Genomic DNA, 133,403 nt, shown 5'->3' on the forward strand with positions numbered 1-133,403 from the left:
GGTTTTTAACGCCCTCTGGTATTTGAAGTCAGTCAGGAAAGGGTCTAACGCTCACTTTCCAGCCGCGACTTTTCCATACCGCAGATCCCCTTACGTCATTTGCGTATCCTATCTTTTCAATGGGATCTTTCTAACGCCGGTATTTAGAGTCGTGGCTGGAGTGAGATTTAGAACTCTAACGACAAAACTCCAGCCGCAGAAAAAAGTCAGTAGTTAAGAGCTTTTTGGGCTAACGCCGGTTCATAGAGCTCTTAACTACTGTGCTCTACAGTACACTAACACCCATAAACTACCTATGTACCCCTAAACCGAGGCCCCCCCACATCGCCGCCACTCGATTAAATTTTTTTAACCCCTAATCTGCCGACCGCCACCTACGTTATACTTATGTACCCCTAATCTGCTGCCCCTAACACCGCCGACCCCTATATTATATTTATTAACCTCTAATCTGCCCCCCACAACGTCGCTGCCAGCTACCTACAATAATTAACCCCTAATCTGCCGACCGCAAAGCGCCGGCACCTACGTTATCCTTATGTACCCCTAATCTGCTGCCCCTAACACCGCCGACCCCTATATTATATTTATTAACCACTAATCTGCCCCCCACAATGTCGCCGCCACCTACCTACACTTATTAACCCCTAATCTGCCGAGCGGACCGCACCGCTACTATAATAAAGTTATTAACCCCTAATCCGCCTCACTCCCGCCTCAATAACCCTATAATAAATAGTATTAACCCCTAATCTGCCCTCCAAAACATTGCCGACACCTAACTTCAAACATTAACCCCTAATCTGCCGACCGGAGATCACCGCTATTCTAATAAATTTTTTAACCCCTAAAGCTAATTCTAACCCTAACCCTAACACCCCCCTAAGTTAAATATAATTTTATTCTAACAAAATAAATTAACTCTTATTAAATAAATTATTCCTATTTAAAGCTAAATACTTACCTGTAAAATAAATCCTAATATAGCTACAATATAAATTATAATTATATTGTAGCTATTTTAGGATTAATATTTATTTTACAGGTAACTTTGTAATTATTTTAACCAGGTACAATAGCTATTAAATAGTTAAGAACTATTTAATAGTTACCTAGTTAAAATAATTACAAAATGACCTGTAAAATAAATCCTAACCTAAGTTACAATTAAACCTAACACTACACTATCAATAAATAAATTAAATAAACTACCTACAATTATCTACAATTAAACCTAACACTACACTATCAATAAATTAATTAAATACAATATCTACAAACAAATACAATGAAATAAACTAATTAAAGTACAAAAAATAAAAAAGAACTAAGTTACAAAAAATAAAAAAATATTTACAAACATTAGAAAAATATTACAACAATTTTAAACTAATTACACCTACTCTAAGCCCCCTAATAAAATAACAAAGCCCCCCAAAATAAAAAAATGCCCTACCCTATTCTAAATTAAAAAAGTTCAAAGCTCTTTTACCTTACCAGCCCTGAACAGGGCCCTTTGCGGGGCATGCCCCAAAGAATTCAGCTCTTTTGCCTGTAAAAAAAACACATACAATACCCCCCCCCCAACATTACAACCCACCACCCACATACCCCTAATCTAACCCAAACCCCCCTTAAATAAACCTAACACTAAGCCCCTGAAGATCTTCCTACCTTATCTTCACCATACCAGGTTCACCGATCCGTCCTCGGAAGTCTTGATCCAAGCCTCGGAAGTGTTGATCCAAGCCCAAGCGGGGGGCTGAAGAGTGACGTCCATCCTCGGGCTGAAGTCTGGATCCAAGCGGCGGCTGAAGAACTCCATCATCGGGCTGAAGTCAGAAGTCCATCATCGGGATGAAGTCTTCTATCAAGCCGCATCTTCAATCTTCTTTCTTCTGGAGCGAAGCGGAGCCATCTTCTTTCCAACCGACGCGGATCCAACCTCTTCACCCGAAGCCTACTCGCCGAATGACGGTTCTTTTAAATGACGTCATCCAAGATGGCGTCCCTCGAATTCCGATTGGCTGATAGGATTGATGTCCAGTTTTTGCCCTAGTTTTTTCCAAGCCTTTATTATCGTGTATATAGAACTGAGACGTTTCACTTCTTTCAGGATTGCGCACGCCGAGCAATGAATAAGAGCTCCGGGGTGATAAGGATATAATATATTTGCTTCAAGACTATTATTAGTAAAATAATCCTTATTCAGGATCCAATCTATCACAATACGTGAGAGAAAAACCAACCCATACTTACTGAGATCAGGAAGAGCCATTCCACCAAATCTTCTGGGAAGGTAAAGTTTATTGATGGAGATTCGGGGTCTTTTGCATTTCCAGACAAAATACCGAAGAGCACTATTCAGGCTCCTCCAGTCTCTAACTTTAAGGATAACCGGGACATTTTGCAAGGCATAAAGAATTTTTGGAAGTAGGACCATCTTAAACAGGGCTATACGTCTTGACAATGAGAGAGGGAAGTTTTGCCAGCTTCTCATATATTCTTTTATTTTGGTGAGAATCGGGGAGATACTGAGGCTATACCAGTCATGAGGGTTTAATGATCTATTAATTCCAAGATACTTAAAGGAAGAAACAACATTTTTAAATGGCATCTCAGATAAGGAAGCCTTGTTCTTTTTGATCCACATCAGTTCAGTCTTAGAGGTGTTAATCTTATACCCTGAGAAAGCTCCAAAATAATTTATAATCGAGAGTAGTATTGGAATATTTGCTCTAGTATTAGAGATATAGGCCTAGATTTGGAGTTTGGCGGTAGCCGTCAAAACCAGCGTTAGAGGCTCCTAACGCTGGTTTTGGCCGCCCGCTGGTATTTGGAGTCAGTGATTAAAGGGTCTAACGCTCACTTTTCAGCCGCGACTTTTCCATACCGCAGATCCCCCTACGCCATTTGCGTATCCTATGTTTTCAATGGGATCTTTCTAACGCCGGTATTTAGAGTCGTTTCTGAAGTGAGCGTTAGAGCTCTAACGACAAAACTTCAGCCGCCTGAAAATAGCAGGAGTTAAGAGCTTTCTGGCTAACGCCGGTTCATAAAGCTCTTAACTACTGTACCCTAAAGTACACTAACACCCATAAACTACCTATGTACCCCTAAACCAAGCTCCCCCCACATCGCCGCCACTCGATTAAAATTTTTAACCCCTAATCTGCCGACCGCCACCTACGTTATACTTATGTACCCCTAATCTGCTGCCCCTAACCCCACCGACCCCTATATTACATTTATTAACCCCTAACCTGCCCCCCACAACGTCGCCGCCAGCTACTTAAAATAATTAACCCCTAATCTTCCGACCGCAAAGCGCCGCCACCTACGTTATCCCTATGTACCCCTAATCTGCTACCCCTAACCCCGCCGACCCCTATATTACATTTATTAACCCCTAACCTGCCCCCCACAACGTCGCCGACACCTGCCTACACTTATTAACCCCTAATCTGCCGAGCGGACCTGAGCGCTACTATAATAAAGTTATTAACCCCTAACCCGCCTCACTAACCCTATCATAAATAGTATTAACCCCCTAATCTGCCCTCCCTAACATCGCCAACACCTAACTTCAATTATTAACCCCTAATCTGCCGAGCGGAGCTCACCGCTATTCTAATAAATTGATTAACCCCTAAAGCTAAGTCTAACCCTAACACTAACACCCCCCTAACTTAAATATAATTTACATCTAACGAAATAAATTAACTCTTATTAAATAAATGATTCCTATTTAAAGCTAAATACTTACCTGTAAAATAAATCCTAATATAGCTACAATATAAATTATAATTATATTATAGCTATTTTAGGATTAATATTTATTTTACAGGCAACTTGGTATTTATTTTAACTAGGTACAATAGCTATTAAATAGTTAAAATAATAACAAATTTACCTGTAAAATAAATCCTAACCTAAGATATAATTAAACCTAACACTACCCTATCAATAAAATAATTAAATAAACTACCTACAATTACCTACAATTAACCTAACACTACACTATCAATAAATTAATTAAACACAATTCCTACAAATAAATACAATTAAATAAACTAGCTAAAGTACAAAAAATAAAAAAGAACTAAGTTACAAAAAATAAAAAAATATTTACAAACATAAGAAAAATATTACAACAATTTTAAACTAATTACACCTACTCTAAGCCCCCTAATAAAATAACAAATCCCCCCAAAATAAAAAATTCCCTACCATATTCTAAATAAAAAAAGTTACAAGCTCTTTTACCTTACCAGCCCTGAACAGGGCCCTTTGCGGGGCATGCCCCAAGAATTTCAGCTCTTTTGCCTGTAAAAGAATAAATACAATACCCCCCCCAACATTACAACCCACCACCCACATACCCCTAATCTAACCCAAACCCCCCTTAAATAAACCTAACACTAAGCCCCTGAAGATCTTCCTACCTTGTCTTCACCATCCAGGTATCACCGATCCGTCCTGGCTCCAACATCTTCATCCAACCCAAGCGGGGGTTGGCGATCCATAATCCGGTGCTGAAGAGGTCCAGAAGAGGCTCCAAAGTCTTCCTCCTATCCGGCAAGAAGAGGACATCCGGACCGGCAAACATCTTCTCCAAGCGGCATCTTCGATCTTCTTCCATCCGGTGCGGAGCGGGTCCATCTTGAAGCAGGCGATGCGGATCCATCCTCTTCTTCCGATGTCTCCCGACTAATGACGGTTCCTTTAAGGGACGTCATCCAAGATGGCGTCCCTCGAATTCCGATTGGCTGATAGGATTCTATCAGCCAATCGGAATTAAGGTAGGAATTTTCTGATTGGCTGATGGAATCAGCCAATCAGAATCAAGTTCAATCCGATTGGCTGATCCAATCAGCCAATCAGATTGAGCTTGCATTCTATTGGCTGTTCCGATCAGCCAATAGAATGCGAGCTCAATCTGATTGGCTGATTGGATCAGCCAATCGGATTGAACTTGATTCTGATTGGCTGATTCCATCAGCCAATCAGAAAATTCCTACCTTAATTCCGATTGGCTGATAGAATCCTATCAGCCAATCGGAATTCGAGGGACGCCATCTTGGATGACGTCCCTTAAAGGAACCGTCATTAGTCGGGAGACATCGGAAGAAGAGGATGGATCCGCGTCGCCTGCTTCAAGATGGACCCGCTCCGCACCGGATGGAAGAAGATCGAAGATGCCACTTGGAGTAGATGTTTGCCGGTCCGGATGTCCTCTTCTTGCCGGATAGGAGGAAGACTTTGGAGCCTCTTCTGGACCTCTTCAGCACCGGATTATGGATCGCCAACCCCCGCTTGGGTTGGATGAAGATGTTGGAGCCAGGACGGATCGGTGATACCTGGATGGTGAAGACAAGGTAGGAAGATCTTCAGGGGCTTAGTGTTAGGTTTATTTAAGGGGGGTTTGGGTTAGATTAGGGGTATGTGGGTGGTGGGTTGTAATGTTGGGGGGGGGGGTATTGTATTTATTCTTTTACAGGCAAAAGAGCTGAAATTCTTGGGGCATGCCCCGCAAAGGGCCCTGTTCAGGGCTGGTAAGGTAAAAGAGCTTGTAACTTTTTTTATTTAGAATAGGGTAGGGAATTTTTTATTTTGGGGGGATTTGTTATTTTATTAGGGGGCTTAGAGTAGGTGTAATTAGTTTAAAATTGTTGTAATATTTTTCTTATGTTTGTAAATATTTTTTTATTTTTTGTAACTTAGTTCTTTTTTATTTTTTGTACTTTAGCTAGTTTATTTAATTGTATTTATTTGTAGGAATTGTGTTTAATTAATTTATTGATAGTGTAGTGTTAGGTTAATTGTAGGTAATTGTAGGTAGTTTATTTAATTATTTTATTGATAGGGTAGTGTTAGGTTTAATTATATCTTAGGTTAGGATTTATTTTACAGGTAAATTTGTTATTATTTTAACTATTTTAGCTATTAAATAGTTCTTAACTATTTAATAGCTATTGTACCTACTTAAAATAAATACCAAGTTGCCTGTAAAATAAATATTAATCCTAAAATAGCTCTAATATAATTATAATTTATATTGTAGCTATATTAGGATTTATTTTACAGGTAAGTATTTAGCTTTAAATAGGAATCATTTATTTAATAAGAGTTAATTTATTTCGTTAGATGTAAATTATATTTAAGTTAGGGGGGTGTTAGTGTTAGGGTTAGACTTAGCTTTAGGGGTTAATCAATTTATTAGAATAGCGGTGAGCTCCGCTCGGCAGATTAGGGGTTAATAATTGAAGGTAGGTGTCGGCGATGTTAGGGAGGGCAGATTAGGGGTTAATACTATTTATGATAGGGTTAGTGAGGCGGATTAGGGATTAATAACTTTATTATAGTAGCGCTCAGGTCCGCTCGGCAGATTAGGGGTTAATAAGTGTAGGCAGGTGTCGGCGACGTTGAGGGGGGCAGATTAGGGGTTAATAAATATAATATAGGGGTCGGCGATGTTAGGGCAGCAGATTAGGGGTACATAGGGATAACGTAGGTTGCGGCGGTTTACGGAGCGGCAGATTAGGGGTTAAAAAAAATATGCAGGGGTCAGCGATAGCGGGGGCGGCAGATTAGGGGTTAATAAGTGTAAGGGTAGGGGTGTTTAGACTCGGGGTACATGTTAGAGTGTTAGGTGCAGACGTAGGAAGTGTTTCCCCATAGGAAACAATGGGGCTGCGTTAGGAGCTGAATGCTGCTTTTTTGCAGGTGTTAGGTTTTTTTTCAGCTCAAACAGCCCCATTGTTTCCTATGGGGGAATCGTGCACGAGCACGTTTTTGAGGCTGGCCGCGTCCGTAAGCAACTCTGGTATCGAGAGTTGCATTTGCGGTAAAAATGCTCTACGCTCCTTTTTTGGAGCCTAACGCAGCATTTGTTTGAACTCTCGATACCAGAGTTAAATTTATGGTGCGGCCAGAAAAAAGCCCGCGGAGCGTTAACAGCCCTTTTACCGCCAAACTCCAAATCTAGGCCATAGACTAGTACATCATCCTCATATAAGGCAGTTTTGTGTTCTATAGAACCGATCCTAATCCCCTGTAATTGCTGTCTTATTATAAGAGCTTATTATAAGAGCTAAGGGCTCGATAGCTAGATCAAATAAAAGGGGCGAGAGCGGACATCCCTGTCGAGTGCCTCTCTGAAGATTGATTAGGTTAGATTCTAGCTGATTAACAATAAGTTTAGTTGAAGAAATTTCGCAAAGATTGCTAATAAAGAGCAGGAAATTATCTTTAAAACCAAAGCAAGAGAGCAAAGCTAGAATATGTTGGTAGTGCACTGAATCAAACGTCTTCTCAGCTTCAATCGCGATAATTGCCGAGTCTACCTGATCTTGTGAAGAGACTTCTCGGGAATTATAGAAATAATCAAGAACCAAAAAGAGTTCTCTGATTTTGGCTGCCGAGTTACGTTTGGATAAAAAGCCTGCTTGATCTTTATGTATAAGGATCCCAATCTCCTGCTGGAGTATTTTAGCTAAGATAGATGTAAGTAGCTTGTAGTCGGAGTTGAGTAATGCAATAGGGCGATAGGATTCTTTTTTCAGGGGGTCTTTTCCTAGCTTTAGGATTAGAGATGTGGTAGATACAGCAAAGGTCAAGGGAATATTTTTACTTTCTGTATAGAAATAATTAAGGAGAATTTTTAATAGAACTCATTCGGGAGCGAGTCTGGACCAGGAGCTTTATCCAGACGCAGCCCTTTGATAGATTGAAGAATCTCTTGATCAGAGATAGGAGCGTTAATTCTAGCTACTGCACTATTGCTCAGGGATGGATAATTAAGACCATTCCAAAAATGATCTGACACGGCTAAATTGGAATTTCTAAAGGAGTAGATGTCCTTGTAATAGACAGAGAAAATATCAAGGATTTCTTTCGGGTTTTTGAATAAGGAATCCTGTTCCTGGATTAATTTGATGGCAGAGTTCCCTCGAACATTTTTAAGTAACTTACGCCTAGATTTAGAGTTGGGTGGTAGCAGTGAAAACCAGCGTTAGAGGCTCCTAACGCTGGTTTTTAACGCCCTCTGGTATTTGGAGTCAGTCAGGAAAGGGTCTAACGCTCACTTTCCAGCCGCGACTTTTCCATACCGCAGATCCTCTTACGTCATTTGCGTATCTTATCTTTTCAATGGGATCTTTCTAACGCCGGTATTTAGAGTCGTGGCTGGAGTGAGATTTAGAACTCTAACGACAAAACTCCAGCCACAGAAAAACGTCAGTAGTTAAGAGCTTTTTGGGCTAACGCCGGTTCATAGAGCTCTTAACTACTGTGCTCTACAGTACACTAACACCCATAAACTACCTATGTACCCCTAAACCGAGGCCCCCCCACATCGCCGCCACTCGATTAAATTTTTTTAACCCCTAATCTGCCGACCGCCACCTACGTTATACTTATGTACCCCTAATCTGCTGCCCCTAACACCGCCGACCCCTATATTATATTTATTAACCTCTAATCTGCCCCCCACAACGTCGCCGCCAGCTACCTACAATAATTAACCCCTAATCTGCCGACCGCAAAGCGCTGGCACCTACGTTATCCTTATGTACCCCTAATCTGCTGCCCCTAACACCGCCGACCCCTATATTATATTTATTAACCCCTAATCTGCCCCCCACAACGTCGCTGCCACCTACCTACACTTATTAACCCCTAATCTGCCGAGCGGACCGCACCGCTACTATAATAAAGTTATTAACCCCTAATCCGCCTCACTCCCGCCTCAATAACCCTATAATAAATAGTATTAACCCCTAATCTGCCCTCCCTAACATCGCCGACACCTAACTTCAAACATTAACCCCTAATCTGCCGACCGGAGCTCACCGCTATTCTAATAAATTTTTTAACCCCTAAAGCTAATTCTAACCCTAACCCTAACACCCCCCTAAGTTAAATATAATTTTATTCTAACAAAATAAATTAACTCTTATTAAATAAATTATTCCTATTTAAAGCTAAATACTTACCTGTAAAATAAATCCTAATATAGCTACAATATAAATTATAATTATATTGTAGCTATTTTAGGATTAATATTTATTTTACAGGTAACTTTGTAATTATTTTAACCAGGTACAATAGCTATTAAATAGTTAAGAACTATTTAATAGTTACCTAGTTAAAATAATTACAAAATTACCTGTAAAATAAATCCTAACCTAAGTTACAATTAAACCTAACACTACACTATCAATAAATAAATTAAATAAACTACCTACAATTATCTACAATTAAACCTAACACTACACTATCAATAAATTAATTAAATACAATATCTACAAATAAATACAATGAAATAAACTAACTAAAGTACAAAAAATAAAAAAGAACTAAGTTACAAAAATAAAAAAATATTTACAAACATTAGAAAAATAGAACAATTTTAAACTAATTACACCTACTCTAAGCCCCCTAATAAAATAACAAAGCCCCCCAAAATAAAAAATGCCCTACCATATTCTAAATTAAAAAAGTTCAAAGCTCTTTTACCTTACCAGCCCTGAACAGGGCCCTTTGCGGGGCATGCCCCAAAGAATTCAGCTCTTTTGCCTGTAAAAAAAACACATACAATACCCCCCCAACATTACAACCCACCATTCACATACCCCTAATCTAACCCAAACCCCCCTTAAATAAACCTAACACTAAGCCCCTGAAGATCTTCCTACCTTATCTTCACCATACCAGGTTCACCGATCCGTCCTCGGAAGTCTTGATCCAAGCCTCGGAAGTGTTGATCCAAGCCCAAGCGGGGGGCTGAAGAGTGACATCCATCCTCGGGCTGAAGTCTGGATCCAAGCGGCGGCTGAAGAACTCCATCATCGGGCTGAAGTCGGAAGTCCATCATCGGGATGAAGTCTTCTATCAAGCCGCATCTTCAATCTTCTTTCTTCTGGAGCGGAGCAGAGCCATCTTCTTTCCAACCGACGCGGATCCAACCTCTTCAACCGACGCCTACTCGCCGAATGACGGTTCCTTTAAATGACGTCATCCAAGATGGCGTCCCTCGAATTCCGATTGGCTGATAGGATTCCATCAGCCAATCAGCCAATCGGAATTCGAGGGACGCCATCTTGGATGACGTCATTTAAAGGAACCGTCATTCGGCGAGTAGGCGTCGGTTGAAGAGGTTGGATCCGCGTCGGTTGGAAAGAAGATGGCTCCGCTCCAGAAGAAAGAAGATTGAAGATGCGGCTTGATAGAAGACTTCATCCCGATGATGGACTTCCGACTTCAGCCCGATGATGGAGTTCTTCAGCCGCCGCTTGGATCCAGACTTCAGCCCGAGGATGGACGTCACTCTTCAGCCCCCCGCTTGGGCTTGGATCAACACTTCCGAGGCTTGGATCAAGACTTCCGAGGACGGATCGGTGAACCTGGTATGGTGAAGATAAGGTAGGAAGATCTTCAGGGGCTTAGTGTTAGGTTTATTTAAGGGGGGTTTGGGTTAGATTAGGGGTATGTGGGTGGTGGGTTGTAATGTTGGGGGGGGGGTATTGTATGTGTTTTTTTTACAGGCAAAAGAGCTGAATTCTTTGGGGCATGCCCCGCAAAGGGCCCTGTTCAGGGCTGGTAAGGTAAAAGAGCTTTGAACTTTTTTAATTTAGAATAGGGTAGGGCATTTTTTTATTTTGGGGGGCTTTGTTATTTTATTAGGGGGCTTAGAGTAGGTGTAATTAGTTTAAAATTGTTCTAATATTTTTCTAATGTTTGTAAATATTTTTTTATTTTTGTAACTTAGTTCTTTTTTATTTTTTGTACTTTAGTTAGTTTATTTCATTGTATTTATTTGTAGATATTGTATTTAATTAATTTATTGATAGTGTAGTGTTAGGTTTAATTGTAGATAATTGTAGGTAGTTTATTTAATTTATTTATTGATAGTGTAGTGTTAGGTTTAATTGTAACTTAGGTTAGGATTTATTTTACAGGTAATTTTGTAATTATTTTAACTAGGTAACTATTAAATAGTTCTTAACTATTTAATAGCTATTGTACCTGGTTAAAATAATTACAAAGTTGCCTGTAAAATAAAAATTAATCCTAAAATAGCTACAATATAATTATAATTTATATTGTAGCTATATTAGGGTTTATTTTACAGGTAAGTATTTAGCTTTAAATAGGAATAATTTATTTAATAAGAGTTAATTTATTTCGTTAGAATAAAATTATATTTAACTTAGGGGGGTGTTAGGGTTAGAATTAGCTTTAGGGGTTAATACATTTATTAGAATAGCGGTGAGCTCCGGTCGGCAGATTAGGGGTTAATGTTTGAAGTTAGGTGTCGGCGATGTTAGGGAGGGCAGATTAGGGGTTAATACTATTTATTATAGGGTTATTGAGGCGGGAGTGAGGCGGATTAGGGGTTAATAACTTTATTATAATAGCTGTGCGGTCCGGTCGGCAGATTAGGGGTTAATAAGTGTAGGCAGGTGGAGGCGACGTTGTGTGGGGCAGATTAGGGGTTAATTAATATAATATAGGGGTCGGCGGTGTTAGGGGCAGCAGATTAGGGGTACATAGGGATAATGTAAGTAGCGGCGGTTTACGGAGCGGCAGATTAGGGGTTAAAAATAATATGTAGGGGTCAGCGATAGCGGGGGCGGCAGATTAGGGGTTAATAAGTGTAAGGTTAGGGGTGTTTAGACTCAGGGTACATGTTAGGGTGTTAGGTGCAGACGTAGGAAGTATTTCCCCATAGAAAACAATGGGGCTGCGTTAGGAGCTGAACGCGGCTTTTTTGCAGGTGTTAGGTTTTTTTTCAGCTCAAACAGCCCCATTGTTTTCTATGGGGGAATCGTGCACGAGCACGTTTTTTAAGCTGGCCGCGTCCGTAAGCACCGCTGGTATCGAGAGTTGCAGTGGCGTTAAATTATGCTCTACGCTCCCTTTTTGGAGCCTAATGCACTGAAAACCCAGCCATTCTGTGAACTCTAAATACCAGCGGTATTTAAAAGGTGCGGCCAGAAAAAAGCACGCGTAGCTAACGCACCCCTTTGGCCGCAGAACTCTAAATCTAGGCGTTAGCTAGCAGTTTGCCTGCTTTATTACCATGCCGATAAAATTTAGCTTTAGACTTCAGGTCGGTTTGGGCTGTTGCGTGCATTAAATAGGTGTCTCTCTCCCTCATGGCCAAGGTATATCTTCTCCAGTTTGCCGATGTAGGTTGAGATAAATATCTATTATAGCTGTTGGTAAGTGCTCTCAGCACTTCGTTTTCTCTAACAGCGGCCTTCCGCTTAAGTTCAGCCATATATGTGATAATGTCTCCTCTTACTACCGCCTTACCAGCTTCCCAAAGTAAGTTTGGGTCTTTTACTCAGCCTAGATTTAAGGAGAAAAAATCGTTCATTCTGGCAGTTAGCCAGTTTTTAAATAAAAAATTTTGGGAATAAAAGCGACATGAATTAGACAAATTATTATTCAGCAGGATATCTAAAAAAATTGGGGCATAGTCTGAGATAGTAATTTGTATAATTTTGGCTGTAGCCCCACTTTTTAACAAGTTATCGCTGACTAGGAATAAATCAATTCTAGAGAGGGAGTTGGTATTTCTGGCCTTGCATGTGAAATCTCTATGGGCTGGATGCTGTATCCTCCAGATGTCTTTAAGAGCTAGGTTTCTAGACAAGATTTTAAACATCTTAGCTTCTAGATTATCTCTTTTAGATTTAAGAAAAACCTGAGCGTGCCTAAGTCTATCAAGGGGGACCTGAGGAGCAGTATTGAAATCCCCTGCTAGAATTATATTCCCTTCACCAAATTGTAAGATTTTAGCTTGTAAAGACTACCAGAAGCATACATCAAAATTATTGGGGGCATAAAGGCTGCACAATGTAAATATAGAGTTTGCAAGTTTAATTTTTAGGATCAGGAATCTGCTTTCTGAGTCATGAAATTTCGATATTACTTCATACGCTAGGTTCTTTCCTAATAAAATAGCCACCCCCCTTTTCCTACCTATGCTAGGCATATAAAATATCTCCTTTACCCAGGAAAATTTAAGTTTCTAGGATTCTTCAGCATTGAGATGAGTTTCCTGGAGAAAAACGATATGTGAATTAAGTTTCCTCTAGTGTGAAATAGCCATTTTACGCTTTATTGTGGTAGAAATGCCTCCAATATTCCAGGAGGTTAAAATCAATTTTTTTACTTTAGTCATTACTTAGTAACAGAGAGGGGGGAGAAGGGAAGAAAAAAGAGAAGGAAAAAAAAAGGGGGGGGAACAGCCACAGACCGGGAGGGAAAACCCCCTCCCTCTTCCCCTAAGAAGAGGAAGGGGGTTTTCCCTGCCGGTTAAGTTTCCTCTAGTGTGAAATGGCCCTTTAACGCTTTATTGGGGTAGAAATGCCTCCAATATTCCAGGAGGTTAAAATCAATTTTTTTACTTTAGACATTACTTAGTAACAGAGAGGGGAAAAAAAAAGAGAAGGACAAAAAAAGGGGGGGGGGCAGCCACAGACCGGGAGGGAAAACCCCCTCTCTCTTCCCCTAACTTCACACTTTTATTCACATTTAGGACCTGGTGAGAAAACAAAAAATAAAAAAACGTAAAAAAATTCTAGGCAACGCCATCATTGATAAAAGTAAATTAATACAATTGTAATGTATGCAGTATCAAAAAATCCTCTATACCGCTCCAAACATATATGCAGCTTTGAAAGTCATGGAAAATGGAAACTTACCGCACCATCCGTGTATGTAGCTCTGGCTGTCACAGCTCTGGGTCATTCACCTGTTACCTCTTGAGTATTTTTTCACTCGAGTCAGGGTTCACGGGCTAATAGCCTCCTCAGCTACTTTACACTCACCGATTTCGGTCAGATAGCTGATGGGGTGTCTCCGTCCGATGATTCAGGCACTTCCGGTTGATGTAATGCTGCCTTCTGACCTATGACGGTCTCTTGACAGTCAAATCGGGTAACCCCGGTGCTCAGCTGGAGATAATACGTAAGTCCATAATAATAAACAAAAAATCCAGCGAACTCCAGCAGTTAGAAAATCAACTTGAATCTTTATTGGAGAAGTAAAAACAGCATTAAAGCAATTTAGCCTTGCAGCCTGTAGAAACAACGTTCCTACGCGTTTCGACAGCCCTCTGCCTTATTCATGGACATGTAGCTAGTAGCACTCTGCATCCTTAAATACACCAGAGTCCCCAGGTGTGAGATAATTACAGGCTGCCTATTTAGAATGTATGTGCCTTTAAATTGGCAGCCTGTAATTATCTCACACCTGGGGACTCAGGTGTATTTAAGGATGCAGAGTGCTACTAGCAACATGTCCATGAATAAGGCAGAGGGCTGCCGAAACGCGTAGGACCATTGTTTCTACAGGCTGCAAGGCTAAATTGCTTTTATGCTGTTTTTAGTTATCCAATAAAGATTCAAGTTGATTTTCTAACTGCTGGAGTTCGCTGGATTTTTTGTTTATTATTATAAATTAATACAATGTATAAAATCCTGTATCGATCTACTTGGTACATTTTTTAGTATAGAATTTTTCTGCCTCAGAGGCAGAGTCAAAAAGATACGTTTGACCCTGAAATTCTACCTTGAGTTTGGCCAGGTAAATTACTGTAGCAAATAGGCCCTCTTTAATCAATCTACCACAGACTGGGGAGAGCTCCTTCCTTTTCACAGATGTTTCGTATGCAAAATCTTGAAATATTAATATTTTAGTTCCTTCTAAAAGAATAGGTACATTTTTACGAAATAATTGCATAATCTTAACTTTGTCCTGGTAATTTAAATATCTCACTATTATAGGTCTAGGTCTCGACTTACTACCATCTAGTGAAGGAGGTCTCCCCAATCTGTGCGCTCTCTCCACAGCTAGGGGGAAGAACCTCGGCTGTAATTTTCAGTAAATCTGTATATTGTTTGGTTTCTGGGACCCCGATTATTCTAACATTGTTTCTCCTTGAACAATTTTCTAAATCTTCAATCTTGTTCTGTATCCCTATCAGGGAGAGAGAATTTGCCTTTATCTTGGTGTTATGTGTGACTGTAAGATCCTCAAGGTCGGACATCCTTTGTTCCACTTGCTGAATTCTTGTGGAAAACTGCCTGATTTCGTTAGAGAGGGTGAACAGATCCTGTTTTATTTCTATTTTAAGAGATTCAAACTTCGGGTTTAGGGCTTCTAGGATGTTATTCACTAGTGCCTGTGAGTTGGTTGCGTCGATAAGCCTTGTAATGGTTCCTGGCTGAGGGTGCAATTTGACAAGGGTCTCGGGTATGGTTTTGTTCTTCCTATCTCTGGGTCTGGAAGCCATGGCTGGAGAGGTGATTTTGTGATGGATTGGTGAATTTAGAAATGTATCCATACGTGAAGTAAATTAAAAAAAATTAAAAAAAGTGCGAAGCAAATACAGGGAAAGCAACGTGAGTGCCAAAAGTGACTAAGTGAATAAGTGTGGAGGGAAAGGGGGGGGGGAACAAAAAAGGGGGGGAGGGAGGAATGTGAGTGAAAGAGTGAGGGAGTGCTCAGTCGGATTTCGTGTTAAAGGGGTGAACTGCCCCAGCCAGGGGTTCTCACTCCCAGGAGAAATACAGAAGAACCCCCAGAAATTAAAGGTTAACATCAGCATAAGCTGGAGCCAACAGAAAGAGGATTCAAGGAGAGTTCCCCTTAACCTTCTCTCTCCCCTCCCCAATTAACTTGACCTGTATCAGTACCCAAGTTTTAGGGACAGAAAGAACTAAAAGAAGGTAACTGCTAATGAGAGTATTAAGTACTGAAAACAGACGGGATCAGATATAGGGTGGGCAGCCCCAGTAATCTCACAGGGACAGGAAAGTTTAACAGGGTTGAGAGCCAATTAAATTGCTAAATTAAGGTTCTACAGGGAGTGCAGAATTATTAGGCAAGTTGTATTTTTGAGGATTAATTTTATTATTGAACAACAACCATGTTCTCAATGAACCCAAAAAACTCATTAATATCAAAGCTGAATATTTTTGGAAGTAGTTTTTAGTTTTAGCTATTTTAGGGGGATATCTGTGTGTGCAGGTGACTATTACTGTGCATAATTATTAGGCAACTTAACAAAAAACAAATATATACCCATTTCAATTATTTATTTTTACCAGTGAAACCAATATACCATCTCAACATTCACAAATATACATTTCTGACATTCAAAAGCAAAACAAAAACAAATCAGTGACCAATATAGCCACCTTTCTTTGCAAGGACACTCAAAAGCCTGCCATCCATGGATTCTGTCAGTGTTTTGATCTGTTCACCATCAACATTGCGTGCAGCAGCAACCACAGCCTCCCAGACACTGTTCAGAGAGGTGTACTGTTTTCCCTCCTTGTAAATCTCACATTTGATGATGGACCACAGGTTCTCAATGGGGTTCAGATCAGGTGAACAAGGAGGCCATGTCATTAGATTTTCTTCTTTTATACCCTTTCTTGCCAGCCACGCTGTGGAGTACTTGGACGCGTGTGATGGAGCATTGTCCTGCATGAAAATCATGTTTTTCTTGAAGGATGCAGACTTCTTCCTGTACCACTGCTTGAAGAAGGTGTCTTCCAGAAACTGGCAGTAGGACTGGGAGTTGAGCTCGACTCCATCCTCAACCCGAAAAGGCCCCACAAGCTCATCTTTGATGATACCAGCCCAAACCAGTACTCCACCTTCACCTTGCTGGCGTCTGAGTCGGACTGGAGCTCTCTGCCCTTTACCAATCCAGCCACGGGCCCATCCATCTGGCCCATCAAGACTCACTCTCATTTCATCAGTCCATAAAACCTTAGAAAAATCAGTCTTGAGATATTTCTTGGCCCAGTCTTGACGTTTCAGCTTGTGTGTCTTGTTCAGTGGTGGTCGTCTTTCAGCCTTTCTTACCTTGGCCATGTCTCTGAGTATTGCACACCTTGTGCTTTTGGGCACTCCAGTGATGTTGCAGCTCTGAAATATGGCCAAACTGGTGGCAAGTGGCATCTTGGCAGCTGCACGCTTGACTTTTCTCAGTTCATGGGCAGTTATTTTGCGCCTTGGTTTTTCCACACGCTTCTTGCGACCCTGTTGACTATTTTGAATGAAACGCTTGATTGTTCGATGATCACGCTTCAGAAGCTTTGCAATTTTAAGAGTGCTGCATCCCTCTGCAAGATATCTCACTATTTTTTACTTTTCTGAGCCTGTCAAGTCCTTCTTTTGACCCATTTTGCCAAAGGAAAGGAAGTTGCCTAATAATTATGCACACCTGATATAGGGTGTTGATGTCATTAGACCACACCCCTTCTTATTACAGAGATGCACATCACCTAATATGCTTAATTGGTAGTAGGCTTTCGAGCCTATACAGCTTGGAGTAAGACAATATGCATAAAGAGGATGATGTGGTCAAAATACTCATTTGCCTAATTCTGCACTCCCTGTAGAGCTACTGATCCAGGCAGCATATTCTACCTTGAGTACTGCCACCAGACAGGATGGGGCCACACTGGTGTGTCGTGGGGGCTAATTTACTGTTAGACCCCAGGAATCTTAATTAGTGTGATTATTTGCTCTAGACTTTAAATTAACGGGTTCATCTCACAGTGGAACCTAGAGCAAAATTATTCAAGAATTGTTAATATAGCTTAACCCTAGTCTTCCTTCACCTCCTCTCCCCCTCTCTTCTCCTCCTTGATTAGGGTGAGCAGGGGACTCTCTCGGGTAACTCAGGAAATGGCCGTAACAGAAACAAATAAGTATCTACACAACTTTTTATCCAATCCTGACAACCTAATAGCAATCAATTAAAGAAAACTTGTCGTTTAGGGTACAAAGAAGTTCTAGGGTTCCACCTAAATATAAAGATAAGATGCCAAAAAAATAGAAGAATTTTACAAGAACAAAAGATATAGGGGAAAAAAAGAGAAAAATTGCCCACTTTAGACTTTAACAGTAGTAACAGGACATTATCTGCCTTATGAAAATAAACCCAAAATGTAGGTATACAAATAGACCCCAATTAGGTCAACAATTTATAGGCTCAGTTAATTTGAGACATTTATAATGTTTGGAAAAAAAATGGAAATGGAATGTTTGGAAAAATCCTTCCCAAGCAAAAAGAGAAAAACAGCTGTTCCAAGAGGTCGGGTTTTTAGCAGTGGAATGAGACCCATATATCAGTGGAAAAAACAAGCCATTAGGCACAAGCTCTTTAGAAGAGAAACATGTGAAAATTTATGAGACTCAGACCATTTTTTCTTCTGCCCTCCCAACTCCTTACAAAGTTTCCAATGATGTTTCCTTAAATGACACCCTTTTAAGGAGTAATGGGGTGTATGCGAATCGGTAAACAGGCACAGATAGAGCTTAAGGGCTCCAGCCGGAGCAAGCTTTCTCTTCTTCCCCTTTCTTTCACCTTCGCAACACAGGGACACAGTTTTTTATGTAAAACAGCCTATTTGCAGCCTCTTTAATACAAAGAGAAGATATAGTTAATTTTTATAGCTTTGGGGATAAGTGTAGCAAGTCAGTGTATCAGTGGTGAGCCACCATGTCTGGCAACTTCTAGTAGCACTCTTTGTAGCAAAACCTCAGGGGTGGTGACTAGCCAGGCAGAAGGCAACAAAAAATAGAAAATACATGCTGGCGGTTGAACTACCAGTTGCTTACCACCTTAGATCTTGAATCAGGTCCACCAAGCTGTGAAGGTGCTTCTCCCAGACGAACCAGGTAATGAGAAGGAAGGTGTAGCAAAAAAACCCCCTCACGCAGCACCGGTGGGAGGGGGGGTGGTTGGTCGACAAGCAAGGTCTTCAGCCTGATCTTCCCTTCAGCAACTCCAATTGTTATGGAGCTGATCGGCCGCCAACGGATCGAGCCAAACACTCCCCCTCATGCAGCACCGGTGGGAGGGGGTGTCAGTGTGTGGCCGAAGTAGAAGGATAGCGGGTCAAGAGGGAAGCTGGCCGGGCTTCGTCCAAAAAGGTAGCGTGATGGAGTAGGCACTACCAAGAGCTCCGGATGGGTCTTCTTCTCCAGTTCCCGCCTGTCTGCCTGAGTCACACCAGGTCTCCGGTGCGAGTGTTGCCGCCCTCCGCCACGGATGCAGGCTGAGAAAGCACTGGGCGATAAGCTGTCATCAGAAAAATAACTTTCTTTCTGTTACCTTTTTTATTTTTGGTTATATATAATAGGTAAATTCTTAGTATGGGTATCTTTCGAGATGTAGCTTTAAATTGTCTGAGTGCATATTCCTCTTCAATCTTCTCTGCTCCCCGAACCACCAAATTGATTTCAGATGATACACATGAGCAATGGTTAAAATAGGTAGCATTAGTCTAACATCATGGAACATAGGTGGTATTACCTCCCTAATAAAACGTAAAACAATAATCTTACATCTCCAAAAGTTAAAAACCAATATTGCGTTCTTACAGGAAACACATCTAAATATGATTGAAGTTGCTAAATTAAGATCATCTTGGGTTAGGGAAGTTCGAGCAACCCCAAGTTTAAACAGGAAAAGAGGGCTTGCAATTCTATTTGGGAAAAACCTGAACTATGAAATTCTAGCGGAATTATTAGACCCTGAAAGTAGATTTTTGACCTTAAAAGTAAAAATAGCAAATTCTATTTACACATTGTGTAATTTATATGGGCCAAATAATTTTAATGCTAATTTTTGGGTCTCTCTCCAGTCAACGATACTCCAATTCATGGAAGGTTGTCTTATACTCGCCGACGATTTTAATATGTCTCCTCAACATCCTCTTGATAGACTTAGAACCGCAACAAGACAAGTTAAAACTAGAAAAGATGCCTTCGAAATCAAAATGTTTAAAACTGAGACACGAGACTTTACATGTCAATCTAGAAATTTTAAATCCATGTCCAGAATAGGTATCTTTTTGATTAATGAAAATACATGGAGACTAGGAGTAACAACAAAAATATCACCAAAATGTATATCAGATCATGCCCCGATTATTTTAGAAATACCAATCCATAAAGTACAAGCTGGACCTAAATGCTTTTTCTTCCCAAAATTTTTATTCAAAACCCCCAAATTTAAGAACTGGCTTAATAAGAAATTTGAGGATTAGAGGCATTTCAACCAAGAATCATTAGATAATCCACCTATCTTTTGTGAGGCAGCTAAAGCTGTGCTTAGGGGGAGATCATCGCTTATGTAGTAAGCTATAAAAAAAAGAACAAAAGCAGAGAAAAAGAAGTAATGGAAGCAGTAATTCATTCTTATAATCGCTATCTTCTCCATAATACTGAAGAAAACTGGCTTAGATATACAAGAAAAGAGGAAAAAGGAATGCAGAGTCTTCAAGGTAGATGAAATGAAGTATTTATTAGGAGCAGGCTTATCGTCAGACACAGGTAAGCTCCTATCTTACGCGTTTCGCGCATGGGCACATGCGCTTCATCAGATATACAAGAGCCAAGAAACCGAGAGATACCTTTATGTTAAACAAGATGTCTGTCATGATCCTGTCCATGAATCTTTTCCTTAGACTAAATATGTTAATGTCTCACAAGGGGAACCAGCGCCTGTACAAAAGGTTACCCCTGTGAGGTTATTATATGCCTATTGTGATTATGCATGAGAAGTAGTATCATAATATATCACAGCTGGCAATATGTTTAGCAAATATAGGTAACATAAGCTTAATCTCATGTGTAGTATGTATACACACAGACCCATACGGAAAATACGCTTAGGAGATGGTATCATTCAGGAGTAAGCGTTAAAGTTAACAGTTCATTTAGGTATCGTAATAAATGTGCAGATCATAAGCAGAGTTAAGTTAGAAGTACCGGAGACTTAAGTAAAAGGTAAATCAAACCTTGTTCGTTTGAATCCGGCGTCTGTTAGGAGGTAAGCTGGAGCCACTGAGACACTGCAGGATGCGGCGGGCGATAGCTGATGATGTAACCTCTCTAGGAATCTGCGGTCTAAGCTGTTAGCATGCAGGAAGGGACTTTGGTCACGGAGCTCGGATTTCCCTGTCAGGCAAGTGTATGAGAAGTTCAGGAATCTGAAGAAACTCAATCAACCAGCGATGTAGCCAGGGAGGAGTCAGAATATATAGCTGGTTGATTAAAGGGGTAGTTCCGTTATGAGAACATACTTGGAGTTTAACCCTTACAGAGCCCCCCACATAAGGAACCTCAGCAAGGGTCAAGGTCTGGGTCGATCAGGGCAACGCCTGTGGAACAGAGAGACCAGTCTAGGCGCTGACAAATTAGAAGCAGGTTCCCAGGTATCATCATGATGATCAAAACCTTTCCAGTGTACCAAATAGAACAAAACACCCCTCCTGTAGCGAGAGTCCAAAATACTGTGTACTTCATATTGTTCATCTGGATCAAGAACTACAGTAGTGTCCGAAGTTGTAGTATCAGTAGGAGGTGAGGTACAGAGTTTGACCAAAGAGACGTGAAACGTCGGGTGTATCCGAAAAGAAGAGGGTAGCTGCAGGGTAACCGTGACTGGATTCGGGATCCTCAGAATTTGAAAAGGTCCAACATAGAGCTTGCCCAGTTACCTACATGGGTAAGGAATCTTAAGGTTTTTTGTGGAAAGCCAGACGAACTGCCCGACAGAGTATTGAGCATTAGGACGAGGGCGAAGATTATAGAATCTCTGCTGGGAAGCCTGAGCATGCAGTATATTTTCTCGAATGGTAGAGAAAGCGGCCGAGATGTCATTCATAAGATCATTAACCTGAGGACAGGGTGTCTCAACTCTGGGTAGGAGAGAAAATGGTGGATGGAGACCATAGTTCACAAAGAATGGGCTATATCCAGTGGTGGAACTCTTGGAGTTGTTATATGCGAACTCGGCCAGGGGTAAATAAGTGGCCCAAGAATCTTGTTGATGAGAGCAGTATCAACGCAGATATTGCTCCAGCCACTGATTTACCCTTTCCGTCTGTCCGTTCGTCTGGGGGTGGTATGAGGTGCTGAGTTTTTGATCGATATGAAGAGCTTTACAGAGATTTCGCCAGAATCTGGACGTGAACTGAGATCCGCGATCGCTAAGGAAGACCTTGGGAATACCATGTAAACGTATAACGTTCTGGAGGATCAGATCAGAGGTTTGTTTCGAGGTAGGTAGAGTTGCATAAGGGATAAAGTGAGCCATTTTTGAAAAGAGGTCCACGACCACAAGTATAGTTGTAAAACCATTTGACAGTGGAAGATCCACTATAAAGTCCATCGAGATAATCTCCCATGGAGTATGAGGAGCAGGTAGTGATTGTAAAAGCCCAACTGGAAGCTGTCTGGAATGTTTAGATGTTGCACATATAGTACAATGGGAAAGGAAGTCCTTCAAATCACTAAGCATGGAAGGCCACCAGTAAGAACGCTTGAGGAGTTCTGTTGTTTTCTCCCTGCCCATGTGTCCTGAGAGGGGAGAGTCATGCACAGTTTTGAGAATGGTAGGTCTGAATGATGGAGGTATATATAATTTGTCATCTCTATAGAATAGACCATCTGAATCCTTGCTGATGTCTGATAGAGGCATAGATGTGTCGTTACGTATTCATTTTCTGAATTCAGAACTGACTTCTGTGAGCAAACCCAAAAAACAGTGTTTAGGGATTATTGTGGTTGGTAAGTTTTCTGGGACTGTTTTTTGTCCTTGTCTGGAAAGGGCATCGGCCTTACCATTTCTTGTACCCAGTCTGTAGGTGATAACAAACTGAAAACGAGAGAAATATAAGCTCCAACGGAGTTGTCTAGAGGATAGAGTGTGGTTAGACTGTAAATATTGAAGATTTTTGTGGTCTGTGTATATGACAGTGGGATGAGTAGAACCTTCAAGTAAATGTCGCCAGTGATCAAAGGAACACTTGATTGCGAGCAATTCCTTTTCGCCGACTGGGTAGTTCAATTCAGCTGGCTGCATGACTCTTGAGAAGTATGCCACGGGAAGCAGGGGGTCTTTAAAGGACTTCCTCTGTGAAAGTATCCCTGCAATGGCGAAATTAGAAGCATCGACCTCTAATATGAACTGTTTGTCCATATCCGGATATTGCAAGATAGGAGCATTGGTATATTTTGTTTTCAGGATGTCAAACACGTTTTGAGCTTGGGTTGTCCATTTGAAGGTTTGATTTAATTTGGTAAGATCAGTTAGGGGTTTAGTGATAGCTGCAAATCCAGGTATGAATTTCCTGTAGAAATTAGAAAAACCTAAAAAGCGCTGTACTTCTTTCTTAGTGTGAGGCTCAGGCCAGTTTAGGATGGCCCGTACCTTATCATTTTGCATCTTAATGCCTAGAGGGGATATTTCATATCCCAAAAATGTTATCTCAGTGGACTCAAAAATACATTTTTCGAGTTTGGCATAGAGATTGTTTTTTCTTAACCTAGTTAGGACCTCCTTTACATGCTGTCTATGCTGTTCAAGGTTTTGGGAATAGATTAAGATGTCGTCAAGATAGACGACGATGAAAACATCCAAGATATCCCTGAAAAGGTCATTGATAAGACACTGGAATGTAGCTGGAGCATTGCAGAGTCCGAATGGCATCACTGTATACTCAAACAGACCGTATCTGGTCCGGAATGCAGTGAGCCATTCGTCTCCAGCCCTCATTCGTATTAGATTGTAGGCACCCCGGAGATCCAATTTTGTGAATACGGTGGCGCCCCTCAATCTTTCTATCAATTCAGGGATGAGGGAGAGCGGATACCTATTCTTTCGTGTGCGCTTGTAAAGCTCCCTATAGTCGATAATGGGCCTCAAAGACTAATCTTTGTTAGTCACAAAGAATATGCCTGCCCCTGCGGGTGAGGTACTGGGTCTAATTAACCCTTTCCTGAGATTCTCATATATATAGGCCTTTAGATGTTCCAATTCAGGCTTGGAAAGAGGGTATATATGACCAAAAGGGATTGTAACCCCTGGGAGTAAATCAATCGGGCAATCATAGGCCCTATGTGGCGGTAGAGATTCTGCATCTTTTTTGTTAAAAACATCAGAAAAATCTGAGTAGTATGGAGGTAGGTTGGAATCATCTAATTGTAAAAGTGTGAAGTTGTCATTATTCTGGTTCACATGATGACAAGTAGGGAAAGTAAGGCTAAGATCAACCCAGTTTATGTGTGATTTATGTGAGGCAAGCCAGTCTATACCAAGTATAACATTGAACATAGGTGAGGAAATTATGTCAAAAGAGAGAGAATCAGTTAAATGTGAATTGAATAATACCTGGAGAGGAATGGTTTGATGTGTGACTGGCCCAGACAATAATAAAGAACCATCAATGACCTTGACAGAGACCGGTTTATGCTTAGACAAAACTGGAATTTTATTTTTATTCACAAAACCAAGGTCAACAAAATTCCTGCATGATCCAGTATCTACTATGGCTTCAGTAGTGATCCTGGAGTGGTCCCACTGCAAGATAAGAGGGATGGTTATATAAGTAGTGTTAATTGTTTTTGTAAGCAGGCTTACTGAGGAGTGTAAAAACCTACCCTTCTTAGTTTTCAGTAAGACTGGGCAGTCTTTAACTTCATGAGGAGAGGCACAGTACATGCAAAGGCACATCTGTTTCCTCCTGGATTTTTCCTGGGGAGTCAAAGGTCCCTTTAGGACACCTATATCCATGGGTTGAGGACTTTCTTTAGCTTGATATGAAGGTGATGGAACATAACCTTTTGATGTACTAGCCTGCTCCAAGCGCCTTTCCCTGAGGCGTCTATCTATATTGATGGTAAGGGTGTGTTACGGTTACCCTTAGTCTCGCTGAGAGATGGACCGCTTAGTAGCCTGGATCCCTATTGCTAAAGAGGGGAGAAGCTGCTTTCCATAGTATTCTATATGAGTCTCGCAAATATAGAATAATCTCCCTTAGCTGCAGTACAGCTAGGATACCCTTCTGCCCACAAAAACGAGTCAACGCTGCGATTGAGGGTCAAACAAGAACTCAGGACTGGGATGCCCAGCCTGCTTTTTATTAAGGTTACATGCACACAGGGCACTCCCAGGGGGAGAGGGGGGGAAGCACAAAATCCCCCATCACACATTTAGATAGAGAGCACTGTCCTTTGACAGGCCACAATAGGATTACAGTACTTAAGATAACAAGTTTACAAGTTCATCTTATCAATTAGCAGTCTGGCTCCAGAGGTGATTAGACAATAGTTTCTAAAAGCTGAAAAAAAAAGAGTTAACTCTTTATGAAATGAAACTTGTTACGGTTTTCTTGGAGCCCTTCTTAGGCGCTGGCTTGCTGGTTCAGGCATTGCTGCTGGGAAATAAGCTCTTCACAACAAAATAACTAATGCTTCTGTAACATTGCTCCCTTTCTGTGGAACACTCTGGCAGACACGGTCTGACCCCTTTTCGGGGCAGACTAAGGCTGTCCAGACCGCTGGTTATGCAGGGCTGAGGTCGGTTTGTCTGGACAACCCGTCGGCGTTGCCATTCTGTTTCCCAGGTCTGTAAGTAATGGTGAAATTGAAGGTTTGCAACGATAAGCTCCAACGTAATAGCCTGCCGTTATCTCCAGAGACCCGGTTCAGCCACACCAACGGGTTATGGTCGGTGACCAGAGTGAACTCCTGACCATATAAATAGGGAGTCAATTTCTTTAATGCCCACACCAAAGCCAAACACTCCTTTTCGACCGCTGCATAGCTGACTTCGCGGGGCAGGAGCTTCCGGCTGATGTAGGCAACTGGATGCTCCCCTCCATCTTCGCCTACTTGGCTGAGGACGGCTCCCAGCCCGAACATGGAAGCATCTGTATGGACGATAAAACGTTTGTTAAGGGCTGGGGCCGCCAAGACAGGAGCGTTAATTAGAGCATTTTTGAGAGCCTGGAAAGCCGTTTCACAGTGGGGAGACCACAGGACCTGTCGAGGTAAGTTCTTCTTGGTCAAGTCAGTCAGGGGTTTGGCAAGTGTGCTGTAGTCTGGTACGAACCGTCTATAGTACCCTGCCGTGCCCAGGAAGGCTAGGACCTGAGTCTTAGTGATGGGGGTGGGCCAATTGGCGACAGCTTCTATTTTGGCCGGCTCTGGTCGCTGCTTTCCACACCCCACCCGGTGACCCAGGTACTGTACCTCGGCCATCCCAAAGTGGCATTTTTCTGGCTTCAGAGTCAGGCCAGCAGCCCGGATCTGATCCAGAACCATTCCCACATGAGCTAAGTGGTCCTCCCAGGACTCACTGTGGATCGCTATGTCGTCCAGGTAGGCGCAAGCAAAACTCTGGAAGCCATCCAGGAGCCTATCCACCAAGCGCTGGAATGTAGCTGGGGCATTCTTCATCCCAAACGGCATTACCCTAAACTGATATAAGCCGAATGGGGTGACGAATGCCGACTTGGGGATAGCCTCCGGGGCCAGGGGAATCTGCCAGTAACCTTTGCAGAGGTCAATAGTGGTCAGGTAATTTCCCCTGGCTATACGATCGAGTAGCTCGTCTACCCTGGGCATAGGGTAAGCGTCCGTCACGGTATTTTCATTGAGCCTCCGATAGTCTACGCAGAACCGGGTGGTCCCATCTTTCTTGGGCACCAAGACAACTGGGGAGGCCCAGGGACTATCGGAGGGCTCAATTACCCTGAGCTGGAGCATCTCATCGATCTCCTTCTTCATTCCTGTCCTAACTGCTTCGGGGATTCGGTACGGAGCCTGGCGCAAGGGAGCTTGTCCCGGAGTATCTACCTGGTGGGTGGTTAAAGTAGTGTACCCTGGCTTCGGGGAGAAGGTGAGGTGTTTGGACTGGAGGAGTTGGTTGAGCTGCTCCCTTTCAGTGGGGCTAAGTCGGTCCCCTATCTGAACCTGCGCCACTATACCTGTGGGGAGGCTCTTTTCTAATAGGTCTGGAATAGGTAAACTGTCGGGGTCTTCCTGAGGGGAACAACATACGGCCGTCACGTTCTCTGGTCGCTCAAAATATTCCTTGAGCATGTTTACATGGAATGTCTTTCTAAGATTGTTGTCGTGGCAGCTAGCTATCACATAAGTGGTGTCTCCCCTTTTCTCTACGATCTGGTAGGGACCCTGCCAGGACGCCTGCAATTTGTCTGTCTTCACCGGCTTAAGTACTAACACCTTTTGTCCTATGGTGAAGATTCTCTTTCGGGCCCCCCGATCGTACCATACTTTCTGTCTTCTCTGGGCCAACTGGAGATTAGCCCGCACGGATTTGGCTAATTGCTCCATTCGGTCCCTGAGTTCCAGCACGTATGGCACAATTGGGACACCGTCAGCCTCCATCTCTCCCTCCCAGTGCTCCCGGATCAGGTTTAGGGGTCCCCGTACCTTTCTTCCGTAGAGCAACTCGAAGGGAGAGAACCCTGTCGTTTCCTGGGGCACCTCCCGATAAGCAAATAGGAGGTGCGGCAGGAAGCGTTCCCAGTCTCGGTATTCCTGAGTGAACGTCTTGAGCATTTGCTTGAGGGTCCCATTGAACCTCTCACACAGCCCGTTCGTCTGGGGGTGGTATGGGGAGCTAAGGAGGGACTTAATTTTGCAAACCTGCCAGAGTTGTTGGGTCAATTCAGCCGTAAATTGGGTGCCTCGGTCGGATAGGATTTCTTTTGGAAATCCTACCCGGGAGAACACCTGTACTAGTGCATTCGCTACCGTATCCGCTTGTATGTTGGATAGGGCGACAGCCTCTGGGTACCTGGTAGCGTAGTCCACTACGGTAAGAATGTATCGCTTACCGGAGGGACTAGGGGTAGCCAGTGGTCCCACTAGGTCAATAGCAACCCGGCTGAAGGGTTCCTCTACAATGGGCATATTTACTAGCTGGGCTTTAGGGTGATCGCCTCGCCTTCCTACTCGTTGACACACATCGCAGGTGTTACAGTAAGTTCTAACGTCAGCGTGCACCCCTGGCCAAAAGAACGTGTGAGTAATGCGGTGTAGGGTACGGGTAACGGCTAGGTGGCCTGCTAAGGGGATGTCGTGGCCTATTTTGAGGATTTCTTGACGGTATTTGTGGGGCACTACCAGCTGTCGCCTACGCTGTCCCCTTTTCTCTGTCCAGCGGTATAGTTTCCTTTTTTCCCATAAGAATGTTTCGTTATCTGCCCCGCCCCCTCCGGTCTCTGCTCGTTCCCGGTACTTTTGTAAGGTCGGGTCAGTCTTAGACTCTGCCTCGAAAGCATCTGGGGTGTCCCAGGGTATGGGGCCTAACCTGTCAGGCAAGGTCGGGGTAGGTCTTACCTGTGTCTCCCGCACTGGTGAAAGCTCTCGCTCCGTCCGGGCTTGGGCCCTTGTAGTCACTGGGTCCGCCTCGTTGTTGCATACTGGAGCATAGGCAGAAGTCATGGGGCCCAAATCGTTGCCCAGTAGTACTTCGGCAGGTAAATTATCCATTAGGCCCACGTTCACAGCCCCCTTTCCCGCTCCCCAATCAAGATGCACTTTAGCTGTTGGAATTTTGTACACATCCCCCCCCGCCACTCTAACGGCCACAATCTGTCCAGATCGCTTGTGCTCTGGCACCAAATGACTCTGTACCAGCGTGATAGTAGCCCCTGTGTCTCGCAATCCCTCGGTAGATCGCCCCTCGAGCCATACCCTCTGCCGATGGTGCTGGTGGTTATCTGAGGCAGCATATACAGGGTCTGCCTCGTGAAGCGGCCCCACATATCCCTCCATAGGGGCCTCTTGGTTAACACAGAGGGCCCGGGCCGGACGATAGGACCCAGAGGGGTAATTGTAATTCCTGGGTGTCTGGTGCGTATTAAGGGGGCAGCTAGCCATGAAATGCCCTGGTTGCTTGCATCGGTGGCAAGTCGGTCTGGGACGCTCAGAGCTGTTATTGGGTGGTCCTGAGTGTCGGACGGGCCCTGTGGGCACCGGGGCTCGGCATTCAGCACGAGGGGGTGCACGGTAAACCTCTCTGGGTTCGACCCGTGCTGGAGCTCGGTAGTTCATGGGTTCGTGAAGACGGGAGTCATAATGTTCATCGGCCAATTTGGCTGCTTCTTCTAAGGTAGAAGGCCGCCTGTCTCGCAGCCATTCCTTCCCTTGCTGTTCCATGCCATTATAAAAATGTTCTAAGAGAAACAATTGTAAAATTTCCTCCCCAGTCACCGCTTTACTTCCGCTCAGCCAGTGATTTGCCGCTCTCCGCATTCGGTGCGCCCATTCCATATGGGTATCGTTAGGCTTCTTTTCCGTGCCCCGAAACTGTCGGCGATACGTGTCCGGAGTTACAGCGTACCGTCGCAACAGTGTCTCCTTAACTAGCTCATACTGTGTCACTTCCTCAGCACCCAGAGTACGAAAGGCTTCCAGGGCTCGCCCGGATAGTTTCCCAGACAATATCGTGGGCCACTCTCTGTTGGGAATCTGGTGCAGGGCACATTGCCTTTCGAAGTCCGCCAAATATTCATCAATCCCTGTCTCGCTCTCTAGGAAGGGTCGAAATGCCGCATAGGGTATCTTGGGCCTCCCAGCATTTTCGACAGGGATGATTACCTGCGGGGCTTCAGCATTGCGGTGTGCGTTCGCTAGGTTGAGTTCGTGGGCTCGAGTCTCTCGTATATCCTCGTCCGCCTCCGCCATCAACTGCTGTACCAATTCCATGGAGGGGTTCGGCCCGTATAATGAGAGCCTTTCCCGAACAATCCTGGTTTTTTCGTCACTAATCGTGGTCGGTGTTTCCGCCATTGTGAAGCTCTGATCCAGTTCGGTCAATTCTGCGATCAGCTCTCTCCTCGGCCGGTTGCTGGCGTACCCCCCTCTGCTTTCAAGTAAATCCTTTAGGGTTGTACGCTTCAATTTTTCGTAAGCGCTCTCCATCCGTTCTGTACCTCTCCTAGGAAATCCAGGAAAATCCCGCCGCTGCCGCCAAATGTTACGGTTACCCTTAGTCTCGCTGAGAGATGGACCGCTTAGTAGCCTGGATCCCTATTGCTAAAGAGGGGAGAAGCTGCTTTCCATAGTATTCTATATGAGTCTCGCAAATATAGAATAATCTCCCTTAGCTGCAGTACAGCTAGGATACCCTTCTGCCCACAAAAACGAGTCAACGCTGCGATTGAGGGTCAAACAAGAACTCAGGACTGGGATGCCCAGCCTGCTTTTTATTAAGGTTACATGCACACAGGGCACTCCCAGGGGGAGAGGGGGGGAAGCACAAAATCCCCCATCACACATTTAGATAGAGAGCACTGTCCTTTGACAGGCCACAATAGGATTACAGTACTTAAGATAACAAGTTTACAAGTTCATCTTATCAATTAGCAGTCTGGCTCCAGAGGTGATTAGACAATAGTTTCTAAAAGCTGAAAAAAAAAGAGTTAACTCTTTATGAAATGAAACTTGTTACGGTTTTCTTGGAGCCCTTCTTAGGCGCTGGCTTGCTGGTTCAGGCATTGCTGCTGGGAAATAAGCTCTTCACAACAAAATAACTAATGCTTCTGTAACAGGGTGAAAAAATCCTCTAGAGTGTTAGGAATCCCTGTGCGTGATAACTCATCTTTAATTTCATCAGTTAAGCCCAATCTGAACTGAGTCTTTAGTGAGACTTCATTCCATTCTGAATCTCTAGCGAATATTTTAAATTGGGTAATGTAGGTCTCCACAGGATTTTTTCTCTGTTTTAGAGATCTTAAAGCGGTTTCTGCAGACACCTGCCTGAAGGGATCATCATACAAAGCAGACATCTGAGTAAAGAAAGCAGTAAGAGAACCCAGGATAGAATCCTCTCGCTCATAGAATGTATCTGCCCAGGCCCTAGGTTCCCCTCTGAGATAGGATATTACTGTAAGTACTCTAGATCTCTCTGATGGATAGGTCCTGGGTTTCATCTCAAAAAGGAGCATACAGGAGTTTTTAAATTCCCTAAACTGAGTACGATGATCTGAGAATTTCTCTGGAGGGGAAACCAAGGGCTCTGGGTGTACTTCTGAGGATGGAGGTTTAGGGGCTAGGACTTCCCTTAAACAAGCTTTTAAAGCTTGGTTTTCAACCTGCAGTTCATGGAAGGAATTGGATAAGGCATCCATCCTGTCTGATAATGCTTGTATCCTGCTACAAACAGTTTCTTGATCCATAATCAGCACTAACTAAGGAAATCAAAACAATAAAATAAGAACAATCGTATGTAAGCAACACAAGGTCTTATTTACTTTTCAGGCTGGTTGATTCTGTCAGAGAAAAATAGGGGTACTGAGGTTGGGTGTGTACGTTGTGTATAATTTCATATGTAGATATAGTAAATCACTTTGTACAACCAGCTTGGTTAGATAGACAAAAGTTCATAATCATGCTATGTCAGTGGGTCAACCCCCAATCTCCCCTGACCATAGCCAAATTGGAATAAAAAAGTCTTATATATATATATATGAAACTCTCCAATGCAGACCAATGATATCACTTGTAATTGTATCGCAAACAAACTCACCACAGTCCTGTTTCAGGTTAATCTTTCTCCTGTGTCCTTATGGTGTTGTTGATTTAATCCTTGTTGTGATGCTCCTATTAGCAACTGGTGAGTGTCCAAGCTGGGAATTGCTAAACCTCCGCAATAGGGGAATGGAAGGTGTTTGAACTCGCTGAGTGTGCTCACTGTGGCCAAACAGTTCAAATTTCACAAACAAAAACAGTTAGGAGCACCAAAAAGCGAGTGAAAAACAAAATTTATTTTTAACAAAAGGGTTAATTAACCCCAGGGTAAGAGTGTATAAACAATAAAACGAAATACAGAGAACAAAAAGGCTGACCGGTTTCGGCGTCTGCCTTAATCCTAGCCTGCTTAAAAGTGTTTGTAAATTCACAACTTAAAAACCCACCTCTGTGTTTCAATTGGGTGTGGAATTCACACCTTTCAAATTGTTAACCAATGTAAGACATCCAAAATAAATCGGACACCTGTATTCCCTACTGACATCACTTCTATTAGGTGTGGCGATGTCGGTTCAGCCCTATTAAAGTTTTAACTGTGAACTTTCCATTGCTGTAACCCAGACCGCATAAAAATGCTCATCGCCACATCTATTCTACTAATAATGCAAAATTAAGTTGTATATAGTTAGACATTGTGCTTATATAACCAAAAAATGCGTCTTTATATTCTCATTTATATATGTACATTCCTCTGTGTATGAAATGCTATCTAATGCCTTGCGTTACTTGAACGTTACAACATCTTAGGAAAGAAAGGAAAGAAAAGAAACCTGGGATTGCCATGGTTCGATACTGCTCACTATCAACTGATGTATGCATCCTAATAGCTAGGGATTCATATTCAGCTGATCGGAATCGTGTGTGTTTGTTTACTATAGTGACATATAAGTCACACCTCTAGATTCGCCCTATAGGCTAACGTTCCCCTCAGCTTCCACAGCCTTACTTCACCTCCCACTTTGGTATTGTGCGTGAAGGAGGTGTGTAAAAAAAAACCCTTGCCTCTTATTAACCTGAATCGCCAATGGGTCCGCTCAAGTTAATGCCCTCACTCCATAAGTGTACATTCATTCCTTGTAGGTGCGGCTAAATGACTCTGGCAAGAAACTATGCTGTGCTTCACCTTGCGTGAATACCCTGCCGTATATATAATGCGAGTGCTTCGCTAGGGGGAAAAAACAAACAAAATCTAGGCTCATCAATATAAAGTATGAGCAGATAATTTCTTTTGCTGCAGTTGCGATAATGGATCTGCTTTATGAAGTGAATATGGATAAATCCTCTATTACATTACTCCCTGATACCGCATTATAATCGTATGGGCATAACACTGAACCTGACATGCAACATATAGTATATTAAATTGCTATTATTGAGTACATCCTTTGTTATATGTGTTTATAATTAGTTTAAGATATATTAAAAAGAGCTGGATGGGCAGTGTGTATGTAGTACGTGATTATAAGGGAAGAAAAGAGGAAATGTAGAGCTAAGAGGTAAGAACAGGAATAGGGTAGGGGGTGTGTGGGGATAAAAAAGTGGGATAGTGAAAGAAACCTAATCGGAAAGGGTGTAGATGAATGGGAAGCTGGAAGTGATGAGGGGGGGGGGGGGAGGAAGGGAAATAGGGGAAGAGTGAAGGTTGTGGAGGGGGGTGGGGAGGGGGGTTTGGTGCGGGTTGGGGAGGGGGAGGGAAAGTGGGGGAGGGGAAAGAAATGGAAAATTGAGTGAAGGGAAGTAGGAGGTGGAAAGAGAGAGGAGGTGAAAGAGGGTTGAATGGGAAAGGGGTGGAGGAAAAGGGGAGGGAGGGGGGGAAAAAGGGGGTGAAAAGGGTAAATGGGGACTGGGCCTGAAAGTGTAAAACTACAGCTACCAAAAATTAATTAAGTCAAACTCTGAGTTCAGACGCTCTGGAGACCTGGTTCTCAACCGAAAAATCCAGAAGGCCTCCCTCTCTCCCAGTTTCCGGGTTCTATCGAGCCCTCTGTTCTGTACAGGGACCTTCTCAATGATGGTCCACGAAAAGTACCTGGGATCTTTTTGGTGTATCACAGAAAAGTGATTGATCAGAGGCGTTGTTAGCTCCCCTGCTCTTATATCCGCCAGATGTTCCTTTATTCTAACTCGTGCCTCCCTGGTCGTTAGACCCACATATTGGAGGGCACAATGTGTGCATGATATTAGATATACCACAAAATTTGACCGGCAATTTAAGCACAGTCTCTTCTGTAAGGTTTCACCCGTGACCAAGGACCTAAATGAATCTCCCACTACAACTCTTTCACACGCCTTGCAGGAAAGGAAATTACATCTATATGTACCATTCAGTCGTAACCAGGTTGAGCCACTGGTTTCTTCCTGCTTCAGTTTAGTGGGGGCTATTATGTTGCCTATCGTACGATTCCTTTTGTAAGCGAATCGTATGCCTTCATTCACTGTATCTTTTAATGCATCATCAGCCAAGAGAAGTTGATAGTTGTTTTTGATTATCTGGCATATCTGGTGGTACTGCCGTGAATAATCAGTTGTAAACTGAATTTTGCTACCTTCATTTAGTTGTTCACACCATTTCCTATCTTTCCTCCTATTGTTCTTCGGCTCGCTTTTAGATTGTTCAAGTAGCTTAGCCCTGTCTATTTTACTGACCAAATTTCTTTCTTTGGTGACTAACGACTTTTGGTAACCTCTTTCTAACAACCTAATTGTAAGTTCATCCGCTTGTTTTTCATATATACATTGGCTAGTACAATTTCTTCTTAAGCGGATAAACTGCCCCCTTGCTACCCCTTTGAAAACTCTCTTTGGATGGCAGCTTGTTGCATGTAGGAGTGAGTTACCTGAGATCGGTTTCCGATAGGTTTCAGTCCTAATTTTCTGTCCTGTCTGGCCCTTCAGTGTGATATCTAGAAAATTGACTGTGTGTTCCTGAACATCTGAAGTGAAACTGATCCCTACCGTGTTTTGATTTAAACCCTTGATAAACTCTTCTAGATCTTCTCTCGATCCCTTCCAGATGAACAACAGGTTGTCTATGAACCGTCGGTACCACACTATCTCCTGCCTGAAGGGGTTCCGCTCTCCAAAGACGTGGGAGAGCTCCCACCAACCCATAAATAGGTTGGCGTAAGAGGGGGCAAACTTGGCCCCCATAGCTGTCCCACGCCTCTGGAGAAAGAAGTCCCCCTCAAACAGGAAATAGTTTTGGGTAAGAAGAAACTTGGTTACTCTGATAACATACTCAATAAATGCCTGATTCTCTGTGTACCATCTGGAAAGAAAGAATTCTAAAGCCTCAAGTCCCTTCTCATGGGGTATGGTTGAATAAAGAGACTTGACATCAACAGTTAACCAATGATAATTGCTTTGCCAAGTTACTTCAGTAAGTAAATTGAGGACATGTTTTGTGTCAGCTAAAAAGCTCCAAAGGGTGTTTACCATCGGCTGTAGAATGTCATCCAGCCATTCTGAAAGGTGTTCAGTAAGTGAGCCAATCCCGCTGACAATTGGTCTCCCCTGGACATTGTCAGTAGACTTGTGTACTTTCGGTAGGTGATTAAACACCGGTATAGCTGGATTCTGTACAAGTAGATAGATTTTAATTTCCTGATCAATAAAGCCCAGATCTACCCCATCATCCACCAGGGAGACCAATTGTCGCTGAAATGACCTTGTAGGATCCTGTTGTAGTGTTTCATAATCTGATTCAGTTCTCAGCTGCCTCCAAGCTTCTTGAATAAATTTGATTCTATCTTGAACCACAATGGCTCCGCCCTTGTCAGCAGATCTTATCACCAAACTCCTGTTATTTTTTAAGCTATTTAGAGCTTCCTTCTGTCTGCGTGTTATATTGGATTCCTGGCCCCTTTGTATGGTGTATTGGAGCCTGACCAGATCACCTTCTACTCTTTTTTGGAATTTCTCCAAGAGGGGACCCCTACTTTGTAGGGGGTAAAATAAAGATTTGCTCTTTAATTTTGGAGTACTTAGGCTCCTGGCCCCTTCCTCTTCTAACTCCCCTTGGAGAGATTCCAAGACCCTAACGTCACAGAGTTCCTGAAAATTCATAGCTGCGCTACAATCTCCACTCTCTACCTCATTGTCTGTGGAACGTGGACTCTCATCTGATTCGTGGTACTCCCTTGTTTCTAACTTGAAATGCTTCTTAAGGGTCATAATACGTATCATCTTGTTAACGTCCAAAAGGGTCTTAAATAGGTTAAAGTCCATAGTTGGTACAAATGTTAAACCTAAGCTAAGAACTTCCAATTCAGATATATTTAATGCATAACTCGACAAATTGATAACATTTAGTCCCTGTAGTTTCCCCTCATTCGTCCTCTTCTTTGGGGATATCTTCTTTGTTCCCTCGGTTGTTGATAATGTTCTGGAATATCTCTTCCCCCCCCTTCTGATGTTCTTGGGGGTACCTGAAAAACCTGCTCGATCTGGGATCTTTCAGTATCTCCTGAGGGCCCTAGGCTTATTCTCGGTTGTGTCGGTTCTTCCCTGTAGTGTGAAGTAGTTGGTACTGAGCCTTGCCCCTTGTTCTTCAAGATTGGGGGGAGCCGATTCGATCCCTCCTTCGGTCTTACCGTCGCTTCCTGTGCTGCTAGATCTTCTCCTGAGGAGGAGCCTTCATCCCAGGATTCTCCATCGCTCTCTTGGAAATTCACTCGTCTGTCTCTATTTACTCTTGATCTGTTGCCCCTTTTTTTGAAACACCTCCTTCACGCACAATACCAAAGTGGGAGGTGAAGTAAGGCTGTGGAAGCTGAGGGGAACGTTAGCCTATAGGGCGAATCTAGAGGTGTGACTTATATGTCACTATAGTAAACAAACACACACGATTCCGATCAGCTGAATATGAATCCCTAGCTATTAGGATGCATACATCAGTTGATAGTGAGCAGTATCGAACCATGGCAATCCCAGGTTTCTTTTCTTTCTTTCCTAAGATGTTGTAACGTTCAAGTAACGCAAGGCATTAGATAGCATTTCATACACAGAGGAATGTACATATATAAATGAGAATATAAAGACGCATTTTTTGGTTATATAAGCACAATGTCTAACTATATACAACTTCATTTTGCATTATTAGTAGAATAGATGTGGCGATGAGCATTTTTATGCGGTCTGGGTTACAGCAATGGAAAGTTCACAGTTAAAACTTTAATAGGGCTGAACCGACATCGCCACACCTAATAGAAGTGATGTCAGTAGGGAATACAGGTGTCCGATTTATTTTGGATGTCTTACATTGGTTAACAATTTGAAAGGTGTGAATTCCACACCCAATTGAAACACAGAGGTGGGTTTTTAAGTTGTGAATTTACAAACACTTTTAAGCAGGCTAGGATTAAGGCAGACGCCGAAACCGGTCAGCCTTTTTGTTCTCTGTATTTCGTTTTATTGTTTATACACTCTTACCCTGGGGTTAATTAACCCTTTTGTTAAAAATAAATTTTGTTTTTCACTCGCTTTTTGGTGCTCCTAACTGTTTTTGTTTGTGATGGTTGATTCTGTCATGATCCTTACATATGAATCTTTTCCTTAGACTAAATATGTTAATGTCTCACAAGGGGAACCAGCGCCTGTACAAAAGGTTACCCCTGTGAGGTTATTATATGCCAATTGTGATTATGCATGAGAAGTAGTATCATAATATATCACAGCTGGCAATATGTTTAGCAAATATAGGTAACATAAGCTTAATCTCATGTGTAGTATGTATACACACTGACCCATACGGAAAATACGCTTAGGAGATGGTATCATTCAGGAGTAAGCGTTAAAGTTAACAGTTCATTTAGGTATCGTAATAAATGTGCAGTTCATAAGCAGAGTTAAGTTAGAAGTACCGGAGACTTAAGTAAAAGGTAAATCAAACCTTGTTCGTTTGAATCCGGCATCTGTTAGGAGGCAAGCTGGAGCCACTGAGACACTGCAGGATGCGGCGGGCGATAGCTGATGACTTAACCGCTCTAGGAATCTGCGGTCTCAGCTGTTAGCATGCAGGAAGGGACTTTGGTCACGGAGCTCGGATTTCCCTGTCAGGCAAGTGTATGAGAAGTGCAAGAATCTGAAGAAACTCAATCAACCAGCGATGTAGCCAGGGAGGAGTCAGAATATATAGCTGGTTGATTAAAGGGGTAGGTCCGTTATGAGAACATACTTGGAGTTTAACCCTTACAATGTCCCATATGAATTTAAAGCTCCAGTCAATGTTTTTTAGGCATGGGTATAAAGCGGGGAAGTTATTAGCCAATTTTAGAAAAAAACCTCAGTGATTGATTTAATTAAGGACAAAGATAAAGAATGTAAAGCACTGAAAGAAATTGCTGAGCTTTTTCATAATTATTACTCAAGTCTTTATGCATTTAAAGCATCAGACAAGATAAAATGTGAGGAATTCTGGAAAGGGATAACAATACCTTCATTGAGTGGTCAAGCTGTAGCTAGAATTAATGCCCCTATTACCGATCTTGAGGTTACTCGAAGTATTCAGGTATTACAGTTAAATAAAGCACCTGGCCCGGATGCTTTACCAAATTAATTTTATAAAATCCTCGCCCCCATGATTGCTCCACATCTAGTTAGCCTCTTTATTTTTTTATATGGATAATAACCAAATCCCTAGATCATTTGCAGCTTCTCTTACAACATTAATTCCTAAACAAGGGAAGGACCTATTTAAAAAAGAGTCACATAAGCCAATAACACTCCTTAACACAGACTATAAAATACTCATGTCTATTTTGGCCGAGAGATTACAGAAGGAATTAAAAGATGTACATCCGGACCAGGCAGGCTTTTTAAATAAGCGTAACTCTGCAGCCAAAATTAGAGAGCTCTGCCTGACCATAGATTACTTCAAAAACACAGAGGAAGGTAAGAATTGATTCGGTACATTATGATCATTTACTGAATACACTCTCTCGTTTTGGGTTTAAAGAAAATTTTACAAAATTGATTGAAAATCTGTATTATAACTCCACAAAATTACTTGTTAATGGTTTAGAAACTCCAAGTATTAAATTACAAAGGGGTACACGTTAGGGTTGTCCCCTTTCCCCGCTATTATTTGATATTGCAATAGAACCATTAGCGTTGAAGGTTAGGAGAGTGATCGAGGGTATTAGGATAAAGAATATAGAACTAAAAATAGTACTCTATGCTGATGATGTTCTGGTTATATCTCTAATTCTTTTCTTAACATCCCTAGACTATTAAATCTGATTCAGGAATTTGGTACCTTTTCAGGTTATAAAATAGATACTACAAAGTCTGAATTAATGTGGCTTAAAGAACAAAATAATCCAGCTCTATACCTGCCTTTTAAAATAGTTACTAACTCCTTCAAGTATCTCGGTATTAATATTTCATCACAACCACGAAATTGGTATAATCTTAATATCCTTCCAGTTCTTAAACAGGTAAAGGAGCACATGAAGAACTGGCAAAAGCTTCCTATTTCAATCTCAGGTTGAATTGCCTTATTCAAGATGATCCTCCTTCCTAAAATGTTGTAGATTCTCCAAAATGTTCCTGTGTTAATTAAGAGCAAAGATATAAAAGGCCTTAATATTGCACTTTTTTATTTGGCAGAACAAGAGGGCAAGAATCTCGATTAATAAGTTATATCTTCAGAGGGAACACGGAGGGTTCACTCTCCCAGATATAAGTAAATATAACCTTGTTTTTTTGGGCAGAATTGTTATTGATTGGATATCAAAAGCAAATAATAGATTAGAGTCAAATATATTATACCCCTCTTGCTCACAGCTCTTATCCATTGTCCTATTAGGAGTTTAGGTGGCCAGGTTAAACAATTCAAAACTATTCATATAGTTATACAGGCCTGGAAAAAAATTGGAAAATTACTTGGTATTAATTTGGACACCCCCAAGTATCAGATATTCTTGGGAAGCCCAGAGTTTCAAAATGGAATACAGAACCCTTTATTTTCTACTTGCAGAGAGGAAAGGCCTGACTTTCCTGCATCAATTTATAGATCAGGATTTGTATTGTATTAAAACATTTGATATATTGAAGCGGGAATTTAATCTTAAGCAGTGCGATTTTTATGCCTATCTACAAGTAAGCCATTATGTGTTTAGTAAAACTAATGTTTTTTGTTGGAGATGGACATGGGGGAAGCTCGAAGGCTGGCCAGTGCTGGCTAAGAATGGTTTGTTTTCAATCTCTACATGGTATAATCTTTTAGTATCACAAGGGGGCGAATTGAATTTAACGGACATGGCTATGATATGGGGAAATCTAATTGCGGGAAGTAATATCTCGGTGGACTCTATAAGATGGTCTATAAATAAAATAACACAGATTACATTGTCTGCTGACTGGAGAAAGACCCACCTGAAAGTAGTATATCGTAGCCGAAAAAGGCTATAAATGGTATAACCCTAAGTTTTCTAGATGCCCAAAGTGTGCCTTAATGGCAGCTGACCTAATCCATATGATATGGTCATGCCCGAAAATACGACAGCTATGGTATAGACTTGATCATTGGATTCTAAGAACTCTTAAGATTACAGAGAAGAGCATTTCTGTAGAAGATGTAGTTTTTCTGATGAATTTAGACCCATTGCTAGTTAATAATAGAATTATTAACTTAATAATAGCTACCAAGAATTTAATTTTCAAGAGCTGGAAAAATAAAAGACCCCCAAATTTAAGTGAGATTAAGAATTGTTTAAAAAAACATATTGTATTCTAGAACTAGGTTCTGATATGAACTCAGAAAAAGACATAGTCTCATTTTTTTTAAAATGGGCACCGCTTATAAAGACTCTACCACAACAGGAAAGGGATCACCTGATCTTCCCCTTTAGAAACTCAGAGATTGTCTTATTAAATATTTAGTAAACAACTTGACAAGATTGCGCCCCCCCCCCCTTTTTTTTTTTTGCAAGGGACTGGAGCAGAGAGGACTGGAGTAATATTACACCCAGGTTTTGGTTATTTATTAGTGTTGTTCACACCCATGATTTTTGACTGTAGTAATTAAGATTGAATCAGTAGGATGATTCAAGTAAGTATTGCTAGGTTCATATATCCTTGTTTTTTATTTTATTACCCTCTACCTTGGTAGAAACAAAAGGTATCTCATCAAGGTCTAGTTAGACCCTGGTAAGAATAAGGGAGAAAACACTGAGGTCAAGGTATATATATATATATATATATAAGGTTTTATTTCTATTTTTTTGGTGCCATATAAAAATGAATTGTAAATCCTTAGTAAAAATTGAAATTTTGTATAAGGCTATGTCCTTAAGATCTGTATTAAAGGATGAGTTCGACTTTTATAGGAGGCGGTACATGGTTTAGTTTGTCTCTGTTACTTGCTATTTAGAACTGTTGAATTTAAAATATAAAAATTCCAAAATGTATACCAATACTACTTGAGTGATAATTACTGAATTTTCAGCAGAATGCAGTAGTCATATTATTAAAATAAGCAATTGATCACCACTGTTTATATAAATGTGTCTGATTTTTTTTTCTTTATTGCATATTGTAAAATTTTTTGGCCCTGCGTGGCACTATAATATGTCATTTGCTTACCTGTATACATGGTTGGATATAAATAGTTAAAAAAAAAAGAAAAGAAAAAAAAAGACTTGATTTCCGAGTAAAATATCATTTTCAGATGAAAATTCTTTTTTCTCCAGTGTGAATTTTGTGATGCCTAATAAAATTTGATTTAAGAGTAAAACATTTCCCACAGACAAAACATGAAAATTCATTTTCTATTGTATGAATTTTTTGATGATAAATAAGATTTGATTGACGAGTAAAACATTTCCCACAGACAGATCATAAAAATGCTTTTACTCATGTATGAATTTTCTGATGATCAATAAGGTTTGATTTCCAAGTAAAACATTTCCCACAGTCAGAACATGTAAATGCTTTTTCTCCTGTGTGAACTTTGCGATGCCTAATAAGACATGATTTCTGAGTAAAACATTTCCCACATTCAAAACATGAAAATGCTTTCTCTCCTGTATGAATTTTCTGATGTTCAATAAGATTTGATTTCTGAGTAAAACATTTCCCACATTCAAAACATGAAAATGCTTTCTCTCCTGTATGAATTTTCTGATGCATAATCAGATATGATTTCCGAGTAAAACATTTCCCACAGTCAGAACATGAAAATGCTTTTTCTCCTGTGTGAATTTTCTGATGCATAATCAGATATGATTTCCGAGTAAAACATTTCCCACATTCAGAACACGAAAATGCTTTCTCTCCTGTATGAATTTTCTGATGATCAATAAGATTTGATTTGAGAGTAAAACATTTCCCACAGTCAGAACATGAAAATGCCTTTTCTCCTGTGTGAATTTTGTGATGTCTAATAAGATCTGCTTTCCGAGTAAAACATTTCCCACAGAGAGAACATGAAAATGCCTTTTCTCCTGTATGAATTTTCTGATGATTAATAAGATTTGATCTCTGAGTAAAACGTTTCCCACAGTCAGAACATAAAAATGCCTTTTCTCCTGTGTGAACTTTGTGATGTCTAATAAGATCTGATTTTTGAGTAAAACATTTCCCACAGTCAGAACATGGAAATGCTTTATTTCCTGTATGAGATTTCAGATGGTCAAAAAGAAATGATTTCTCTGTGAAGCATTTCCCACATTCAGAACATAAATTCCCTATGTGGATTCTTTGATTTTGGGGAAGACTGGAAGAAACATCTGCACTCTGACCATGACTAGAATAACGGTTTGTGAATTCACCTGTTAATAAGAAATATGAAATATTATTGGCATAATTATTTTCTTATGAGAACATTATAACTGTAATGAATAAGTGTCTGACACAAAGGTAATGGACAGGATATGACACCTAGAACTTTTCCCAGCCTCCATGATAAGGCTTAAAGGGATACTAAACACATTTTTTTCTTTCATGATTCAGATAGAGTAATTTTCATTCTCTTGGTATCTTTATTTGAAAATCAAGAATGTAAGCTTAAGAGCCGGCATTTTTTGGGTTCAGCACCTGGGTAGCGCTTGCTGATTGGTGGCTAAATGCAACCACCAATCAGCAAGCACTTCCAGGGTGCTGAACTAAAAATGGGCCGGCGTCTAAGCTTAGATTCCTGCTTTTTGCAATAAAGATACCAAGAAAACATAATTTATGCTTACCTGATAAATTCCTTTCTTCTGTTGTGTGATCAGTCCACGGGTCATCATTACTTCTGGGATATAACTCCTCCCCAACAGGAAATGCAAGAGGATTCACCCAGCAGAGCTGCATATAGCTCCTCCCCTCTACGTCAGTCCCAGTCATTCGACCAAGAATCAACGAGAAAGGAGTAACCAAGGGTGAAGTGGTGACTGGAGTATAATTTAAAAGATATTTACCTGCCTTAAAAACAGGGCGGGCCGTGGACTGATCACACAACAGAAGAAAGGAATTTATCAGGTAAGCATAAATTATGTTTTCTTCTGTTATGTGTGATCAGTCCACGGGTCATCATTACTTCTGGGATACCAATACCAAAGCAAAAGTACACGGATGACGGGAGGGAAAGGCAGGTTCATTATACAGAAGGAACCACTGCCTGAAGAACCTTTCTCCCAAAAATAGCCTCCGAAGAAGCAAAAGTGTCAAATTTGTAAAATTTGGAAAAAGTATGAAGTGAAGACCAAGTTGCAGCCTTGCAAATCTGTTCAACAGAGGCCTCATTCTTAAAGGCCCAAGTGGAAGCCACAGCTCTAGTGGAGTGAGCTGTAATTCTTTCAGGAGGCTGCTGTCCAGCAGTCTCATAGGCTAAACGTATTATGCTACGAAGCCAAAAAGAGAGAGAGGAAGCAGAAGCTTTTTGACCTCTCCTCTGTCCAGAGTAAACGACAAACAAGGAAGAAGTTTGGCGAAAATCTTTAGTTGCCTGCAAGTAGAACTTGAGGGCACGAACTACATCCAGATTGTGTAAAAGACGTTCCTTCTTTGAAGAAGGATTTGGACACAAGGATGGGACAACAATCTCTTGATTGATGTTCCTGTTAGTGACTACCTTAGGTAAGAACCCAGGTTTAGTACGCAGAACTACCTTGTCTGAGTGAAAAATCAGATAAGGGGAATCACAATGTAAGGCTGATAACTCAGAGACTCTTCGAGCCGAGGAAATAGCCATTAAAAACAGAACTTTCCAAGATAACATTTTTATATCAATGGAATGAAGGGGTTCAAACGGAACACCCTGTAAAACGTTAAGAACTAAGTTTAAACTCCATGGTGGAGCAACAGCTTTAAACACAGGCTTGATCCTAGCTAAAGCCTGACAAAAGGACTGGACGTCTGGATTTTCTGACAGACGTCTGTGTAACAAGATGGACAGAGCTGAAATCTGTCCCTTTAATGAACTAGCTGATAAACCCTTTTCTAAACCTTCTTGTAGAAAAGACAGTATCCTAGCGATCCTAACCTTACTCCAGGAGTAACCTTTGGATTCGCACCAGTATAGGTATTTCCGCCATATTTTATGGTAAATCCTTCTGGTAACAGGCTTCCTAGCCTGAATTAGGGTATCAATAACCGACTCAGAAAAACCACGTTTTGATAAAATCAAGCGTTCAATTTCCAAGCAGTCAGCTTCAGAGAAGTTAGATTTTGATGTTTGAATGGACCCTGTATCAGAAGGTCCTGTCTTAGAGGTAGAGACCAAGGCGGACAGGATGACATGTCCACTAGATCTGCATACCAAGTCCTGCGTGGCCATGCAGGTGCTATTAGAATTACTGATGCTCTCTCCTGTTTGATTTTGGCAATCAATCGAGGAAGCAGCGGGAAGGGTGGAAACACATAAGCCATCCTGAAGTTCCAAGGTGCTGTCAAAGCATCTATCAGAACTGCTCCCGGATCCCTGGATCTGGACCCGTAGCGAGGAAGTTTGGCGTTCTGGCGAGACGCCATGAGATCTATCTCTGGTTTGCCCCAACGTCGAAGTATTTGGGCAAAGACCTCCGGATGAAGTTCCCACTCCCCCGGATGAAAAGTCTGGCGACTCAAGAAATCCGCCTCCCAGTTCTCCACTCCCGGGATGTGGATTGCTGACAGGTGGCAAGAGTGAGACTCTGCCCAGCGAATTATCTTTGATACTTCCATCATTGCTAGGGAGCTTCTTGTCCCTCCCTGATGGTTGATGTAAGCTACAGTCGTGATGTTGTCCGACTGAAACCTGATGAACCCCCGAGTTGTTAACTGGGGCCAAGCCAGAAGGGCATTGAGCACTGCTCTCAATTCCAGAATGTTTATTGGAAGGAGACTCTCCTCCTGATTCCATAGTCCCTGAGCCTTCAGAGAATTCCAGACAGCGCCCCAACCTAGTAGGCTGGCGTCTGTTGTTACAATTGTCCAGTCTGGCCTGCTGAATGGCATCCCCCTGGACAGGTGTGGCCGATAAAGCCACCATAGAAGAGAGTTTCTGGTCTCTTGATTCAGATTCAGAGTAGGGGACAAATCTGAGTAATCCCCATTCCACTGACTTAGCATGCATAATTGCAGCGGTCTGAGGTGTAGGCGTGCAAAAGGTACTATGTCCATTGCCGCTACCATTAAGCCGATCACCTCCATGCATTGAGCTACTGACGGGTGTTGAATGGAATGCAGGACGCGGCATGCATTTTGAAGCTTTGTTAACCTGTCTTCTGTCAGGTAAATCTTCATTTCTACAGAATCTATAAGAGTCCCCAAGAATGGAACTCTTGTGAGAGGAAAGAGAGAACTCTTCTTTTCGTTCACTTTCCATCCATGCGACCTTAGAAATGCCAGAACTAACTCTGTATGAGACTTGGCAGTTTGAAAGCTTGAAGCTTGAATTAGAATGTCGTCTAGGTACGGAGCTACCGAAATCCCTCGCGGTCTTAGTACCGCTAGAAGGGCACCCAGAACCTTTGTGAAGATTCTTGGAGCCGTAGCCAATCCGAATGGAAGAGCTACGAACTGGTAGTGCCTGTCTAAGAAGGCAAACCTTAGATACCGGTGATGATCTTTGTGGATCGGTATGTGAAGGTAAGCATCCTTTAAATCCACTGTGGTCATGTACTGACCCTCTTGGATCATGGGTAAGATTGTCCGAATAGTTTCCATTTTGAACGATGGAACTCTTAGGAATTTGTTTAGAGTCTTTAAATCTAAGATTGGCCTGAAAGTTCCCTCTTTTTTGGGAACCACAAACAGGTTTGAGTAGAACCCTTGTCCTTGTTCCGACCGCGGAACCGGATGGATCACTCCCATTAATAACAGATCTTGTACGCAGCGTAGAAACGCTTCTTTCTTTATCTGGTTTGTTGACAACCTTGACAGATGAAATCTCCCTCTTGGGGGAGATAATTTGAAGTCTAGAAGGTATCCCTGCGATATGATCTCTAGAGCCCAGGGATCCTGAACATCTCTTGCCCAGGCCTGGGCGAAGAGAGAGAGTCTGCCCCCCACTAGATCCGGTCCCGGATCGGGGGCTCTCGGTTCATGCTGTCTTTGGGGCAGCAGCAGGTTTCCTGGCCTGCTTGCTCTTGTTCCAGGACTGGTTAGGCTTCCAGCCTTGCCTGTAACGAGCAACAGCTCCTTCCTGTTTTGGTGCAGTGGAGGTTGATGCTGCTCCTGTTTTAAAGTTCCGAAAGGGACGAAAATTAGACTGTCTAGCCTTAGCTTTGGCTTTGTCTTGAGGTAGGGCGTGGCCCTTACCTCCTGTAATGTCAGCGATAATCTCTTTCAAACCGGGCCCAAATAAAGACTGCCCCTTGAAAGGTATATTAAGTAATTTGGACTTAGAAGTAACATCAGCTGACCAGGATTTTAGCCACAGCGCCCTACGTGCCTGTATGGCGAATCCTGAGTTCTTAGCCGTAAGTTTGGTTAAATGTACTACGGCCTCCGAAATGAAGGAATTAGCTAGTTTAAGGACTCTAAGCCTGTCCGTAATGTCGTCTAGCGTAGATGAACTAAGGTTCTCTTCAAGCGACTCAATCCAAAATGCTGCCGCAGCCGTAATCGGCGCGATACATGCAAGGGGTTGTAATATAAAACCTTGTTGAACAAACATTTTCTTAAGGTAACCCTCTAATTTTTTATCCATTGGATCTGAGAAAGCACAGCTATCCTCCACCGGGATAGTGGTACGCTTAGCTAAAGTAGAAACTGCTCCCTCCACCTTGGGGACCGTTTGCCATAAGTCCCGAGTGGTGGCGTCTATTGGAAACATCTTTCTAAATATTGGAGGGGGTGAGAACGGCACACCGGGTCTATCCCACTCCTTAGTAACAATTTCAGTTAGTCTCTTAGGTATAGGAAAAACGTCAGTACTCGCCGGTACCGCAAAGTATTTATCCAACCTACACAGTTTCTCTGGTATTGCAACGGTGTTACAATCGTTGAGAGCTGCTAAGACCTCCCCTAGTAATACACGGAGGTTCTCCAATTTAAATTTAAAATTTGAAATATCTGAGTCCAATCTGTTTGGATCAGAACCGTCACCCACAGAATGAAGCTCTCCGTCCTCATGCTCTGCGAGCTGTGACGCAGTATCAGACATGGCCCTAGCATTGTCAGCGCACTCTGTTCTCACCCCAGAGTGATCACGCTTGCCTCTTAGTTCTGGTAATTTAGACAAAACTTCAGTCATAACAGTAGCCATATCTTGTAATGTTATCTGTAATGGCCGCCCAGATGTACTAGGCGCCAAAATATCACGCACCTCCCGGGCGGGAGATGCAGGTACTGCCGCGTGAGGCGAGTTAGTCGGCATAACTCTCCCCTCGCTGTTTGGTGAAATTTGTTCACATTGTACAGATTGACTTTTATTTAAAGTAGCATCAATACAGTTAGTACATAAATTTCTATTGGGCTCCACCTTGGCATTGGAACAAATGACACAGATATCTTCCTCTGAGTCAGACATGTTTAACACACTAGCAAAAAACTTACAACTTGGTTATAATCTTTTTTAGCAAAAAACGTACTGTGCCTCAAAGAGGTACTAACGATTAAATGACAGTTGAAATAGTGAACTGAAAAACAGTTATAGCATCAAACTTTAAAACAACAAAACTTTTAGCAAAGGTTTGTTCCCATTAGTAAAATAACAATAATTAAATTTGACATAAAAAATACAAAGCAACGTTTTTATTCACAGTCACTATAAGAATTCTCACAGCTCTGCTGAGAGAATTTACCTCCCTTCAAAGAAGTTTGAAGACCCCTGAGATCTATCAGAGATGAACCGGATCATGCAGGAAAAATAAAAGTAACTGACTGGTATTTTTTGATGCGTAGCAAAGAGCGCCAAAACGGCCCCTCCCTCTCCCACACAGCAGTGAAGAGAAACGAAACTGTCACAAATAAAGCCAAAAAACTGCCAAGTGGAAAATAATGCCCAAATATTTATTCACACAGTACCTCAGCAATGTAAACGATTCTACATTCCAGCAAAAACGTTTAACATGATAAATAGTTATTAAAAAGGATTAGTGACCTTTAACAGAGTAGTTCCGGTGAAATACCATCCCCAGAATACTGAAGTGTATACATACATGTCATTTTAACGGTATGGCAGGATTTTCTCATCAATTCCATTCAGAAAATAAAAACTGCTACATACCTCAATGCAGATTCCTCTGCCCGCTGTCCCCTGATCTGAAGCCTTTACCTCCCTCAGATGGCCGAGAACAGCAATATGATCTTAACTACTCCGGTTAAAATCATAGTAAAAAACTCTGACAGATTCTTCCTCAAACTCTGCCAGAGAAGTAATAACACGCTCCGGTGTTATTTTAAAATAACAAACTTTTGATTGAAGTCATAAAAACTAAGTATAATCACCATAGTCCTCTCACACATCCTATCTAGTCGTTGGGTGCAAGAGAATGACTGGGACTGACGTAGAGGGGAGGAGCTATATGCAGCTCTGCTGGGTGAATCCTCTTGCATTTCCTGTTGGGGAGGAGTTATATCCCAGAAGTAATGATGACCCGTGGACTGATCACACATAACAGAAGAAAAATTGATAATAGGAGTAAATTAGAAAGTAGCTTAAAATAGCATGCTCTGAATCATGAAAGAAAAAAAATATGGGTTTAGTATCCCTTTAAAGACAGTTTATTGGACATTATAGGCTATTTTTAAGGATGCCTCTGAATTCCATATTTGTCAGTCACTAAAATAAATAAAAATGAATACAATCACTAAAATAAATAGAAATTAATATTGTAAACTTTTTCCTATTACCTTTCTTAATTGTATGTAAAGCTTTTAAATTATGTTCATAGACAATGTTAGTAACACAATTATTTCAGATCCAAAACTACTCTTTATAATTAATTGCTTATGTGCACAAAGTATTCAGTTTTATTATTATAAGTTTTTTAGAATGTTGCATTTATATCACCTCCTTCACTTGCAATGAATTTTTTCTATACATTAGATTAACATTTCATATAAAAAAGTAATGTATATTATGAAAATAACAATGTAGTGAACATAAACAAATAAGGGCTAGATTACAAGTGGCGTGCAATTCTTTTGCAAGCATTTTTCAGACAGATATACACATATACACACATAAATATATATTGTAATATAAATGGACAGCACAACACATATAAATGTCACAATTTATTATAAAACAATAAAAAAGGTCACACACTGTGAACATACATATAGAGTACAATATGAAAGTAATATGTCAAAATACTCAGCTTAAATAAAACATATCAATAAAGATAAAAAAAGCCTGTAAGTGGAGAGACAACACAAACTGCTTGCCTGGCCAGGTCAGTAATCCACACTATGCATTTCAGGTTTCCTCCCCTTCCTCAGGTGTAACTGGATTGCAGTAAGTGAGTTGTTTCCACACACAGGCTTTTTATATACAGTAAGTATCATCCATTTACTTGCTTTGTTATATGTACCAACAGGAAATCACCAAGTGTCTCCTTTCATTCCATTGGACAAAATTTGAATACAACAATTTAGCTCTTTTTATCTATATTTGTGATCTTTGATACATTGTTTCCATATATTATAAGGTACAATAATACAGACAATACAGTGTTCTGTTAAAAAAATATATAATAAATATTTCAATGCATTGTTCAGCTTCTCTAGATTCAAGACTGTGTACATATACAGGGTACAGACATCTGATTTAAATAATATCCCAAACATTCGTACAACCAGGAGAGTAACTTTATACGAACATATTGTTCAACATGACAGAAACACTAATACAGAAACGTATTACAAAATATAAAAATACAAAATCTATTTTATTTTATTGTTATATTCAAATGTTGTCCAATGGAATAAAAGGAGACACTTGGTGTTTTCCTGTTAGTACATATAACAAAGCAAGTAAATGGATGATGCTTATATAAAAAGCCTGTGGGTGGAAGCAAACTCACTTACTGCAATCCAGTTACACTTGAGGAAGGGAAAGAAACCTGAAATGCATAGTGTGAATTACTGACCTGGCCAGGCAAGCAGTTTGTTTTGTCTCTCCACTTACAGGCTTTTATATATATATATATATATATATATATATATATATATATATATATATATATATATATATATATACATACAGGTAGCCCTCAGTTTACGCCGGGGTTAGGTTCCAGAAGGAATGGTTGTAAATCGAAACCGTTGTAAATTGAAACCCAGTTTATAATGTAAGTCAATGGGAAGTAAGGGAGTTAGGTTCCAGGCCCCTCTCAAAATTGGCATAAGTAACACCTAATACATTATTTTTAAAGCTTTGAAATGAAATGAAGACTTTAAATGCTAAACAGCATTATAAACCTAATAAAATAATCACACAACACAGACTTTACTTGCATTTTTCTGCAAACAGTTCTTTCTATGCATTCCAATCTGGACTGATTTATAGACAGGAAGATCTTGTTCCTTTGCAAGCTGCTCGATAGCTCAGGTCTGGTTAAACTAATTAATTTCAGCTTGCTTGGCTTGCAAATCTTTGAAAAAAAAGGTTGTTATTTTGAAACGGTGCAAATTGAACCGTTGTAAACCGAGGGCCACCTGTATTTCTGTATTTATATATATATATATATATATATATATACATATATATACACACACAGACACACACACTGTATATGTGTATATATATATATATATATATATATATATATATTTGTTTTAAAAAGCAACAGATATATGTAGAAATATTTATTTATGAATAAATAGAACAAATTCTGTTAAAAAAAAACATTGGATTATGAAATATTCATATTTTCCTGTCTATGTTGGCGCTAATAAGAATATGTGATGGTGTTTCAGTGAGAGTGGAGTGTTAGGTTATTTTTCAACTTTTTTATTTAATAATTTAGACTTGGATTTCAGTTGTACATAAATTATATCATAATCACCTACAAATAACAGGGGCATTTCTATCTGTGTTTTACTAAAAAGAGATGATGGCTCTAAAAAGTCTTTCCCCTAATAAAACCCTCCCTGTGATTACTGGGGCAGATAATCTGTGTCCCTCACACACATCATACACGTGCACTCACCTGAACTAATTTCCTGCTTCACAGCTTCCCGCTGACTCTATGGGGCCGATTTAAGAAGCAGCGTATGCTGCTGTTTCTGCGCGAGCCTTCAGGGTCGCCGGAAACTTCAAGGGACATAAAACTCAGCAGTTTTCTTTCATGATTCAGATAGAACATACAATTTTAAACAACTATCCAATTTACTTCTATTATTTAATTTGCTTCCTTCTCTTGTTATTCTTTGCTGAAAGATTTATCTAGGAAAGCTCAGGAGCAGCAGAGAACCTAGGTTCTAGCTGATGATTGGTAGCTGCAAATATACACCGATTGTCATTGGCTCACCCATGTGTTCAGTTAGAAACCATTAGTGCATTGCTGCTGATTCAACAAAGCATACCGAGAAAATTAAGAAAAATTGATAATAGAAGTAAATTAGAAAGTTGCATAAAATTGCATGCGCTATCTGAATCATTAAAGAAAACATTTGGGTTTCATATTCTTTTAATTTAAGAAGCAGTGGTCCTAAGACCGCTGCTCCTTAAGTTGTCCGCCACCTCTGAGGCGGCGGATGGCAACCATCCCAAACGGATAAGATCGGGATGATTGACACCCCTGCTAGCAGCCAATTGGCCGCAAATGTGCAGGGGGCGGCATTGCACAAGCATTTCACACGAAATGCTTGTGCAATGATAAATGCCGACAGCGTATGCAGTGGATCATGTCCGCCCGCACATTAATAAATTGGCCCCTCTACATACAGAACATTTGTTTGTTCAACATTAAGGGGTCGATTTATCAAAGGCTTCGCAAGCCTTTCGACCCACTACGGCTGCAGGTTCTCATCAGACAGCTGCTTCCCTAATCTTTCGCCACCTCTAAAGTGGCGAAATTCAATCTCCGCAGTCTAGGCCGACCGGGGAGATTGACAGCTCCTGCCCGCGCATGATTGGCTGTGCGCGGTCAGGAGGCGGGATTGCATGCAAGCGCAAAATAGCGCTCATGTGCAATGCTGAATTTCGCCAGGGGAATTCAGCCCGCCAAAGGCGAGCTGCGGAGGACAGGGGCGCTTATGTGCGCCCCTGTCTGCATCAGCTTGATAAATCGACCCCTAAGTGTGACTACATATTTATATGATCTATGCAGGTGATGTTAAGACTGGTCACATTTTTGCTTTTTACCACTGCACAATGAAGTTGTATTATTAGACACACACACTCACCTGTGCCCTGAATCCTTCAGACATATCACACACATACACTCACTTGGACCCTGTTTCCCTCAGGTACATCACACACATTCACTCACCTGTGCCCTGCAATAAGGTCTGCAGGGCACAGGCGAGTGTACATACAAACAGTTGTGCAAGAACATTATGCATTAGCAACAGCACTAGATGGCAGCATTTTTAAAGGGCATGTAGTGCTCCAGACATGTGCACGCTGCCTATCTAGATATCTCTTCAACAAAGAATAACATGACACGCTGAATTAAATTTGACAAATTTGATAATAAAAGTAAATTGTAATTCTTTTTAAAATTGTATACTCTGAATCATGAAAGAAAAAGGTTGGGTTCCATGTCCTTTTAATATAAGCTTCAAAAACCTGACAAGCAGCCAGATTATGAGTTTTGCGATATGAGCGGCTCGGTAATAACTTGCAAGTTATTTCCACCGCTCACCTTTAATAGCGCTGCTATTACAGGTTTTCCAAAAACCTGCGTTAGCGGGCAATATGCTTGCGTTGAGCTCCATACCGCACACAAATACCAGCGCTGCTTTGAGCTGGTTTTACGTGCTCGTGCACGATTTCCCCATAGACATCAATGGGGAGAGCCGGCTTAACAAAAAACTAACACCTGCAATAAAGGAGCGTAAAGCTCCGTAACGCAGCCCCATTGATTCCTATGGGGAAAGAAAAGTTATGTTTAAACCTAACACCCTAACATAAACCCCGAGTCTAAACACCCCTAATCTGCCGCCCCCGACATCGCCGACACCTACATTACACTTATTAACCCCTAATCTGCCGCCCCGACATCGCCGCCACCTACCTACACTTATTAACCTATAATCTGTTGCCCCCAATGTCGTTGCTACCTACATTACACTTATTAACCCCTAATCTGCCGCCCCAATGTTGCCGCAACCTACATAAATTTATTAACCCCTAATCTGCCGCCCCAACGTCGCTGCCGCCACTATACTAAAGTTATTAACCCCTAAACCTCTAGTCTCCCACATCAATAACACTAAATAAATATATAAACCCCTAAACCTAACCCTAAATCTAACCCTAACCCCAACTTTAATATAATCAAAATAAATCTAAATAAAACTTACTATCATTACCTAACTAATTCATATTTAAAACTAAATACTTACCTATAATATAAACCCTAAGCTAGCTACAATATAACTAGTAGTTACATTGTAGCTACCTTAGGTTTTATTTTTATTTCACAGCTAAGTTTGTATTTATTTTAACAATGTAGACTAGTTATTACCTATTTACTAACTACCTAGTTAAAATAAATACAAATTTACCTGTAAAATAAAACCTAACCTGTCACACTAATACCTAACATTACACTACAATTAATAAATTACATTAATTAAATACAATTAACTAAATTACAAAAAAAAATAAACACTAAATTACACAAAATAAAACAAATTATCAAATATTTAAACTAATTACACCTAATCTAAAAGCCCTATCAAAATAAAAAAGCCCCACCCCCCAAAATAAAAAAAAAACCCTAGCCTAAACTAAACTTCCAATAGCCCTTAAATGGGCCTTTTGCGGGGCATTGCCCCAAAGAAATCAGCTCTTTTACATGTAAAAAAAAAACCCCACCACCCACACAACCAAACCCCCCCAAATAAAATCCTATCTAAAAAACCTAAGCTCCCCATTGCCCTGAAAAGGGCATTTGGATGGGCATTGCCCTTAAAAGGGCATTTAGCTCTTTTCCATTGCCCAAACTCTAAGCTAAAAATAAAACCCACCAAAAATAAACCCTTAAAAAAACCTAACACTAACCCCCGAAGTTCCAATTACAGTTTTTGCGGACCGGACATCTATCCTCATCAAGCCGGGAGAAGTCTTCATCCAAGCAGGCAGAAGTCCTCAACGAAGCTGGGAGAAGTCTTCATCCAAGCGGCAAGAAGTGGTCCTCCAGGCGGGCAGAAGTCTTCATCCAGATGGCATCTTCTATCTTCATCCTTCCGACATGGAGCGGCTCCATCTTAAAGACATACGGAGCGGAGCATCCTCTTCTGTCAACGGCTACTGAAGAATGAAGGTTCCTTTAAGGGACGTCATCCAAGATGGCATCCCTTGAATTCTGATTGGCTGATAGAATTCTATCAGCCAATCGGAATTAAAGGGTAAAAAATCCTATTGGCTGATGCAATCAGCCAATAGGATTGAGCTTGCATTCTATTGGCTGTTCCAATCTGCCAATAGAATGCAAGCTCAATCCTATTGGCTGATTGGATCAGCTAAATCCTATTGGCTAATTGCATCAGCCAATAGGATTTTTTTACCCTTTAATTCCGATTGGCTGATAGAATTCTATCAGCCAATCGGAATTAAAGGGACGCCATCTTGGATGACGTCCCTTAAAGGAAATGTCTTGAAGATGGAGCCGCTCTGTGACGGAAGGATGAAGATAGAACATGCCGTCTGGATGAAGAATTCTGCCCGCCTGGAGGACCACTTCTTGCCGCTTGGATGAAGACTTCTCCCGGCTTTGTTGAGGACTTCTGCCCGCTTGGATGAAGACTTCTCCTGGTTTGATGAGGATGGATGTCCGGTCTTCAAAAACTGTAAGTGGATCTTTGGGGGTTAGTGTTAGGTTTTTTTTAAGGGTTTATTGGGTGGGTTTTATTTTTAGCTTAGGGTTTCGGCAATGGAAAAGAGGCACGTGCCCTTTTAAGGGCAATGCCCATCTAAATGCCCTTTTCAGGGCAATGGGGAGCTTAGGTTTTTTAGATAGGATTTTATTTGGGGGGTTTGGTTGTGTGGGTGGTGGGTTTTACTGTTGGGGGGTTGTTTGTATTTTATTTACAGGTAAAAGAGCTGATTTATTTGGGGCAATGCCCTGCAAAAGGCCCTTTTAAGGGCTATTGGCAGTTTAGTTTAGGTTTTTTTTTTTTGATAGGACTATTAGATGTAATTAGTTTAAATATTTGATAATTTCTTTTTTATTTTGTGTAATTTAGTGGGGTTTTTTGTACTTTAGTTAATTGTATTTAATTAATGTAATTTATTTAATTGTAGTGTCATTTTAGGTGTTAGTGTAAGACAGGTTAGGTTTTATTTTACAGGTAAATTTGTATTTATTTTAACTAGGTAGTTAGTAAATAGTTAATAATTATTTACTAACTAGTCTACCTAGTTAAAATAAATAAAAAATTAGCTGTGAAATAAATATAAAACCTAAGATAGCTACAAGGCAACTATTAGTAATATTGTAGCTAGCTTAGGTTTTATTTTATAGGTAAGTATTTAGTTTTAAATAGGAATTAGTTAGGTATTAATTGTAATTTTTATTTAGATTTATTTTAATTATGTTAAAGTTAGTGGGTGTTAGGGTTTAATGCGGGAGGGCAGCGGTTTAGGGGTTAATAGGTTTATTATAGTGGCAGCGATGTCCGGTGCGGCAGATTAGGGGTTAATAGTTTTATTTTAGTGTTTGCGATGCGGGAGAGCCTCGGATTAGGGGTTAATAGGTAGTTTATGCGTGTTAGTGTACTTTGTAACACTTTAGTTATGAGTTTTATGCTACAGCTTTGTAGCGCAAAACCCATAAGTACTGACTTTAGATGGCGGTACAAATCTTGTCGGTATAGGCTGTACCGCTCACTTTTTGGCCTCCCAGGCAAAACTCGTAATACTGGCGCTATAGAAGTCCCATTGAAAAAGGACTTTTTGTAAGGTGTGGTAGTTACGTTGCGTTACGGCCAAAAAAGTGTGCGGTACCAGCTATACCTACACGACTCGTAATACCAGCGGTAGTGAAAAAAAACGCCATAACGCTGCTTTTTCACTCATAACGCACAACTAGTAATCTAGCTGTGGGTTTCTAAACTATAATTTAAAAAAAAAAAAAAAAAAAAAGGGCTCAGTTATGTTAACATGTGTTGCTTGTGGGGTGTGTAACACAGGGATATGACAGAAGAAGTCAGCTATATTAAGAGATTTAATAACATTCAAACAAAAACATTTTTTTCTTTAATAAGCCATATAATCCCCCTGTGTTGCAGCCAATTTCAGTCTTTTGCACTCATTGGGCAAGATTACAAGTTGCGTGTTATGTCTTTCCCGCGAGTGATATGGTTTTAGCGCACAATTTTCATTGTGCAGATATTACAAGTCTTGAAAAGTCTTCTACACAGTGGAGGCTCCTCCATATGATCACAACCGCACGTGAGCCTCCTGGGAAAAAAAAGAAACAAAGAAAGAAAATACATTTTTTGGCTGAATAAATATAAATTTCTCCAATAGCCCCCCCTATAGGAAAAATTATATTTATTCTGCCAAAAAAAGTCTACTGTCCAGTTTAATAAAAAAAAAAACTTTTATATACCTCTATACCTCTCTACCGCACGTGCGGTAGAGAGGTATAGCCTGCTAAAGCCCTTTGCAAATTTTTTCTATGTGCCTGCTGCTCCGCCCATAACAGATCCTATACCTTTGCTAATAGCACAGTTTTTAGTGTGCGGTTGGGCCATTTCTATGGGCGGGCAGCAGGGGGAGCTCCCAAGGCTAGGAACTAACTACAAGTCCCATAATGCATAGCCATTACTTAGCCAATGAGAGAGCGGTCTGGTGGTAAGGGAAGGAGGGGCTGCAGACTTGCACGCGTGTGGAACAAACACTGGCACTGCTAATCAAGTTATGTCTCTATCCTACTTTATCATCATATCTACTTAAAAAAAAACTCACTCCAGATCTTATTAAAGCATAAAGATAGAGAGTGTAGACTGCAACAGCAGCAGCCAGCAAGTAGAGCAGTTCAGTGTAGCCGATCAGGGAGAATTACAGCAGTGAAGACCCACTGTAGTCTTTTTAAAATATATATAGTACTAATAGGTTTTGTACACATATTTTATTCCCTATACACTTTGATATTACAATAGAAAGTAGAAAGAGGGCGCCACAATAGCGTGATACCATCTGGATATGTAGGTATAGATATAAGTAAGTATTATGCTTACCAGATGGTGTGACACTGTGCTGTGACCAGTGCAAGAAAGCAGGCTAGCACTTATCAGTGGCTAGTACACTGTGGAAGCCAAGCTCCAAAGGCACTTGTCCTAGTTGAAACTCTGAGTGTGTCTCCTGTTGGCTGGACTTCAGGTGCTGCAGAGGTGTAATCTTTTGTGTGTTGTTCAGTTGGTATTGATAAACCACAACACAGACAACTTCAATAAAATGGCTTTTAATACTTATGACGCGTTTCTCAACCTCAAACAGGTTGTTTCATCAGATGAAACAACCTGTTTGAGGTTGAGAAATCAGATTCAAGTTCAATCAGCCAATCGGATTGAACTTGAATCTGATTGGCTGATTGAATCAGCCAATCAGATTTTCTACCTTAATTCCGATTGGCTGATAGAATCCTATCAGCCAATCGGAATTCGAAGGACGCCATCTTGGATGACGTCACTTAAAGGTACCGTCATTCGTCGTTAGTCGTCGGGAAGAAGAGGATGGATCCGCGTAGGCCCTTCTGAAGATGGCTCCGCTCCGCTCCGGATGGTTGAAGATTGAAGACGCCGCCTGGATGATGACTTCTATCGGATCGAAGACCTCTTCAGCGCCGCCTGGATGATGACTTCATCGGATGGAAGATTTCTTCAGCGCCCCTTGGGAATGACTTCTGCCGCTCCGGATCTCCTCTTCAGTTCCATCGGTGCTCGGCTGAGTGAAGACGACTCAAGGTAGGATGATCTTCAGGGGGGTAGTGTTAGGTTTATTTAAGGGGGGTTTGGGTTAGATTAGGGGTATGTGGGTGGTGGGTTTTAATGTTGGGGGGGTTGTATTTTTCTTTTACAGGCAAAAGAGCTGTTTTATTTGGGGCATGCCCCGCAAAAGGCCATTTTAAGGGCTGGTAAGGCAAAAGAGCTGTTTACTTTTTAATGTAGAATAGGGTAGGGATTTTTTTTATTTTGGGGGCTTTGTTATTTTATTAGGGGGCTTAGATTAGGTGTAAGTAGCTTAAAATCGTTGTAATATTTTTTAAATGTTTGTAACTTATTTTTTTTATTTTTTGTAACTTAGCTTTTTTTATTTTTTGTACTTTAGTTGGTTTATTGAATTGTTTTTAATTGTAGTTATTTGTAGGTAATTAATTTAATTAATTTAATGATAGTGTAGTGTTAGGTTTAAATGTAACTTAGGTTAGGATTTATTTTACAGGTAAATTTTTTATTTCTTTTAGCTAGGTAGTTATTAAATAGTTAATAACTATTCTAACTAGCTAAAATAAATACAAAGTTACCTGTAAAATAAATATAAATCCTAAAATAGCTACAATGTAATTATTAATTACATTGTAGCTATCTTAGGGTTTATTTTACAGGTAAGTATTTAGTTTTAAATAGGAATAATTTATTAAAGTATAGTGTAGTGTTAGGTGTAATTGTAACTTAGGTTAGTTTTTATTTTACAGGTAAATTTCTCTTTATTTTAGCTAGGTAGCTATTAAATAGTTAATAACTATTTAATAGCTATTGTACCTAGTTAAAATAAATTGAAAGTTGCCTGTAAAATAAAAATAAATCCTAAGATAGCTACAATATAATTATTATTAATATTGTAGCTATATTAGGGTTTATTTTAAAGGTAAGTATTTAGTTTTAAATAGGATTCATTTAGTTAATAAGATAAATATTATTTAGATGTATTTCATTAATATTTAAGTTAGGGGGGTGTTAGGGTTAGTGTTAGACTTAGGTTTAGGGGTTAACAATTTTATTAGAGTTGCGGCGGTGTAGGGGGGGCAGGATAGGGGTTAATAATTTTATTAGAGTTGCGGCGGTGTAGGGGGGGGCAGGATAGGGGTTAATAATTTTATTAGAGTTGCGGCGGTGTAGGGGGGGCAGGATAGGGGTTAATAATTTTATTACAGTGGCGGCGGTGTAGGGGGGGCAGGATAGGGGTTAATAAATTTATTATAGGTGGCGACGGTGTAGGGGGGGCAGATTAGGGGTTAATAAGTTTAAGATAGGTTGCGGCGGGGTCCGGGAGCAGCGGTTTAGGGGTTAAACTATTTAGTTGCGGCGGGGTCCGGGATCGGCAGGATAGGGGTTAATAAATATATTCTAGGTGGCGGCGGTATAGGGGGGGCAGGATAGGGGTTACTAGGTATAATGTAGGTGGCAGCGGGGTCCGGGAGCGGCGGTTTAGGGGTTACTAACTTTATTTAGTTGCTGGGGGCTCCGGGGGCGCCGGTATAGGGGGTTAACATGTTTAATACAGTTGCGGCGGGCTCCGGGAGCGGCGGTATAGAGGGTAATACATTTATTTAGTTGCGGCGGTGTAGGGGGGGACAGATTAGCGGTGTTTAGACTTGGGGTACATGTTAGGGTGTTAGGTGTAGACAGCTCCCATAGAAATCAATGGGATGTCTGGCAGCAGCGAACATGAACTTTCGCTATGGTCAGACTCCCATTGATTCCTATGGGATCCGCCGCCTCCAGGGTACGCTGGGCCTGAAAAGTGCCGAGCGTACATGCTAGTTTTTTGATAACTAGCAAAAGTAGTCAGATTGTGCCGCACTTGTGTGCGGAAACATCTGGAGTGACGTAAGAATCGATCTGTGTCGGACTGAGTCCGGCGGATCGAAGCTTACGTCACAAAATTCTACTTTTGCCGGTATCTAGGGCTTGATAACTAAGGCGAATCAGCCTCGCCTCAAATACGCTGCGGAATTCCAGCGTATTTGAGGTTGACGGCTTGATAACTAAACCCCTTAGTATTTGAGTACTCTCATTACTATATATTTACACTTGTCATACTTATTTTCGCAATTTTTTCCATTCACCACCACTAATCTTGGATATATATATAAAAATGTTTACATATATATTAATGTATGTATATATGTATTTAGTCATATATACACATTTTAAAAAATTAATATATATGTACACATATATAAATATATATTATATATATATATATACACACACATATATATATATATATATATATATATATATATACATACATACAGTATATATATATATATATATATATACAGTATATATATATATATATATATATATACAGTATATATATATATATATATATATATATATATAAATATACTGTATATATATATTATATATATATATATTATATATATATATATATATATATATATATATATATATATATACATACAGTATATATATATATATATATATATATATATATAAACATACATACATACAAGTGCATTATATCCCTTTGCCATTAAGCAGATAAAACATAATACATATTTATGCAATATTCATATTTAATAAAGATTTTTACTATGTATATACTGTTAATATTTCTCATTTATTAATGCGAATCTGCTATGTTATATGCGCAATGGGCATATTTGTTTTTTTTCAATAATTTTTATTTCTCCATCGACTTCTATGGGGAATGCGAAAATGCGCTATCGCAGGTGTAAGTTTTTTCCACTTTTTTTCCTCCATTTATCTCTATGGGGGAATACATGTAAGCGCACGCTAAATTGCAAGTTGGTTTATGTGCTGTATTTTTCAACTTGTAATAGCTGCACAACCAAAAATGTGCAAAAACCTTAAAGCGCGTGGTGTTTACGCAACAGATTTTCTGCACGACTTGTAATCTTGCCCATTATATTTAGACTTAAATTTCACTCCTACATTAATTATATCACAATCAACAAATAACAGGGTATTTTAATCTGTGTGTTTTATTGTAAAGAGATAATGGCTCTAAAAAGTCTCCCTTTCCCGTAATATAAACCTCCTTGTGCCTAGTGGGGCAGATGATCTGTATCCCTCAGACACATCACTCACGTGCACTCACCTGTACTGATATTGTCACAGATTTCCTGCTTCACAGCTTCCAGCTGACTCTTTACGTACAGATCATTTGTTTGTTCAGCATTAAGTGTGACCTCAGTCTTAACATCACCTGTACAGATCATACAAATATGGTCAAATTTAAACTGCAGAAGGAAGTTTTACAATTAAACGCACACAAACACTCACATGTGACCTTCATACCTCAGACACGTCACACATAGGGGCATATTTATTAAAGTCTGGCGGACCTGATCCGACGGTGCGGATCAGGTCCGCCAGACTTCGCTGAATAGGGCGAGCAATACGCTTGCCGTATTCAGCATTGCACCAGCAGCTCACAACAGCTGCTGGTGCAACGCCGCCCCCTGCAGACTCGCGGCCAATAGGCCGCCAGCAGGGGGGGTGTCAATCAACCTGATCGTACTCGATCGGGTTGATTTCCGGCAATGTCTGTCCGCCTGCTCAGAGCAGGCGGACAGGTTATGGAGCAGCGGTCTTTGTGACCGCTGCTTCATAACTGCTGTTTCTGGCGAGCCTGAAGCTCCATTCGGAGCTTGATACATATGCCTCATTGACTCACCTGTGTTCTGCATCCCTCAGACACATCACACACGCACTCACCTGTTACCTGCATTCATGAGACGCAAGTAGAGCAAAACCGTTAACATTACCCTTAGTGTGACTTTGCACACAATCATCATGAGAGAAATAACATTTTCAGATCGATTCAGAGAGGATACAATTTTAAACAACTTTCCATTTTACTTTTATTATCTAATATGTTTTGTTCTCTTGGTATCCTTTGATACCAAGAAAATGAAGAAATTTGAGTAATGAAGTAAATTGGAAAGTTGTTTAAAAACATAATTTATGATTACATGACAAATTCATTACTTTCAGGGTGGTGAGAGTCTATGATCCCTTACTCTTTAGAATTACTCTTCTCTACTAGGAGGAGGCAAAGATTCCTAAACCCCAAGAGCTCTATAAAACCCCTCCCACCTCACACATATCTCAGTCTAATGTATAGCCAAGCAAGTGAGGTAAGAAAAAGGGACAAGAGCCAAAAAAATAGCAGGGGAAAAAAAGATGTGGATTCTCCCCACCATGAAAGAAATGTGTTTATTAGGTAAGCATAAATTATGTTTTCTTTCATATAGGTGGTGAGTCCATGATCTTTTACTGTTGAGAACTAATGCCCAAGCTGTGGAGTCCACAAGTAATAACATAAAGGGGTAATAACATTCAGAAAGGGATTTAAAAAAACTTTTTTCACTGAGAAATTAAATCCCCAATATTATTTTTTAATGCAGATAAAATAAGTCAAACAGGCGAAAAAAACAGACAACTGCCTGAGGAACCTCCCTACCAAAGGCTGCTTCAGGAGAAGAAAAAACATAAAAATGTAAGAATTTGGGGGCGTGTCCGTGCAGCGATCAGAAATGGTCGCATTTTCTTAGCTCTCCAGCTGAAGTTCTGAAAAACCGCCGGCAACGGAATAATTTTACAGCATATACACCACAGTAACAATATATATCTCAGTGCTATAGAGAGGCACACTGTACGCCAGGATATTAGCTGTGCTTTTGACGCAGGAAGGCAAGATCGGGCAATTTGAGGCCTGGAGTGGCGGCTCATAACAGGCAGCGCTACCCCCCTCGGCACGCCGAGGTTCTTTGTCCTAATTTGGGTGTTAAAAACTTAAAACAATCCCTGCACTACTTATTTGGATGGAATAACAGTGGATCGCTACCCAAGCAAGAGAAAACTTGACCGGCAAGGCACGTCACAGACCAACTAAGATGGCCGCTGATAGAGAAGCAGGCCTTCTGAGCAGATTAGACTACTGCATGGCGAGACTCAAGGGTGTTTTTCAGAGCTTGATTGATAAAGCTCCCTGGGATTGCCTGATGGAGATTTGCGATAAGCACAGAGATCGTAACACCTCTATTACTTCAGAAGCTTAATCCATGCAGGAAGAGGATAAAAACAGACATACCCCGATAAAGCCTTTTCACCTGCAGAAGCAATCACTACCTAACAAGCAGGCTTACTACAAGGCGACTTCTGAGAAGGGGCATTGTACTACCTACACCAACTATATCAATCTGATTGCCGGAAACCTACCGGACGCTGTATTAGACCCGCATACAACTGTAGCAGAGCTGCGGACACCAGGCAACGGAGCTTGTGAGAAAAAGCTTTCAGTTAGGAAGTCGCTAGGTTCCATGCTGCGGCGGGAGTCCGGGGGGTGCTCCCGTGTAGTTTGGACCTCCAAGACAGATTGCATCTCACCTGCTCCCATTAAACCAGACGGTCTCTACTTGGAATATCCTGAGTGGCCAACCAATACATCGGACTTTGCCGAAAAAATCACTGAGACACTGCGCCCATTAAAGACTAACTCTGGGTGTTTGAAGTTACATGCCAGCTCTTCCTTTAAATACACGGTCCACTAAGGCCTTAAATTGAAAATTGGACTCACTGCCCGTTGTCTGGTTCTACATTTGGTTAAGTTTATTTGTATTTTCAACATGTTTTTTTTCTTCATCCATTGCTATCATATTTAGAGGCCCTTGTACAACTTATGCTTGTGTGTTAGTGATGTGTCATATTATTCTCTTTTGAAAGACAATAGGTCTTAATTAATATTGATCAGACAGTTACCTAACCTGCTATCCCACTAGTTGAGCCCATGCTCTGCGGCTTGCGGCCGACACCACAGACTGGGCAGAAAGTTTTTATCTATACTGCCAGGTTTTATTCATAACTAAATAAATATGCATAAAGCGTTATAAATAAATATAATTTCTAGAGGAGTGCAGAGTTCTACGTGAAATGAGTATGATGCTTTTATGGCAATATGTAGAGCCTTTTGAATCTTTATAAGTTTGTATACTTAATGCCAAGAAAACAGGCATGTACTGTTAAAGTGACGGTATAGCTATCCTCTTATAATGGAACTCAGGGGAGTTCTTAACCACATGGACCTTATTGTTCATGACTTACTTACTACCCAAAATAGGACCATGTGGATAAAATTAAACCAGCCTTATAGTAGCGTACTAGTTTGATATACAAGAATGGTGCCTAGCACTCTATATTTTCAAAGAGTAATTATATATCTATATCCAATTGCTAACATATATTAACTTAAATACAGTACATCGGCTCATTAGATTTGTCAAGTGTTGTTGATGTTGTTGTTCTACTGTTGTTCTATATTTAATTTGAATTCCATGGTCTGGGAATACTCTTTATTTGAATACCCAAATTAGGCATTTGCATCAAATAGTTGTTATATAGAATAACTACCTTAGCATCAGGATCTAATAGGATGCAATTTTGTTGTTTTTCTTTGTTGTTTTGTTTCTGCTAAAGCTTTTCCTTATTTTTCAATAATGATATGTATAAACCCCTGGATTTAACTCAGACTATACCACTAGGTCCAAGAGTGATCTATTACTTTGCTAAAAGGGGAAAAGAAAAAGAGGAATGTAATCAACTGCAAACATATATGACCTAATATGATATGTATATTTGAAGATTTGTTTTATCTAAGCTATTGTATTATGTATATCTCTTGTCCTCAATAAAAATGATAAAAAAAAATAAGATAAAATGTAAGAATTTAGTAAAATTATGCAAAGAAGACCAAGTAGCTGAGTTACAAATTTGATCACAGTGACGTGCAGTCATAGGAGGCAGCGCCTCTCCTGTCCTATGTGTGTAATTACACTTTATTAATAATTAAAAAAAAGATTTTTTTTTAATTTATAATATATATTTTTTTTGTATCCTAATGTACCCCCCAGCCCTCTCAGCCCTCCCCCGCCATGCAAAAAATATACTTAGATTAGTAGCCAATACCATCTATCAAGATTCCATATTGTGCAAAGAAGGAGAGGCTGTGAGCCGTTCCGCTGCCCCTCCTTTGCACAATATGGATGTGTTAGAGGAGCATTGCTAAAGATTGCCACCCAGTGGTGCTTAACGTGCAGGCCATACAGCTCAATAGAGGCTATGTCTATTGGTAGCCTCTGCCAGAGCCCAGCCAATCAGCGCCCGGCTCTCTCTTTCATCATGAGCATAGTAGGCGGGGAAGAGAGAGCCGACAGAGAGGCGCGAAGTTCAGTTAGTGAGATTGTTAAGTAGATGTAGCACTGTGCACAAGATACCTGGTGGGGAGCTAGCTCGTTTTAATTAACTTACTAGGCTAGGTTGAGGCTATGAGCCCAAGAATCATTCGGGTTGTGATGCTATCCTGTGTATAAGAATTTGTTTGTCCCAGCCTGAGCCGCCTAAAGCCCTATTTGGATCCTTTCCAGCAAGCTCTTCGATGATGCACAACTTGAGCCAGTGAGTAGAGTTTGGTTGACTATTGATCTGATTCAATTTCACAGTGCACTGCGGATCCAAGGAAAAGGAAATCCCAGATCTCTCTCGGTCTGTTAAACATTACAGAGGAGTGCCCATTCACTTCAGAGAGAGTGTGAATGTGTATAGGGAGTGCTTGTACAAATATAAACAGGGAAAGATCACACGGCCAATTAATGAGATTGACCTTATACAAATATAGACAGGTAATTCACAGAGAACAACGATCGACAGATATAACAGGTTCAACGAATATATTCAAGCAGTGAAATGTATCTTAAACTAAGACACAGTGATTTGATTAACGCAGGTACAGTCAGATAATAACTGGTGAAAATTATAGGCAGACGTCTGTTTATGACAGAAACACATATGGGATACACAGTGATTCTAAGAAACAGCAGTTAGTAACGACTGACAGACTTGCTGAGGGAATCTAAATCTAACGCTGATCTTATAGTGCCTTTATAATCCTCTGACGGGATTTATATCTCTAAGAGCTCTTGGAATAAAGGTGGCTCATGAAAACACATATTGTTTCCCTCACATGTGCATAAATAAATCATTAGAATGTGTTTTAGAAATACTATAACTTCCCAGACAGCTTTCAGTTTTTTGCACTGGCAAACTAAGTTTGAATCTGCATCTTTCTCCCACCTTTACTCCTGCTGCCTGTAGAAATAGTGTCCATGACACTAACAGAGCTTCTGTGTCAGTCAAGGCTGCTGCAGGAGCAAAAGCCCTTCTATGAAAAGATTCTAACTTTCTGTCTAAAGTGCCCTTAAAAGAAGTACCACACAACAGTCTTAAAAACTGAATTTAAACTATTAGTAGGCTTATCATCACAAACTCTAGGATCTTTAACCCCTAAAGTAATTAAGACCTCCTTTAAAAGAGAACAAATATGTTCAACTTTAAACATAAAAGAGGAAACAGTATCCTTGGTCTGGGACCCATAGCACTTGTAGAAGGTAAAATCTTAATTGACCTTTCACGCTTGTTTGAAGGAGGGAGAGCAGCCAATGCTTCAGAAACTGCAGTCTTGATAAAAAAAAATTGATGGTAGGAGATACTACATTAGCATTATCCTGTAATGATCAAACAGTAGGTGCCTTAGTACCCAGAGAAACAGCATTAGATTGTTCTGGTTGCATTAACAAATCTAAACATGAGCCATATTAATGAGCTGAAGAAGGCACTTCAGCTCTATTACAATAAGCACACCTGCTAATGGTAGAAAGGTGTTCAGGAGACTCAGTTTCTTGGGCAGATTTAGGGACAGAATCCAGCTGCTCTTGTATAGCATATGGCAAAGCCATGCAATAAAAAATAAAACAACCTGAAAAAGCTCTTGAGGAATGGAAACCACTTACCCCTCCTAAGAAGCTTTACAAAATAGAGTCAAAGGTCAAATGTGAGCTAAGCCGAAACTGCAAAACAAAGCAGTAGAAATTAACATTAAGTTAGAGGACAGAAAAGGATCCTCCAATCGCGCAAAAAAAAATTGACAAACTAAAAAGGGGATTCTGTGCAGCAAAGGCCGATGCGCATATAACTGAGTAAACGTGCGCTAACCCGACGTGTGTAAACCAACGTGCAGGTAAAGTATAATAAGACTAAAGGGATGTGGGCTAACCCGCCCAGTGTAAACCGGAGCGAACTATAGAAGACTAAAGGGATGCTAAGCTGAGAAGCGTTAATCCAATGTGCACAACCCATATGAGCCTAAAACAGAGGCCGACGCGCAAAAAACTAAGGAGCGCCGAAAAATAACAGTCCCAGGGCTGTATTTATTAGCAAATATATAAAGAACTATAAAAAGTTCCCAAAACATATATAAATGAGTGTCTAAATGTTAATAAAAATATATTATAATTATCAGGTAATATAAAGTGCCAGAAGATTACGCAGTGCTATACAAGTAATAATAAAACATTACAGGGATGCATTACATACACAAACAAACAAGTACAGTATTGGAGTACATTACAGTTGTAGGTGCAATAATTGAGTTATACAAAAGGAGAGGAATGCCCTACCCTTGAGCACAATCAGTAGTTCACTTTAAATACAAAGTGGCCTGCAGGTAGAAAGATACTTACCAATAGACACTTGTCCACTTGCAAACAAGCAACAGCAAGCCAAACCAGAACTGAAACTTATAAGCCGATGTTATGGAATAGGACTATATTGTAGATCCATAAAGGGAGGCAACAGATAAGTCCATGGGACCAATTATAGAGGGTGTATGAAAAATGTCCCATAATTTAAAGAAGAATCATAAACCATACCTCATATACCTCCCTCTGACAAACACTGTACTCTGCAGGGAAACCGGGCATCAATATAGACTGAAAACCACTCTCTCTGAAGAATCAAATCCACAACTTCACTCTTCAACCACCTCCAGCAGAGGCAAAGTAAAACATGTGTGAGGTTGGAAGGATTTTATAGAGCTCTTGGTGTTTGGGAATATGTGCCTTCTCCTAGTGGTAGAGAAGAGTAATTCACAAGAGTAAACGATCATGGACTCTCACCACTTGCATGAAAGAAATGGTATACTCTCTCTGAATCATGAAAGAAATATTTGGGGTTTCATGTCAAGGCCGACATTTATTTACACCACCCTATACTTGGAATGGATATTGCAGGATTTACTACTAATTCTTATCTTACATTGGCGAGTTAAGTGTTACACTCAAGAGCAATACAAAATAGCACTGGAAAAATTAGGGCTTTTGGAGATCTGAAATAAAATTGTTAAAAGAACGTAAAAAACTAAAAATAATGTTCTTTCATGATTCAGATAGAGCAAACATTTTTGAACAACTTTCCAATTTACTTCTGGTACCAAGAGAATTAAAGGGACATGAAACCCCAAAATTTTCTTTCATGATTCAGATAGAGAATACAATTTTAAACAACTTTCTAATTTACTTCTATTATCTTATCTGTTTTATTCTCTTGGTATCATTTGTTGAAGGAGCAGCAATGCACTAATGGTTTCTAACTGAACAAATGGGTGAGCCAATCACAATCGGTATATATATATATATATATATGCAGCCACCAATCAACAGCTAGAACCTAGGTTCTCTGCTGCTCCTGAATTTGCCTAGATAAACCTTTCAGCAAAGGATAACAAGAGAAGGAAGCAAATTAAATTATAGAAGTAAATTGGAAAGTTGTTTGAAATGGTATTCTCTATCTAAACCATGAAAGAAAAAAATTGGGTTTCATGTCGCTTTAAGCAAATTGTATCTTTTGTTGAAGGAGCAGTAATGCACCACTGGGAGCTAGCTGCACACATCTGCTGAGCCAATGACAAAAACATAATTTATGCTTACCTGATAAATTCCTTTCTCCTGTAGTGTGATCAGTCCACGGGTCATCATTACTTCTGGGATATTACTCCTCCCCAACAGGAAGTGCAAGAGGATTCACCCAGCAGAGCTGCCATATAGCTCCTCCCCTCTACGTCACCTCCAGTCATTCGACCAAGGACCAACGAGAAAGGAGAAGCCAAAGGGTGTAGTGGTGACTGGAGTATAATTTAAAAAAAAATATTTACCTGCCGTAAAAAACAGGGCGGGCCGTGGACTGATCACACTACAGGAGAAAGGAATTTATCAGGTAAGCATAAATTATGTTTTCTCCTGTTAAGTGTGATCAGTCCACGGGTCATCATTACTTCTGGGATACCAATACCAAAGCAAAAGTACACGGATGACGGGAGGGACAGGCAGGATCTTTATACAGAAGGAACCACTGCCTGAAGAACCTTTCTACCAAAAATAGCCTCCGAAGAAGCAAAAGTGTCAAATTTGTAAAATTTGGAAAAAGTATGAAGCGAAGACCAAGTTGCAGCCTTGCAAATCTGTTCAACAGAGGCCTCATTCTTAAAGGCCCAAGTGGAAGCCACAGCTCTAGTGGAATGAGCTGTAATTCTTTCAGGAGGCTGCTGTCCAGCAGTCTCATAAGCTAAACGTATTATGCTACGAAGCCAAAAAGAGAGAGAGGTAGCAGAAGCTTTTTGACCTCTCCTCTGACCAGAGTAAACGACAAACAGGGAAGACGTTTGTCGAAAATCTTTAGTTGCCTGTAAATAAAATTTTAGGGCACGAACTACATCCAGATTGTGCAGAAGTCGTTCCTTCCTTGAAGAAGGATTTGGACACAAGGATGGAACAACAATCTCTTGATTGATATTCCTGTTAGTGACTACCTTAGGTAAGAACCCAGGTTTAGTACGCAGAACTACCTTATCCGAGTGAAAAATCAAATAAGGAGAATCACAATGTAAGGCTGATAACTCAGAGACTCTTCGAGCCGAGGAAATAGCCATTAAAAATAGAACTTTCCAAGATAACAACTTTATATCAATGGAATGAAGGGGTTCAAACGGAACGCCCTGTAAAACGTTAAGAACAAGGTTTAAACTCCATGGCGGAGCAACAGTTTTAAACATAGGCTTAATCCTGGCCAAAACCTGACAAAAAGCCTGAACGTCTGGAACTTCTGACAGACGTTTGTGCAACAGAATGGACAGAGCTGAGATCTGTCCCTTTAAGGAACTAGCGGATAAACCCTTTTCTAAACCTTCTTGTAGAAAAGACAATATCCTAGGAATCCTAACCTTACTCCAAGAGTAACCTTTGGATTCGCACCAATATAGGTATTTACGCCATATTTTATGGTAAATCTTTCTGGTAACAGGCTTCCTAGCCTGTATTAAGGTATCAATAACTGACTCAGAAAAACCACGTTTTGATAAAATCAAGCGTTCAATTTCCAAGCAGTCAGCTTCAGAGAAGTTAGATTTTGATGTTTGAAAGGACCCTGTATCAGAAGGTCCTGTTTCAGAGGTAGAGACCAAGGTGGACAGGATGACATGTCCACCAGATCTGCATACCAAGTCCTGCGTGGCCATGCAGGCGCTATTAGAATCACTGATGCTCTCTCCTGTTTGATTCTGGCAATCAATCGAGGAAGCATCGGGAAGGGTGGAAACACATAAGCCATCCTGAAGGTCCAAGGTGCTGTCAAGGCATCTATCAGGACCGCTCCCGGATCCCTGGATCTGGACCCGTAACGAGGAAGCTTGGCGTTCTGTCGAGACGCCATGAGATCTATCTCTGGTTTGCCCCAATGTCGAAGTATTTGGGCAAAGACCTCCGGATGAAGTTCCCACTCCCCCGGATGAAAAGTCTGACGACTTAAAAAATCCGCCTCCCAGTTCTCCACTCCCGGGATGTGGATTGCTGACAGGTGGCAAGAGTGAGACTCTGCCCAGCGAATTATCTTTGATACTTCCATCATTGCTAGGGAGCTTCTTGTCCCTCCCTGATGGTTGATGTAGGCTACAGTCGTGATGTTGTCCGACTGAAACCTGATGAACCCCCGAGTTGTCAACTGGGGCCAAGCCAGAAGGGCATTGAGAACTGCTCTCAATTCCAGAATGTTTATTGGTAGGAGACTCTCCTCTGGATTCCATTGTCCCTGAGCCTTCAGAGAATTCCAGACAGCGCCCCAACCTAGTAGGCTGGCGTCTGTTGTTACAATTGTCCAGTCTGGCCTGCTGAATGGCATCCCCCTGGACAGATGTGGCCGAGAAAGCCACCATAGAAGAGAATTTCTGGTCTCTTGATCCAGATTCAGAGAAGGGGACAAGTCTGAGTAATCCCCATTCCACTGACTTAGCATGCACAATTGCAGCGGTCTGAGGTGTAGGCGTGCAAAGGGTACTATGTCCATTGCCGCTACCATTAAGCCGATTTCCTCCATGCATTGAGCCACTGACGGGTGTTGAATGGAATGAAGGACACGGCATGCACTTTGAAGTTTTGTTAACCTGTCTTCTGTCAGGTAAATTTTCATTTCTACAGAATCTATAAGAGTCCCCAGGAAGGGAACTCTTGTGAGTGGAAAGAGAGAACTCTTCTTTTCGTTCACCTTCCATCCATGCGACCTTAGAAATGCCAGTACTAACTCTGTATGAGACTTGGCAGTTTGAAAGCTTGAAGCTTGTATCAGAATGTCGTCTAGGTACGGAGCTACCAAAATTCCTCGCGGTCTTAGTACCGCCAGAAGAGCACCCAGAACCTTTGTGAAGATTCTTGGAGCCGTAGCCAATCCGAATGGAAGAGCTACAAACTGGTAATGCCTGTCTAGAAAGGCAAACCTTAGATACCGGTAATGATCTTTGTGGATCGGTATGTGAAGGTAAGCATCTTTTAAATCCACTGTGGTCATGTACTGACCCTTTTGGATCATGGGTAAAATTGTCCGAATAGTCTCCATTTTGAACGATGGAACTCTTAGGAATTTGTTTAGGATCTTTAAATCCAGGATTGGCCTGAAAGTTCCCTCTTTTTTGGGAACCACAAACAGATTTGAGTAAAACCCTTGTCCCTGTTCCGACCGTGGAACTGGATGGATTACTCCCATTAATAAAAGCTCTTGTACGCAGCGTAGAAACACCTCTTTCTTTATTTGGTTTGTTGACAACCTTGACAGATGAAATCTCTCTCTTGGGGGAGAGTATTTGAAGTCCAGAAGGTATCCCTGAGATATTATCTCTAGCGCCCAGGGATCCTGGACATCTCTTGCCCAAGCCTGGGCGAAGAGAGAAAGTCTGCCCCCCACTAGATCCGTTCCCGGATCGGGGGCCCTCAATTCATGCTGTTTTAGGGGCAGCAGCAGGTTTCCTGGCCTGCTTGCCCTTGTTCCAGGACTGGTTAGGTCTCCAGCCTTGTCTGTAGCGAGCAACAGATCCCTCTTGTTTTGGAGCAGAGGAAGTTGATGCTGCTCCTGCTTTGAAATTCCGAAAGGAACGAAAATTAGACTGTCTAGCCTTAGGTTTGGCTCTGTCTTGAGGCAGGGCATGGCCTTTACCTCCTGTAATGTCAGCGATAATTTCTTTCAATCCGGGCCCGAATAAGGTCTGCCCTTTGAAAGGTATATTAAGTAATTTAGACTTAGAAGTAACGTCAGCTGACCAGGATTTTAGCCACAGTGCTCTGCGCGCCTGAATGGCGAATCCGGAATTCTTAGCCGTAAGCTTAGTTAAATGTACTACGGTATCTGAAATAAATGAGTTAGCTAACTTAAGAGCTTTAAGCTTGTGTGTAATCTCATCTAATGGAGCTGATTCAAGTGTCTCTTCCAGAGACTCAAACCAAAATGCTGCTGCAGCCGTGACAGGCGCAATGCATGCAAGGGGTTGCAATATAAAACCTTGTTGAACAAACATTTTCTTAAGGTAACCCTCTAACTTTTTATCCATTGGATCTGAAAAGGCACAGCTATCCTCCACCGGGATAGTGGTACGCTTAGCTAAAGTAGAAACTGCTCCCTCCACCTTAGGGACTGTTTGCCATAAGTCCCGTGTGGTGGTGTCTATTGGAAACATCTTTCTAAATATCGGAGGGGGTGAGAACGGCACACCGGGTCTATCCCACTCCTTAGTAACAATTTCAGTAAGTCTCTTAGGTATAGGAAAAACGTCAGTACTCGACGGTACCGCAAAATATTTATCCAACCTACACATTTTCTCTGGTATTGCAACTGTGTTACAATCATTCAGAGCCGCTAACACCTCCCCTAGTAATACACGGAGGTTTTCCAGCTTAAATTTAAAATTTGAAATATCTGAATCCAATCTGTTTGGATCAGAACCGTCAGCCGCAGAATGAAGCTCTCCGTCCTCATGTTCTGCAAGTTGTGACGCAGTATCTGACATGGCCCCAACATTATCAGCGCACTCTGTTCTCACCCCAGAGTGATCACGCTTACCTCTTAGTTCTGGTAATTTAGCCAAAACTTCAGTCATAACAGTAGCCATATCCTGTAATGTGATTTGTAATGGCCGCCCAGATGTACTCGGCGCCACAATATCACGCACCTCCCGAGCGGGAGATGCAGGTACTGACACGTGAGGCGAGTTAGTCGGCATAACTCTCCCCTCGTTGTTTGGTGAAATGTGTTCAATTTGTACAGATTGACTTTTATTTAAAGTAGCATCAATGCAGTTAGTACATAAATTTCTATTGGGCTCAACTTTGGCATTAGCACATATAGCACAGATGTCTTCCTCTGAATCAGACATGTTTAACACACTAGCAAATAAACTAGCAACTTGGAAATACTTTTCAAGTAATTTACTATAATATGAAAACGTACTGTGCCTATAAGAAGCACAGAAAGAGTTATGACAGTTGAAAGTTAATAAACTGAAAGGTTATAGCATCAAATCTTTGTAAAAAACACAATTTTAGCAAAGGCTTGTTCCCATTAGCAAAGGATAACTAACCCTGATAGCAGAAAAAAAGTTACAGAAATAAACGTTTTTTATCACAGTCAACTACAATCTCACAGCTCTGCTGTGAGTGATTACCTCCCTCAAAACAAGTTTTGAAGACCCCTGAGTTCTGTAGAGATGAACCGGATCATGCAGGAAATACAATGAGCTTCTGACTGAATTTTTTGATGCGTAGCAAAAGCGCCAAAAAAGGCCCCTCCCCCTCACACACAACAGTGAGAGAGATCAGTAAACTGTCATAAATTAAATAAAACAACTGCCAAGTGGAAAAAAATAGTGCCCAAAATATTTTATTCACCCAGTACCTCAGAAAATGAAACGATTTTACATGCCAGCAAAAAACGTTTAACATAAATTAAGTGTTATTAAAAAGCCTGTTGCTAGTCCCTGCAAATTAGGCTAAAGTGTTATGCACACAGTATAATTCCAGTGAAGTGCCATTCCCCAGAATACTGAAGTGTAAAATATACATACATGACAGCCTGATACCAGTTGCTGCTACTGCATTTAAGGCTGAGTTTAAATTATATCGGTATGGCAGAATTTTCTCATCAATTCCATTGTCAGAAAATAATAAGCTGCTACATACCTCTTTGCAGATTAATCTGCCCGCTGTCCCCTGATCTGAAGTTTACCTCTCCTCAGATGGCCGAGAAACAGCAATATGATCTTAACTACGCCGGCTAAAATCATAGTAAAAACTCAGGTAGATTCTTCTTCAAATTCTACCAGAGAAGGAATAACACACTCCGGTGCTATTATAAAATAACAAACTTTTGATTGAAGGTATAAAAATAAGTATAATCACCATAGTCCTCTCACACATCCTATCTATTCGTTGGGTGCAAGAGAATGACTGGAGGTGACGTAGAGGGGAGGAGCTATATGGCAGCTCTGCTGGGTGAATCCTCTTGCACTTCCTGTTGGGGAGGAGTAATATCCCAGAAGTAATGATGACCCGTGGACTGATCACACTTAACAGGAGAAAGGTATATATGTGCAGCCACCAAACATCAGCTAGCTAGTAGTGCATTGCTGCCCCTTAGCCTACCTAGGTATACTTTTCAACAAAGGATACCAAGAGGAACACAGAAAATTAGATAATTGTTTTAAAATGTTATCCTCTATCTGAAGCACTAAAGTTTAATTTGGACTTAAAGGGACATGAAACCCAAAAATTTTCTCTCATGATTCAGATAGAAAATAAAATTTTAAGCAACTTTCTAATTTACTTCTATTATCTAATTTGTTTCATTCTCTTGGTATCATTTGTTGAAGGGGCAGCAATGCACTAATGGTTTCTAACTGAACTCATGGGTGAGCCAATCACAATCGATATATATATTCAGCTACCAATCAACAACTAGAACCTAGATTATCTGCTGCTCCTGAGCTTGCCAAGATAAACCTTTCAGCAAAGGACAACAAGAGAAGTAAGCAAATTAAATAATAGAAGTAAATTGGAAAGTTGTTTAAAATTGTATGCTCTATCTAAATCATGAAAGAAACATTTTGGGTTTCATGTCCCTTTAGCTCTTGAATATTTGCACAAAACACATCCTATTATATAAAAGGCCAAGTGTGTTTGTCCGAAGCTGTCATGCGAAGTAGAGACAGCACGAGGACAAACACATCTGGCCTTTGAGTCCTACTCCCTAGCTGATCCATAATCTGCGGAAGATGTGGGCGTGGACGGGCGTGAGTGGAGGCGTGGCCGGGCGTGAAAGGGGCATGGCTGGGCGCGGGAGAGAGAGGGGAGAGCGCAAAAGAGATGGGGGAGAGAGAGCAAAAGAGGGGGGGGAGAGCACAAAGAGAGGGGGAGAGAGCGCAAAAGGGAGGGGGAGAGAGAGAGCGCAAAAGAGAGGGGGGAGAGAGATAAAAAGAGGGGGGAGAGAGAGAGAAAAAGAGGGGGGAGAGAGAGAGCAAAAGAGAGGGGGAGAGAGAGCAAAAGAGAGGGGGAGAGAGAGAGCACAAAAGAGAGGGGGAGAGAGAGCGCAAAAGAACTGGGGGAGAGAGTGCTAAGAGAGGGGGGAAGAGAGCGCAAAAGAGAGGGGGAGAGAGAGAGCAAAAGAGGGGGGAGAGAGAGCCCAAAAGAGAGGGGGGGAGAGAGAAAGAGCAAAAGAGAGGGGGGAGAGAGAGCAAAAGAGAGGGGGGGAGAGAGCGCAAAAGAGAGGAGGGGAGAGAACGCAAAAGAAAGGGGGTGAGAGAGAGCGCAAAAGAGAGGGGAGGGGGAGAGAGAGAGAAAGCACAAGAGAGAGGGGGGAGAGAGAGAGAGAGAGAAGGGGAGAGAGAGAGAGGAGAGGGGGAGAGAGAGGAGAGGGGGGAGAGAGAGAGAGAGAGAGGAGAGGGGGGAGAGAGAGCGCAAAAGAGATGGGGGAGAGAGAACTCAAAAGAGATGGGGGAGAGAGAGCTCAAAAGAGATGGGGGAGAGAGAGCGCAAAAGAGAAGGGGGAGAGAGAGCGCAAAAGAGAAGGGGGAGAGAGAGCGCAAAAGAGAAGGGGGAGAGAGAGAGCGCAAAAGAGAAGGGGGAGAGAGAGCGCAAAAGAGATGGGGGAAAGAGAGAGCGCAAAAGAGAGGGGGGGAGAGAGCGCAAAGGAGAGGGGGGAGAGAGCGCAAAGGAGAGGGGGGGAGAGAACGCAAAGGAGAGGGGGGGGAGAGAGCGCAAAGGAGAGGGGGGAGGGAGAGCGCAAAAGAGAGGGGGAGAGAGAGAGCCCAAAAGAGAGGGGGAGAGAGAGAGCGCAAAAGAGAAGGGGGGAGAGAGAGAGCGCAAAAGAGAAGGGGGGAGAGAGAGAGCGCAAAAGAGAGTGGGGAGAGAGAGAGAGCTCAAAAGAGAGGGGGGAGAGAGAGAGAGCTCAAAAGAGAGGGGGGAGAGAGAGCAAAAGAGAGGGGGAGGGACAGAGTGCAAGGGGTGGGACCGCTGTACTGCAAAAAATGGCCCGTGTGAACGGGCTTTAGGACTAGTGTATAATATATTAAAATAAAGTATTTCACTCATAGTTATACATATTTAATACAAAAACAAGGTTTATTATTGAAATAAATGTTCTAACAATTTAAAGGGATATGGTCTATGATCAGGTGCTGGTCTGGAATGGACACAAAGGTGTATATCTATGTGTTTTTATTTATATATGTGTATAAATATACAGAAGTCTATGCGTAAAGGGACTCAGCAAGGTCACTATCCGACCTCCATATGTTACCGCACCTGAGTCTTTGGCGCTTGCAAGAACAGTTTACTTTCAACTTGTAATATGAGTACAAGAATAGGAACCCTATAGATTTAACTTGAGCAGAGTTAGCACTAAATACTGATTATAGTTTTGTGCTTCAGTTGTAATCTAGTCCTTAGTTATTCATACAAAAGCTGCTCACTAACACATGTCAATCACCACTGATGCACAGGGTACATTGGCGGTTAAGGTATTAATTAGTGCTTATCACCTGTAGCCGTATTCATAGGAACTTCATCCTCCTCAGTCTTCATGTGATTAGATAAATATGGTTCTCCTCTGTGCTCAACTGCTGAGCTATCTGAAGGTGTCACATCCTTATGGTCTGTACAGTAAGAATACATGCATATGTGTAAGTTGTTTGTAGTACTCATGGGATGTATTAATGTATCTCATTATATATAAATAAAAATAATTTAAAGGGATAACAGAATTTATGTAAGAATTTATCTGATAAATTAATTTCTTTCATATTGGCAAGAGTCCATGAGCTAGGGACATATGGGACATACTATCCTGCCAGGAGGGGCAAAGTTTCCCAAACCTCAAAATGCCTATAAATACACCCCTCACCACACCCACAAATCATTTTAATGAATAGCCAAGTAGTGGGGTGATAAAGAAATAAATAATTGTGCTTTACACAAAAAATCCTAATCACCATAAAAAAGGGTGGGCCTCATGGACTCTTGCCAATATGAAAGAAATTAATTGATCAGGTAAATTCTTACATAAATTATGTTTTCTTTCATGTAATTGGCAAGAATCCATGAGCTAGTGATGAATGGGATATCATTACCCAAGATGTGGAACTCCACGCAAGAGTCACTAGAGAGGGAGGGATAAAATAACACATCCTGTTATATAAAAGGCCAAGTGTGTTTGTCTGAAGCCGCCATGCGCAGTAGAGACAGAACAAGGACAAGCACACCTGGCTTTTGAGTCCTACTCCCTAGCTGATCCATCATCTGCGTCAGAAGTGGGCGTGACCGGGCGTGAGCAGGCGTGAAGGAGGCGTGGCCAGGCTTGAATGGCCAGAAAGGGGCGTGGCCGGGCATGAAGGGGGCATGGCCGGGGAGAGAGAGAGGGGGAGACAGGGGGAGAGAGAGAGAGAGACAGGGGGAGAGAGAGAGAGAGAGAGAGAGAGGAGAGGAGAGGGGGGAGAGAGAGCAAAAGAGATGGGGGAGAGAGAGAGAGAGCAAAAGAGAGGGGGGAGAGCACGAAGAGAGGGGGAGAGAGCGCAAAATAGAGGGGGAGAGAGAGCAAGAGGGGGGAGAGAGAGAGCACAAAAGAGAGGGGGAGAGAGAGCGCAAAAGAGATGGGGGAGAGAGAGAGAGAGCAAAAGAGGGGGGGAGAGAGCGCAAAAGAGAGGGGGAGAGAGAGCAAAAGAGGGGTGAGAGAGAGAGCAAAAGAGGGGTGAGAGAGAACATAAAAGAGAGGGGGGAGAGAGCGCAAAAGAGAGGGGGGGAGAGAACGCAAAAGAGAGGGGGGGAGAGAGAGAGCGCAAAAGAGAGGGGAAGAGAGAGAGCGCAAAAGAGAGGGGAGGGGGGAGAGAGAGAGCAAAAGAGGGGGAGAGAGAGAAAGCACAAAAGAGAGGGGGGAGAGAGAGAGAGGGGGAGAGAGAGAGAGGAGGGGAAAGAGAGAGAGAGAGGAGAGGGGGAGAGAGAGAGAGAGAGAGAGAGGAGAGGGGGGAGAGAGAGAGGGGGGAGAGAGCTCAAAAGAGAGGGGGAGAGAGAGCGCAAAAGAGATGGGGGAGAGAGAGAGAGCGCAAAAGAGATGGGAGAGAGAGAGCGCAAAAGAGATGGGAGAGAGAGAGCGCAAAAGAGATGGGAGAGAGAGAGCGCAAAAGAGATGGGAGAGAGAGAGCGCAAAAGAGATGGGGAGAGAGAGCACGCAAAAGAGAGGGGGGGAGAGAGCGCAAAAGAGAGGGGGGGAGAGAGCGCAAAAGAGAGGGGGGCAGGGAGAGAGCAAAAGAGAGGGGGAGAGAGCGCAAAAGAAAAGGGGGGAGAGAGCGCAAAAGAGAGGGGGAGAGAGAGCGCAAAAGAGAGGGGGAGAGAGAGCTCAAAAGAGAGGGGGGGGAAGAGAGAGAGAGCTCAAAAGAGAGGGGGGGAGAGAGAGAGCAAAAGAGAGGGGGGAGAGAGAGAGCAAAAGAGAGGGGGAGGGAGAAAGCGCAAGGGGTGGGACCGCTTTACTGCAAAAAATGGCCCGTGTGAACGGGCTTTAGGACTAGTGTATACTATATTAAAATTAAGTATTTCGCTCATAGTTATACATATTTAATACAAAAACAAGGTTTATTATTGAAATAAATGTTCTAACAATTTAAAGGGATATGGTCTATGATCAGGTGCTGGTCTGGAATGGACACAAAGGTGTATATCTATGTGTTTTTATTTATATATGTGTATAAATATACAGAAGTCTATGCGTAAAGGGACTCAGCAAGGTCACTATCCGACCTCCTGATGTTACCGCACCTGAGTCTTTGGCGCTTGCAAGAACATTTTACTTTAAACTTGTAATATGACTACAAGAATAGGAACCCTATAGATTTAACTTGAGCAGAGTTAGCACTAAATACTGATTATAGTTTTGTGCTTCAGTTGTAATCTAGTCCTTAGTTATTCATACAAAAGCTGCTCACTAACACATGTCAATCACCACTGATGCACAGGGTACATAGGCGGTTAAGGTATTAATTAGTGCTTATCACCTGTAGCCGTATTCATAGGAACTTCATCCTCCTCAGTCTTCATGTGATTAGATAAATATGCTTCTCCTCTGTGCTCAACCGCTGAGCTATCTGAAGGCGTCACATCCTTATGGTCTGTACAGTAAGAATACATGCATATGTGTAAGTTGTTTGTAGTACTCATGGGATGTATTAATGTATATCATTATATATAAATAAAAATCATTTAAAGGGATAACAGAATTTATGTAAGAATTTATCTGATAAATTAATTTCTTTCATATTGGCAAGAGTCCATGAGCTAGTGACATATGGGACATACTATCCTGCCAGGAGGGGCAAAGTTTCCCAAACCTCAAAATGCCTATAAATACACCCTTCACCACACCCACAAATCATTTTAATGAATAGCCAAGTAGTGGGGTTATAAAGAAAGAAATAATTGTGCTTTACACAAAAAATCCTAATCACCATAAAAAAGGGTGGGCCTCATGGACTCTTGCCAATATGAAAGAAATTAATTGATCAGGTAAATTCTTACATAAATTATGTTTTCTTTCATGTAATTGGCAAGAATCCATGAGCTAGTGATGTATGGGATATCATTACCCAAGATGTGGAACTCCACGCAAGAGTCACTAGAGAGGGAGGGATAAAATAACACATCCTATTATATAAAAGGCCAAGTGTGTTTGTCTGAAGCCGTCATGCGCAGTAGAGACAGCACAAGGACAAACACACCTGGCTTTTGAGTCCTACTCCCTAGCTGATCCATCATCTGCGTCAGAAGTGGGCGTGACCGGGCGTGAGCAGGCGTGAAGGGGGCCTGGCCAGGCGTGAATGGCCGGAAAGGGGCGTCGCCGGGCGCGGTCACGAGATAGAGGGGAGAGAGACAGAGAGGAGGGGAGAGTCGGAGAGAGGAGAGTCGGAGAGAGAGGAGGGGAGAGAGAGAGAGAGAGAGAGAGAGAGAGAGAGGGGGGGAGAGAGCGCAAAAGAGATGGGGGAGAGAGAGCAAAAGAGGGGTAGAGCACAAAGAGAGGGGGGAGAGAGCGCAAAAGAGAGGGGGAGAGAACAAGAGGGGGGAGAGAGAGAGCAAGAGGGGGGAGAGAGAGCACAAAATAGAGGGGGAGAGAGAGAGAGAGCAAAAGAGAGGGGGAGAGAGAGAGCACAAAAGAGAGGGGGAGAGAGAGCGCAAAAGAGATGGGGGAGAGAGAGAGAGAGAGAGCAAAAGAGGGGGCGAGAGAGCGCAAAAGAGAGGGGGAGAGAGAGAGCACAAAAGAGAGGGGGGAGATAGAGAGAGAGAGAGAGCAAAAGAGAGGGGGGGGAGAGAGCGCAAAAGAGAGGGGGGAGAGAACGAAAAAGAGAGGGGGAGAGAGAGAGCGCAAAAGAGAGGGGGAGAGAGAGAGCGCAAAAGAGAGGGGAGGGGGGAGAGAGAGAGCAAAAGAGGGGGAGAGAGAGAGCACAAAAGAGAGGGGGAGAGAGAGCGCAAAAGAGATGGGGGAGAGAGAGAGAGCAAAAGAGGGGGCGAGAGAGCGCAAAAGAGAGGGGGAGAGAGAGAGCACAAAAGAGAGTGGGGAGAGAGAGAGAGCAAAAGAGAGGGGGGGAGAGAGCGCAAAAGAGAGGGGGGAGAGAACGAAAAAGAGAGGGGGAGAGAGAGAGCGCAAAAGAGAGGGGGAGAGAGAGAGCGCAAAAGAGAGGGGAGGGGGGGAGAGAGAGAGCAAAAGAGGGGGAGAGAGAGAAAGTACAAAAGAGAGGGGAGAGAGAGAGGGGGAGAGAGGAGGGAAAAGAGAGAGAGGGGGGAGAGAGCTCAAAAGAGAGGGGGAGAGAGCGCAAAAGAGATGGGGGAGAGAGAGAGCTCAAAAAAAGAGGGGGAGAGAGAGCGCAAAAGAGATGGGAGAGAGAGAGCGCACAAAAGAGAAGGGGGGAGAGATCGCAAAAGAGAGGGGGGAGAGAGCGCAAAAGAGAGGGGGAGAGAGCGCAAAAGAGAGGGGGGGAAGGAGAGAGCAAGAGATGGGGAGAGAGATAGCCCAAAAGAGAGGGTCGAGAGAGCGCAAAAGAGAGGGGGGGAGAGAGAGAGAGTGCAAAAGAGAGGGGGAGAGAGAGAGCGCAAAAGAGAGGGGGGAGAGAGAGCTCAAAAGAGAGGGGGGAGAGAGAGAGAGCTCAAAAGAGAGGGGGAGAGAGAGAGCAAAAGACAGGGGGGAGAGAGAGAGCAAAAGAGAGGGGGAGGGAGAAAGCGCAAGGGGTGGGACCGCTGTACTGCAAAAAATGGCCCGTGTGAACGGGCTTTAGGACTAGTGTATAATATATTAAAATTAAGTATTTCGCTCATAGTTATACATATTTAATACAAAAACAAGGTTTATTATTGAAATAAATGTTCTAACAATTTAAAGGGATATGGTCTATGATCAGGTGCTGGTCTGGAATGGACACAAAGGTGTATATCTATGTGTTTTTATTTATATATGTGTATAAATATACAGAAGTCTATGCGTAAAGGGACTCAGCAAGGTCACTATCTGACCTCCATATGTTACCGCACCTGAGTCTTTGGCGCTTGCAAGAACATTTTACTTTCAACTTGTAATATGACTACAAGAATAGGAACCCTATAGATTTAACTTGAGCAGAGTTAGCACTAAATACTGATTATAGTTTTGTGCTTCAGTTGTAATCTAGTCCTTAGTTATTCATACAAAAGCTGCTCACTAACACATGTCAATCACCACTGATGCACAGGGTACATTGGCGGTTAAGGTATTAATTAGTGCTTATCACCTGTAGCCGTATTCATAGGAACTTCATCCTCCTCAGTCTTCATGTGATCAGATAAATATGGTTCTCCTCTGTGCTCAACCGCTGAGCTATCTGAAGGCGTCACATCCTTATGGTCTGTACAGTAAGAATACATGCATATGTGTAAGTTGTTTGTAGTACTCATGGGATGTATTAATGTATCTCATTATATATAAATAAAAATCATTTAAAGGGATAACAGAATTTATGTAAGAATTTATCTGATAAATTAATTTCTTTCATATTGGCAAGAGTCCATGAGCTAGTGACATATGGGACATACTATCCTGCCAGGAGGGACAAAGTTTCCCAAACCTCAAAATGCCTATAAATACACCCCTCACCACACCCACAATTCATTTTAATGAATAGCCAAGTAGTGGGGTTATAAAGAAAGAAATAATTGTGCTTTACACAAAAAATCCTAATCACCATAAAAAAGGGTGGGCCTCATGGACTCTTGCCAATATGAAAGAAATGAATTGATCAGGTAAGTTCTTACATAAATTATGTTTTCTTTCATGTAATTGGCAAGAGTCCATGAGCTAGTGATGTATGGGATATCATTACCCAAGATGTGGAACTCCACGCAAGAGTCACTAGAGAGGGAGGGATAAAATAACACATCCTATTATATAAAAGGCCAAGTGTGTTTGTCTGAAGCCGTCATGCGCAGTAGAGACAGCACAAAGACAAACACACCTGGCTTTTGAGTCCTACTCCCTAGCTGATCCATCATCTGCGTCAGAAGTGGGCGTGACCGGGCGTGAGCAGGCGTGAAGGGGGCCTGGCCAGGCGTGAATGGACGGAAAGGGGCGTGGCCGGGCGCGGTCGCGAGATAGAGGGGAGAGAGACAGAGAGGAGGAGAGAGTTGGAGAGAGGAGAGTCGGAGAGAGAGGAGGGGAGAGAGAGAGAGAGAGAGAGAGAGAGAGAGGGGGGAGAGAGCGCAAAAGAGATGGGGGAGAGAGAGCAAAAGAGAGGGGTAGAGCACGAAGAGAGGGGGGAGAGAGCGCAAAAGAGAGGGGGAGAGAACAAGAGGGGGGAGAGAGAGAGAGAGCAAGAGGGGGGAGAGAGAGCACAAAAACATAATTTATGCTTACCTGATAAATTCCTTTCTCCTGTAGTGTAGTCAGTCCACGGGTCATCCATTACTTATGGGATTATAACTCCTCCCTAACAGGAAGTGCAAGAGGATCACCCAAGCAGAGCTGCTATATAGCTCCTCCCCTCTACGTCATACCCAGTCATTCGACCGAAAACCAAACGAGAAAAAAGAAACTATAGGGTGCAGTGGTGACTGGAGTATAATTTAAATTTTAGACCTGCCATAAAAAACAGGGCGGGCCGTGGACTGACTACACTACAGGAGAAAGGAATTTATCAGGTAAGCATAAATTATGTTTTCTCCTGTTAAGTGTAGTCAGTCCACGGGTCATCCATTACTTATGGGATACCAATACCAAAGCTAAAAGTACACGGATGACGGGAGGGACAGACAGGCTCTTTACACGGAAGGAACCACTGCCTGAAGAACCTTTCTCCCAAAAACAGCCTCCGAAGAAGCAAAAGTGTCAAATTTGTAAAATTTGGAAAAAGTGTGAAGTGAAGACCAAGTTGCAGCCATGCAAATCTGTTCAACAGAGGCCTCATTCTTAAAGGCCCAAGTGGAAGCCACAGCTCTAGTAGAATGAGCTGTAATTCTTTCAGGAGGCTGCTGTCCAGCAGTCTCATAGGCTAAACGTATTATGCTACGAAGCCAAAAAGAGAGAGAGGTGGCCGAAGCCTTTTGACCTCTCCTCTGTCCAGAATACACGACAAATAGGGAAGAAGTTTGTCGAAAATCTTTAGTTGCCTGTAAATAAAATTTCAGGGCACGGACAACGTCCAGATTGTGCAGAAGTCGTTCCTTCTTTGAAGAAGGGTTAGGACACAATGATGGAACAACAATCTCTTGATTGATATTCCTGTTGGTAACTACCTTAGGTAAGAACCCAGGTTTAGTACGCAGAACTACCTTGTCTGAATGGAAAATCAGATAAGGGGAATCACAATGTAAGGCCGATAACTCTAAAAATAGAACTTTCCAAGATAACAGCTTGATATCAATGGAATGAAGGGGTTCAAACGGAACACCCTGTAAAACGTTAAGAACTAAGTTTAAGCTCCATGGTGGAGCAACAGTTTTAAACACAGGCTTAATCCTGGCCAAAGCCTAACAAAAAGCCTGAACGTCTGGAACTTCTGACAGACGTTTGTGTAAAAGGATGGACAAAGCTGAGATCTGTCCCTTTAACGAACTAGCGGATAAACCCTTTTCTAAACCTTCTTGTAGAAAAGACAATATCCTAGGAATCCTAACCTTACTCCATGAGTAACTCTTGGATTTGCACCAATGCAAGTATTTGCGCCATATTTTATGGTAAATTTTCCTGGTAACAGGCTTCCTAGCCTGTATTAAAGTATCAATCACTGACTCCGAGAATCCACGCTTTGATAGAATCAAGCGTTCAATCTCCAAGCAGTCAGCTTCAGAGAAATTAGATTTGGATGTTTGAAAGGACCCTGCACCAGAAGGTCCTGTCTCAGAGGTAGAGACCATGGTGGACAGGACGACATGTCCACTAGGTCTGCATACCAGGTCCTGCGTGGCCACGCAGGCGCTATTAGAATCACCGATGCTCTCTCCTGTTTGATCCTGGCAATCAATCGAGGAAGCAACGGAAAGGGTGGAAACACATAAGCCATGTTGAAGGCCCAAGGTGCTGTCAGAGCATCTATCAGAACCGCTCCCGGGTCTCTGGACCTGGATCCGTAACAAGGAAGTTTGGCGTTCTGGCGAGACGCCATGAGATCCAGATCTGGTTTGCCCCAACGCCGAAGTATTTGGGCAAAAACCTCCGGATGAAGTTCCCACTCCCCCGGATAAAAAGTCTGACGACTTAGAAAATCCGCTTCCCAGTTCTCCACGCCTGGGATGTGGATCGCTGATAGGTGGCAAGAGTGAGACTCTGCCCAGTGAATTATCATTGAGACTTCCATCATCGCTAGGGAACTCCTTGTCCCTCCCTTATGGTTGATGTAAGCCACAGTCGTGATGTTGTCCGACTGAAACCTGATGAACCTCAGAGTTGCTAACTGAGGCCAAGTCAGAAGAGCATTGAAAACTGCTCTTAATTCCAGAATGTTTATGGGAAGGAGACTCTCCTCCTGAGACCATGATCCCTGAGTCTTCAGGGAGTTCCAGACAGCGCCCCAACCTATCAGGCTGGCGTCTGTTGTTACAATCGTCCAATCTGGCCTGCTGAAGGGCATCCCCTTGGACAGATGTGGCCGAGAAAGCCACCATAGAAGAGAATTTCTTGTCTCCTGATCCAAATTCAGCAGAGGGGACAAATCTGAGTAATCCCCATTCCACTGACTTAGCATGCACAATTGCAGTGGTCTGAGATGCAGGCGTGCAAAGGGTACTATGTCCATTGCCGCTACCATTAAGCCGATTACCTCCATGCATTGAGCCACTGACGGGTGTGGAATGGAATGAAGGACACGGCAAGCATTTAGAAGCTTTGTTAACCTGTCTTCTGTCAGGTAAATTTTCATTTCTACAGAATCTATAAGAGTCCCTAAGAAGGGAACTCTTGTGAGTGGCAATAGAGAACTCTTTCCTTCGTTCACTTTCCACCCATGTGACCTTAGAAATGCCAGTACAAACTCTGTATGAGACTTGGCAGTTTGGAGACTTGATGCTTGTATCAGAATGTCGTCTAGGATCGGAGCTACCGATATTCCTCGCGGTCTTAGTACCGCCAGAAGAGAACCCAGAACCTTTGTAAAGATTCTTGGAGCAGTAGCCAACCCGAAGGGAAGAGCTACAAACTGGTAATGCCTGTCTAGGAAGGCAAATCTTAGGTACCGGTAATGATCTTTGTGAATCGGAATGTGCAGGTAGGCATCCTTTAAATCCACTGTGGTCATGTACTGACCCTTTTGGATCATGGGTAAGATTGTCCGAATAGTTTCCATTTTGAACGATGGAACTCTTAGGAATTTGTTTAGGATCTTTAAATCCAAGATTGGTCTGAAGGTTCCTTCCTTCTTGGGAACCACAAACAGATTTGAGTAAAACCCCTGTCCGTGCTCCGACCGCGGAACCGGGTGGATCACTCCCATTAGTAAAAGATCTTGTACACAGCGTAGAAACGCCTCTTTCTTTATCTGGTTTGTTGACAACCTTGAAAGATGAAATCTCCCTTTTGGAGGGGAAGTTTTGAAGTCCAGAAGATATCCCTGAGATATGATCTCTAACGACCAAGGAATTCCTGGACATCTCTTGACCAAGCCTGGGCGAAGAGAGAAAGTCTGCCCCCTACTAGATCCGTTTCCGGATTGGGGGCCCTCACTTCATGCTGTCTTAGGGGCAGCAGCAGGTTTTCTGGCCTGCTTGCCCTTGTTCCAGGTCTGGTTAGGTTTCCAGCCCTGTCTGAATCTAGCAACATATCCTTCCTGTTTTGGAGCGGAGGAAGTTGCTGCTCCTGCCTTGAAGTTACGAAAGGCACGAAAATTAGACTGTCTAGCCCTTGGTTTGGCTCTGTCTTGAGGCAGGGCATGGCCCTTACCTCCAGTAATGTCAGCGATAATTTCTTTCAAACCGGGCCCGAATAATGTCTGCCCTTTGAAAGGTATGTTAAGCAATTTAGATTTAGAAGTCACATCGGCTGACCAGGATTTTAGCCACAGCGCTCTACGCGCCTGAATGGCGAATCCGGAATTCTTAGCCGTAAGCTTAGTTAGATGTACTACGGCATCAGAAATAAATGAATTAGCTAGCTTAAGGGCTTTAAGCTTGTTTGTAATCTCATCCAATGGAGCTGATTCAAGGGTCTCTTCCAGAGACTCAAACCAGAATGCCGCCGCAGCCGTGACAGGCGCAATGCATGCGAGTGGTTGTAATATAAAACCTTGTTGAGTAAACATTTTCTTAAGGTAACCCTCTAACTTTTTATCCATTGGATCTGAAAAGGCACAGCTATCCTCTACCGGGATAGTGGTACGCTTAGCCAGAGTAGAAACTGCTCCCTCCACCTTAGGGACCGTCTGCCATAAGTCCCGTGTGGTGGTGTCTATTGAAAAAAAATTTCTAAATATAGGAGGGGAGGAAAAGGGTACACCGGGCCTATCCCACTCCTTGGTAATAATCTCTGTAAGTCTCTTAGGTATAGGAAAGACGTCAGTACACGCCGGTACCGCGTAGTATCTATCCAGCCTACATAATTTCTCTGGGATTGCAACCGTGTTACAATCATTCAGAGCCGCTAATACCTCCCCTAATAGTACACGGAGGTTCTCAAGCTTAAATTTAAAATTTGAAATGTCTGAATCCAGTCTATTTGGATCAGATCCGTCACCTACAGAATGAAGCTCTCCGTCTTCATGCTCTGCCACTTGTGACGCAGTATCAGACATGGCTCTAACATTATCAGCGTACTCTGTTCTAACCCCAGAGTGGTCGCGTTTACCTCTAAGTTCTGGCAATTTGGATAAAACCTCAGTCATAACATTAGCCATGTCTTGTAAAGTGATTTGTAATGGCCGCCCTGATGTACTTGGCGCCACAATATCACGCACCTCCCGAGCGGGAGATGCAGGTACTGACACGTGAGGAGAGTTAGTCGGCATAACTTTCCCCTCGATGTCTGGTGAAATTTTCTTGACATGTACAGATTGGCTTTTATTTAAAGTAGCATCAATGCAATTAGTACACAAATTTCTATTGGGCTCCACATTGGTCTTAGAACATATTGCACAAAGAGATTCCTCTGTGTCAGACATGTTTAAACAAACTAGCAATTAGACTAGCAAGCTTGGAAAATACTTTTCAAACAATTTTCAAGTAATATAAAAAACGTTACTGTGCCTTTAAAAAGCACACAAAAACTGTCACAGTTGAAATAACAATGAACCGGATTAGTTATAGAAACCAATTTTTTACAGTAAATGCATTGATTTAGCAAAGGAATGCACCCACTAGCAAATGGATGATTAACCCCTTAATACCGGAAAAACGTATAACAATAAAATATAAACGTTTTTATCACAGTCAAAACACAGTCTCACAGGTCTGCTGTGAGTGATTACCTCCCTCAAAACTAGTTTTGGAGACCCCTGAGCTCTGTAGAGACGTCCTGGATCATGCAGGGAGAATAAGGAAGACTTATGACTGAATTTCTACTGCGTAGAAAAGCGCCAAAATAGGCCCCTCCCACTCATAATACAACAGTGGGGAAGCTCAATAAACTGACCTTATTTAAAACAAACGACAGCCAAGTGGAAATTAATGCCCATAAAATTTTTCACCAAGTACCTCAAAGCTAAAACGATTAACATGCCAGTAAACGTTTTAAATATAAATACATGAAAGTTATAAAAAAGCCTGTTGCTAGTCGCTTTTACTGCAGAAAGGCTATAAGTTATATGTATACAGTATTTTCTCAGTGAAATTCCATTCCCCAGAAATACTTAGGTGCCAACATACATACATAACAGCCTGATACCAGTTGCTACTACTGCATTTAAGGCTGTACTTACATTTTAACGGTATTAGCAGTATTTTCTCAGTCAATTCCATTCCTTAGAAAATAATATACTGCAACATACCTCTTTGCAGGTGAACCCTGCCCGCTGTCCCCTGTTCTGAAGTTACCCCGCTCCTCAGAAGGCCGAGAACAGCAAATGGATCTTAGTTACGTCCGCTAAGATCATACACAAACTCAGGTAGATTCTTCTTCTAATGCTGCCTGAGAAAAAACAACACACTCCGGTGCCGTTTAAAATAACAAACTTTTGATTGAAGAAATAAAAAACTAAGTTTTAATAACCACTGTCCTCTCACACATCCTATCGATTAGTTAGGTGCAAGAGAATGACTGGGTATGACGTAGAGGGGAGGAGCTATATAGCAGCTCTGCTTGGGTGATCCTCTTGCACTTCCTGTTAGGGAGGAGTTATAATCCCATAAGTAATGGATGACCCGTGGACTGACTACACTTAACAGGAGAAATAGAGGGAGAGAGAGAGCAAAAGAGAGGGGGAGAGAGAGAGCACAAAAGAGAAGGGGAGAGAGAGCGCAAAAGAGATGGGGAGAGAGAGAGCAAAAGAGGGGGGGAGAGAGCGAAAAAGAGAGGGGGAGAGAGAGAGCAAAAGAGGGGGGAGAGAGAGAGCACAAAAGAGAGGGGGTGAGAGAGCGCAAAAGAGAGGGGAGAGAGAGAGCGCAAAAGAGAGGGGGAGAGAGAGAGCGCAAAAGAGAGGGGAGAGAGAGCGCAAAAGAGAGGGGAGAGAGAGAGCAAAAGAGGGGGAGAGAGAGAGCAAAAGAGGGGGAGAGAGAGAGAGAGCAAAAGAGAGGGGGAGAGAGAGAGCACAAAAGAGAGGGGGAGAGAGAGCGCAAAAGAGATGGGGGAGAGAGAGAGAGCAAAAGAGGGGGCAAGAGAGCGCAAAAGAGAGGGGGAGAGAGAGAGCAAAAGAGGGGGGAGAGAGAGAGAGCACAAAAGAGAGGGGGGAGAGAGAGAGAGCAAAAGAGAGGGGGGGAGAGAGCGCAAAAGAGAGGGGGGAGAGAACGAAAAAGAGAGGGGGAGAGAGAGAGTGCAAAAGAGAGTTGAGAGAGAGAGCGCAAAAGAGAGGGGGAGAGAGAGAGCGCAAAAGAGAGGGGAGGGGGGAGAGAAAGAGCAAAAGAGAGGGGAGGGGGGAGAGAGAGAGCAAAAGAGGGGGAGAGAGAGAAAGCACAAAAGAGAGGGGGAGAGAGAGAGAGAGGGGAGAGAGAGAGGGGGAGAGAGGAGGGAAAAGAGAGAGAGGGGGGGAGAGAGCTCAAAAGAGAGGGGGAGAGAGCGCAAAAGAGATGGGGGAGAGAGAGAGCTCAAAAAAAGAGGGGGAGAGAGAGCGCAAAAGAGATGGGAGAGAGAGAGCGCACAAAAGAGAGGGGGGGAGAGATCGCAAAAGAGAGGGGGGAGAGAGCGCAAAAGAGAGGGGGGAGAGAGCGCAAAAGAGAGGGGGGGAAGGAGAGAGCAAGAGATGGGGAGAGAGATAGCCCAAAAGAGAGGGGCGAGAGAGCGCAAAAGAGGGGGGGAGAGAGAGAGAGAGCGCAAAAGAGAGGGGGAGAGAGAGAGCGCAAAAGAGAGGGGGGAGAGAGAGCTCAAAAGAGAGGGGGGAGAGAGAGAGCTCAAAAGAGAGGGGGAGAGAGAGAGCAAAAGACAGGGGGGAGAGAGAGAGCAAAAGAGAGGGGGAGGGAGAAAGCGCAAGGGGTGGGACCGCTGTACTGCAAAAAATGGCCCGTGTGAACGGGATTTAGGACTAGTGTATAATATATTAAAATAAAGTATTTCGCTCATAGTTATACATATTTAATACAAAAACAAGGTTTATTATTGAAATAAATGTTCTAACAATTTAAAGGGATATGGTCTATGATCAGGTGCTGGTCTGGAATAGACACAAAGGTGTATATCTATGTGTTTTTATTTATATATATGTATAAATATACAGAAGTCTATGCGTAAAGGGACTCAGCAAGGTCACTATCCGAACTCCAGATGTTACCGCACCTGAGTCTTTATACACACAGAGAGAAATGCACTCACAGGAATGAACAACCAGCTCAATAACATTGTTAGCCTGTTCTATGGCGATTTACCACCTGGGTGCAACTTCTTTTAGCCCAGCAATGCTTTTCACAGAGTAGAACTTTCCTGTAGTATATCAGTCTGATCCCGCCTATTACGGTCAGTCCAGCGCCGAAATACCAGGCAATTCCTCTCTGAACAAGGAACAAAGCAACCCCAGACGATCGTTTCGGCCTTCATTGGGCCTCGTCAGTGAGGTGTAGCAGTATTCCTCTAAGCACACTGAGCAAGGAGTCCACGTCTGGTTTCCCCTTTTTCCCATAGGGAGACTAAATACACACAGAGAGAAATGCACTCACAGGAATGAACAACCAGCTCAATAACATTGTTAGCCTGTTCTATGGCGATTTACCACCTGGGTGCAACTTCTTTTAGCCCAGCAATGCTTTTCACAGAGTAGAACTTTCCTGTAGTATATCAGTCTGATCCCGCCTATTACGGTCAGTCCAGCGCCGAAATACCAGGCAATTCCTCTCTGAACAAGGAACAAAGCAACCCCAGACGATCGTTTCGGCCTTCATTGGGCCTCGTCAGTGAGGTGTAGCAGTATTCCTCTAAGCACACTGAGCAAGGAGTCCACGTCTGGTTTCCCCTTTTTCCCATAGGGAGACTAAATACACACAGAGAGAAATGCACTCACAGGAATGAACAACCAGCTCAATAACATTGTTAGCCTGTTCTATGGCGATTTACCACCTGGGTGCAACTTCTTTTAGCCCAGCAATGCTTTTCACAGAGTAGAACTTTCCTGTAGTATATCAGTCTGATCCCGCCTATTACGGTCAGTCCAGCGCCGAAATACCAGGCAATTCCTCTCTGAACAAGGAACAAAGCAACCCCAGACGATCGTTTCGGCCTTCATTGGGCCTCGTCAGTGAGGTGTAGCAGTATTCCTCTAAGCACACTGAGCAAGGAGTCCACGTCTGGTTTCCCCTTTTTCCCATAGGGAGACTAAATACACACAGAGAGAAATGCACTCACAGGAATGAACAACCAGCTCAATAACATTGTTAGCCTGTTCTATGGCGATTTACCACCTGGGTGCAACTTCTTTTAGCCCAGCAATGCTTTTCACAGAGTAGAACTTTCCTGTAGTATATCAGTCTGATCCCGCCTATTACGGTCAGTCCAGCGCCGAAATACCAGGCAATTCCTCTCTGAACAAGGAACAAAGCAACCCCGACGATCGTTTCGGCCTTCATTGGGCCTCGTCAGTGAGGTGTAGCAGTATTCCTCTAAGCACACTGAGCAAGGAGTCCACGTCTGGTTTCCCCTTTTTCCCATAGGGAGACTAAATACACACAGAGAGAAATGCACTCACAGGAATGAACAACCAGCTCAATAACATTGTTAGCCTGTTCTATGGCGATTTACCACCTGGGTGCAACTTCTTTTAGCCCAGCAATGCTTTTCACAGAGTAGAACTTTCCTGTAGTATATCAGTCTGATCCCGCCTATTACGGTCAGTCCAGCGCCGAAATACCAGGCAATTCCTCTCTGAACAAGGAACAAAGCAACCCCAGACGATCGTTTCGGCCTTCATTGGGCCTCGTCAGTGAGGTGTAGCAGTATTCCTCTAAGCACACTGAGCAAGGAGTCCACGTCTGGTTTCCCCTTTTTCCCATAGGGAGACTAAATACACACAGAGAGAAATGCACTCACAGGAATGAACAACCAGCTCAATAACATTGTTAGCCTGTTCTATGGCGATTTACCACCTGGGTGCAACTTCTTTTAGCCCAGCAATGCTTTTCACAGAGTAGAACTTTCCTGTAGTATATCAGTCTGATCCCGCCTATTACGGTCAGTCCAGCGCCGAAATACCAGGCAATTCCTCTCTGAACAAGGAACAAAGCAACCCCAGACGATCGTTTCGGCCTTCATTGGGCCTCGTCAGTGAGGTGTAGCAGTATTCCTCTAAGCACACTGAGCAAGGAGTCCACGTCTGGTTTCCCCTTTTTCCCATAGGGAGACTAAATACACACAGAGAGAAATGCACTCACAGGAATGAACAACCAGCTCAATAACATTGTTAGCCTGTTCTATGGCGATTTACCACCTGGGTGCAACTTCTTTTAGCCCAGCAATGCTTTTCACAGAGTAGAACTTTCCTGTAGTATATCAGTCTGATCCCGCCTATTACGGTCAGTCCAGCGCCGAAATACCAGGCAATTCCTCTCTGAACAAGGAACAAAGCAACCCCAGACGATCGTTTCGGCCTTCATTGGGCCTCGTCAGTGAGGTGTAGCAGTATTCCTCTAAGCACACTGAGCAAGGAGTCCACGTCTGGTTTCCCCTTTTTCCCATAGGGAGACTAAATACACACAGAGAGAAATGCACTCACAGGAATGAACAACCAGCTCAATAACATTGTTAGCCTGTTCTATGGCGATTTACCACCTGGGTGCAACTTCTTTTAGCCCAGCAATGCTTTTCACAGAGTAGAACTTTCCTGTAGTATATCAGTCTGATCCCGCCTATTACGGTCAGTCCAGCGCCGAAATACCAGGCAATTCCTCTCTGAACAAGGAACAAAGCAACCCCAGACGATCGTTTCGGCCTTCATTGGGCCTCGTCAGTGAGGTGTAGCAGTATTCCTCTAAGCACACTGAGCAAGGAGTCCACGTCTGGTTTCCCCTTTTTCCCATAGGGAGACTAAATACACACAGAGAGAAATGCACTCACAGGAATGAACAACCAGCTCAATAACATTGTTAGCCTGTTCTATGGCGATTTACCACCTGGGTGCAACTTCTTTTAGCCCAGCAATGCTTTTCACAGAGTAGAACTTTCCTGTAGTATATCAGTCTGATCCCGCCTATTACGGTCAGTCCAGCGCCGAAATACCAGGCAATTCCTCTCTGAACAAGGAACAAAGCAACCCCAGACGATCGTTTCGGTCTTCATTGGGCCTCGTCAGTGAGGTGTAGCAGTATTCCTCTAAGCACACTGAGCAAGGAGTCCACGTCTGGTTTCCCCTTTTTCCCATAGGGAGACTAAATACACACAGAGAGAAATGCACTCACAGGAATGAACAACCAGCTCAATAACATTGTTAGCCTGTTCTATGGCGATTTACCACCTGGGTGCAACTTCTTTTAGCCCAGCAATGCTTTTCACAGAGTAGAACTTTCCTGTAGTATATCAGTCTGATCCCGCCTATTACGGTCAGTCCAGCGCCGAAATACCAGGCAATTCCTCTCTGAACAAGGAACAAAGCAACCCCAGACGATCGTTTCGGCCTTCATTGGGCCTCGTCAGTGAGGTGTAGCAGTATTCCTCTAAGCACACTGAGCAAGGAGTCCACGTCTGGTTTCCCCTTTTTCCCATAGGGAGACTAAATACACACAGAGAGAAATGCACTCACAGGAATGAACAACCAGCTCAATAACATTGTTAGCCTGTTCTATGGCGATTTACCACCTGGGTGCAACTTCTTTTAGCCCAGCAATGCTTTTCACAGAGTAGAACTTTCCTGTAGTATATCAGTCTGATCCCGCCTATTACGGTCAGTCCAGCGCCGAAATACCAGGCAATTCCTCTCTGAACAAGGAACAAAGCAACCCCAGACGATCGTTTCGGCCTTCATTGGGCCTCGTCAGTGAGGTGTAGCAGTATTCCTCTAAGCACACTGAGCAAGGAGTCCACGTCTGGTTTCCCCTTTTTCCCATAGGGAGACTAAATACACACAGAGAGAAATGCACTCACAGGAATGAACAACCAGCTCAATAACATTGTTAGCCTGTTCTATGGCGATTTACCACCTGGGTGCAACTTCTTTTAGCCCAGCAATGCTTTTCACAGAGTAGAACTTTCCTGTAGTATATCAGTCTGATCCCGCCTATTACGGTCAGTCCAGCGCCGAAATACCAGGCAATTCCTCTCTGAACAAGGAACAAAGCAACCCCAGACGATCGTTTCGGCCTTCATTGGGCCTCATCAGTGAGGTGTAGCAGTATTCCTCTAAGCACACTGAGCAAGGAGTCCACGTCTGGTTTCCCCTTTTTCCCATAGGGAGACTAAATACACACAGAGAGAAATGCACTCACAGGAATGAACAACCAGCTCAATAACACCTGAGTCTTTGGCGCTTGCAAGAACATTTTACTTTCAACTTGTAATATGACTACAAGAATAGGAACCCTATAGATTTAACTTGAGCAGAGTTAGCACTAAATACTGATTATAGTTTTGTGCTTCGGTTGTAATCTAGTCCTTAGTTATTCATACAAAAGCTGCTCACTAACACATGTCAATCACCACCGATGCACAGGGTACATTGGCGGTTAAGGTATTAATTAGTGCTTATCACCTGTAGCCGTATTCATAGGAACTTCATCCTCCTCAGTCTTCACGTGATCAGATAAATATGGTTCTCCTCTGTGCTCAACTGCTGAGCTATCTGAAGGTGTCACATCCTTATGGTCTGTACAGTAAGAATACATGCATATGTGTAAGTTGTTTGTAGTACTCATGGGATGTATTAATGTATCTCATTATATATAAATAAAAATAATTTAAAGGGATAACAGAATTTATGTAAGAATTTACCTGATAAATTCATTTCTATCATATTGGCAAGAGTCCATGAGCAAGTGACGTATGGGATATACTATCCTACCAGGAGGGGCAAAGTTTCCCAAACCTCAAAATGCCTATAAATACACCCCTCACCACACCCACAATTCATTTTAACGAATAGCCAAGTAGTGGGGTGATAAAGAAAGGAGTAAAAAGCCTCAACAAAGGAATTTTGAAATAATTGTGCTTTATACAAAAAATCATAACCACCATAAAAAAAAAGGGTGGGCCTCATCGACTCTTGCCAATATGAATGTGATATACCTTTAAGGTATATCCCCACCCCTTCATCAACCTTCCCTATTTAACAAGTTATCTGGCAATTAAGCCCTGCCTGAAAATTGAAGTCTCTTGCTTTTCTATCTAAGAGTCACATCTCTTAGTTACCAGGTCCATTCTTGCATTTTTGGAGTCTATAGGAATCGTTCTATACCTCTACATATTAATCCTAACTTATCTTTGTGTAGTATACCTGCACTTTTCTTTATACTTAGGATTTCCATCTCAGCCGGGTACTATCAGTTGTTAGCTCTAACGAACCTGTTGCCGGATCTTCTTTCCACAGCGCTCCGGAAGTCAGTCACACTCGCACAGAACTGAAGCTGCAGCTCTTACCGGACGCCTCTCTGAAAACTGCTGCAATACAGGTACCGTTCTCTCCATATCCCATTTAACTCTGTCTAATCATCAGCTACTTACCAGGTTGTAATACCGGACCATATCTGTACATAAACCGCCTCACTGAAAATAACTTTGTTAACCGATCAGCTTGTAATACCGGATCATTTGTTTGTATGACAAGTCATTTTCGTGCAGCTGCTCAGTAATATATCCTAACGTGTTTCACAACACCAGAGTCCTGAATCTAATTACTAATAATTATTCTTTGGAAGACAAGAAGGATTTGCCTGAACTTTGTAAATATTTATGGTGTGTATTTGTGAGTGTGTGAAGATATCATTGAACCTGCAGCTGTTATATATAAAGAGCTAAGAACCTGGCTTATAAGGATTTAATCTATTCTGAAATTTCTCATATAAATCCTCTCTCACTTACTTTGTAAACACTAGTAAAGGATAAAGAATCTGAGTTATCCAAATAGTGTTTTACATATCTTTAGTAACTGACTCTCTGTTATCTATCTGTGTATTCATAAAAAGTTGGTACATGGATTTAAATAACTAAAGAGCTACAAAATATTTATAACTATATAGAGGGTATCACTAACACTAGAATAAGATAACACAAAGAAAGAAATTAATTTATCAGGTAAATTCTTACATAAATTATGTTTTCTTTCATGTAATTAGCAAGAGTCCATGAGCTAGTAACGTATGGGATAGAAATACCTAAGATATGGAACTCTACGCAAGAGTCACTAGAGAGGGAGGGATAAAATAAAAAAACAGCCATTTTCCACTGAAAAAATAATCCACAACCCAAATTATAAGTTTATTCTTTAATGACAAGAAAAACTTAAAACATCAGCAGAAGAATCAAACTGAAACAGCTGCCTGAAGAACTTTTCTACCAAAAACTGCTTCTGAAGAAGCAAATACATCAAAGCGGTAGAATTTAGTAAATGTATGCAAAGAGGACCAAGTTGCCACTTTGCAAATCTGATCAACTGAAACTTCATTCTTAAAAGCCCACGAAGTGGAAAATGATCTCGAAGAATGAGCTGTAATTCTCTGAGGCGGGGTCTGACCCGACTCCAAATAAGCTTGAAGAATCAAAATCTTTAACCAAGAAGCCAAGGAAATAGCAGAAGCCTTCTGACCTTTTCTAGGACCAAAAAAATAACAAATAGACTAGAAGTCTTCTTGAAATCTTTAGTAGCTTCAATATAATATTTCAAAGATCTCACCACATCCAAAGAATGTAAGGATCTCTCCAAAGAATTCTTAGGATTAAGACACAAGGAAGGGACAACAATTTCTCTACTAATGTTGTTAGAATTCACAACCTTAGGCAAAAATTTAAATGAAGTCCTCAAAACCGCCTTATCCTGATGAAAAATCAGAAAAGGAGATTCACAAGAAAGAGCAGAAAGATCAGAAACTCTTCTAGCAGAAGAGATAGCCAAAAGGAACAACACTTTCCAAGAAAGAGGTTTAATGTCCAAAGAAGGCATAGGCTCAAATGGAGGAGCCTGTAACGCCTTTAAAACCAAATTAAGGTTCCAAGGACGAGAAATTGATTTAATGGCAGGCTTAATATGAACTAAAGCCTGTACAAAACAGTGAATATCAGGAAGTTTAGCAATCTTTCTGTGAAATAAAACAGAAAGAGCAGAGATTTGTCCCTTCAAAGAATTTGCAGACAAACCCTTATCCAAACCATCCTGAAGAAACTGTAAAATACTAGGAATTCTAAAAGAATGCCAAGAGAATTTATGAGAAGAACACCATGAAATGTAAGTCTTCCAAACTCGATAATAAATCTTTCTAGAGAGATTTACGAGCTTGCAATATAGTATTAATCACTGAGTCAGAGAAAGCTCTAAGACTTAGCACTAAGCGTTTAATTTCCATACCTTCAAATTTAATGATTTGAGATCCTGATGGAAAAACGGACCTTAAAATAGAAGGTCGGCCTTAAAGGATTACAAACTTTTCAAATTTTTGGTCTAAATAAAACACATATTCTAAATCACTTTTATAAAATAAAAATAACCAACCTCAAACTCTTGCAATCGAAACGTCACTTACTTCTAAAAGCATTTTAAATTTTTCGTCTATAACGTCATGTAATCCAGCCCACAATTTTAGCACCTACGTGTATGTAAAAGTAAACCAATAGTTTTCTCTGCTTTTGCATCTCATTATATTACAAATTAGTACACAATCGCATGCGCACAAAATCGGCCCAAATAGCGATTGCGCATATTGTCAGACTGAAGCCGTAATTACAAGCAACTCATTGGGAATAACGCCTGCGCATTCTTAATCGCAATCGATGCGATCGTGTATCCAGGCTTTCTATGCTGAAATAAAAAAACATAATCATATAAAATTCTAATTATATTGCTATTAAAATAATATACTTCACAATTTGATATATATTGTACGATTTCAATAATTTGTAATGATGCTCGTTATAGCTAGGGAGATTCTGCTAGACTTACCTATCAATGCGCTCAAGGATCTTATTATGTAAGATCGATAGAGCGTGTCTTCTTTGTCGGAGCCGGTCTGGAAAGGAGTGACGTTGCGCAATCTCGCGCATGCGCTGTTCAAAATACGCCCAACATCTTCAAACTGCAGTTTGCACACCGGATTGGATAACAGCGGCAGATACCCACAAAGTGGGTTTGGAAAAATGTATTTATTACAAATAAGATTGCAGCGATCAGGTAGGGAAGTGTTAATGACATCCTATGTAAAAAATGTTTAAAACGAATAAAATAAAATATTAAAGCTAAATTACATTGAACTTACAGTGGTCCTTTAATGGAAGTGGCCAAGGTTGGCAACTGGACATCCGAACAAGATCCACATACCAAAACCTGTGTGGCCATGCTGGAGCCACCAGCAACACAAACGATTGTTCCATGATGATTTTGGAGATCACTCTTGGAAGAAGAACTAAAGGCGGGAAAATGTAAGCAGGATGATAACACCAAAGCAGTGTCAGCGCATCCACTGCTTCCGCCCGAACATCCCTGGACCTGGACAGGTATCTGGGAAGTTTCTTGTTTAGATGAGAGGCCATCAGATCTATCTCTGGAAGACCCCACATCTGAACAATCTGAGAAAACACATCTGGATGGAGAGACCACTCCCCTGGATGTAAAGTCTGACGGCTGAGATAATCCGCCTCCCAATTGTCTACACCTGGAATATGCACCGCAGAGATTAGACAGGAGCTGGATTCCGCCCAAGTAAGTATCCGAGATACTTCTTTCATAGCTTGGGGACTGTGAGTCCCACCCTGATGATTGACATATGCCACAGTTGTGATATTGTCTGTCTGAAAGCAAATAAATGGTTCTCTCTTCAACAGAGTTCTAAAATATTGATTGGTAATCTCGCCTCTTGAGATTTCTAAAACCCTTCCACTGTCAGAGATCCCGAAACAGCTCCCCAACCTGAAAGACTTGCATCTGTAGTGATCACAGTCCAGTTTGGCCAAACAAAGGAAGCCCCTTGAACTAAACGCTGGTGATTTAACCACCACGTCAGAGAGTGTCGAACATTGGGATTTAAGGATATTAATTGTGATATCTTTGTATAATCCCTGCACCATTGAGTCAGCATACAAAACTGGAGAGGTCTCATGTGAAAACGAGCAAAAGGAATTGCGTCCGATGCTGCAGTCATGAGGCCTAAAACTTCCATGCACATAGCCACTGAAGGGAATGGCTGAGACTGAAGGTGCCAACAGGCTGCAACCAATTTCAAACGTCTTTTGTCTGTTAGAGAAAAACTCATGGACACTGAATCTATCTGGAAACCTAAAAAGGTGACCCTTGTCTGAGGAATCAAGAAACTTTTTGGTAAATTGATCCTCCAACCATGTTTTTGAAGAAACAACACTAGTTGATTAGTGTGAGATTCTGCAGAACGTAAAGACTGAGCTAGTACCAAGATATCGTCCAAATAAGGAAACACCGCAATACTGTGCTCTCTGATTACAGAGAGTAGGTCACCTAAAACCTTTGAAAATATTCTTGAAGCTGTTGCTAGGCCAAATGGAAGAGCAACAAATTGGTAATGCTTGTCTAGAAAAGAGAATCTCAGGAACTGATAATGTTCTGGATGAATCGGAATATGAAGGTATGCATCCTGCAAGTCTATTGTGGACATATAATGTCCTTGCTGAACAAAAGTCAGAATAGTCCTTATAGTCACCATCTTGAAAGTTGGTACTCTTACATAACGATTCAAAATGTTCAGATCCAGAACTGGTCTGAATGAATTTTCCTTCTTTGGGACAATGAATAGATTTGAATAAAACCTCAGACCTTGTTCCTGAAAAGGAACTGGCATGATTACCCCTGAAGACTCCAGGTCTGAAACACACTTCAGGAAAGCCTGATCTTTTACTGGATTTGCTGGGATGCGTGAGAGAAAAAAATCTTCTCACAGGAGGTCTTACTCTGAATCCCATTCGATACCCTTGAGAGACAATGCTCTGAATCCATTGATTTTGGACAGAATTTATCCAAAAATCCTTGAAAAACCTTAACCTGCCCCCTACCAGCTGAACTGGAATGAGGGCCGCACCTTCATGCGGACTTAGGGGCTGACTGTTTTTTTTTTTAAAAGGCTTGGATTTATTCCAATTTGAGGAAGGCTTCCAATTGGAAACAGATTCCTTGGGGGAAGGATTAGAGTTTTGTTCCTTATTTTGACGAAAGTAACGATAACGGTTCGAAGCCTTAGATTTACCTTTAGGTTTTTTATCCTGAGGTAGAAAAACTCCCTTTCCCCTAGTAACAGTTGAAATAATAGAATCCAACTGAGAACCAAATAAATTATTACGTTGGAAAGAAAGAGATAGTAATCTAGACTAAGATGTCATATCAGCATTCCACGATTTAAGCCATAAAGCTCTTCTAGCTAAAATTGCTAAAGACATGAATCTAACATCGATTTTGATAATATCAAAAATGGCATCACAAATAAAATGATTAGCATGTTGCAGTAAGCGAACAATGCTAGACATGTCAGGATCCAATTCTTGTTGCGCTAAATTCTCCAACCAAAAAGTTGATGCAGCCACAACAGCCAAAGAAATTGCAGGCCTGAATATAAATAGGCTTTCCTTAGATAAGATTAAAGTTTCCTATCTTTAAAGGATCTTTAAAAGAAGTACTATCTTCCATAGGAATAGTAGTACGTTTAGCAAGAGTAGAAATAGCCCCATCAACCTTGCAGGTCTTTTCCCAAAACTCTATAGAAATTGCTGGTAAAGGATACAATTTTTTTAAACCTTGAAGAAGGAATAAAAGGAGTACCTGGCTTATTCCATTCTTTAGAAATCATATCAGAAATAGCATCAGGAATAGGAAAAACCTCTGGAGTAACCACAGGAGGTTTAAAAACAGCATTTAAACGTTTACTAGTCTTAACGTCAAGAGGACTGGCTTCCTCAATATCTAAAGTAATTAACACTTCTTTTAACAAAGAACGAATATACTCCATTTTAAATAAATAAGTAGATTTGTCAGTGTCAATATCTGAGGAAGGATCTTCTGAATCAGATAGATCCTCATCAGAGGAGGATAATTCAGTATGTTGTCGGTCATTTGAAAATTCATCAACTTTATGAGAAGTTTTAAAAGACCTTTTACGTTTATTAGAAGGCGGAAATGCAGACAAAGCCTTCTGAATAGAATCAGTAACAAATTCTTTAAAATTCATAGGTATATCATGTACATTAGAAGTTGAAGGAACTGAAACCGGCAATGTACTATTACTGATGGATATATTGTCTGCATGTTATAGTTTATCATGACAACTATTACAAATGACATTCGGAGATATAATTTCCACAATCAAAAAACTTACAACAAATGCACTTAGAACCAATGTCAGGCAGCAAAGTTCCAACAGATACTTCTGAGACAGGATCAGATTGTGACATCTTGCAAAATGTAAAAGAAAAAAACAACATATAAAGCAAAATTATCAATTTCCTTATATGACAGTTTCAGGAATGGGAAAAAAATGCAAATAGCATAGACCTCTGACATAGAAAAAGGCAAGAGGCAAATAGCAATGGGGTAATAAATTAATAAAAAATTATGGCGGCAAGTATGACGCACAACGTGACTGAAATTTTTTTGGCGCCAACAATATCTGGAAATGACACACTTGCGTCACTAACGACGCAACCCTGTGTAAGGACTGGGCGTCAACTACGACGCCGGAAATGACGAATTAGCGTCAACGGACATACTTTCGCGCCAAAAAAGTCTTGCACCAAGAATGACGCAATAAAGTCTAGCATTCGCCGCACCCGTGGGTCTAGTACTGCCCGCAATTTGCAAGAAAAATATAGTCAATCTGAAAAAAAGACTAAACCCCAGGTAAGAAAAAATATTTCTTAAAATGTTTATTTTCCCCAAATATGAAACTGACAGTCTGCACAAGGAAATACATGAACCTGACTCATGGCAAATATAAGTACAATACATATATTTAGAGCTTTATATAAATGCATAAAGTGCCAAACCATAGCTGGGGTGTCTTAAGTAATAAAAAACATACAAAAAGACACAGATTCACATAAAGCAGATAGCCAAACCAGTACTGAAACAGTTATCAGTAGAGGTAATGGTATATGAGAGTATATCGTCGATCTGAAAAGGGAGGTAGGAAATGAATCTCTATGACCGATAACAGAGAACCTATGAAATAGATCCCCGTTAGGAAGACCATTGCATTCAATAGGTGATACTCTCTTCACATCCCTCTGACATTCGCTGTACTCTGAGAGGAATCGGGCTTCAAAATGCAGAGAAGCGCATGTCAACGTAGAAATCTTAGCACAAACTTACTTCACCACATCCATAGGAGGCAAAGTTTGTAAAACTGAATTGTGGGTGTGGTGAGGGGTGTATTTATAGGCATTTTGAGGTTTGGGAAACTTTGCCCCTCTTGGTAGGATTGTATATCCCATACGTCACTAGCTCATGGACTCTTGACAATTACATGAAAGAAATGGTCTATGATCAGGTGCTGGACTGGAATGGACACAAAGGTGTATATGTAAGTGTTTTTATTTATATATGTGTATAAATATACCGAAGTCTATGCAGAAAGTGAATCAGCAATGTCACGCTATCTCACCTCCAGATGTTACCGCACCTGAGTCTTTGGCTCTTGCAAGAACATTTTACTTTCAACTTGTAATATAAGTACAAGAATAGGAGCCCTATACAGGGAGTGCAGAATTATTAGGCAAGTTGTATTTTTGAGGATTAATTTTATTATTGAACAACAACCATGTTCTCAATGAACCCAAAAAACTCATTAATATCAAAGCTGAATAGTTTTGGAAGTAGTTTTTAGTTTGTTTTTAGTTATAGCTATTTTAGGGGGATATCTGTGTGTGCAGGTGACTATTACTGTGCATAATTATTAGGCAACTTAACAAATAACAAAAATATACCCATTTCAATTATTTATTTTTACCAGTGAAACCAATATAACATCTCAACATTCACAAATATACATTTTTGACATTCAAAAACAAAACAAAAACAAATCAGTGACCAATATAGCCACCTTTCTTTGCAAGGACACTCAAAAGCCTGCCATCCATGGATTCTGTCAGTGTTTTGATCTGTTCACCATCAACATTGCATGCAGCAGCAACCACAGCCTCCCAGACACTGTTCAGAGAGGTGTACTGTTTTCCCTCCTTGTAAATCTCACATTTGATGATGGACCACAGGTTCTCAATGGGGTTCAGATCAGGTGAACAAGGAGGCCATGTCATTAGATTTTCTTCTTTTATACCCTTTCTTGCCAGCCACGCTGTGGAGTACTTGGACGCGTGTGATGGAGCATTGTCCTGCATGAAAATCATGTTTTTCTTGAAGGATGCAGACTTCTTCCTGTACCACTGCTTGAAGAAGGTGTCTTCCAGAAACTGGCAGTAGGACTGGGAGTTGAGCTTGACTCCATCCTCAACCCCAAAAGGCCCCACAAGCTCATCTTTGATGATACCAGCCCAAACCAGTACTCCACCTCCACCTTGCTGGCGTCTGAGTCGGACTGGAGCTCTCTGCCCTTTACCAATCCAGCCACGGGCCCATCCATCTGGCCCATCAAGACTCACTCTCATTTCATCAGTCCATAAAACCTTAGAAAAATCAGTCGAGATATTTCTTGGCCCAGTCTTGACGTTTCAGCTTGTGTGTCTTGTTCTGTGGTGGTCGTCTTTCAGCCTTTCTTACCTTGGCCATGTCTCTGAGTATTGCACACCTTGTGCTTTTGGGCACTCCAGTGATGTTGCAGCTCTGAAATATGGCCAAACTGGTGGCAAGTGGCATCTTGGCAGCTGCACGCTTGACTTTTCTCAGTTCATGGGCAGTTATTTTGCGCCTTGGTTTTTCCACACGCTTCTTGCGACCCTGTTGACTATTTTGAATGAAACGCTTGATTGTTCGATGATCACGCTTCAGAAGCTTTGCAATTTTAAGAGTGCTGCATCCATCTGCGAGATATCTCACTATTTTTGACTTTTCTGAGCCTGTCAAGTTCTTCTTTTGACCCATTTTGCCAAAGGAAAAGAAGTTGCCTAATAATTATGCACACCTGATATAGGGCGTTGATGTCATTAGACCACACCCCTTCTAATTACAGAGATGCACATCACCTAATATGCTTAATTGGTAGTAGGCTTTCGAGCCTATACAGCTTGGAGTAAGACAACATGCATAAAGAGGATGATGTGGTCAAAATACTCATTTGCCTAATAATTCTGCACTCCCTGTAGATTTAACTTGAGCGGAGTTAGCACTAAATACTGATTATAGTTTTGCACTTCATTTGTAATCTAATCCTTAGTTATTCATACAAAAGCTGTTCACTAACACGTGTCTGCTGTTTAACCGTCTGAGAAAATATAATGGTTATTAACATGAGACAAAATGACACCATCACAGAATATTCCCTTTACTTAACGACAGACTACCCTGTACGTCCGTGGTCATTAAGGGTTTAACTAGCGCAACTTTGTCGGCAGTGGTAAAGCTGTGCTAGGACTGCAGGCCTTACTTCCGGAGGCATACAAATCTAGCGCAGACCTATATTTTGTTTGGGGGTATGTCAACCACTGCTGATGCACAGGGTACATTTGTGGTTAAGGTATTAATCAGTGCTTATCACCTGTAGCTGTATTTATAGGAACTTCATCCTCCTCAGTCTTCACGTGATTAGATAAATATGGTTTTTCTCTGTGCTCAACTTCTGAGCTATCTGAAGGCGTCACATTCTTATGGCCTGTACGGTAAGAATACATGCATATGTGTAAGTTGTTTGTAGTACTCATGGGATGTATTAATGTATCTCTCATTATATATAAATAAAAATCATGTGATGACCCAAAAATTGCTAAGTGCACACAATATACGTACACACTCAGCTTTAACCCACGTACCTCACACACAATATATGTGCACACTCATCTTTAACCCACGTACCTCAAACACAATATATGTGCACACTCACATGTAACCCACATACCTCACACAATATATGTGCACACTCACCTGTAACCTACGTACCTCACACACAATATATGTGCACACTCACCTGTAACCTACATACCTCACACACAATATATGTGCACACTCACCTGTAACCAACGTACCTCACACAAAATATATGTGCACACTCACCTGTACCCTACGTACCTCACATACAATATATGTGCACACTCACCTGTACCCTACGTACCTCACACACAATATATGTGCACACTCAAATGTAACCCACGTACCTCACACACAATATATGTGCACACTCACATGTAACCCACGTACCTCACACACAATATATGTGCACACTCACCTGTAACCTACGTACCTCACACACAATATATGTGCACACTTACCTGTAACCTACGTACCTCACACACAATATATGTGCACACTCACCTGTAGCCTACGTACCTCACACACAATATTTGTGAACACTCAGCTCTAACCCACATACCTCACACACACTATTTGTGCACACTCACCTGTAACCCATGTACCTCACACACAATACACAGTATGTGCACACTCATCAGTAACCCACATACCTCACACACACAATATATATGCATGCTCACCAGTGAACCACATACCTCACACACAATATATGTGCACACTTAACTGTAACCCACGTACCTCACACACAATAAAATGTGCACACTCACCTGTAACCCACATACCTCACATTCAATATATGTGCACACTCAGCTGCAACACACATACCTCACACACAATATATGTGCACACTCAGCTTTAACCCACAATATATGGGAACATTTAGCTGTAACCCACATACCTCACACAATATATGTGCACACTCACCTGTAACAAACGTACCTCACACACAATATATGTGCACACTCACCTGTAACCTACGTACCTCACACACAATATATGTGCACACTCACCAGTAACCCACATACCTCACACACAATATTTGTGAACACTCAGCTTTAACCCACGTACCTCACACAATATATGTGCACACTCACCAGTAACCCACACATCTCACACACAATATTTGTGCACACTCACCTGTAACCCATGTACCTCACATACAATATATGTGCACACTAACCTGTAAACCACATACCTAACACACAATATACAGTATGTGCACACTCATCAGTAACCCACATACCTCATACACAATATATGTGCACACTCAGCTGTAACCTACGTACCTCCCACATATGTGCATAATCACCTGTAACCCATGCACCTCACATACAACATATGAACACATTCACATGTAACCCATGTACCTCATACACAATATAAGTGCACACTCACCAGTAACCCACATACCTTATACACAATATATGTGCACACTCACCAGTAACCCACATACCTTATACACAATATATGTGCACACTCACCAGTAACCCACATACCTCATACACCAGTGCTTTCCAAACTGTGTGTCGTGACCCATTAGTGTGTCGGTAGCAGTGTGTAGGTGTGTCCCAGCTTCAGCAAAAAAAAAAATTTGAATTAAAAAATTTTTTTTAATTTTTTTTTAGTTTTCGACTTTCCTCATGCCTGCTACGCATATCACGTGGTTGACACGTGAATGATACCTAGTGGGTCACAGATCATCTTAACCTATTGGCGCAGCTCAGTGGGAACTGAAACTATTACCATTTGTAGCTTTGGCTCCTGACTGCACGTGTAGTCTCGTCAATCGACTCATGACTGCATGTGTAGTCAGTGAGTGGGACAGCAGTGTATTTGCAGCGCAGGCAATAGTCAGTCAGACTCGCAGAGCTCTGAGGGCGGCAGCTTAAATGCTGAGCTGAAGTCAGAAGTCAAAGTGTTTTAGTGCATTGCTGCTCCTGCTCTTGATATATGGATAGGAAGTGGAAGCTTAAAAATGCTTGATGATGAAATGCGAGTGACTTTATCTAATATTCCACCACATTTTCAAAAACTGTGTTCATCCCATCAACCTCATACATCCTATTAAAACAGTAAGTAGCTATTGGTGTTACATTTTTTTTTTATTCTTGCACATACATACTTGTTAATACATTTCATTATTATATCATTTATGTATGTGTCCGTATCTCTTAAAACAAGTTAGTTTAACCTCCTGTTTGCTAGTACAACTGAATTACTGTGTCATGAAATGATGTAGGTTTAGTCACCAACATGAAAAGTTTTGAAAGCTCTGTCATACACAATATATGTGCACACTCACCTGTAAGCCTACCTCATACACAATATATGTGCACACTCACCTGTAAGCCTACCTCATACACAATATATGTGCACTCACCTCTAACCCATGTACCTCAGACATACACAATATATGTGCAGTCACCTCTAACCCATGTACCTCATACACAATATATGTGCACAATCAGCTGTAACCCTACCTCATAAAAAATATATGTGCACACTCACCTGTAACCCTACCTCATACACAATATATGTGCACACTCACCTGTAACCCTACCTCATACACAATATGTGTGCACTCACCTCTAACCCTACCTCATACACAATATGTGTGCACTCACCTCTAACCCATGTACCTCATACACAATATATGTGCACAATCAGCTGTAACCCACATACCTCATACACAATATACAGTATGTGCACACTCACCTGTAACTCTACCTCATACACAATATATGTGCACTCACCTGTAACCCACGTACCTCATACACAATATATGTGCACAATCAGCTGTAACCCCCATAACTCATACACAATATACAGTATGTGCACACTCACCTGTAACCCACGTACCTCATACACAATATATGTGCACTCACCTGTAACCCACGTACCTCATACACAATATATGTGCACTCACCTGTAACCCACGTACCTCATACACAATATATGTGCACTCACCTGTAACCCACGTACCTCATACACAATATATGTGCACTCACCTGTAACCCACGTACCTCATACACAATATATGTGCACTCACCTGTAACCCACGTACCTCATACACAATATATGTGCACTCACCTGTAACCCACGTACCTCATACACAATATATGTGCACTCACCTGTAAACCAAGTACCTCATAGACAATATATGTGCACAATCAGCTGTAACCCACATACCTCATACACAACATAAATACACACTCACACACAACCTACGTGCATACTAACCTGTAACCCACATACCTCACACACAACACTCACGCTACCTTCATCCCTAAGACACAACATAAACACAGACACTCACCTGTAAACCTGGATCCATGTGACACAACACACATGCACACTCACATGTAAACCATATCCGTCAGACAAAACATACATGAACACTTACCTGTCCTACTTCCCTCCACCACAACATATGTGCACACTCACCTGACTCCTGTGTCCCTCGGACACAACACACGGGCACACTCACCTTGACTGATGCTGTCACTGGTTTCCTCATCTGGTGTTTCCAGCTGATGCCTCACACACAGATCTTCTGTTATCTCAACTTTCACTATATCAGCGTAATCTTCATCTGTACAAATAAAGCAGATTCAGTTTTTATATCACATGATCTAGTTTTTATAACATAAAACAGCTTGTGTATTTCCCAGACAGACAATAGCACCAAATTCACACAGTCTCCTCCTTTTCCCTCTCATCCTTTTTTTACCGTGAGCCTTTATGATCCAGTATAAAACTACAACATGAACTAAACAAGGGTTAAACTCATTGTGTTATCTGCACTTATAAACCAGACAGTAAACTACAAGGGAGAGCAGTAACTGTGTGCACAGCCCCGGCAGACTCTCACGTATTACTACTCACCGGCAGTGAGGGAGAGCAGTAAGTAACTGTGTGCACAGCCCCGGCAGACTCTCACGTATTACTACTCACCGGCAGGGAGAGAGAGCAGTAAGTAACTGTGTGCACAGCCCCGGCATACTCTCACGTATTACTACTCACCGGCAGGGAGGGAGAGCAGTAAGTAACTGTGTGCACAGCCCCAGCAGACTCTCACGTATTACTACTCACCGGCAGGGAGGGAGAGCAGTAAGTAACTGTGTGCACAGTCCCGGCAGACTCTCACGTATTACTACTCACCGGCAGGGAGGGAGAGCAGTAAGTAACTGTGTGCACAGACCCGGCAGACTCTCACGTATTACTACTCACCAGCAGGGAGGGAGAGCAGTAAGTAACTGTGTGCACAGTCCCTGCAGACTCTCACGTATTACTACTCACCGGCAGGGAGGGAGAGCAGTAAGAAACTGTGTGCACAGCCCCGGCAGACTCTCACGTATTACTACTCACCGGCAGGGAGGGAGAGCAGTAAGTAACTGTGTGCACAGCCCCGGCAGACTCTCACGTATTACTACTCACCAGCAGGGAGGGAGAGCAGTAAGTAACTGTGTGCACAGCCCCGGCAGACTCTCACGTATTACTACTCACCAGCAGGGAGGGAGAGCAGTAAGTAACTGTGTGCACAGTCCCTGCAGACTCTCACGTATTACTACTCACCGGCAGGGAGGGAAAGCAGTAAGAAACTGTGTGCACAGCCCCGGCAGACTCTCACGTATTACTACTCACCGGCAGGGAGGGAGAGCAGTAAGTAACTGTGTGCACAGCTCCGGCAGACTCTCACGTATTACTACTCACCGGCAGGGAGGGAGAGCAGTAAGTAACTGTGTGCACAGCCCCGGCAGACTCTCACGTATTACTACTCACCGGCAGGGAGGGAGAGCAGTAAGTAACTGTGTGCACAGCCCTGGCAGACTCTCACGTATTACTACTCACCGGTAGGGAAGGAGAGCAGTAAGTAACTGTGTGCACAGCCCCGGCAGACTCTCACATATTACTACTCACCGGCAGGGAGGGAGAGCAGTAAGTAACTGTGTGCACAGCCCCGGCAGACTCTCACGTATTACTACTCACCGGCAGGGAGGGAGAGCAGTAAGTAACTGTGTGCACAGCCCCGGCAGATTCTCACGTATTACTACTCACCGGCAGGGAGGGAGAGCAGTAAGTAACTGTGTGCACAGCCCCGGCAGACTCTCACGTATTACTACTCACCGGCAGGGAGGGAGAGCAGTAAGTAACTGTGTGCACAGCCCCGGCAGACTCTCACGTATTACTACTCACCGGCAGGGAGGGAGCAATGTATTTCAGTCTGATGACTATTCATGTCATCTGTCTCATCCTCTTCCTTCACATTTAATAGCCCAGTGCCCGGGTTTTCCTCTAGACGCCCTGTAATTACAGCAGGAAGTTACCTGATAGAGCACGGTACAGGGTGTAACATAAACTTATATAACAGCAGTTTGTACGTTCTGGTTTATTACACAATTAGTGAAAGCCTAATCATTTAGCTAATAGTAACACATAAATAAATCAATCAGGAGAGTGTTTGTGTCTGGAGCACACATGGCAGCAGTTTTGCAGGAATGTTATCCATTTACAAGAGCCCTAGATGGCAGCACTATTTCCTGCTCCAGACACCTACCTAGGTATCTCTTCAACAAAGAATATCATAGGAACAAAACACATTTGATGATAGAAATAAAATGGAAACCTTTTTTTAAAACTGTATTATCTGAATTACAAAAGAAAAATGTTGGGTTTTCAATCCCTTTAAAGGTTAATAAGAACGAGCTATGGGTAAAAATAAACCAGCATCTTGGAAAAGTGTAGTTATTTTGTATGTAACTCCTTGATCTAACACTCTCTGGTAAATGACCTTACATGAGAGTCTATACCAGAGCACTGTGAGGTTTTACATGAGTGATATAATAAAAGCTACACAAATAAACCTAAAGGAAGAGCTTGGTGTCTTTTACTTTTGTATCTGTACACAACTAACAGTTGTGGTTTGTGATATACACAATACAGGGCTAAGCAGGTGATCCTAATAGAGGTCTCTGCATGCAGTAAACCCGGGAAGCTGGATAGCTAATAACACGGTATGAGAATTAGTCAGAATTAGTGCCATTTACAAAGGAGAAAAGGCCATCTCAGAACTACATAAAACTGGCAAATAGGAAGCAGCGTGTTGTGCGCAGCAGAGAGATCAGACAGACAAGCAGGATACTAGTGACAGGAAGTACCGGCTAGACACCATCACAATATTAGCAGCACCTCCAGCACCGCACATACTTCTGCCCCCAGCTCCGCACTGAAGAGCTGCACCATATTGTATATAATAAGTTTATGTAACCAGCGGTAACAGACTATTAGCTGCCTCAGTGCCGCACATACTTCTGCCCCAGCTACGCACTGAAGAGCTGCACCATATTGTATATAATAAGTTTATGTAACCAGCGGTAACAGAATATTAGCTGCCTCAGTGCTGCACATACTTCTGCCCCCAGCTACGCACTGAAGAGCTGCACCATATTGTATATAATAAGTTTATGTAACCAGTGGTAACAGAATATTAGATGCCTCAGCGCCGCACATACTTCTGCCCCCAGCTACACACTGAAGAGCTGCACCATATTGTATATAATACGTTTATGTAACCAGCGGTAACAGAATATTAGCTGCCTCAGTGCCGCACATACTTCTGCCCCCAGCTACGCACTGAAGAGCTGCACCATATTGTATATAATACGTTTATGTAACCAGCGGTAACAGAATATTAGCTGCCTCAGCGCTGCACATACTTCTGCCCCCAGCACTGAAGAGCTGCACCATATTGTATATAATACGTTTATGTAACCAGCGGTAACAGAATATTAGCTGCCTCAGCGCCACACATACTTCTGCACCAGCTACGCACTGAAGAGCTGCACCATATTGTATATAATACGTTTATGTAACCAGCGGTAACAGAATATTAGCTGCCTCAGCGCTGCACATACTTCTGCCCCCAGCACTGAAGAGCTGCACCATATTGTATATAATACGTTTATGTAACCAGCGGTAACAGAATATTAGCTGCCTCAGCGCCACACATACTTCTGCACCAGCTACGCACTGAAGAGCTGCACCATATTGTATATAATAAGTTTATGTAACCAGCGGTAACAGAATATTAGCTGCCTCAGCGCCGCACATACTTCTGCCCCCAGCTACACACTGAAGAGCTGCACCATATTGTATATAATACGTTTATGTAACCAGCGGTAACAGAATATTAGCTGCCTCAGTGCCGCACACACTTCTGCCCCCAGCACTGAAGAGCTGCACCATATTGTATATAATACGTTTATGTAACCAGTGGTAACAGAATATTAGCTGCCTCAGTGCCGCACATACATCTGCCCCCAGCTACACACTGAAGAGCTGCACCATATTGTATATAATAAGTTTACGTAACCAGCGGTAACAGAATATTAGCTGCCTCAGTGCTGCACATACTTCTGCCCCCAGCTACACACTGAAGAGCTGCACCATATTGTATATAATAAGTTTATGTAACCAGCGGTAACAGAATATTAGCTGCCTCAGCGCCGCACATACTTCTGCCCCCAGCTACGCACTGAAGAGCAGCACCATATTGTATATAATACGTTTATGTAACCAGCAGTAACAGAATATTAGCTGCCTCAGTGCTGCACATACTTCTGCCCCCAGCTACGCACTGAAGAGCTGTACCATATTGTATATAATAAGTTTATGTAACCAGCGGTAACAGAATATTAGCTGCCTCAGTGCCGCACATACTTCTGCCCCCAGCTACACACTGAAGAGCTGCACCATATTGTATATAATACGTTTATGTAACCAGCGGTAACAGACTATTAGCTGCCTCAGTGCTGCACATACTTCTGCCCCCAGCTACACACTGAAGAGCTGCACCATATTGTATATAATACGTTTATGTAACCAGCGGTAACAGAATATTAGCTGCCTCAGTGCTGCACATACTTCTGCCCCCAGCTACACACTGAAGAGCTGCACCATATTGTATATAATACGTTTATGTAACCAGCGGTAACAGAATATTAGCTGCCTCAGCGCCGCACATACTTCTGCCCCCAGCTACACACTGAAGAGCTGCACCATATTGTATATAATACGTTTATGTAACCAGCGGTAACAGAATATTAGCTGCCTCAGTGCTGCAGACAGTGACGATGTCTGTAGCCGCACACAGCCAGGGTAAAAACAAACAAGCAATGCTTCTTATGTTATTACATTTAACTTGTTCACTTGGTATCCTTTGTTCAAATTTACCACCTTCCCATCACAAAATACCTAAGTATGCTCAGAAGTGTGCACGTGTCTAGAGCACTGTATGTAGAGTGCACTCCTCAGCTTACTTCAGTATACTTTATTGATAAACAATGCTGCCAGCTATAACATTTGCTCCTGTGTCTACCTCAGTATGTTCTCATGACAAGCACTGCTGCCATATATAAAGCTTGCTCCTCAGCCTACCTCAATATGCTCTCATGATAAATACTTCTGCCATATATGCAGCATGCTCCTGTGCCTACCTCAGTATGCTCTCATGACAAGCACTGCTGCCATATATACAGCAAAACCAGGTGACATGCACGTGACGTCCTGCTTACCTCTGTGTGCATCAGGAAGGTCTGAGGTTTGGTTCTCAGTCTTGTCAGACATTGTCTTGTTCAGCAACTGAATTTGTCAGATATTGTTATAATGTTTCTTCTTTACTGGCAAACGCAGTGATCTGTATTGTACGTGATCTTCACAGCAACAGGAGCCTAAACACAGAGAGAGAGAGACAGAGAGAGGGTCTCATGTAGAATTCATTGTCATAGGGGGAGATGCTGTGCATTATGGGTGACAAATACCTGTATCTGAGCATCATACACAAACCAAGATACAACAATCACTCAACTTAGTAATAAAGGGATTAAATTGAATACAACTGATTAATGCAACAGGGGACAATAATTATCCAAAGAACAAATAAAATAATAAACATAATAATAATAATAATATATAATATATATATATACACATGAAGTGTCCTAACAATTAAATAGTTTTATTTATGTCACTAAATGCAGATCTTAATTCCTTTCTTTTCTGATGCATTGGACACCCCTGAGTTGAAGCTTTTTCTAACCATTTGTTCATTTTTATATTTAAATATCAATTCCAGTGCCTTTCTTTTCTGTGAATTACCCACACAAATTATAAGCAGTTTTTTTTTTTTTTTCATAGAACATTTATAGAAACAAATTTGCATTAATAACCAAATATGGCCAAATAAAACATATATAATGCAAAAAAGTTAGATTTTTTTAAGTCATTTTTCTATAACGTACATGATATACAATAGCACAGGAGTTATATCCTCAAGGGCAGTGAATCTTTTTTGAAAGCACGTGTCTAAATTGGTGATAGTACTCCAAAAAAAACAAAATTTATGCTTAACTGATAAATGTATTTATTTATTGACACGATGAGTCCACGGATCATCATTAATTACTGTTGGGAATATAACTCCTGCCCAGCAGGAGGCGGCAAAGAGCACCACAGAAAAGCTGTTAAATATCTCCTCCCTTCCCTCCCACCCCAGTTATTTGACCGAAGTAAAGGAGAGAAAGGAAGAAACAAGGTGCAGAGGTGTCTGAAGTTTATAACATACTAACAACCTGTCTAAATAACAGGGTGGGCTGTGGACTCGTGTCAAGAAATAAATAAATTTATCAGGTAAGCATAAATTTTGTTTTCTTTCTAATGACACGATGGGGCCTATCTATCAAGCTCCGAATAGAGCTTGATGCCCCGTGTTTCTGGCGAGCCTGCAAGCTCACAAAGACCGCTGCTCCATAACCTGTCCGCCTGCTCTGAGCAGGCGGACAGACATCGCCGGAATTAAACACCCTCTTGCTGGCGGCCCATTGGCCGCGAGTCTGCAGGGGGCTGCGTTGCACCAGCAGCTCTTGTGAGCTGCTGGTGCAATGCTGAATATGGAGAGCGTATTGCTCTCCGTATTCAACGAGGTCTGGCGGACCTGATCCGCACTGTCGAATCAGGTCCGCCAGACTTTGGTAAAAAGAGGCCGATGAGTCCACGGATCATCATTAATTACTGTTGGGAATCAATACCCAAGCTAGAGTACACAGATGATAAGGGAGGGACAAACAGAAAACCTAAACGGAAGGCAACACTGCTTGATAAACCTTTCTCCCAAAAGTAGCCTCAGTCGAGGCAAAAGAGTCAAATTTATAGAAGTTTGAAAAAGTGTGAAGAGAGGAACAGGTTGCAGGCTTGCAAATTTGTTCCATAAAGGCTGCATTTTGAATGCCCAGGAAGAGGGAACAACCCTCGCAGAAAAAGCCGTTACTCCCGCGGGAGGCTGCTGTCCAGCAGTTTCATAGGCAAAGCAAATGATACTCTTCAGCCACAAAGTAAAAGAAGTAGCTGTAGCTTTCTGTCCCTTACGTTAAACAGAAGACTGACGAAAATCCCTAGTCGCCTGTAAAAAGAATCTTAGTGCACGTACCACGTCCAGATTGTGTAGAAGCCGTTCCTCCTAAAAAGAAGGATTAGGACACAAGGAAGGAACAACAATCTCCTGATTAATGTTCCGGTCTGAAACTACTTTAGGGAGAAACCCTAATTTAGTACATAAACCCACCTTATCCGATAAAAAATAAGGTAAGGAGACTCATACTGTAATGCCAAGAGCTCTGAAAACTCTACGAACAGATGAAACAGCAACAAGAAACAAAACTTTCCAAGATAACAACTTAATATCTAAGGAAAGCAGCTGCTCAAACGGAGCCCCTTGAAGAACTAAATAATACTCCAAGGAGTAACTGGTTCGAATACAGGCCTGATCCTGACCCAACGATTGTACATCTGGGAGGTCCACCAGACGTTTATGTAACAAAATAGACAAGGCAGCTATTTGACCCTTTAGGGAACTTGACGATAATCCCTTCTCCAAACCTTCTTGGAGAAAGGACATAATTCTAGGAATCCGAACTCTACTCGATGAGTAGCCCTTGGATTCACACCAGTATAAATATTTACGCCATATCTTATGGTAAATTTTCCTAGTCACAGGTTTATAAGCCTGAATCATGGTCTCAATGACCGATTCTGAAAATGTACGCTTGGATAAAATAAAGCACTCATCTTCAAGTAGTCAGCTTCAGAGAAACTAGATTTGGATGAAAGAAGGGTCCTTGAAGTAGATGACATATCCCCCAGGACTGCATACCAAATCCTGCCAGGCCACGCCGGTGTAATGAGGATCACCGACGTCCTCTCCTGCCTCATTCGAGCCATGACTCAAGGAAGAAAGGCAAACGGAGGAAATAGGTATGCAAGACTGAAATTCCAAGGTACCGCCAGAGCGTCTATCAGTACAGCGTGAGGGTTCCTTGACCTCGACCCGTACCTCGGAAGCTTGGCATTCTGTTGAGAAGCCATGAGATCCAATTCCAACTGACCCCATTTGAGAATTAGGCTGGAAAAACACTTCCGGATGGAGTTCCCAGTCCCCCAGGTGAAAGGTCGACCTGCTTAAGAAGTCCGCCTCCCAGATGTCCACTCCTGGAATGTGGATCGCCGACAAACAGCCATTGTGAGTCTCCGCCCACTGAATGATCTTGGCTACCTCTGTCATGGCCAAGGAACTCTGAGTTCCTCCCTGACGGTTGATGTAAGCCATTGAGGTTATATTGCCCAAACTGGAACATAATGAACCGGGCTGAAGCCAACTGAGGCCAGGCCAGGAGAGCATTGAAGATTGCTCTCAATTCCAGAATGTTTATGGGCAGAACAGACTCCGACCGAGTCCATGTTCCCTAGGCCTTTAGAGAGCCCCAGACTGCTCCCCATCCCAGAAGGCTGGCATCTGTTGTCACAATCACCCAGGAAGGTCTGCGGAAGCAGGTTCCCTGGGAGAGATGATCCTGAGGCAACCACCAAAGTAGAGAATCCATTGTCTCCTGCTCCAGTTGTAATCGCAGAGACAGATCTGTATAATCTCCATTCCACTGCCTGAGCATGCTTAAGTGCAGAGGTCTGAGATGGAAACGGGCAAACGGGATAAGCCACATCTCCACGTCCCCAGTGCCTGCTGTAACTGCCCTTATAACGTATCCTCACTCTCAAGGATAATGTCTTTGTGTCCTTAAATATAATAGAGTGCCAATTTTCCTGTGTACATACCCCAGAAAATAAACTTAGCACTTACTTTAGAAATCTGCCCGGCAGTAAGGCAGCTCACCAGGTTTGAGAGGTCCTCTCCCTCACATAGACCTGTGGAAAAAATGATAAAGTCTGAGTAATCTTATTCAGACTTTCAGTATTAGGGCAGCATTAGATATATGGGAGGCGCAGTGAGAATTATGTCCCACCAGTTCCCATTACTTTAAAGCCACCACTGCTCTACTGAAGAAACTGATGTGGACTACGGCTACATCCTATCAGAACAAAAAACACAAGCTTGTGTTATTTAACCAAACAAAAAATAATAAACTCTTGATTGAAGAATCTTTTCAAACACCTAATATTACCACTTCCTTGCTCTAACGTAGGCAAAGAGAATGACTGCGGTGGAAGGGAAGGGAGGAGATATTTAACAGATTTGCTGTGGTGCTCTTTGCCACCTCATGCTGGGCAGGAGTGACATTCCAAGCAGTAATTAATGATGATCCGTGGACTCATTGTGTCATTAGAAAGAAAGTATATTTTGTACTACACTGCAGTGGTTGACGTGTGAAAGAAATAACTAAACCTTTATTATTTCCCATCAACCTCTGCAGCACATCAGGCTTTATGGTTAGTTTTGCAGCACATTGTCCAATTATTAATCCCTACACTGTAGAACTAAAACTAAATGCTGATGAACTGCAGGGGGTGTAGGAGACATCGGTGTTGTATGTATAAAACATTTAAGCTATATTTAAGTAGTTGTGTATTTATCTATAACCATTATCACTAATGTCCTCTACATCCCCTTTATTTGTCTCTCCCACATGCCTCCTCCATGCACCTTATATACAGACACTTAACATTAGAGAGTCTCTCTGCCTCACATACACCACCTTTCCTATAGCACATTATGTAGCAATATACAGGACTATGGAGAGGTTCTATATGTGTTAACAGCACATCACCAGCACTTTATATGTACACATTTAAAGCTATACAGCGGTTTTCAAACTCACACATAAAGTGCCATCTCCAGTACCTTATATAAAGATATATAATATTATAGAGATGTTTCTCCTGCTTCACACATATACCCCCTCCCCAGTACCTTCTACATGAGCATATTAAAGAGGTTCCCTCTGCCTCACATATACACAGCTACCTCTCAGTACCTTACAGATGTAAAATATTATAAAGAGGTTCCCTCTGGCTCACACACATATAGCCCCTCTCCAGTACCTTATATGGGCATGTTAAAGAGGTTCCCTCTGCCTCACATACACGCAGCTACCTCCCAATACCTTACAGATGTATAATATTATAAAGAGGTTCCCTCTGACTCAAATACAGTACATGCAGCTACCTAACCAGTACCTTACAGATTTATAATATTATAAAGAGGTTCCCTTTGACTCACACACATATACCCCCTCCCAAGTATCTTATATAAAGATATATACATTTTATAGAGAGGCTTCTACTGCCTCGCACATATAATGCCCTCCCAGTACCTTCTACATGGGCATATTAGAGAGGCTCTCTCTGACTCACATACACACAGCTATCACCCAGTACCTTATAGATTAATAATATTATAAATAGGTTCCCTTTGAATTACACACATTTAGTTAACTCCCCAGCTCAGTACCTTTTATACAGATATAAAATTATTGAGTGGTTCCCTCAGACTCACACACACAGCATCTTTCCCAGTACCGTATACACAAATTTATTATATTATATGGAGGTTTTCGTTGACTCACAAACTCAACCCCTCCCCAGTACTGTAAATAAAGGTATATAATATTATGGAGGTTCCCTCTACCTCACACACACAGCCCCATCCCTAGTACCTTATATACAAATATGTAATATTATAAAGAGATTCCCTCAGACTCTCTCACACACACAGCTACCTCCCCAGTGCCTTATATGCACACATATGTAATATAGGATAATATAAAGGTTCCATTTTACTCACAAACACAACCCCCTCCCCAGCAACGTATATACAGATACATATTATAGAGAGGTTACTTCTGCCTCATACACTCAGCCCCCTCCCCAATACATTATATACAGATATATAATATTATAGGATCCCTCTGTATCACACATAGCCCCCTCTATAGTACCTTGATATATTATGAGAGGTTACCTCTAACTCACTCATACCCAGCTTCATCCCTCTGGCTCACTCATACACAGCTCTACCTTCAGCACTTTATGTGGGATGTACTAAAAGGAATGACGAGGGTGAATGACAAAATGTAATGCCCATAGACTTCAATGGGATGTAAAGTTAAAAGTGATATAGCAACAAAGCCATACAACATATCAAATAGATATTTACAAGTACAGTAGCATATTCTGAAAGTGAGCATATGAGGGATTATAGCTGCTTTCTATGGAATAACAAGGGTAAATGACAAAATGAAATGTCCATAGACTTTAATGGGATGTAAAGTTAGAAGTGCTATAGCAACAAAACTTTGAGAGATATCAAGAAGATATTTACCAGATATATTTCCTGTGTGCAAATATTTACCATATTCTGATGTGAGATTATATGGGATTACAGCTGCTTTCTATGGAATTACATTTACATTTTAAAAGTCTATGGACATCCCATTTTGTCCTTCACCCTTGTTATGCCATAGAAATCAGCAATAATCCCACATAATCTCACTTTCAGAATATGCTACTGTATCTAGGGAACATATCTGGTAAATATCTACTTGCTATGTCTCATAGCTGTATTGCTATGGCACTTTAAAATTTACATCCAATTAAAGGCTATGGGCATTCTATTTTGTCATTCACCCTTGTCATTCCTTTTAGTACATCCTCTCACAGCCCCCTTCCCAGTACTTAATATGCAGATATATACATTTTATAGAGAGGTTTTGTCGGTCTCACGCAAACACAGACCCCTCTCTAGTACCTTATACAGATATATAATATACAGAGATTCTCTCTGTTTCACACACCCAGTGCCCTCTCCATTAGCTTCTATACATATATAAAATATTATTCCCATTGCCTCACCCACACAGTACTATGTACCTTATATAAAAATATATATTATAGAGAGGTTCCCATTGTCTCACACACACAGCCCCCCCCCCCCCCAGTACCATTTTATAGAGATATTCCCATTGCCTCACACACATACAAACTACTCCTCAGTGCATTATACACAGATAAATAATATTATAGAGGTTTATTCTGCCTCACACATACACTCCTTTTAGTACCTTATCCTCGAGTAGCAGCTAGATCCCCTGCAGCTAAAGGAATGGTAAACTCACAGAAGTCACGTGACTGCAGTGACATCATCAGTCCTTTAACCGGACTGGATCTAGCCGCTACCAGGTATTGTAATAGATGTGATTTAAGAAGGCGTGACAACTAACGTTAGCTGCCTAAGGGTGAGAGGTGAGCTGTGGGTGCAGAGGGGGTAAGAGGGCAAGGAGGGGGCTATGTGCGAGACAGAATGGAGCATAGAGTCTACAAGGGATAGTGTGAGAATTTTAGGGTTGCCACCTGCCCCGGTCTCACCGGGACAGTCCTAGGGTTGCCACCTGCCCCGGTCTCACCGGGACAGTCCCTGTCTGGGAGTGTATGTCCCGTGTCCCGGAAGTAGCTGCCATTGTCCCGCCCTGCCCAGCTTAGCTACCTGTCAATCACATAAATATATATATATATATATTTTTTTTTAATGTTGGGGTGGGGGGCGTGAGATAGAGGGGGCCGCGAGTCTACAGTGGCTGCGGTCAGTGCGGTGTGAGAGAGGGTGTCTTAGAGTCTACAGAGGCTGGGTGTGAGGCAGAGGGGGCTTATAGTCTACAGGGACTGGTTTGTTGGACAGAGCACAGAAGGGGATGGTGTGAGAAGGGGCATAGGGTAAGAATCTGTACAGGGGCTGGGGTGTAAGACAGAGGAGACTGATGGTCTATACAGGGGCTGCAGTGTGAGACAGGGGTGCTGAGGGTCTGTACAGGGACTGGGGTGTAAGACATAGGGGACTGACTTCTGAGACAAAGGGGGCTGATAGTCTGTACAGTGGTTTAGGATTGGGGCAGAGGAGGACTGTGAACCAAGTACAGGACTGGGGTGTAAGTGTGTGTGTGTGTGTGAGAGAGAGCTGCTGAGAATATGTACAGGGGCTGGGGTGTGTGAGACAGAGGGGGCTGAGAGTCTATACAGGGGCTGGGATGTGAGGAGGGCTTAGCGTCTGTACAGGAGCTGGATTGTGAGACAGAGGGGAGAGTTAGTCTGTATCTGTACAGGGGCTAGAGTATGAGAAAGAGGCTAAGAGCCTATACAGGGGCTTAGGTGTGAGGCAGAGGGGGACTGCAAACCATTAAAGGGACTGGTGTGTGTGTGTGTGTGTGTGTGTGTGAGTGAGTGAGAGAGGTCTGTACAGGAGCTGAGGGGGGCTGAGAGTTTGTACAGGGGCTGGGGTGTGAGATAAAGGGGGGGCTGAGCGTCTATACAGGGGCTGGGGTGTTATTGAGGATGATTGTCTGTACAGGAGCCTGGTGTGAGACAAAGAGGGGCTGAGGGTCTGTACAGGGACTCCGGTGTAAGACAGAGGTGGGCTGAGAGTCTATACAGGGGCTGGGGTGTGATTGGTGCTGGGTGTCTGTACAGGAGCTGGGGTGTGAGATGGAGGGGGCTGAGAGTCTTTACAGGGACTCAGGTGTGAGACAGAGGAGGGCTGAGAGTCTCTGCAGGGGCTGAGGTGAGAGAGAGGAGGCTGAGAGTCTAGAGAGTCTGGAGTATGATTAAGAGGGGACTGAGAACCAGTACAGGACTGGGGTGTGTGAGAGAGGGTCTGAGAATCTGTACAGTGGCTGGGATGTGAGACAGATGGGGGTTGAACGTCTTTACAGGGGCTGGGGTGTGAGGGGTAGGCTGAGGGTCTGTACAAGGGCTGGTGTGTGAGACAGAGGGGGCTGAGAGTCTTACAGGAGCTGGGATGTGAGACAGATGGGGGCTGAGAGTCTATACAGGGGCTGGGGTGTGAGGGGGGCTGAGGGTCTGTACAAGGTCTGGAGTGTGAGACATAGGAGGGCTGAGATCTTGTATAGGGGCTTAGGTGTGAGGCAGAGGAGGTCTGCGAACCAATACAGGACTGGGGTGTGAGAGAGACGGGCCATGTACCTGTACAGGGTCTGAGGTGTGAGATAGAGGGGGCCAAGAGCCTGTACAAAGGATGGAGTGTGAGACAGAGGGGGGCAGAGAGACCTCAGAGAGGCTGGGGAGAGAATCAGAGGGGGGGGTGATACAGGGACTATACAGGCCTGTACAGTAGCTGGGCTGTGAGATAGTGAGATCTGAGAACTTGTACAGGGACTTAGATGTAAGGCAGAGGGGGGCCTAAGAACAAGTACAGAACTGGTGGTACAAAGAGAGTCTCAAACCATTTATCACCCCAGTGAAGAGGTGCAACACATATGTGGATACAAATATCAAAGAGCCTTGTACAGACATTTCACAATCTCTATCTCTGTGCCATATACATTCCACCACTGGAATCACCATATTATGACCCATAATGCTTCAATACACTGCAGGGGGAGATCTCAAACTTTCAAACAAACTGACAAATTTTGCTAATTGGAGACATGAATGCTCACACAAACAATGCAAGAGACTATACCTCCAGCCAAGAAATAAACCTATATTTGGAAAGAGTATGAATTTTGACACACTCGGAGAAACTCAGAGAAGCTATGATAAAATAATAAACACACATGGGAAACAACTCCTTGATGTTTGTAAAAGATTAGGGGCTCCATGTACTAAGCCGTCAATTCATCCGTCATTGTAGACGCGGCTAAACTCGCCGTTACTCGCCGCAGGCGAAATGGTGTCCGCTGTTGCTATGTACTAATAATCCCACAATAAATAGACACGTCTAGCCCGCCGCGAGCAGTGGTGGAATATTGATAAATTTGACGCCTCGCTCGCCGCGACTAAGCTGATGTACTTAACTTTCAGTTGAATTGTCTGGCCAATTGTTAACACGTGACATGCAAGGTGTCACGAACGTCAAAGTAGTCGCGGGAATAGAATTTTGTTCTTATAAATGTACAACTTTACTAAACAACTTTATTATTGTTCCAAAATTTTTGGAGAGTGATTACAGAGCGTTATTTTTTGTGATCTTTATTTACAAATTCGATATGGCTTCATCTGGATCTGAAACCGCTTCAAAATCCAAGAATCCTCACTTTTCTCATCAGCAAAATGTCGTTTTGATTGACATGATTATTGACTCTTATGATTATTTGTTTGGATGTCGTGTCAAACAGACAAATTTTTCTAGGAGGAAGCAGATCTGGCAAAGGATCAGCGATGCTGTTAGTGCCCAGGGTCCAGGAAAAAAGGATGTCGATCAGCTGAAGAAGCGTTACGACATTAAACGTTTCGCCAAAGCTAAATTGGCCAGAGAAAAAAATTTGGCACGTGCTACCGGAGGTGGACCAGCATATGTGGCAGACCTCAATGATTATGAGCAGAAGCTTGTTCAGCGTCTGGGACCAGAGATCATCACTGGCATAACGGATGATTGTGACAGTGATTTAAGAGGTAAATGTACAACATAATTGACGCAAAAATGTTTGTTAAATTATGATAGCTCATTGTCTCCAATATATATTTCTTAAAAATAACATGATCTGACTTCTTACGCTTCCGTATCTGAATCTATATAGGCCATTTAGGCCCCAAATACTGTAATCATTTATGTCGCATATATGTATAAGGGATTGTACAATAATAGGGTTGTTATACTGCCTTTTTTTATAGCTATAACGGAAATATACATTTGTTGATTATAAATATAGTGATCCCTAAAGATAACACCCATGTGTTCATTTACAAACCAGTATTGCATAGAAACTCCTTAAAGGGATAATGACAATAGAAATAATGTATTTTGAAACTATTACAAAAATATTGATGTTGTGTAACATGGTATGTTCGACATTAATCATGAGACTGACCCCAGATCACATGCCTTCTTAAATCTCTGCTCTATTGACTTCCATGTAGCGTTATTTGAGTATAGAATATTATTTTTAACATCTTTTAAAAATTAGAATATATAATTGTTCTCTGCTTTCTAAACATATACTTTTTTCAGACATAGCTATGCACATAGTTGACGCAGTCATATGACCCATCTATGTGCATCAACCAATGATCATTTACTTTGCCTGTATAGATTTGCTTTTCATCAAAGTATATCAATCCAATGAAGCCAAAAACATAATACAATTAAATATTTTTGAAAAAGCATTTTCTTATGAGATTTCGAAAGGAAATTTTATTTGTTCATGTCCCTTTAAAGGGCCACTAAACCCAAAATCTTTCTTTCATGATTCAGATAGAGAATAGAAATTTAAACAACATTACAATTTACTTCCATTATTTATTTTGCTTCATTTTCTAGATATTCTTAGTTGAAGAAAAAGCAATGCACATGGTGAGCCAATCACACGAGGCTTCTTTGTGCAGCAACCAATCAGCAGCTAGTGATCATATCTAGATATGCTTTTCATCAAAGAATATCAAGAGAATAAACAAATTAGTTAATATAAGTAAATTAGAAAGATGTTTATAATTGCATTCTCTTTCTAAATCATAAAAGAAAAAATGTGGGTGGCATGTCCCTTTAATGATTGAGCCTTCATTCACTGCTGTGATTATATTATTATTAACACTTTTAGCTTTCAGTTTAAACTAGAAATAAAAATAAAGTATTATTTTTTTTTATTTTTTTTTAAAGCAACACCAACAACACAAGCAGAGCCTGTGAGGAGTAACAACGAAGTGCCCACTTGTTCTACTTCGTCTTCTGCTGTTTCCAGACCACCCAGTGCAGCTGGTTCCAGACCTTCGGCCAGTTTTTCACATGGCCAATTCATACGCTCCACATCTAATGTTACACACACGACTTCATCGGCGGACACACTTCCTGATGTAAGGACCAGCACTCCAGAAACTGGTGTTGGCAGAGCAACTGGTAAGTAATTTACAAATTTAATGAATAATTTCAATGTTGTGTGTTTTATCTCTTTTATCTATCAAATTTTATTTTTTTTTTTGGAAAAAAAAATGTCAAATGTCATTATTGACATAATCGAGTTCGAGATCTTTTACAGATGGAATGGAATTTGAAGGACAAATAGCAATGATCTTAGATTTTCATGAAAGGGACACTGTACAATTTTTTTTAAATGAGGATTCATGTAGAGTATGCACGCAATTGTAAGCAACTTTCTAATGGGTTTAAATTTTATCATTATTTTCTTTTTGAGAATTGATCATAGTATTACATTAGAAAGTTGATTGAAATTCCATGCTATATATCTTATTCTCAAAAATATTATTTTTGGTTCAGTGTCCAGTTAATTTCAAAGTACATTTTCATTAATAATTTTACTAATAGAAATTTCACTGAATGTAATAGCGTTTGAATATATGGTTACATTGACTAAAAAAACGTTTTTATTTTATTTATTTTTTTATAGGTGATTTGGGACGTCTTTTCCAGAGATTGACTGGACATTCATCTCCATTATTTGATGGTATGTATCACATATGTATATATATATATATATATATATATATATATATATATATATATAATATAACTTAAATTTGTGTATGACTGTTGTATCTGCTCTCTCCTTCTATTCTATTTATGCAAGTGTTTTTAGAAATTTTTATTTTTATTTACTAACAATTTGTTATGTCTTGATCTAGAAGAAGAAAACTCATCAAGGGAGATCACTATCAATCTCATGCCAATAGTGGATAATCCCATTCAAGATGAACCACCAGGAGGGCATGATGGAAGCGAGACTCCAGATATTCTTGAAGAATGTGGAGATGCACAACCGGATGAAATACACACACCGGAAAACCTGGAGGAACCTGTTGAAACACAGGCACCACCAATTGCACTGGAAACAGGTGGTGTAAATATTGATATTACACCGGCAGAAGGACTATTGGCCGATGTGGGATTAAGGGAAATGTTGACCCTTGCAAGGCAATACAGAGAGGACCACAGAGATATGCAAAATATTATTAACACTAATATTGACCGCTGGGCAGCTCTGTCAGAAAAATTTGAACTGGAAATGCAAAGGAATGACATTGAAAGGCAGAAATTACAGCTGCAAAGAGAAATGTTCCAGTGGCAGAGACGGATGGATGAAGAGAAAAACCTGCAAATTAACAGAGCTTTAGCCATCAGTGAAAGGACATTACAATCTCTGTTGTCTATTGTCAGTGAAAGGGAGGGTACAACAGACCCAAAGAGGCCACGTCTGCAGTGAACATTTCATTTATTATTTATAACACCTTAGTCCCTAAAGTTTTATTTTATGTTAATTGTTTTCTTCTATATATTTTTTAATTAGTTATTATTTGTGTTCTTTAAGTTTAAAATGTTATTGTTTAATAAAGACAAATTTTTTATGCCCCAAAAATTTTTTTTATTTACATAAATTCAAAATCACTATTGATTCTTCACCAAAAAAGTTTTTCTCATTTATTAATTGTCATTCTTCTGACAATCATCATGACAAAACAAAAAATTAAATCAAATAACATATTTACGGTATAAAAAATCTACTTGCTCCATTAACATTCCCAAAGTTGCCCTAATTTTAGAAATGTTTTGTTTAACATGATCTTCAAGACAACTCTGAGTACTTTTGTCTTCAGTTTCAGTAGTTGATGTTGAAGATAAATCTGTAGAAAAATAAAGGCAAAGAAAATTTTAATTCCATTTACATATACATATGCAATGTATAATATGGTTTATTTAATCACAAATATTACCTCCTGATGTGCTGTTATCTAGGTTATCTACTATATTGGCTTCTACACTTATGTCCACTCCTTTAAAGCTTTCATCTGAGCCAACTCCTAGTAGAAATATACAATATGTATTAGTTAAAACTTTGATTTTCTTAGATTTAAGATTACTGAATATGAAACATACCTTTATCTACAATCATTGTTGTTAAAACTTCTATCCTTGGTTGAGTATCATCTGAACTCAAGGCTTCAAATATTGGCACACTATCAGGATTTTGAAAATCTTCCATTTACATACTATTTTCCATGTCTTCCATGGTAATATCTATGAACGTAATTACAAAGATAAAGATAGAATACTATTAAATCCAAAACCTAAAATATATTATTTAAAACTTAAATAATAAGTCATTACCTGTCTGTGACCTAGATTTGGAGTTTGGCGTTAGCCGTGAAAACCAGCGTTAGAGGCTCCTAACGCTGGTTTTAGGCTACCGCCGGTATTTGGAGTCACTCAAAATAGGGTCTAACACTCACTTTTCAGCCGCGACTTTTCCATACCGCAGATCCCCTTACGTCAATTGCGTATCCTATCTTTTCAATGGGATCTTTCTAACTCCGGTATTTCGAGTCGTTTCTGAAGTGAGCGTTAGAAATCTAACGACAAAACTCCAGCCGCAGGAAAAAAGTCAGTAGTTAAGAGCTTTCTGGGCTAACGCCGGTTTCTAAAGCTCTTAAAAGCTCTAAAGTACACTAACACCCATAAACTACCTATGTACCCCTAAACCGAGGTCCCCCCACATCGGCGACACTCAAATAAAATTTTTTAACCCCTAATCTGCCGACCGCCACCTACGTTATCCTTATGTACCCCTAATCTGCTCCCCCTAACACCGCCGACCCCTGTATTATATTTATTAACCCCTAATCTGCCACCTCAACGTCGCCTCCATCTGCCTACACTTATTAACCCCTAATCTGCCGACCGCAAAGCGCCGCCACCTACGTTATCCTTATGTACCCCTAATCTGCTGCCCCTAACACCGCCGACCCCTATATTATATTTATTAACCCCTAATCTGCCCCCCTCAACGTCGCCTCCATCTGCCTACACTTATTAACCCCTAATCTGCCGAGCGGACCGCACCGCTACTATAATAAAGTTATTAACCCCTAATCCGCCTCACTAACCCTATAATAAATAGTATTAACCCCTAATCTGCCCTCCCTAACATCGCCGACACCTAACTTCAATTATTAACCCCTAATCTGCCGACCAGAGCTCACCGCTACTCTAATAAATGTATTAACCCCTAAAGCTAAGTCTAACACTAACACCCCCCTAAGTTAAATATAATTTACATCTAACGAAATTAATTAACTCTTATTAAATAAATTATTCCTATTTAAAGATAAATACTTACCTGTAAAATAAATCCTAATATAGCTACAATATAAATTATAATTATATTATAGCTATTTTAGGATTTATATTTATTTTACAGGCAACTTTGTATTTATTTTAACCAGGTACAATAGCTATTAAATAGTTAAGAACTATTTAATAGCTAAAATAGTTAAAATAATTACAAAATTACCTGTAAAATAAATACTAACCTAAGTTACAATTAAACCTAACACTACACTATCAATAAATTAATTAAATAAACTACCTACAATTACCTACAATTAACCTAACACTACACTATCAATAAATTAATTAAATACAATTCCTACAAATAAATACAATTAAATAAACTAGCTAAAGTACAAAAAATAAAAAAGAACTAAGTTACAAAAAATAAAAAAATATTTACAAACATAAGAAAAATATTACAACAATTTTAAACTAATTACACCTACTCTAAGCCCCCTAATAAAACAACAAAGCCCCCCAAAATAAAAAATGCCCTACCCTATTCTAAATTAATAAAGTTAAAAGCTCTTTTACCTTACCAGCCCTGAACAGGGCCCTTTGCGGGGCATGCCCCAAGAAGTTCAGCTCTTTTGCCTGTAAAAAAAAAACATACAATACCCCCCCCCAACATTACAACCCACCACCCACATACCCCTAATCTAACCCAAACCCCCCTTAAATAAACCTAACACTAAGCCCCTGAAGATCATCCTACCTTGTCTTCACCTCACCAGGTATCACCGATCCGTCCTGGCTCCAAAATCTTCATCCAACCCAAGCGGGGGTTGGCGATCCATCATCCGGTGGCTGAAGAGGTCCAGAAGAGGCTCCAAAGTCTTCATCCTATCCGGGAAGAAGAGGCGATCCGGACCGGCAACCATCTTGATCCAAGCGGCATCTTCTATCTTCATCCGATGACGACCGGCTCCATCCTGAAGACCTCCACCGCGGACCCATCTTCTTCCTGCGACGTCCAACTGAAGAATGACGGTTCCTTTAAGGGACGTCATCCAAGATGGCGTCCCTCGAATTCCGATTGGCTGATAGGATTCTATCAGCCAATCGGAATTAAGGTAGGAATATTCTGATTGGCTGATGGAATCAGCCAATCAGAATCAAGTTCAATCCGATTGGCTGATCCAATCAGCCAATCTGATTGGCTGATTGGATCAGCCAATCGGATTGAACTTGATTCTGATTGGCTGATTCCATCAGCCAATCAGAATATTCCTACCTTAATTCCGATTGGCTGATAGAATCCTATCAGCCAATCGGAATTCGAGGGACGCCATCTTGGATGACGTCCCTTAAAGGAACCGTCATTCTTCAGTTGGACGTCGCCGGAAGAAGATGGGTCCGCGGTGGAGGTCTTCAGGATGGAGCCGGTCGCCATCGGATGAAGATAGAAGATGCCGCTTGGATCAAGATGGTTGCCGGTCCGGTTCGCCTCTTCTTCCCGGATAGGATGAAGACTTTGGAGCCTCTTCTGGACCTCTTCAGCCACCGGATGATGGATCGCCAACCCCCGCTTGGGTTGGATGAAGATTTTGGAGCCAGGACGGATCGGTGATACCTGGTGAGGTGAAGACAAGGTAGGATGATCTTCAGGGGCTTAGTGTTAGGTTTATTTAAGGGGGGTTTGGGTTAGATTAGGGGTATGTGGGTGGTGGGTTGTAATGTTGGGGGGGGTATTGTATGTTTTTTTTTACAGGCAAAAGAGCTGAACTTCTTGGGGCATGCCCCGCAAAGGGCCCTGTTCAGGGCTGGTAAGGTAAAAGAGCTTTTAACTTTATTAATTTAGAATAGGGTAGGGCATTTTTTATTTTGGGGGGCTTTGTTGTTTTATTAGGGGGCTTAGAGTAGGTGTAATTAGTTTAAAGTTGTTGTAATATTTTTCTTATGTTTGTAAATATTTTTTTATTTTTTGTAACTTAGTTCTTTTTTATTTTTTGTACTTTAGCTAGTTTATTTAATTGTATTTATTTGTAGGAATTGTATTTAATTAATTTATTGATAGTGTAGTGTTAGGTTAATTGTAGGTAGTTTATTTAATTAATTTATTGATAGTGTAGTGTTAGGTTTAATTGTAACTTAGGTTAGTATTTATTTTACAGGTAATTTTGTAATTATTTTAACTATTTTAGCTATTAAATAGTTCTTAACTATTTAATAGCTATTGTACCTGGTTAAAATAAATACAAAGTTGCCTGTAAAATAAATATAAATCCTAAAATAGCTATAATATAATTATAATTTATATTGTAGCTATATTAGGATTTATTTTACAGGTAAGAATTTATCTTTAAATAGGAATAATTTATTTAATAAGAGTTAATTAATTTCGTTAGATGTAAATTATATTTAATTTAGGGGGGTGTTAGTGTTAGGGTTAGACTTAGCTTTAGGGGTTAATCCATTTATTAGAATAGCGGTGAGCTCCGGTCGGCAGATTAGGGGTTAATAATTGAAGTTAGGTGTCGGCGATGTTAGGGAGGGCAGATTAGGGGTTAATACTATTTATTATTGGGTTAGTGAGGCGGATTAGGGGTTAATAACTTTATTATAATAGAGGTGCGGTCCGCTCGGCAGATTAGGGGTTAATAAGTGTAGGCAGGTGGAGGCGACGTTGAGGGGGGCAGATTAGGGGTTAATAAATATAATATAGGGGTCGGCGGTGTTAGGGGCAGCAGATTAAGGGGTACATAGGGATAATGTAAGTAGCGGCGGTTTACGGAGCGGCAGATTAGGGGTTAATAATAATATGCAGGGGTCAGCGATAGCGGGGGCGGCAGATTAGGGGTTAATAAGTGTAAGGTTAGGGGTGTTTAGACTCTGGTATTGAGAGTTGAAGCTGCGTTAAAAATGCTCTACGCTCCTTTTTTGGAGCCTAACGCAGCCTTTATGTGGACTCTCAATACCAGAGTTATTTTTATGGTGCGGCCAGAAAAAATCCGGCGTTAGTTTTTCGGGTCGTTACCGACAAAACTCCAAATCTAGCCGTGTGTGTTTTTATGAAAAACTTCATATGGTTTGGGAGATAATTCAATATCCAATAGTGTTATTGGCAAAGGTGGAGAAAGAGCTTCACTTCTGGGTGTTTGCACCAACATTGACCTGAGGTAGCGAGGTGGCTGTTCACACTTCATTCTCCTACTTTTCATATCTATAAAAAAAAAAATTGAATTTAAAAAATAAATGTAATTAATCCAAGTAATTTTTTATTTTCAAAACATAAAAATTATGCTTAAAACTACAATTACAATAATTGGACACTGAACCAATTTTTTTTCAATTGGGATTGTAATAGAACATGCCATTTAAAAAAAATTTATAATTCACTTCAATTTTAAATTTGCTTCATTCTCTAATTTTTTTTTATAAAAAAAAAGCCATCTACGTTTTTGGTTCTATACAATGTAAAACACTTCTTTATTGGTGCATGGATTTACCAACCAATAAGAAAAGAAGAACACAATAATGTTTTCACACACAATGTGCCTGCATCTAAACTGAAATTATTGCTTTTCCAATACAAAGAGAATGAAAATAAATTTGATGATAGGAGTACATTGTAAAGTTGGTTAAAATGGCAATTACATTTTACTATACTTATTCAGTTCCGCATGCTTACTTTTCTAACATGTTTCAATGGTATATAGTAATATATTTATATTTTATTCTACTAACTCAGTTCTGCATGCTTACTTTTAGAAGATGTTTCAATGGTATAGACTAATATAGTTATATTTTACTCTACTAACTCTGTTTTGTATGCTAACTTTTCTAACCTTTTAAGTGTATATAGTAATATAGTTAAATTTTAATCTACTAACTCAGTTCTGCATGCTTACTTTTGTAACTTGTTGCAATTGTATATACTAATATAGTTAAAATAACACTCCGAAAATAATATTGTCCTTGATTCGTCAATGATGACGCAGTTCAAAAATACCATCCTTATTTTATATTATAAAAAATAATTTCATATATAATTTTGGAACTTACATGTCCTTATCAATCTTCGAATAGATTTATAGTACTTCGGTTCTCTTCTCTTCAAATCACTATGGCCTAGATTTAGAGTTCGGCGGTAAAAGGGCTGTTAACGCTCCGCGGGTTTTTTTCTGGCCGCACCATAAATTTAACTCTGGTATCGAGAGTTCAAACAAATGCTGCGTTAGGCTCCAAAAAAGG

General features: G+C 41.6%; 2 protein-coding genes across 2 annotated transcripts; one reads left to right on the forward strand and one right to left on the reverse strand.

Annotated features, from left to right (window-relative positions):
* Positions 1-40,890: 40,890 nt before the first annotated feature.
* LOC128657212 (zinc finger protein 260-like) lies at positions 40,891-121,266 on the reverse strand. Its single transcript, XM_053711469.1, has 11 exons — positions 121,204-121,266; positions 114,373-114,528; positions 110,996-111,103; positions 109,287-109,391; positions 105,531-105,644; positions 95,417-95,530; positions 82,418-82,531; positions 79,661-79,774; positions 77,159-77,272; positions 61,019-61,126; positions 40,891-42,167 (listed from the first exon to the last, which is right to left on the reverse strand). The coding sequence occupies exons 2-11, from the start codon at positions 114,422-114,424 to the stop codon at positions 41,251-41,253; spliced, it is 1,860 nt and encodes a 619-aa protein (XP_053567444.1). The 5' UTR covers positions 114,425-114,528; positions 121,204-121,266; the 3' UTR covers positions 40,891-41,250.
* Positions 121,267-123,953: 2,687 nt separating this feature from the next.
* Positions 123,954-127,458, forward strand: LOC128657213 (uncharacterized). Its single transcript, XM_053711470.1, has 4 exons — positions 123,954-124,546; positions 125,748-125,984; positions 126,493-126,549; positions 126,728-127,458. Exons 1-4 carry the CDS (start codon positions 123,988-123,990, stop codon positions 127,303-127,305), a joined length of 1,431 nt encoding a protein of 476 aa, XP_053567445.1. The 5' UTR covers positions 123,954-123,987; the 3' UTR covers positions 127,306-127,458.
* The last annotated feature ends 5,945 nt before the right edge of the window (positions 127,459-133,403 follow it).

The sequence above is a fragment of the Bombina bombina genome, chromosome 4, assembly GCF_027579735.1.
Source record: "Bombina bombina isolate aBomBom1 chromosome 4, aBomBom1.pri, whole genome shotgun sequence".
NCBI classification, from domain to species: domain Eukaryota; kingdom Metazoa; phylum Chordata; class Amphibia; order Anura; family Bombinatoridae; genus Bombina; species Bombina bombina.

Excerpts from the sequence above, each read along its gene's own strand:
- LOC128657212 (XM_053711469.1), bottom strand. The coding sequence starts at position 114,424 with ATGTCTGACAAGACTGAGAACCAAACCTCAGACCTTCCTGATGCACAC. Across the intron at positions 109,392-110,995 it reads ACATTGCTCCCTCCCTGCCG|ATGAAGATTACGCTGATATA; the intron begins GTGAGTAGTAAT and ends TTATTTGTACAG. Across the intron at positions 105,645-109,286 it reads CAGTGACAGCATCAGTCAAG|GCCATAAGAATGTGACGCCT; the intron begins GTGAGTGTGCCC and ends CTTACCGTACAG.
- LOC128657213 (XM_053711470.1), top strand. The coding sequence starts at position 123,988 with ATGCAAGGTGTCACGAACGTCAAAGTAGTCGCGGGAATAGAATTTTGT. Across the intron at positions 124,547-125,747 it reads TTGTGACAGTGATTTAAGAG|CAACACCAACAACACAAGCA; the intron begins GTAAATGTACAA and ends TTTTTTTTAAAG. Across the intron at positions 125,985-126,492 it reads TGGTGTTGGCAGAGCAACTG|GTGATTTGGGACGTCTTTTC; the intron begins GTAAGTAATTTA and ends ATTTTTTTATAG.